At 38.4% G+C, this 108684-nt stretch overlaps 1 protein-coding gene across 1 annotated transcript; it reads left to right on the forward strand.

Moving 5' to 3' along the window:
* Positions 1–1361: 1361 nt before the first annotated feature.
* On the forward strand, positions 1362–94625 carry ABCB1 (ATP binding cassette subfamily B member 1). The gene is made up of 28 exons (XM_031454831.2): positions 1362–1523; positions 2103–2176; positions 6243–6294; positions 18152–18323; positions 27860–27911; positions 29867–30058; positions 30481–30652; positions 40608–40732; positions 54361–54532; positions 55593–55706; positions 55839–55949; positions 56135–56260; positions 56369–56572; positions 56899–57069; positions 59899–60060; positions 61021–61197; positions 61730–61876; positions 64194–64301; positions 66519–66596; positions 68746–68829; positions 74142–74345; positions 79757–79857; positions 81132–81272; positions 83549–83705; positions 84374–84571; positions 90648–90854; positions 92906–93052; positions 93869–94625. The coding sequence occupies exons 2-28, from the start codon at positions 2109–2111 to the stop codon at positions 94070–94072; spliced, it is 3846 nt and encodes a 1281-aa protein (XP_031310691.1). The 5' UTR covers positions 1362–1523; positions 2103–2108; the 3' UTR covers positions 94073–94625.
* Positions 94626–108684: the final 14059 nt, after the last annotated feature.

The following is a 108684-nucleotide window of genomic DNA, read 5'->3' on the forward strand; positions in this document are numbered from 1 at the left end:
GATATGTAAAATACATAACAAGACCACGTGAAGTAAAGCAAGGTAAAACAAAAGTAGAAACAAAAAGCAGAGGCACGTATCAGAATAAAAACGCATGTGACAGAGGAAAGTGTTATACATTTGCCCCAGGTGGATCACAGGGTTGGTGTTCAAGTCTTTAAACAGTTAAACCATGTTGTACAAAGGCATATCCAATTAGAACACAGAGAAAATGAGTTGCCTATTAGAAAGCCTAACTAACAGTATGTAAAGAAAGAAACTTGCTTGTATGGCTAAGAAAAAAAAAATCAAGGCAAGTAAAGTTTGGAATATAGTATGGAAAGAAAATTATGGCTTTGAAGTAAGTTATTTAGAGAAAGTAGGGAAAATATGTTATGCAGCAAAAAATAAAGGAGTTTTCTTCTTTTAAACTTTACCAATGAGCTGAGAGGTAACTCTTGTTAAGTTGGAGAATGCAGACAAAAGATTACAAAAATATCCATTTCCCCTAGGCTGATGAGTATGAAAAGCTCTGATGTGGGTTAACACTGCTTTATGAATTTGATTTATGAAGATTGCACTTACTTTTCAACTTGAGGAAAACAGAGGACCAGAAAGAATTGAAAATAGTAACATGAAATATGGAATTAAATTACAACTAAAGTAATATGCTACAATACAAGATACTTTACTAATCCGAACTAAAATGTAGGCGTTTTTAAATATCTTGGGGAAAAACATGGGCATTAACCTGATGGCTAAAATTTGAAAATACTACATTCTTTTAAATACATTTCTACCTTGAAATGTCCGTTTTGACTTACATGTTCAAATGAAAAACCTCCTATTTATTTCCTTCCATTTATCTTGAAATAAAAGATGAACAGCTACACCTCAGAAACTGTCAAACATACTGAAGAAAAGACTTGCAGAAAAATTACACCTGGCCTTTTTAAGGGTGCTGCTAGGGAGGGAGGTTTAATGCGTTTTAACTGTGGATGGGCAAGTTCGGAGGATGTTTTATTAAATATACTGGATGCGATAGCAAAGAAAATTTCCCTTATCTACTCGAAACGCAAGGAATGAAGTGTATATCCCCATTTATATCTATACATACATACTTGTGTGGATGTGGAGACTTCTGTGGTCTTGTCCAGGCATGACTTAACTATAAATATCCCTGATGATTCAGCTGAGAAAAGGTTCTTCTCTCATCCTATCGCTGAGGGAGAACAGCAAGGACATTCCTCCGGTGATTCCAACCTGTTTCGTAACCAATCGTGAGGTCAGCATTTAATCTAGCGGGCCGGGAGCAATCCCGAGTAGTCAGGCTGATTGGCTGGGCAGAGGAGCACGAGGGCGGGGGCTGCGTACTTGCTCCTCTCTCCCTTCGTCACGGGAAGCCCGGGCGCATTCGAGCTGCGGCTCATCCAGACTCTGAGGAGCCGAGGCGGCTGTTTGCATCTTCTGGGTCTTTCCACTAGAGTCTGAACCTCTTCTTCCAAAATCCACGTCTTTGGGGACGTTCCGAGGAAAAGCCCGAGGTAGGCGCTCGAGAAGCTGGGCACCTGATGGGGACGCGTCACAGGAAAGGTGGGCTCTCCAGTTTCCTCAGCTTGGTTCCTGTGAGAGGAGGGCGTCGGAGGGGAGTAGAGGGGATTCCAATCGGCAAGCCCCAGGGGACAAATGGGGTGAGACTTATTCTGAGTCGGGGAGCACCTGGGGCAGCCCAGTACCTAGTTTGCGGCGTTAGCCACGCGTCCTAAAGTAAGCTGCCCCGAGCTCCGAGAGCCAGCGCGCCGCGGGAAGCCGGGCTCTGAGCCCGCGGGCGGAGGGAGCCCGCAGGCAGAGCCGTGCTCGCTGCGCGCAAAGTCCGGGACGCGCCGGCGCGCTGCGGCTCAGCTCGCGTGAGGAGGCTGGATGCCGCGCGCGGAGGCAGTCGATGCCGCGCGCGGAGGCAGTCCGTGCCGCGCCAGTCCCTGCGGCGCCATCGCTGCTCGGAGCCGCTAGAGCATCAGGGCGAGCGCACCGCCCGACGGCTCCCCGCGCGGGAGGCAAGCTCCGTCTCACCTTCGTCTACTGCGGATCTTGCATTTGGCTAACCGGCTGTGGTTTCTCCTCAGGTCGCGATGGATCTTGAAGAAGAGCACAATGTAAGGGCAAGGAAGAAGAACTTTTTGAAAAGAGACAAAAAAAGGTAGCCAGTTGGTTTCTCTTTGAGACTTTACATGACCTGAGAGATTTGGGCGATTTGTGTCTAGCCTTCAGCTCTGCAATAAATGATGAGTTTGATGATGATGATTTTTTATATTAAATGCCAGCAGTTGCATAAGTTGGCTGGCTGAGTTGAGCACAGCGTTTTCTTGGTGAGCTGCTGTCTCGGTTTTTTGGCCTCGCACAGGCCAATGCTCACATCCTTTTCTGTTTTATTTCCTTCTCTTTTACAAGTGACGTTGATCGCTCACGAGCCTGAAGCATATGCAGCTTGTGCCCAGCTTTGTGGTCCAGTCTGTTGCTTCTGGAAAAACAGTCACATAAACTTTGCATGTTTGTGGCATGACAGATGGGACAGAAAGCCACAACTATATTTAGGCATTCATTTTTTTTTAAGGCAATGAGTATCTGATCCTTGGAGAAGAAATTGTGAGAAGATTGTACTACCAAAGAAGTTACTAGAGTGGTGTGAAATTATACTGATTGCATATAGAATTGGTACTGTCACCACATAGGGGAAATAATGATCTTAAGTAAATTTTGATCACAGTGCAGTGTCTGTACAGGAAATTTTAAACTTCGCTCAAGAAGGTCTTTGATAGCAATAAATTGTAATGTAAATTGTAAGATAAAACAGATTAGTAAAATATTACTATTATTAGAAACCAAGCTTTTCAATGTGAGAGAAAAATATAAATGTGGACATTAATTAAATAACTTTTTTAAAAACAAGGTTAAATTTGAATTAGAAACTTCAATGTGGTTTCATGATTTTTTCTTAATAGTTCAGTTTCTGTCCGCTGAAAGAGACAGTAGCAGTGAGCACACTTAATGTCAGATCTTGCTTTCTCAATTATCCAGAATTGTTACTAATGTGAAAAAGGACAGTGTGGTTTTCTAGTGGAGAGATTTCCAGTGGAGCAATCTTAACCAAATGATCAGTCCTGGCATTGCTCATGGTGGACTAGACTGTGTTAGTGACAGGACACCACTTAAGAAGTATGTTTGCAAAATCATTCAGTGAATCCAGTCAAGCTTCCAGACTAATGCTGTCCAATAGAAATATAATGTGAGCCACATTTGTAATTATTAGTTTTCTAATAGCAATATTTAAAAAGTTAAAAGAAACAGGTGAAATGAATTTTGAAAATTTATTTTAAGGATCCAAGTATATCCAAAATATTATCATTTCTACATGTAGTCAGAATTATCAATGAAATAGTTTACATTCTCTTTTCCATACTAAGTCCTCAAATCTGTGTATTTCATACTTACTGCACATCTCGGTTTGGACTCAGTCTGAAACAGATATTTCCAAGATGTAGGACATTCTATAAGACATCTGTTGTTCCTATAAAAATGTCAATGTTTGGTGGGGTGGAGAGGGCGGTGCAGAAGGACTTCTAGATTTAAAACAGAGACTTAAGAGACAACGCTACCAAATGTAATGTGTAAAGCTTAATTACATCACAGTTCCAAAAAGGAAAAACTTACAGAAAACATTCTTGGAAATTCTGAATGTGCCTTGAATATTAGATATCAAAATCGCTGTTGATTTTCTTACATGTGATGATTATAGGAAACCTGTGAAGTGCCATGATGTCTGCAGCTTACTTTCAAATAGTTCAGCAAAAAAAACCCTTCCACTGGGGAAAGTTGAAATTCCCACTTGGGTTCTTAAGTGAATCTATTGTTGGGTTCAATCCCCATATCTCCATTTTAAAAAATGGTGTTCAATAAATATTTGTGGGACTTTTACTTATAGTTATTCTTCAGAAAATAAGAGTCTGTATTTTGAAAAAATAAAAGAAAAGAATTTATTCAAGTTTGTGTATACCTTCATTTTCATTGTTGATTCTTATCATGGCCTACAGACTTCTTTTTCAAACTAGAAATTATTTTTTTTACTCAAGTAGCTCTTACTAAACTACTCACCATTACTGATTTTTATAAAAATTACTGTTTTCAATAAAACTATATATTTTTCCAGTTTTATTGAGATATAATTGACCTACAACACTGTGTAATTTTAAAATGTGTGGTATAATGGCTTGACTTCAAATATTGTGAAATATTACCCCAAGAAGTTTAGCTAACATCCGTTGTCTCATATAGATAAAAAGGCAAAAGAAAAAAATTTTCTTCTTGAGATAAGAACTCTTAGGATCTCCTCTCTTGACAACTTTCATCTATATCATATAGCAATATTAAGTGTAGTCATCTTGCTGTACATTATATCCCTAGCACTTTTTATCTTATAACCGGAAGTGTGTACCTTTGGACCAACTGCTCCCACACCGCTTCCTCCCCCATCACTAGTAACCACGAACACTAACCTTATTTCTTTTTCCTATGAGTTGTTTTTAAACTATATATTCTCATTTGAAATCATAAAGGAGCATGTGGCTTTGCTAATAGGTATAATGCTTGGAAGATAGTACAATTTGGCATATTTGTGTTTGTCAAGATTCCCTGTTAAAATAAGGTTTGTTAAGCTACCTGCCACTTGTCAGCACTCGGAGCTGATGGGGATAAATGTGTCACGTAGCAGGGGTGAGAGTCAGCATGGAAGTGCATTTCCAGGCAACGCAATGCCTCAGAAGTTTGAGGTTACACCAGATAGCCTGGTGTTTAAGAGTTAGACTTTTCAGTTTCAGTTTTGACTTTGTTCTAGCTGTGTGACCTTGGACAAATTAGTTGTCTTCTTACCTGCAGTTCTTTTGTCTTTAAAGATAAAGGACAAAAATGTGTCTGCCTCACAGAGATTAATATAAGGTTAAATGAAGTCCTGTATGGGAAATGTTTACTTAGCTAGCATCTGAAACGTTATAAATTCTCCACAGTAGCTACAGTTTTACAAAACGAAAAAATAAATAAAAAGCTTAGCGCTAAAACTCAATTATGCATGGCTATTTTTTTCCTCTCATCCTGATTCCAGGGATACTGAAACTATGCCTTTACTGGAAATAGGGTGGGACCAAATCTGAAGGGTTATGTTTGTGTATTTTGTGTGTTTTTATGTCCGTCTAACATCACTCCAAAGCCAAATATGGAGTAAACTCTGAATTTTTTTTCTTTAGAAGTCGCTTCAACTCTTTGACCTTGCTTAGCCTAAAGAACAAAGACAAAGGATGAATTTAGTTTTTGAACTTGAAAATCTGTAAAAATAATATGATTCTTCCCTGAAATAGTCTTTTTTTGTTGTTGTTGTTGTAAATGTGAAAATATAGATACAGAGGCTAGGTTTGGTTGGTTTGCTTTCATATGCTAGGTGGCAGTTACATAGAGTGGACAACTAGTTACAGAGTTAGATTCATTTGATTCTGGGTTCAAAATAATAGTTGACCTTTCTATGCCTGGGGACAGCTTTTTGCAGTTTACACACCATATTTTTTGAGGGTAGTTTTTCTAGGTTGCATTATTGCCATAATGGTCCATTTAGGGCTCCAAACATCTTTTCAGAATCAGATTTGCTCATAGAAAGTGATTTAATTACCTTTCTTTCTTAGAGTAATTTATGTCTTGCATCCGATTCCCACTACTCTCCATAAGTAATGGGAAAGATTAAGGATAATAGTTAGATGGATAAATAGATAGAATATCTATCTGCTGCTAGAATTACTCAGATGATAAGTAGGGGATCAGCTCTGGAGAGCATGAATGATTTTCTAATTAGAGTAGAAACAGGAAGCTCTCTTTTTTTAGTATTTTTTTCTAATTGCAAAAGTTGTGTGTATGTATTCAACATAGAAAATGAGCAAATACCAGAGGCACAGGGAAGAAAACATTTTGATAAAAATCTCAATACCCAGTGATATCCACATGTATAGATTTTTAAGATATATGTAAACATACTTAAACTTCCTAAATGGGATCATATTAATAATCTGTTTTTTAAATGAATAATATATTGTAGACATGTCTTTGTCCTGTTATTAAATTATAAATATAATTTATAAGTTATTAAATATAGGCTCTATGTTAATTGGGTGATTAAAGGGTTATATAGTTTTTAAAGTTTTGTTTAATTCTATTGCTATGTTTTTCAGTAAAAAAGATGAAAAGAAAGAAAAGAAACCAACTGTCAGTACTTTTGCAATGGTGAGTTTAATGTATTCACTATTCAAAGTTCTTTCAAAATTTGACTTCTGTTGTAGAAAAGAGGTATTTCATTTGGCATAATGTTTTCTTGGAGAGTATGTAAATGGAGAGGTAAAATGAATTTATTTATTTTAGCTTATTTTCAGAGGAATGCCCAACATTAACTTGCCATGTGCATCGAACCTCCAGAGGTCCCCTTCTTAGCCCAGAATTCAGTATTCTCCTAATTCTTGCCAGTGATCTGTTACCTACACAAGCCTTCCTCCCAATGATGGTCTCAGCCATCTAGATAGAAGAAATCAGCCATGCAGAGTGCAGCTCAAACAAAATACAGGGTTTCCTGTCACCAACAGCTCTAATTCTGGCAGGTTTGAGGTCAAAGTTCCAGGCACTTACATAATAGAAGTTAGCAATGGATTATTTATTACTCTGACTTAGTACCTGTCATTGTTCTTCTGTCCTGAATAACTGATAATCTAGAATTTGAGAACCTTTGATGCAGTTCATTTTTTATCTCATTTTCTGGTTTCTCGCTGGTCACTTAGAAGCTTTTCTTTAATCACGCTGGGAGTGAGACAGGCTGGTTGATGACCTGTCTCCATCTGGATCCTTCTTTATTTTCTAAGAATGCAGATTTAGATGAACTGTGGGATTCGAACCTGGAAGACTACTGAACCAATTAAGTCTTGTAGTGCACACTTTATAAATCAGTCATAACACACCAGACACTTTAAAAATATATGTGTGGTGAGGGGTAGCAATAGGCTGTCTTGTAAAATGGATATTAGTAAGCTGAACATAAAAATGGTTATATGCAGAGGAAAATAGTTACCTTTTACACTAAGGACTCTGGGTTATCTTACATGGTCTTCATCTTCCTTCATTACAGTTGTTCTTGCTACAGCTCCACCTTTTTGGCTGTCTCTACTCTTTGGAATGTTTGGGAGATGAGACTACACTTGGGTCCTTCTCAGAAAGACTACTTGAATAACCAAGTGACAATTTTTGTCTTTGATTTCATCCTTGTGTTCTTGTTTTCAAAGAAGCTTTTATGTTAAAATAATTTATTCCCAAGATTTAATTTCAATTCTGTTCTTTTGAGACCCAAACATTTCTGTCTTTTGTAATTTAGCTTTTATAATTTATAGCTTAAATTTTCAAAAAATGAGTCTTATATTTTAGATAAATTAACAGACAATATATAGAGGTAATACTATTAATTCAATTCAGACCATAGAAGAATATAAATATCTGGAGTTTGAAGGTGAGGTAATAATTATAATACAAGTTTAGCTCTTTCATGTCGTGTATTGCTCTAAGTCCTTTATAGATGAACTCATTTAATCTTTACAACTCCCTTGGAGATAGATACTATTATTATTTTAATTTTACAGGTGAAGAAGCTGAGGCCAGACGTACTAACTTGTCCAAAGATAACACGTTAGGCCAGGATTCCGACCTGGGGAGTTCATGTTCTAAATCACAGTGCTCAGGATGCCAAAAAAGGAATATATTTTAAGCATTTTGAGGAAGAGCTGTACTATTTGTGTGGCTTTTCCTCATGCCCTTTCCTGAAGAGTTGACGTAGGAAACAATGAACTTGTATTTAAAACCTATAAAGACAAGGACGTATTAACGTTTAACAGTAAAATGATGATGCTATTGGCAATGCTGATTAATAAAGATTTCCAGCTAAGACAAAACCTCATGTGTGCTGAGGGCTTCCCAGAACCCCAGGTTCGATAAGTCACTTGGAGGACTCACAGGACTCAGCCTCCTGCCATACTCATGGCTAAGATTTATTACAGCAAAAGGATGCAAAGCAGAATTGGCAATGGGTAAAGGAAAGAGGGAGAAGTCCAGGAGAAGCCCCCAGTGTCCTCTCCCTGGGGAGTCAACTTTATCCCCCCAGCAGTGCGTTGTGACAACACGTGTGACATGCCGTCTGAGAGGCTCATTGGAGACTCATTGCCCAGGGGTTTTTACTGGGGGCTGATCATGTAGGCCCAGTGAATACCAAAATTCCAGACTCACAGAAGGTAGGCAGACCTTCAGCATAAAACACATCATTTGTACAAATGGTTTGACCACTTTTATCAGTTAGGGTGATGGTAACTCTCCCCAAAATCCAAGTTCCAGATTCCAGCCAAGGGCTTAGCTGGACTGCAGGCCTTGTAAACCCAGCAGCCTCAGGCTTGCAGTGTTGTTTCCTGTGCACCATTCCTGTCAACTTACTCCTACTAGGAGACTTTTTAGCAGTCTGGAGAAAGTGATGAGAAAGAGGTAAGGAATCGATGCAGATTTTTCTACTGGCTTTTATTTTATTTCTGTGAGGCTTTGTTTCAACATTTACAGAAACACAGAAATAGGATAAAATCTAAAACAAGTGGGGAAATGAGACAACTGGAAATAAGGGCAGGAAAAATAAAAGTGGGGCCGCAGGTCCTCCCAGATGATGAAACAGATTCAGAGAGGTTAAGCGATGCATTCAGAGTCACACAGTCACATAGCTAGTAAGGGAAAAGGCCCCGAATTTGGCCCAAATCTGCTTACTCTAGAGCTGGAGCTCTTACCAACTTTAATCATTTATGACAGTTCTTTGTTTTGTTTTGTTTTGTTTTGTTTTTCTTGGTTGGGGGAGGTAATTAGGTTTATTTATTTTTAGAGGAGGTATTTGGGATTGAACCCAGAACCTCATGCATTCTAAGCATGTGGTCTGCCACTTGAGCTAAACCCTCCCCCAATACTTTTTGATTGGTTAAATTTTTATCTGCCTGGAATTGAAGGGTTGTCGTTGATGCTGTTATCTTCTAGCCACCTGGCATTCTTCAGTCATTGGAGAATTTACCACCTGGCTCAGTGCCTCCCTCTCTAGCCCTTTGGCTCCTGCTATCTCAGGGGACTTTTATGGTCTTATAAGGATAACTACACTTTGACCTTCAAAACAGCAATAATCTTTTCCTCCCCTTTACCCCAGCCACCCTTGTACACACTCACATCCTGGATTCTGTTGTTAATTGAAACTGTGCTACCTCCCAAGTGACTATTGGAAGTAGCTAGATTGAATTAGCCAGCCCTCCCCTCTGTTTTCAAGCTGCTCACTGTTCTCCTTCAGTCCACTGAGCCATCAATTTCTCATCAACTCCTTCCGGTTTCCATCCTCTGTCTTATCAGCTTAATGTAACGATCATCACTTTGGTTACACTCTTGCCCTGAACTCTAAACTTCCTTTTACCTGTCCCTTGTCATGCCCAGCCCAGGCGAAAATCAGCCATCTGCTTTCTTGGTGCCTGAACCCCTACATCTGATTGATGCTGGAGGAAATCTCACAGCAGGCTGTGTCCCATACAGAAATCCTCTCCTCTTCTTGCTGAGTATGTTAAACCTCTACTCTTTACAAATTTCCCACTTCTCCCTCACCACCCCTACTCTTGCTGGATGACCTATTTTTTTTAATTTCATACACAAAATGGAAGCCAGTCTGCAAACAGCATCTGTACCAGGATCATTGCGACCCCCTTCCCTCCTATGGTAACAGAAGAGGAAGCTGGTTCTTAAACTAATCACTCCTTGTACACTGTACTTTGGCTCCTATATCCTCTGCCTTCTCAGGGACCTTACGTTATTACCCTTTCTGCAAATCTCAAACTCCCAATTTATCCCTTCCCACCCTTTCCCCCCACCCTGGTAACCATAAGTTTGTTTTCTATGTCTGTGAGTCTGTTTCTGTTTTGTAAATGAGTTCATTTGAATCTTTTTTTAGATTCCATATATAAGTGATAGCAGACAGTATTTTTCTTTCTCTTTCTGGCTTACTTCACTTAGAATGACAACCTCCAGGTCCATCTGTGTTGCTGCAAATGGCATTATTTTATTTTTTGTGGCTGAGTAGTATTCCACTGTATACATATATACATAACTTCTTTATCCGATCATCTGTTGATGGACATTTAGGTTATTTCCATGTCTTGGCCATTGTAAATAGTACTGCTATGAACATTGGGATGTATCTTTTCAAATTAAAGCTCCCTCTGGATATATGCCCACGAATGGGATTGCTGTATCATATAGTAAGTCTGTTTTTAGTCTTTTGAGGAATTTCCACACTGTTTTCCATAAAGGCTGCACAAAACAACATTCCTACCAACAATGTAGGGGGTTCCCGTTTCTCCGAACCCTTTCCAGCATTTATTACTTGTGGACTTCCTAATAGTGACCATTCTGATCTGTGTGAGGTGATAACTCATTTTAGTTTTGATTTGCATTTTTCTGATAATTAGTGATACTGAGCGTTTTTTCATGTGCCCATTGGCCCTTTGTATGTCTTCAGTGGAGAATTGCCTATTTAGGTCTTCTGCCCATTTTTGGACTGGGTTGCAAATCTCCATTCTTATTTGAGTTTCATTCTGCACAGTTCTAACATCTTCTGTCCATTTTCAGTGGTATCCTCTGCTGATTGCTAGTTACTATTGCTCCTCCATTGAGGGCACTGGCATTTGATTGCTTCTAGTTCGTTCACCTGTGCTCATGATTTGTCTACTTTCGTAACCTTATGAATGCCTCCTAGACACAACATTCTTTGACCTCTTCAGTTCCAACAGCCTTTACCCTGACCTTCCTTTAATAAATTACACTTGTGGACAAGGACCTTGGGTTTATCATCTGGGTGGACTCTCACCTCTGAAGCTGTAAACTCAAATGAATGTCTTCACCCCCACTTCTGATTCCTTCTCGCTTGGACTTTCTTCCTTATTGTCCTTTTTTTTTTTTTTTTTTTTGACATTGTGTATTCATATTCTATTGCTGCTGGAACAAAATACCGCTAACTTAGTGGCTTAAAACAACACAAATGTATTACCTTAGAATTCTGGGGCCAAAAGTCTCACTGGGCTAAAATCAAGGTACCAGCATGGCTGGATTCCTCCTGGAGGCTCTAGGAAAGAATCTGTTTCCTTCCCTTTTCAGCTTCTGCCTTCTTGAACATGTGGCCCCCTTCCTGCATCACTCTAGCCTCTTACTTCAGTCATTATTTCTTCTGTTCCTGACTCTGACCTCCCTGGCTCCCTCTCATAAGGACCCTCATGATGACATTGGGCCCACTTGGAGAATCCAGGATGATCTCCCTATCTCAAGATCCAAATAGCTGCAAAGTCCCTTTTACCACGTAAGGAAACATATTCATAGGTTCCTGGGATTCAGATGTGGACGTTTAGGGAGTGGGGCATTGTTCTCCCTCCCAGACCTGCTCAAGACTTTGCTCCCTCACCCACTCTCTTTACTCCTAGTCTCCTGCCTCCATTTTTCCTCTTCTAAAAATTATTCTACTCCTAGTAGTCACATCAGATTGCCTCAGTTCCTTCCTTCAAACCCTCTAATGCCTTTCCTTTATACTTAGGTGGGAAGTTTAGAGTTTAATCAGTTGATAAAACCCAAAGTCTCCTTGGGCTATGAAAGACTCTACATAATCTGACCTCTGTCTCATTTCTGATTTCACAGCAGATGAATCTCCTTCACTCTCTTGCCATGGTGATTATTATGTTTGATCCTTGAATCACACCAAGCTTGTATTCACCCCAGGACCTTTGTATCTGCTTATTCTGCCTGGAAGACTCTTTCCCCAGATCATCACATGAATGTTCCCTTCCTAACACTTGAGGTCTCAGCTCAGATGTTGCCTTCTCAGAGAGACTTTCATTGCCCAGCCAGTCTGAGCCAGCTGACCCTGCTGTCACTGTGACTTCACCGTGTGCACCCTTTCTTTTGAATACTTAACCACAGTCTGATTTCTTGTTAATGTTTGTCTTCTGTCAGAATCTGAGGTCCCTGAGGGCAGGGGGTTTTATGTTTCCTTCATTGCTATGCTCCCAGTGCCTAGGACAGTGCCTGGAGTTTTAATAGGTAGTTAGATATTGAATGAATGTTGAATACATCTGTTTTCTCTTTTACTATTTGCATAATAGTAAAATGTAAAGTAAACTTTATGAGGACAGGTTGCTTGTCTGACTCACTGTTGTTGCCAGTACCTAGAACCAAGCTTGATTCTTACTAGGTGCTTAATAAATATCTTTTGAGTTTTGAGTGAATGAATGAATGGATTCACTGACTTCCACCTCCAGCCAGGCACCCTGGTAAGATCATGTTCACCATCTGGCCTGCTGAATGTTACCTAGACCACTCTCCTGCCAGCACCTTCTATTTCTTTGTCCTGGGAAATCCAACCCTTGACTTTCAGTGCTGATTGATCACCCTGTCTCCTGTGTGGTCCTGGTTCACCCCCCTCTCTCTTCCCTTTAAGTGTCTGACCAAACAGTTTCCATTTCCTTGTGTTTAAAGGGCTCCGAATTTAAAAAAAAAAAAAAAAGGACAAAATGAACTACTTATTATTTATAACTTAGATGATTGATTTATTAAATATATGTAAGCACATTTGACCTTTATTATTGGATTACTGCATTCTGTTGATTGTTATTTTGTGATTGGCTTTATTCTTTTGATAATTATGTAATTTTAAAAAGCTAAAGCTCTAAACTGTTCGAAACAATGAACAGTACATATTTTTAAATTTTAAAATGGTTTTATCTCTCAGTGAGTTGCTCTTCCTAGAATAAACTTTGTTTACCCCCCAAAAAATGAAAAAGAAGGAAAAAAAAGTAATCCATGATTTTTAAAGACTTTATATATATTTTTAGAGCAATTTTAGGTTCACATAGCAAGAAAAAAAAAATTAAAAAAAGGGTTCCAATTATAATTAGTTTAAACATCTGTCTTAAATTTAACCTGATGTGTTACAACTTTTTTTGTCTGCCTGCTCCCTCACAGTAAGCTCCTGAAAAGTCTTATTAACTTGTACATTTCTAAAACCAATCACCATGCCTGCTTATATTGCATATTATTATATCATATGCCTAAGAAAAGTTTATTTTATTAAGTCTCATTTTTAGCTTCATAGCAGCTATGTGACGTGTTCTATATATATAAATATTTTCTTCACTTTATAAATGTAGAAACTGAGGCTCAAGGTTAAGAGATTTTTTTCCCCCCTCAGAGTCTCCTTCCAAGTAAGTGACAGAGCTGGGACATTGCACTGGGTCTTTTGCCTTCTCAGCATTATGTTACCACTTCCCTCAAATTTTCTTACCACTTTACCTCCAGAAATCAATCTTGCCTTATGTCACAAATAAATATGAAGTTTTGAACTCTCTCAACTTTGTCTTTATTCTAGAAGGAATGAGCTTTTTATTAAAGGCCACTTTTAGAAACCATTTTGTAAATAGATCCTTATACAAAGAAGAAACACATATACAGAGCACCCACATTACTGGGAAGGTGGATCCTGGCCCTTCTTTTCCACACTGGGAAAACGAAAGAGGAGAGTCCAGCTTGTTCTTAACTGTTTCCACCTATGCGGTCAGTTTCTAAAGGAGCATTTCTATTGCTTTGCTGGTGTTTTTGGTGTTTTCCAATGTAGGAATCAGGCTCCTCAGTCCAGCTTTGACTTTATTTGCAACTTCTTGATCAGAACCCTGGAGAAGATTAGAAAGAATAGTGGCATCTCGACTTACACGAGCCAAGACTGCAGGTTCTTTGTACCAGTATGCTCTATCAGTGACTTTGCAAAACAGCCTTCTCTTCCATTTTCTTTCATCTTTTTATCTTGCTCTATTAACTACTTCAGAACTAGATGTCCTGCAGGAATCTCTGCAATGGGAAGCTCTCCATCCTTGCCGGACACTTACTGGTATCTGTGCTCACTCTTAGCTCATTCCTTCTAGCCTGAGAGATGGAGAGATACCTTTGCCTGTTGGAGAACCATCCTCCCTTTATTTTGAAATTTTTCAAATGTATAGAAAGGTAGCATAGAATAGTAGAATTCATACTTATACCCATTGTCTATAATAATTGTTAACATTTTCCGACACGTTTCTCTTGAAATTATAGATTTTATGGTGTTTTATAAGTAACTACCTCTGTTTACATCTCTCAAATTTTCCTACAAAACATTTTCATGCAAAACGTAATACAATGATCATATTTAACAAAATGAACAGTAGTGCCTTAATATTATCTAATGCTCAGTTCATATTCAAATGTTTCCCATTATCTCCCCAAAATGTTTATTACAATTGATTTGTTCAAAACAAGATCCAGTCAGTGATGACATTTGGACATTGTGTCTGCTGAGTCTAACTGGAATAGTTTTCTCCTCTTTTTAAATGACATTGACATGTTGAAAAGATGATACGAATTGTCCTATAGAACGCTTTACCTTCTGGTCGATTTTTATTGCTTCCTTATGGCGTCATTTAACTTGTTATTCTATGCTTTGCATTTCTTATATGCTGGAAATTAAATCTAAAGGTTTTAATACATTCATGTTAAATATTTTTGGTAAGAAAATTGCATAGGGGATGCTGTATACTTCTTGTCTTATCACAGCTGGAAACATCAAATGTCGGAGTATTCTACTTTTTCTGATACTAAGTTCGGTCACTTGGTGAAGAAGATAACTGATTGGAACCCTTCACTGGAGAAGGATCTCTCCCTTCTTGCAACTTATGAGGGGTCTTGGGGCATCGTGGGATGTCTTGTTTCTTTTTAAAAAAATTTTAATGGAGGTACTGGGGATTGAACCCGGGACCTCATGCATGCTAAACGTATGCTCCGCCACTGGGCTGTATCCCTCTCTTCAAACTCCTTTTTTTTTTTTAATTAAAAAATGTATTTTGTTTCTCCTAATAGTTATTGCACCCAGTGATGATCCCTTACCTTAGTTTCTTGAAACAATTGTTTCTCTAATTCTCTCAGCCTTAGATTGCTCCATCTTAGTTCCCTTACTCTATTTTCACCAATGATCTCTTTGATTTACCTATAAACGTGTAAGATTTCATTAAATACTTCTCCCTTGACATTTTGTCCCCCTCTCATACCCATTCTCTCTCTTCCTTTTGTCCCAGGATCATCAAAAGGACAGTCAACATGCTATCTACATTACTTCATCTCCAAATTATTCTTAATCCCACTCTTTATTTCTTGCTAGATGATCTTGTCCATTCCCATGACTTCTGCTACACACACCAGTGTCACAAATGCACTCCTCAAACTCTGAATTTTCTCCATATACTCCCTGGATACTGTTTTCCAGATGGGTGTTCAAACAGGACCAAATGAGATTTCTCTTCCCCTTCTTCCACCTTCCCCCTGTATCCTTGCCTATTCTGGGTTGCCCTGTCTCACTGAAGGGGGCTTCTTGGTCAGTTGGCTTCTTGCTGCTTCTACACCTCACCCGTCATGCTTGGGAGACTTCATCTTCTTTGGGTTCAGTGATCATTCTTGTCTCTGCTTACTGTTCTTTCTGGTTGGAATTCCTTCCTTCTTGCTTCTAAACTCTTGCTAACCTTTCAGAGCTGGAGGAAGCATTACCTGCCCTATGGAGCTTTTCCACAAAGGAGGAACTGACCATTTGCTCAGTTTTGTGTCCGCTGTACTCAGTATACCATGTGGTCAAGGTATATGTCACATATCCTTTTTCTGCTTTGCCTTCCTCCTTCTCTTTAAACACTCTGGAGGCAGAATTTGTATTTTTGGTATTTATTTCTGGCTTTTTTCAGTCATGGAGTAGGCATTTATTAAATGTTTATATTCATAGCCTGCTTGCTTTTATTACAGCCAGTGATTTGTTTTTGAGGTAAAATGTCGTGTGGGGGTTGTGACAAGGGAAATCCTTATATATCAACCATCTTCTCTTCCTCTGCTGAGGAATTTGATACTTTGTCCACTTCATAGTCTCTAATAGAAGACAAATGGTTTCTGCTCATCTCTCACTCCTTACTGTGTTTTTTTTTTTTTTAAGGGAGGTAGATGAATGCTTAGTTAAGACACAGTAAATAGTGGCAAAATTCAAAATGAAATATGAAAAAAAAGCCAAAACATATTCTCCCTTAAAAGTTTTAATTTGTAAATAGGATGTTTTTAGATTATGGAAAATATGTCTTTAACTTAAGCTTACTTGATCACATTTTTAAGAGGTAGAAAATTTTTACTGCAAGTACCTAAGTGTATTTATTAAATAATCTTCTTACTCCAAGTTTAGTTTTTGCTAATTTTATAATTCAGCTTCATTTTTCTTCTGTAAGGACTGCCATTCACTGGTGCCAAGAATTAGTCTGCTTTTTACTTCTCTTTTATGTCTTTTTTCTTGCCTAATCTCGATCTTTGTTTTGGTTTATATTCCCTGCCTAGACTTTTACCCAGACTTTTTACCCGGAACTTGCCAACTACACTGACATCTTGCATAGCCACCCCGCCTGGAGGTTTACCCCATCCCCCTCACAATTGGCTGTATCCTATTTGTTCTCTTTCCTTTGGTTTTCTTTTGATACTTAACTAGTTCCTTGAATTGTACAGGAGAAGTATTAATTGGGTTCCCAAGTGGGCCTGTCACAAATCCCATTCCTCCTACTGTGTCCTCTTCTCATCACATTTTGGATGCAGAGAGATCCTTCTTTCTTTCTTGTGAGTTGCCTGTGATGAAAGAGATTATGCAGATCTGCACTGGTCAGTCATTATGGCCAGAATTCTATCTTATGAGGAAAACTGTTCTCTGGGAAGCATGCATCTAACTCATTCCTTTCCTTTTCCTTCTCACTACAGAGGCCTAATTACATTAAAATCACTTTACTTTATGCTGATGCCATTATGCAGCAGATCTTTGACTCAAGCCACTTTCTTAAAGCAACCAAATATGTTTCCTTAATGGTGTCCTCTGAGGGGCCTTTGGTAATTAATATTTTTCATGGTTGAAAAATCTTGAGATGAAAAATGACCTCTATTCTTGGAAATCAGAGGCACAAATACTATTATTTCTGTTATTGTGCCATTAGAGATTTTTGTAATTTCCCAGAAAGTTCTGTGCCTCTCATCAAACCCTCATATATAAGAGAAAGCAGATGAAATTGGGCACGTCCAAGATGGTATGGCTGTAAATTGGTGCAGCCACTATGGAAAACAGTATGGAGGTGCCTCAAAAAACTAAAAATAGAAATACTATATGATTCAGCAATTCCACTCTTGGTATAGATTCGCAAAAAACAAAAACACAAATTCGAAAAGACATGCACTTCAGTGTTCATAGCAGCATTACTTACAATTGCTAAACTGTGGAAGCAACCTAAATGTCCGTCAATAGATGGAAGGATAAAGAAGATATGGCCTATGTGTATACAGTGGAATACTACTTAGACATAAAAATGAATGAAATTCTGCCATTCACAACAACATGGATGTACCTAGAGTGTATTAGCTTAGTGAAATAAGGCAGACAAAGACAAATATTGTATGTTATCACTTACATGTGGAATCTAAAAAATGAAACAAGTGAATGAATGTAACAAAAGAGAAACAGACTCATAGATATAGAGATCAAATTAGTGTCACCAGTAAGGGGAGGGAAGGGAAAAGGGGCAAGATAGGGGTAGGGATTAAGAGACACAAACTACTGTGCATAAAATATATAAGCTACAAGAATATATTGTACAACACAGGGAATGTAGTCAATATTTTATAACAACTTTAAATAGAGTATAATCCATAAAATTATTAAATCACTAGGGTACATCTGAAACTAACGTAATGTAAATCAACTGTACTTCAGTTAAAAAAAAAGGCAGAGTCCAATATAAAGAAGTAAGTCAAAACTCAAAAGAAGAATCAAATGCCCATTTCTAATTAAGTCATTAGACCAGGGTGGTCACAATAGTAGTCTGAGAACTGTTTAGATTTTGAGTGTATTTAGGAAGCAGATCTAACCATCCATGAAACTACTAATTCTTCCTATTCTCTGTATTTTCTCATTTTTTAGTTTCGCTATTCGAATTGGCTGGATAGATTGTACATGGTGCTGGGGACGACGGCCGCCATCATCCACGGAGCTGCACTCCCCCTCATGATGCTGGTTTTTGGAGACATGACGGATAGCTTTGCAAATGTAGGAAATTTTGGAAACATGACTGCTTCAAACGTAACTAATGAAAGTAAGTATTGTTCATGGTACTGATTTTACTGGCAGCCTGAAGAAAAATTTATTCACTAAGAATGACATTTGCAGAGCCCTTACTAAACATGCACTAGTATATTTAGTGCTGTGGGAGGGGGAGGGAGCGGAGCTATATAGTTTATATTTGTAATGAGTTTGCGAAGATAGTACTCACAAGCACTAGAATATACAGTGGAGAAGTATTGGTAGAGATATGTAGAAAAAGAGAGTGCTACAAAGCATTATGAGTGTACTCCAAACTGGAATGTTAGCTAAGACTTAAATCCGAAGTACTTCATCAAAATTTCCATGATGGATCTGTTTTCATTTGCTCAAGTCTTTCCCTTACTGCTAACCATCTCATTAGAAAAATTCTTAGAGGTAAATTTCTGAAAGATTGAGTACTAAATAATGGCAGAATATTTCTAAGTACCTTGTTGAAGGTGGCTGTTTATTTTTTGAGTTAAAACTTAAAACATGGCTAGTTTTTCTAGAAATAGTGTATTATGGTCAGATTTTTTTTTTTTTTGGTTACTATTAGGAAAATGCTTTTTCAAGCCAAAAAGTAGATTAGTTACAATGTAATCTCTACACTATATTAAAAAAAAGCAGCAAGAAAAGAAAAAATATATATATATTTGACAGGCAGTATCTGATCCATTCTAGGTACTTAAGAAATGGGATGAATAAATGAAATGACCAAATCACAGAATTTCACAGTTGAAAAAGAGCCAAGAAAATTACCCAGCCCAAACCCATAATTTTATAGATGTAGAAACCAGTGCTCAGGAAGTCGAGACAATGTGGTCACAATGGGATTGCTTGCTAGTTGACAGAGCTGAGTTCCTAGGCCCGGAATCCTGCCTGTTAGTCCAGTATTTTTCCCACTCTGCTGGTAGTTTCAAACTCTGCCTAGAATTGAAACAAACACCAGCACTTTTCACTTCATCTTTTCTCTCCCATCCTGTAGATCTACATATTGTATCTCAGGCAGGTCAGCCACGAGGCACAGCTCCTCAGGCCAGAGGTGTGAAGCAGCACACATTAGGGGACTGTGGCTCTGGAGTCACCTCTGTCACCTGCACTAAGCCCAGCCAGGCTGAGCAGCAGGCAGGTGCCAGAGGGATCGATCATCTAGGCAAAAGATTCAAATTCCTCTTGCTTTCGGTTGATGGGGCTTCCTACACAAGAAGGCTGGAAAAATTGGAATCATTGTATTCTTGAACCAGAATAGACCTTGCAGATCATTGAAATCAGTGGTTTACTATCTTCTTTAATCAGAGAATCTCCTGTGTAAATAATATCTATCATGGGAACTTGCCAGGTGAAACAGCTCAAAGAGAACCTTTCTTGGTTGAAAGCAGGGGAGGGGAGCCTAGAGCCAGGATCTCTGCTAATTGTCTCTCTCCTGTCACCTGGCAACAGTGCTGAGGTCACTTTACGTGTAGCCACCACATAACCCTGGCTGCAGCCTGTGCCCAGAGCCATCCTCATCTCCTCCTGACTCCTCTCTGTGCTTCTTCTCTTGCCCCCCGCACCGCCCCCCCCCCCCATCCAGTTCTCAACACACTCTGACTGAGCTTTTACAAACATACATCAGGTCCCATCTATCCTGATGGTTTTCCATAGCCTGGAGTCAATACAGATGCCTTCCATTGGCCTGTGTGGCCCACATAATCTGGCCCCTTCCTGCCTCATCAGTCTCATTGCTTATTATCCACTCAGTACACCCACAACAACCTTCTCTCTGTTCATGAATACTCCCATCTCCTTCCTGGCTTGGGGCCATGTAGAACTGCCCTATTGCTCTGTTAGAGTTTCTTACCATTAATGCCTCCCTCAGAAGGACCTTTGTCCTCAACCCAACCCAAAGTTATTCTAGCATCAATGCTTTATTTTTGAAGAATTACTACTCTAAAATTACCTTGTTAATTTATTGGTTTACTTGTTTATTACAGCTTCTCAAATGGGAAAAAAGACATAAGGGGGAAAAGGAAGTTCCTGGGAAAAACTATCTTAGTATTTGAGCAGTGGTACCCTGTCACATGAGGTTTGGGGCGTGAAAGTGAAAGAATTTCCTGCTGGCACCAAAATCCAATGAGATTAGAAAAAATGGTACTCTTGTTTTAGATTGTGTCCATGGTATCTAGAACAGTGCCTGGAGTGAAGGCTCTGTGGAAGATGGTTTGAAAACCACCTTTCTGATCTCATTTCAGCAGTTAGGAAATCTGAAGTGTATACATGTCACATACTTTTTATTTATACTGGTCGTGAATGTTCAGTCATTAAATCTAGTAAACTTACTGAGATATTTGAGTCAGATGAAAATGGAATATAATGTGATCCCTAAGTGGTATGAAGTCTTTAGTCATAGTGACGGGTGCTGTTTAGTTGTGGCTTTCTTGGAAGTCTTGCTTGGCTTTAGAAAAGGCTTTCCCTACCCCAGGTAATAAGGTAGGGGTCTGCTATATATCTTTTGGACTAAAAATATCTACAATTATGAGAGACTTATATACAAAATAGGAGAATAGCCGGTTAGAATATTTTGGTAAGTGGTCTGCATGTGTGGTGGCTCTGTGAAACCACTTGTCAGTCTTTCGGAGAGGCTCAGGTCAGTCTTTGGGAGAGGCAGACAGAGTAGGATGTGTACTGATGTACAGATAAAGAAGTCACGCAGATGTATACAAACCATCCTACGTCTATTGTGGTGTTAACTTAGTAAATGGAATCATGTGTCTTTTACTATGATGTTCTGTGAGTCACTTTGCTCTGGGTGAGCCCCTTGAGAGGAGGTCATATTGATCTGATTAATGGAGGAGGAGTCTTTTCCAAGAGAAAAATTGTGTAAAAGGTGTTCCAGGTAGAGAGAAAAAAACGAAGGCTTGGAGGAAGAAAGCTCACATCAGTTCTCTACTGCATCCCTTCTCAGTATGTGGAAAGTAATTTTTAGTCTAAAAGGGTAGAACGTAGGCTTATGAAATTTAAGCAAAATGTTTCCTCTCCAGTCTCCAAGGTCCAAGGCTTCAGGAACACAAAAACCAAGCAGAAATTTGGCCACTGTTTTGTTTCAAGCTGCGGCAGCCCTCCCTCCAGACAGTGAGTGTGTAGAGCCCTCGCTACCAGGTTGAGGGGAAGGGTGTAGGGGTAAAGAATACATCTGCAAAATCATTGGGTAACATTTCAAAAGTGTTATCCTGTCCTGTGTATATTGTGGTAAGATTGCAAAGGGACTGATATGACCTGTTACGGATCTTGGACTTTCTCCTTTATGCAGTAGACTGTCATTGAACGTTATTCACAAAAGCAGCATAATTATGTTTTTATTCCCAAAGATAAAATCTGGTGACAGACATAGAAAACTAGCTATGGTTACCAAAGGGGTAAGGAGAGAAGGGATAAATTAGGAGTTTGAGATGAACATATACACACTACTATATATAAAATAGATAAACAGCAAGGACTTACTAGATAGCACAGGGAACTATATTCAGTATCTTGTAATAACTTGTAATGGAAAAGAATCTGGAAAATAATACACACACACACACACACACACACACACAGGTATAACTGGATCACTGAGTACATCTGAAACTAGCAACATTGTAAGTCAAAGGGGGTGGGTATAGCTCAGTGGTAGAGCACATACTTAGCATGCACAAGGTCCTGGGTTTAATCCCCAGTATCTCTGTTAAAACAAACAAACAATAAATAAACTTAATTACCTCCCCCCAAAATAATTTTTTTTAATTGTAAATCAACTTTAATAAAAATTTTAAAAAATAGCTCAGAAAACAATGATAGAAATCAATAGTTTCAAAATGTAGAATAGATAAACAAGATTATACTGTATAGCACAGGGAAATATATACAAGATCTTATGGTAGCTCACAGCGGAAAAAAATGTGACAATGAATATGTATATGCTCATGTATAACTGAAAAATTGTGCTCTACACTGGAATTTGACACAACATTATAAAATAACTATAACTCAATAAAAAATGTTAAAAAAAAAGAAATCGATAGTGTTCAGATAATATCTAGCACAGTGAACTATATTCAATACCTTATAATAGCCTAAAATGAAAAAGAATCTGACAAGGAATATATATATAGTATAAATGAGTCACTATGTTGTACACCAGAAATTAACACAACATTGTAAATTGACTATACTTCAATTAAAAAAAAAGATAATATCTAGAGACTAAATTAAAGCATTTAGACATATGCCCAAGAGCAGGGGGAAAAAGGCTTTAAAGGGAACTATATTAGTACATTTTTAAGAATTCTACATCATAATTGTAGTATTATGAAATTGACCAGACTGACTTCGTATGTTTCCCTGGGAATTTCCACATATACTAATTCCACATATACTAATAAAGACAGTTTTCTTTCTTTCTTTTCAGTAAAAGAAAAAATCTGGTGGCAATATAAAGACCTGAATGGAATAGAAAGCGTAGTTAGGAGACTCTTGTTAGAGTAGAGGTAAGAAATGATGGGGGCCTGAACCAGAGCACTGGTGGTAAGGAAGGAGAGGATTTGGGTAGCTCTGGGACAGATACAGGAGTCGGCTGTGGGATGTTCTGGGAAACATCAACATGTAGGGAGGAGGGGGAACACAAGGAACCAGCGAATGAGACTAAGAGGGATCAGAGCAGTGGATGAACCCAGAGAAAGAGGTCTGGAAGTCAGAAGAGGCGGGAGTGGTCAAGAGTCTAAGCAAATATTTTATCAAAATAAAACCTACACTTAAATATTTGGCTTTCCTCTACTGATTATTTGGTTGATACTGTTACAGAGGGAGTGGTCAAGAGTCTAAGCAAATATTTTATCAAAATAAAACCTACACTTAAATATTTGGCTTTCCTCTACTGATTATTTGGTTGATACTGTTACAGAGCTCAGAGAGTTTCTGGATTTTCCCACTGAAAAATAATACTAATTTCTAGATAATTTTCCAATATTATTCTTTATAACTATTGTTCTGAGCAGTTGCCCTTTGATACAGGATCTTGTAAGGACAAGTACAAAGTTACTGGACTATATGTTCTCTAAGGTCATTTCAGCTTAAAAGTTTTGATTTTCTGAAAAAAAAAAATGCCTAAGGCTACAAGTTTTGGGAGAGGCCCATACAGGAGAGAAAAATCTCTGGGCCAGAGAGCTTCTAATAGAAGTTGATTGGAGGAAAAGAAAAGTTGATCGGAGGGAGTAGAAAGAATATAACATCTTTATCACATTCTTTGAGAGTAAAGATCATCTGTGTCAGTGGACTTGAATGCTCCATTTTTACTTATTGTTACATTTTGACACGACTGAAGCACGAATTAAATGTACTTGGTACTAGAGTTGGTTTCTGATGACTGAAACTATATCTATATCTGTATCTATATATTTCATATATATATTGGGGGGGGGATGAGAGAGAGGGAGAGAGAATAGATGTACACATAAACTTTAATAAAGGAGTCAGTTTTGACTTTAATGTAATTTTTTACTTTCCAATACCATTTCCAAAGAATATTTGTTCAAATTCTCTTGGTCCTTTGTGTCTAGAATTGAGAAAACTAGTGGTAGCTATGGGTAAAAACCAGATATTATTTAGATTTGAAAATGTGTCTGAATTTGGTCATGACACACACTAGTGACAATACCATTTAGAAACATTTCCTGTCTAGATAAATAAGATAGAAAATCCTTAATGAGAGCTCTTCTAACACTAATTTGGAGAAAAATCCTCACCCAACTATTTAATATCCTGTTTTATCTTTGAAAATATGGAGCAGAAGCAATCTCATAGCTGATTAAAAATTGATCCGGACACTTATCATTGCATTTGACTTAAGGTGGAAGCAGTCATGGTTGTTAGCTGCATGCTTTGCTACATCCCTGCCTCTCTATTACTTCCTGTTTTCTATATTACCCCTAAATGTAGTCCTCCCTGAGGTTCTCTGCTTGGTCATCATTTCCTCCTTACCTACCATCCTGTCCTCACAGGTGAGAAGAGAGGGCTTTTTTCTTTCCTGAATTTAGCTGTGACCTCTAGCACATGACTCCTACATCTTCAGCCCTAACTCTCTCCAGGGCCACAATTGGAATATTTATTGGGCATCTTCAGTTGAATGTCCCAGGTACCACAAAATAAGTCTTTAGAACTGAATTAATAATTCTCTCACATCTGACCAGATCTCCTCTTTTTGCAGACCTCTTATTTCCCACCATGATACCACCATTCTCTACTTGCATAAACGTGAGGTCTTGATCCTTTTTTAGTGTCCTTCTGTCTACTTCTGTTCCATCAGTTGCTAGAGCCTGTAACTTCTCCCTCTTAACTCTTAAGAATACTTTCCTCTCCTATTCCCATTTTGACCCTCTTTCCTTCCATATTTGCAGTAGCTCCATCTCTCAGTCTCCCCAACATTCCAGTTAATCTTATACATTGCTGGCAGCGGAGTCATCCTAGACCAAACCTCTTGTTTTGTCCTTTTCTGCTCAAAACTACTGAATGGCTACTAGTTTTTACATACCCTACCTGCAGAGCCCAAATTCTCTTTCCAGACATATATCCACCTCCTTCCATCAATTTAACACACCCTACACCCTTGCCACACTGCTTTACTCACTCTTCAAACATTCTGTGAACTTTTGTCTGTGTTCCCTTTTCCAGAAAAACTTTTCCTCCCCTTTCCCACTTCTGTCAAAATCACAGTCATCTGCCCCAGGTCCTCTCATACCATAACTTTTGAAATGACTACGAGATTTAAAGTATGCCTCCCATTGGTCCAGCGATCTTGACTATGATAATTTATCCTACAAAAATATTCATGATACATTCGTATATGATATATGTGTACAGCTATGTTTAATCCAGCATTGCTTCTAACAGTAAAGTCTTGGAAGCAACAGAAATGGACGCAACTTTGAGAAAATGGAGATACACATATAGACACACATGCTGACATGGAGAAGTGGCCACTGAATGTGGACTGTGATTCTGTCTTTTAAAAGAAGGGTGTATGTGTGTTTGTGTGTGTGTATACATGCATACAGAAAAGAAAATCAGAAAAAATTCACACCAAAATATTGAGCAGTAGCTATTGTGTGTGTGTGTTTAGGGGATATGTTGCAGTATTCATGTACCTTGCCCCCAAAATGTTAACATTTGCCAATTGTTCACAGTGAGTTCACTGGTGTTTATTACATTACTCTTTGTATTTTATATTTTTAAAATAAAAAAGAAAACCGGAGAAATGCAGTATTTGATTTTCAGTACTAAATGCTTTATTGTCAAGTCTGCACTAGTATTTATTTATCAGGACAAAGCTCCTGGGAAAGATTTTTCTCTATGTCATAGAGTGATATTTCATAAAGTATTTTTTGTTTTCTTTTGTTTAACACTTTTTATTGATTTATAACCATTTTACAATGTTGTGTCAAAGTCCAGTGTAGAGCACAATTTTTAAGTTAGACATGAACATATATATATTGATTGTCACATTTTTTTCTCTGTGAGCTACCATAAGATCTTGTATATATTTCCCTGTGTTATATAGTATAATCTTGTTTATCTGTTCTACATTTTGAAATCCCAGTCTATCCCTTTCCACCCCCTGCCCCCTTGGCAACCACAAGTTTGTATTCTATGTCTATGAGTTTGTTTCTGTTTTGTATTTTTTTTTTTTTTTTTAGATTCCACATATGAGCGATCTCATGTGGTATTTTTCTTTCTCTTTTGGCTTACTTCACTTAGAATGACATTCTCCAGGAACATCCATGTTGCTGCAAATGGTGTTATGTTGTTAGTTTTTATGGCTGAATAGTATTCCATTGTATAAATATACCACCTCTTCTTTATCCAGTCATCTGTCAATGGACATTTAGGCTGTTTCCATGTCTTGGCTATTGTAAATAGTGCTGCTATGAACATTGGGTTGCAGGTGTCATCTTGAAGTAGGGTTCCTTCTGGATGTATGCCCGGGAGTGGAATTCCTGGGTCATATAGTAAGTCTATTCCTAGTCTTTTGAGGAATCTCCACACTGTTTTCCACAGTGGCTGCACCGAACCACATTTCCACCAGCAGTGTAGGAGGGTTCTCTTTTCTCCACAGCCTCTCCAGCATTTGTCATTTGTGCAATTTTGAATAATGGCCATTCTGACTGGTGTGAGGTGATACCTCATTGTAGTTTTGATTTGCATTTCTCTGATAATTAATGATATTGAGCATTTTTTCATGTGCCTATTGATCATTTGTATGTCTTCCTTGGAGAATTGCTTGTGTAGGTCTTCTGCCCATTTTTGGATTGGGTTGTTTGTTTTTTTCTTATTAAGTCATATGAGCTGCTTATATATTCTGGAGATCAAGCCTTTGTTGGTTTCATTTGCAAAAATTTTCTCCCATTCCGTAGGTTGTCGTTTTGTTTTACTTCTGGTTTCCTTTGCTGTGCAGAAGCTTGTAAGTTTCATTAGGTCCCATTTGTTTATTCTTGCTTTTATTTCTATTGCTTGGGTAGACTTTTCTAGGAGAACATTTTTGAGATGTATGTCAGATAATGTTTTGCCTATATTTTCTTGTAGGAGGTTTATTGTATCTTGTCTTATGTTTAAGTCTTTGATCCATTTTGAGTTTATTTTTGTGTATGGTGTAAGGGAGTGTTCTAGCTTCATTGCTTTACATGCTGCTGTCCAGTTTTCCCAACACCGTTTGCTGAAGAGACTGTCTTTATCCCATTGTATATTCTTGCCTCCTTTGTCGACGATTAGTTGACCAAAACTTTGTGGGTTCATTTCTGGGCTCTCTATTCTGTTCCTTTGGTCTATATGTCTGTTTTTCTACCAATACCGTGCTGTCTCGATGACTGTAGCTCTATAGTATTGTCTGAAGTCTGGGGGAGTTATTCCTCCAGCCTCTTTCTTTTTCTTCAGTAATGCTTTGGCAATTCTAGGTCTTTTGTGGTTCCATATAATTTTTATTATGATTTGTTCTAGTTCTGTGAAATATGTCCTGGGTAATTGGATAGGATTTGCATTAAATCTGTGGATTGCCTTGGGTAGTGTGACCATTTTAACAATATTGATTATTCCAATCCAAGAGGATGGGTTATCTTTCCATTTTTTTTAAGTCTTCTTTGATTTCCTTCATCAATGGTTTATAGTTTTCTGTGTATAATTCTTTCACCTCCTTTGTTAGACTTAAACCTAGGTATTTTATTACTTTGGGTGCTATTTTAAAGGGGATTGTTTCTTCATAAAATATTTTAATTCAAGGACACTAGTATTTCTGCTGACAGCTCCTTAATCAATGTGAGTTTCTTTTTGCAAATAAGCTTTATTGAATTTAGTTTGTACACACAGCCAGCAGTGAAGGGTTTGAATGAATACCATCATGCTTATACGTAGTTAAAATGGAATCAGTTTGACCTGTTTTTGTGTAAATGGATAAGTGACACAAGTTTGATTCATTTTTATGTGCTTATTTTGAATAGAGAATAAAGAGACATACTGGTATATGTTTGTTTTGTGGTGATGTAGGTTATATGAACAGTACAAATTTTGGCAGCACTCTGGAGAAGGATATGACCACGTAAGTAGACAGTTTCCTTAATCTTGCTAAGCTTTTCTGTTTCTATCCAATTGTAGCAATGTTTACAATTCTGTATTATAATAAAGACTCAAAGTTTTGAGGAGAACAACATCATTGTTAGTTTTCTAGTATGATGCAATGTAGGATTTTTTTTTAAAGAAAGTAATTTGCTGCATTAAGATATACTGAAATTAAGTTTAAGCCTAGATTAGACCTACGTATGTGGTAAGTGCAGAATATCATCTACAGGGAAATTACAGGCACTCACGTGGCCTTTTAAAGTGCAGTTAAATTAAGTATCACATCATTTGCAGTGGCTTTGTAAGTATTAGTTTGCCCCCTTGCAGTCATTATATAATGAGATCAGTCAATAGGATTTTTGTTTGCTTGTTTTAAAATACAGCATCTAATTCCAAACAATGAAACAAAACATCCCAGGTTAAATATAGTCCTTGTAACCTGAACTAACCTTAGGAAATTTTCGTTAATGATTTACTTATCTTGACGTTTGCTCTCAGAACAGCTTGTAAAACATGTCCAAAGGTATGAGTTGGTAATTCAGAAAATAATGATTCCACATTATCCTATAAATGGACTGGTAGATTTGGATAAAATGGAGACATTTGATCACATTTTGAAAAATGAGAAGCAAGTACCTCCAAATATTCCTATGGAGAGGCATTTTAAAAAATATTGATGAAAAACAGAATGTCATGTAGTCATCTTCTAAATGCTTAAATATAAATACATATTTTGTTTGATGAAATATAGACTGGTGGTTTACAGCATGAGTTCTACTTGTTAAATGAGGTTTCTTTTTGACTATCTCTTGCTATAACATTAACACTTGGATAATAATTAAATAATCTATTAACTAAAAGTTAGCATTCTCATTACATCTTCCCTGATTTATCTTGGGGAAGCTATGTTAACCAAGATTCCTGCTGAGTTGAACAGAGAATTGTGAACACTAACATCAGCAACTATCTGGCTATTATATCACAATTTTTATAGCTTCTGCATCGTTCATACGAGCATTTTTATTTGAAGGTGGCAAGTAGTGAATTTTGAAAAATGGGAATATTGGAATTCTATATTTCATTTTAGAATGAGTGTCTGAACCTAAAAAGTAATTGCTTAGTGAAGCATAAGAGTTGTTTGCTTTTTTTTCAGTATGAAGACTCAAATGAGGAAACATGAATTCAGCATTTCTCATTGATCAAGGGTCTGGTCTTAGAAGATGTGCATGTTTTTTATTAGCATTTAAACTGGAAGAACTACTATTTGATTCATTAAGCATTTCAGAATAACTCACGATGGCCAGTTGGGTAGATGATACAAAAATACTTTTTTGTTTTCAGTTGTCTCTTGGCATCTAAACTTTGCCAGATTAATAGCCCATAAGGCCAGGGGACCATTTCCATCTCTGGGTTCCACTTTCTGGCAAGTTCTGTCACTTCTTTCCATTCTCCAATGTACAGAAACCACCCCAAGTGCTCATCAACTGATCCAGAGGTCATCTAAGTACACAGGACAACAATGATCTTATCTGATGCTGTGATGCTTTGAGACACCACACAAGTCTTTCACAAAAACTGGCATCTTCTGAGTGTTAACTATGTGCTGGGCATGGGTCCAAGTGTATTCACACAGTACTGAGTTACACTTCCTATCTCCATCTTACCATCTAGAAAACTGAGGCTTAGAAATGTTAATAAGCAGCTTGCCCACGGTTACACAGCAGTTAAGTGAAGAGCTGGGATTTCAGCCAAAACAGAAACGACACTCTTAACCATTACACTACAACAAGGCCGCTGTAATTGGATGCCGAGCATCACCTCTGCTTGCTAAGGAGGGCAGGATAGCCAGATAACCGAAAAAGTCAGGATGAGTCTCTGTTGGGGAGAGACACATCAGTGAGAAAGAGCATGTGCAGTGTTCCGGTTGTTTCGCAGGTACGCCTACTATTACAGCGGAATCGGTGCTGGGGTGCTCATTGCTGCTTACATCCAGGTTTCATTCTGGTGCCTGGCAGCTGGAAGACAAATACACAAAATTCGAAAACAGTTTTTTCATGCTATCATGCGACAGGAGATCGGCTGGTTTGATGTGCATGATGTTGGAGAGCTTAACACCCGACTCACAGAGTAAGTACCTGGGTTTATGTTGAACACAGATGTGGTTCTTATTCTTATTAAAATGAAACAGATGTCCTCAGATGTGTTAAGAGATGTTAGTGCATCACTCAGAAAGAATTATGAAACTAAATTCCTTCTTAGCTACGAATGTGTCTTATGCATCTGTTTGTTCCCAGAACTCCCCACCCCTCCTCCCAGGGCACCAGGGTACCTGCATGGCTAGCACTGAGTGAGGGATTGGACTTGCCAGGTTCAAGACATCCTCTGGGAGTGTGCATTAGAGCAGTATGATACTTTCTGGGAAAATTTCTGAGCAAGATCCTAGAAGTAAACTCATACCCTACACTAAAACAAACAGCAACTGGTTTCAGGAAAAAAAGTTTTGGGTTCACACTTGTGATGTTTATTTCTAACACTGTCTGTTCTTTCAGTGATGTCTCCAAAATTAATGAAGGCATTGGTGACAAAATTGGAATGTTCTTTCAGTCAATGGCAACGTTCTTCACTGGTTTTATAGTAGGATTTACCCGTGGTTGGAAGTTAACCCTTGTGATTTTGGCCATCAGTCCTGTTCTTGGTCTATCAGCAGCTGTCTGGGCAAAGGTAGGTGAAACCTGTGAATCCAGAGTTTAAACTGTCTCCACCCCCACACACATCACACACACCCCACACCCTTCCTCTCCACCCAAAGCAGAAGACTGTTTTTGTCATGATGACCTTGACTCTATACTTGATAGTTGGTTTTAAATCTTCTGTTCAAAATCAGTGGAAATAAGCAGATGCAGTCTCCCTGAGTCCTATACCCACGAGGAGTCTGTGGTGTCCTGGACCCTGCAGTTATTTGAGGAAGGGATGAGAAAGAAGGAAGTAGCTCTCACATCTCATTCTCTGCCTTCATATAAAGGCATCCTCAAGTCTTAAAGAGCTGTCTGTGTTCACTCATAGGCAATTCCATATTCCCAAGTAGAGATTCAAGTAGAGGTTCAAGTTCAGTGAACAAGACACATGTCCCATTCAGTTAACATTATTGATTTTAATGTTTTGTAGATTTTATTTAGTTTGTAAATTGATTTAACAGTTTTGTCAGTGTTTTAAATGGCTCTGTGTTTCAACATATCTAAAGAGAGATATTTTCTAGTCCCGCATGCCTGTAAATCCTAAGTCTACAGCTCTCCCTCCCAGTCACGAATGCAAAGCAGCACAAATGGCCCTCCCACCTCTGCACACAGGCTTTTCTCTTTCAAGACTGGGTGTGGGGTTCATTTTAAACTGATGTGTTGTAAGAGTGGGTGACAGTGGAGAGATTGGCCCAGTACGTAACTTCTTAGAGAAATTAGACAAAGAAAGAAATTATACAAATTTGTGTAGCAAAGGGATGTAAAACAAAAGCCAACCAAAGCTAAGCCTAACACAAAATAAACCAGACTGTTCAGTATTAAGAAGTTTTAGAAATTTAACTCTGTAAGATGGATATTACTTTGTTATTACAAACAATAGCTACCAATTTTTGAGCAACTACTGTGTCAGGCAAATACATATCTTTCTGAAGTATAAATATTTCATTTAACAGGAGAAGAGATTGAAGTTCTGAGGACTCTGTTCCTTTGTTGCTGGGAGTCATACAATGTTTAAATGGTGTTCTTAGTGGCTAAACTGGATTTCTATCAGTCTGCTGAAATATTTGGCAGAAGTACTTGTGTTAATTGACTTTTCTATTTACTAAAACATTAAGCAAGTCAGGTGGCAGACTCTTCATACCAGTATTTGTTGGAAAGCTGTTTTAAAATGTATTGATATTTGTTCTAGTTAAGTTAGGAGAAATAAAATAGGAAATCTTTTAATAATTAATTACGTATTGCTTTAGAAAGTATTTATATAATAAACGGAACCCTAGCCTATTGCTGGAGACCTCAGTTTTACTCCTCATTCTGCCATAAACTTTTCCTATGATTTGAAACAAATTTCTTAAATTAGCTGGTTGTCATCTATATTAAAAAAGAAATGTGGCCCTGTTAGGAAGCTGCTTTGTCCCTGTGAGCCTGAGACTCTCTTCCCTAACCCATAGACACCGGGGCCAGAAAGCAGAACAGGGAAGGGACTCAGACACAGCAAGCTTCCTACTCCGGGAACTGATCTTATGACCTCTGCACCGGCAACTCTCTTCCCACGCCCAGGGTTAGCTAGAAGACACGGGTAGGGGAAACCACCATATCCTGCCCCTGCAAGACGTGCTTGGGAGTCTGAACTTAAGAAACCACTTCCACTTTCTCAGGTAGCAAACACAGGGCCAGGGAGCCCCAGCAACTCTAGACAAACCACACTGATGAAAATAATACCACAGAGACTCAGTATAAAACTGTTACTGGATCCACAGGTGACAAAAGTAGGCCAAGAATTGCATGCTGAACTCAAATGGGGTAACTGCTTGTGAAAATAAAAAATTTAAATAGGACCCAGAGTCTCCTGACATAATAGACAAAATGTCCAGGGTATAATAAAAAAATCACTTGTCATATCAAGGGACAAGAAAATCACAATTTGATTGAGGAAAAAAAAAACAATGAACTGACCCATGCTGACATAATTCATATGTTAGAATTATGTGGCATGGAGTATGGAGCAGTCATCATAAAAATGCTTTGCTAATGAATCATAAATTCTCTGGAAACGAAAGAACAGAAGGTATCAGCAATGAGAAAGATGTTGTGAACTAAAGGACAGAATGAAATGAGAGAATTGAAAGATAGAACAGCAGAAGTAAAAGTCATGATGGAGGGGCACAGTCTTGTTGAATGAAGATGACAGGATAGAATCAGTACACTTGGAGACGGAACAGTAGAACTCACCCACCCTTAAAGAGAGAGGAAATGTAAAGAGCCTCAGGGACTTGTGGGATGGTAACGACAGATAGAACTTTTCTTACCATCAGAGTCCCGAAAGAAAGGGGAAGTGTGAAACTGAAGGGGTAGTGGAAGAAATAATGGCTGAAAACTTCCAAGGTTTGTGAAAGACAAACCTTCAGATCCAAGAAGCAGGGCTAACCCCAAACAGGATAAACTCAAAAGAAATCCATGATAAAGCACATCATAACTGAAGCACTGAAAACTAACAACAAAGGAAAAAAATCTTGAAATAAGCTAAAAAGCAGCAACACATTTCCTACAGGAAACACCACTTTGAGTGACAAAGTATTTCTCATCTGAAATTACAAAGGCTAGAAAGAAGTGGCAAAATATTTTTCACATGTGTAAAGAAAAGAGCTGTGAACTGTGTGGACTATGGTCAAACTATTTTTCAGGAATGTCGGAGAAGTAACATTCTTAGATCATGGAAAACTATAGATGAATCTTCCACTAGCATACCTATTATTAAAGACTGGCCAAATAAAGTTCTTCAAACAGAAGAGAAATGATAAAAGCGATATTGGAGCATCAAGAAGGAGAAAACAATAAAAAGAATAGAAATTTGGACCTTCCTTTTTCTTTTTCCCCATAAGATTTCTAAATCATATTTGATGATTGAACCAAAAATTGTAAGTGGTAAAATGTTGACACTAGTAGATTTTTATAAGTCACATATAAATATTATAATATCCAGAACAGTCATTATGAAACCTAGGCAAAAAGATATTCAAAGAACACTATAAATATGAAAATATACATGTGCCGCGGTATTCACAGCAGCACTATTTACAATAGCCAAGTCATGGAGGCAACCTAAATGTCCATTAATGGATAACTGGATAAAGAAGTTACTCAGCCATAAAAAAAGAATAAAATAATGCCATATGTAGCAACATAGATGGACCTGGAGATTGTCATACTGGGTAAGTAAGCCAGAAAGAGAAGAAAAATACCATATGATGTCACTTATATACGGAATCTAAGAAAATGACACAAGTGAACTTATTTACAGAACAGAAACAGACACACAGACATAGAAAACAAGCTTATGGTTACCATAAAGAGGGAAAGGGGGTAGAGGGATAAGCTAGGAGTTCAGGATTTGCAGATACTAACTACTATATACAAAATAGATAAACAACTAGGCCCTACTGTATTGTCCAGGGAGCTATATTTAATACCTTGTAATAGGCTATAATGAAAAAGAATATGAACAGGACTACACACGCACACACACACACATAATTGAACTACTATGCTGTACACCAGAAACTAACCCAACATTGTAAATTAACTGTACTTCAGTAAAATTTTTTTAACCCACTGTGAATAAATCAAAATGAAATCCTAAAACTTGATCAAATAACTCTTAGAAAGGAAAGAAAAGAGAAGCAAAGGAATGAAAAACAGAAGAAATAAATAGAAAGCAAATAATAAAATGGTAAACTTAACTGTTAACATATCAGTAATTGCATTAAATGTAAATAGTTCAATATACCAATCAATATACCAATCAAAAGAGAAATTTGCAGAATGAATTAAAAAAATAAGCCAACTATCTGCTGCTTACAAGAAACTTTCAAATTCAAAAACATAGGTAGAATGAAAATAACAATATGGAAAAAGATATACCAAGGAAACATTAATTTTTTAGGAAGTAGCTATATTAATATCTGATAATATGAACTTTAGGACAAAAAATTACTATAAAAAAGGTAAATATTGCATAATGATAAAAGGCATCAATCCATTAGGAAGACATAATGATCCTAAATATTGTATGCACCAAATAATAAAGCCTCAAAATAGATGAAGTAAAAACTGAGAGAGTTGAAGGGAGAAATAGAAAAATCACAGATATTTTATTATTATCCTCTCTCAGCACTGGTAGAATTACTAGACAAAATATCAGCTAGGCTATAGACGACCTGACCAACACAGTCAACCAGTAGGATCTAATTGGCATTTATAAAACATTGTACCAACAGAATACATGTTAAACATTCACCAGTATAGATCATATCCTGGGCCATAAAACAAACCACAACAAATTTAAAGGGATGGAACTATAAAGTGTATTTTCTCTGACTACAGTGGTATCTCACTAGAAATAAATAACAGCAACAATGAGAAAAATCTCTAAACATTTTGAAATTAAGCAATACATTTTAAAATAATCCATGGATGATAAAAGTTTCAAAGGAAAAAATATACATAACTAAGTGACAACAAAAACAAAAAATATCAAAATACTTGGTATGCAGCTAAAGAAGTGTTGAGAGAAACTTATGGCATTAAATGTCTACGTTAGAAATGAAGAAAGATCTCAAATCAACAATGTAAGTTTCTATCTCAAGAAACTAGGAAAAACAAGTGTAAAATAAAAGCAAAGCAAGCAGAATAAGGAAATAGTAAAGGTAAGAGCAGAAATCAGTGAACTTGAAATAGGAAAACAATAAAAATCAGTGAATAAAGCTGATTCTTCAAAAAAAATCAAGAAAATTAGCAAGACTGACAAAAAGAAGATACAAATCACAATATCAAGAATAAAATAAAGGATATTACTACAAATTCCACAGACAATAAAAAGATAGTAAAAAGAATATTACAAAAAACTTTATAACTCATAAATTTGAAAACTTAGAGATCATCTCCTTCGTAACTACGAACTACCAAATCTCAACTAAAATGAAATAGATAATCTGCATAACCCTATGATCATTGAAGAAATTTGTTTTGTAACTTCAGAGCTCCTGAGAAAGAATTCTCCAGGCACAGATGATTTACTGGAAAATGCTACCAAACATTTAAAGAAGAATTAACACCAATTTTATACAAGAAGAGGGGACACTCCCCAGCTCATTTTATGAGGCCAATGTTGCCCTGATACCAAAACCAGACAAAGGCAATATAAAAAAAGCAAACAGCAAACCAATATCTTTCATGGACTAAGAATAAAAATTCTTCGATAACATATTAGGAAACCAAATATGACAATGTATAAAAAGAATAATATACCATAACCAAGTGAGATTTGTTTCAGCTATGAAAGGTTTGGTCAACATTTGAAAGTCAATTCATGTAATCTATCATGTCAGTAAACTAAAAAAGAATAATTGTATGATCATATCAGTTGACACAGAAAAACATTTGACAGTATGTAACATACATTGATGATTAAAAAAGAAAACTCTCAGGAAGTCAAGGATAGAAAGATATTACCTAAACTTGATAAAGATCATTTGCAAAAACTCTTTAGTTAATATCATGCTTAACAGTGAAAGACTGAATATTTTCTCCATAACTTTGGGAATAAGGAAGGCAAGGAAGGCTGCTCTCATCACTTCAGCAAAGTACTAGAACTTCTAGCCACTGCAATAAGGCAGTGAAAAGAAATAAAAGGCATATAGATGAGAAAGGAAGAAATAAAACTGTATCTGTTTATAGTGTAATCTTCTAAGTAGAAAATCCCCAAAAATGTACAATCTCCTAGGACTAATAATTGAGTTTGGAAAGGGCCAAAGATACCAGATCAATAGCATTTCTACATACTAACGATGAACTTGCATAAACCAATATTTAAATATTAAATTAAAATTAATACCATTTAGAATCACTCCAAGTAAAATGAAATACTTACGTGTCCATTTCATGAAACATATATAGGATCTCTATGCTGAAAATGATTAAATGCTGATGAAAGACATAACATAAATGGAGAGACATAGTGTGTTCCTGGATTAGAAGATTCAACATAGTAAAATGTTGATTTTTTTTTTCCAAACTAATCTGTAAGTTTAAGGCATTTCCTGTAAAAAAAAAATTCCTGGAGGGTTTTTGGTAGACATAGACAAGCACGCTATTCTAAAATTTACATGGAAAGACACAGGCCCTAGAATAGCTAAAAACAGTCTTGACAAAGAAGAATAAAGTGAGAGGAATACATCTCCCTGACCCTAAAATTTGCTGTATAGCTGTAGTATATTGGTGGAGGGATAGACACAGAGAGCAGTGAAACAATAGAGAGCCCAGAAAAATGCTTACACAATTATGCCCAGCTGATGTTTGACAAAGGTACAAAAACGATTCAATGGAGGAAGAACTGTCTTTTCAACAAATAGTACTGGAACAATTGGACATTCACAAGTTAAAAAAGAAAAAAGACCAAAAGCATCAACCTAAACCTCACATTCTATGTAAAAATTAACGAAAACTTGATCGTGGACTTATATGTAAAATGTAAAGCTATGAATCTTTTAGGAAAAAAATGGACGAAAGTCTTTGAGATGTAGGCCTTAGACAAAGAGTTCTTAAACTTACTATTAAAAGATACTTTAAAAATTATAAATTAAGCTTCATAAAAATTAAAAACTTGCTTTGTGAAAGCCATGTGAAGGGGATGAAAAGACAAACTGCATACTGGGAAAAATAATATGCAAATCACATATCTGACAAAGGATTAGTATCTGTAATATTTAAAGAACTCTGAAAACTCAATATTTAAAAAAAAAATCAGGTAAACCAATTAGAGAATGGGCAAAAAAACATGAATAGACATTCATCAGAGAGGATATACAGATGGCTTGTCAGCATATGAAAGGCTGTCTGGCATCATTAGCCATCAGTGAAAAGCAAATTAAACTGCAGTGAGGTATCATTACACATCTACCAGAATGGCTAAAATAAAAATAGTGAAACATCAATTTCTGATGAGATGCAAAGAAACGGGATCACTCATAGATTGTTGATAGGAATGTAAAATGGTACAGCAACCTAGAAAACAGTTTTCAGTTTCTTATAAAACTTAACATGCAATTACCAGACATTCCAGCAGTTGTACTGTGCATTTGTCTAAGAGAAAAAAAAATTGTGTTCACATAAAAACCTGTATTCAAACGTTCATAGCAGCTTTATTTGTAATAGCCCCAAACTGAGACAATCTCAGATATCTTTCAACAGGTTAATGGTTAAACAACTGTGGTACATCCATATCATGGATACTGCCCAGTGACAAAAAGGAAAGAACTATTGATACACACAAGGCCAACCTGGGTGAGTCTCCAGGGGTTTGTACTTTGTGAAAAAGCCAGTCCCAAAAGGTCACGTACCGTATGATTCCATTTATATAATATCCTTGAAATGACAAAATTATAGGCAGAACTGATTAGTGGTTTTCAGGGATTAGAGATGGTGGGGAGGGGAGGAGAATTAAGGAGTAGGAAAAGAGGTCACCGTGGCCACAAAAAGTAGCACCAGTGGATCCTAATGATGGAATTTGTTCTGTATGATGACTATTGTCACATAAATCTATACAGGTGGTAACATTGTTTATAACTTAGAACAATGCTTAAACACACACACGAGTGCATGTAAAACTGGTAAATCTGAATAACATTGATGGATTAATGTTAAATTTCTGGTTGGGATATTCTGAAGTTTTGAAGAGGTTACACTTTGGGGAACACTAGATGAAGGATATATGAGATTTCACTGTATTGTTTCTTACAACTGCATGTGAGTCTACAATTATCCCAAAATAATAGATTTTAAAAATAAAGCATGTGTAAATTATCTCAAAATAAAACAAAAACCTACATTGAGAATTGGAAAAAAGGGACAAAGATGAAGGTCAAAACATCTGTAGTGGTCAAAAATACTGCTTCCAAGTATATTAGTTTGAATAATATAAAGCTGCCTATATTAGGTTTTAGCTTACAGGAATAACAATTTCATGTGTCTAGCACTGATACAGTTAGGGTTTGTTTGGAAATTAACAGCCTTTGGGAGAAGGGATGAGATAGTGATGTTTAGTTTATGTGGATAATTGTAATAATGGGAGTCTCACCATTTCATGATTTTATATTAGAGGAACAGTAAAGTTGGCTTTTCATATCCCTGAGAGTATTTTGGAGGGTTTTTTTTTTCCCCCTTCAACAAGCATATCTCTTAAAAACAAACAAAAAACCGAAACAGAGTACTTAATGAAGATTCTACCCTAGTCTTGCCTAAGCATATGCTTATAATTATGGCAAGTCCTAGAAGAGCCAGTTTTATTGAATCATTTGGTATGGTACTTGATTATTTTAACAATAAGTTAAAATAGCATGTTTTGAAACCCCTAATTCAAAATTATTTCTGGTAATCTTCCTGTTTTGGATGCCTCCGGTATGATTGATTTTGTGGGGCGAGGTTTCAAGAGGAACAGAGAAAAGTAGCTATGCACCTCTTACGTTATGCAGACTTGTTTGTTCAGGGATGGCAGTGACCTTCCTGAGTTAGACCCAGCGCTGTGGATGATTCTGGCAAGTGTAGCAGGGCAGCCCTGGGAAAGTCTCTTTGGGAAGTTAGGAAGGTCTAGTGTATCACTGGGTTATTGCTTTGGGTACCAGGTACATAGAACACACTTGCTTTGGGTACCAAAGAAGAAGGTACATAGAACACAATATGTATACATAGAACATAGTTAATAAATGTTCATTTGCCTTCACCCACCCATTCCTACATCTGTCATAGCTCCTTGAACTTTCCCACATGGCAAAGGAAGAAATTCACTATTAAAAATCAAAACAACTTTGAGCTTTTTATGACAAGAAGGAATAGACTAATTCAAAAGAGTCCACAAATGCTGTGAATTATTTATTGGAAGAATGTAATTCTGTTTAATCAGAATTTTATTTGAATTACTTGCATGTACTATTTAGTTGAATGGTTGACTAGTCAGGCATTCCAGGTAAAAAGAATAACCTTAGTTCTTTGCCCATGCCAGTTGATTTGATTTTCATGAGGCTGTTTTCTGGGATCCCAGAAGGCCCACATGACTGGCTGGTTTCAGAGAGAGATTCACTCCAGTGGATGTTAATTCAGGCTTTGAAGCCATGTGGACTCAGCCTTGAGTCTTGGATATTTCACTTATTAGGAAATTACTTGATTTCTTCATCCCTCCATTCCCTTATGTATAGAGTGGGGGAAATAATACCTACTTCACTGTGCAATCGAGAAGACTAAGCAAGGCTCTAAATATATAAAGGATTGTTCCTTCTAAATAATAAGTGCTCAGGGACCAGACACAAGGCTCAAAGAGCACCCATAAAACAAAGGCCTCCCTGGTGGCTGAATGCACTGCTAAGGAACAGCAGCAACGGGAACTCTGCTTCCCCAGCACATGAAAACTTTGAAGTCCTGTTACCACGCAGTGCTTAGTGCCCTGCATTTTTCTGGCCTCCCACCTTGACATTTCTAAACCAGGGTACCCTTAGCAGTTGCTTTGTTGAGTACCCACTATATTTCCTTGTTGATACACTGCTCTTTTCCCTATATTTATGATGATAGTATACACCTCCTTTTCTGAATTTAAAATCTCCCCAGAGTTCCAGATTTACTTATTTGTGTGAGGATCCATGGAGTATTTAGTGAGAAAATTAATATTTAATTTCATTTATTATGTTCATCTCAGTCCAAAAAGAATTTGAAGTGGCTTACAGAGTGAAGATGTATACTGAAAAGTAGGACATCATGACCAAAGACAAGTAAAAGATTTTGTTCTTTATATACAGTGACATAAAAACATTTGTGCATATATTTATTTTTTTCTTTCCAAAAGGCAAAATTAACTTGTTTAAAATTTTTTAATGATCTGCCATTGCATTTTTAAACAGATATTGTCTTCATTTACTGATAAAGAACTCTTGGCATACGCAAAAGCTGGAGCAGTAGCTGAAGAGGTCTTAGCGGCAGTTAGAACTGTGATTGCATTTGGAGGACAAAAGAAAGAACTTGAAAGGTTTGAGCCTCTTTTTTTAAGTTGGTAGAGATGTTCAATTCTGTGTCATCTTATGTGCTGTTCAGGTTGATGGTGATGATTATGAGGGTATTCTCTTATATATACATATGTTTCCTTAAATAGCTTCATGGCTGTATTACAGCATAGTTAATAGTCTGAGAAAGTTGTAATTCTAATTGTACTCTTCTCATATCTGCTAATTCAAAGCATTTTTCTAGAGTTTCCTAGGTGGGTAGTGACAGAAAATGGTTTCTTAAGGTTGAAACATATGTAATATCTCAGATGATAATTTTTCCCCATCTTCTCTAAGATTGAGTGAGTAATTTGTGTAAGACCTATGGGGTCATTCTGATCTGTGGCTTGTGTCCCCTTTGTTCATGTTTGAGTAGATGAGAATGAAGTTTCTGAACTTGGGATTCTTTTCCAGTTTTCCTTAGTGAAAAGGTGGACCAGAAAAAGATTCTGTCCACCAGCATAGAGAGACAGACAAAGCCTATTTGCTTCTGCTTAATTTTTGAGCTGAGGGAAGGCATCTTTGTATATAAATCAAAGTCTGGGGCTTCTCCCTCAGGTGCTGTTAGTGTTTGAATTTATAAAACTCTGAGAACTAGGGAGCTATTTCTCTCCAAAGCCGAAGATTTCACTTTAAAAATGGATTTGAGTCCAATGATACCACTAGGGTGTCTGGAGAAGAAATTTGAAAATTTCTGAAAATTAATGAACTAAGCAACCAAATTAAGGAGTTAGAAAAATAACAACAGAACAAAAGAAGTGTAAGAAGGAAATAATAAAGATAAGAGCAACAGTTTTGTAGAAAATAAAAGTTAAAAAAGTGGAAGTTGACAAATTCGTTAAGTAATTCTTTGAAAAGACAAATAAAGTAGTATTTTGCAAATTTAATCACGAACAAAAAAGAATAGGGAAAAATTGCTCCAGATTTTTAAAATCTATTTTAAAAAATACAATTTTCCACCAGTAAATTGTAAAACCCTGATGAAATAGACAGTATCCCAGAAAAATAGAGGCTAAAATTCTTATTTCTGAAGAAAATTTGAGTAGAACTATTATCATAAAAAGAATTGAATCCAAAGGTTAAAATCTCCATCCCTTGCCCCTACATTACACATAGACACATAAGCAAGCAAAAACCATCAAGTTCAGATAATTTTACAAACAAATTTTACCAAAACTTCAAGAAAGAACCCCATCTTACACAAATTGTTTGAGAGAATGAAAATTACATATAGAAAGTTGTGAGTTCATTTTATGAAGCTAGTATAACTTTGACAGCATAATCAGAAAGCAGGTATATGAGCAAGAAAAAATTATAAGACAGTTTCACCTAAAACATAGATGCAGAAAGTATAGATAAATTATTAGCTAAATGAATCAGTGTGCAAAATATAGATTAAAAAAATCCAGAACCTGTTGGCTTTAACCCATAAATGCAAAATGATTTAACCTTAGGAAATCTATTAATATAATTAACCACACTAGCATTTTAAAAGAAAGAAGCATTTTGTTTTGATGGATAGGGGAAAAGCATTAATTACATATGATTCATGGCAATAACTTTTAAAACTAGGTATAAGATATAGCTTTCTTTTTTTTTTTTTTACCATTTTTTATTGATTTATAATCATTTTACAATGTGTCAAATTCCAGTGTTCAGCACAATTTTTCAGTCATTCATCGACATACACACACTCATTGTCACATTTTTTTCTCTGTGAGTTATCATAACATTTTGTGTATATTTCCCTGTGCTATACAGTGTAATCTTGTTTATCTATTCTACAATTTTGAAATCCCAGTCTATCCCTTCCCACCCTCCACCCCCCTGGCAACCACAAGTCTGTATTCTCTGTCTGTGAGTCTATTTCTGTCCTGTATTTACACTTTGTTTTTGTTTGTTTGTTTTTGTTTTTGTTTTTTAGATTCCACATATGAGCGATCTCATATGGTATTTTTCTTTCTCTTTCTGGCTTACTTCACTTAGAATGACATTCACCAGGAGCATCCATGTTGCTGCAAATGGCATTATGTTGTCGGTTTTTATGGCTGAGTAGTATTCCATTGTATAAATATACCACCTCTTCTTTATCCAGTCACCTGTTGATGGACATTTAGGCTGTTTCCATGTTTTGGCTATTGTAAATAGTGCTGCTATGAACATTGAGGTGCAGGTGTCATCCTGAAGTAGATTTCCTTCTGGATACAAGCCCAGGAGTGGGATTCCTGGGTCATATGGTAAGTCTATTCCTAGTCTTTTGAGGAATCTCCACACTGTTTTCCATAGTGGCTGCACCAAACTGCATTCCCACCAGCAGTGTAGGAAGGTTCCCCTTTCTCCACAGCCTCTCCAGCATTTGTCATTTGTAGATTTTTGAATGACGGCCATTCTGACTGGTGTGAGGTGATACCTCATTGTAGTTTTGATTTGCATTTCTCTGATAATTAGTGATATGGAGCATTTTTTCATGTGCTTTTTGATCATTTGTATGTCTTCCTTGGAGAATTGCTTGTTTAGGTCTTCTGCCCATTTTTGGATTGGGTTGTTTATTTTTTTCTTATTGAGTCGTATGAGCTGCTTATATATTCTCGAGATCAAGCCTTTGTCGGTTTCATTTGCAAAAATTTTCTCCCATTCCGTAGGTTTTCTTCTTGTTTTACTTCTGGTTTCCTTTGCTGTGCAGAAGCTTGTAAGTTTCATTAGGTCCCATTTGTTTATTCTTGCTTTTATTTCTTCTAGGAGAAAATTTTTGAAATGTATGTCAGATAATGTTTTGCCTATGTTTTCCTCTAGGACGTTTATTGTATCTTGTCTTATGTTTAAGTCTTTAATCCATTTTGAGTTGATTTTTGTATATGGTGTAAGGGAGTGTTCTAGCTTCATTGTTTTACATGCTGCTGTCCAGTTTTCCCAACACCATTTGCTGAAGAGACTGTCTTTATTCCATTGTATATTCTTGCCTCCTTTGTCGAAGATGAGTTGACCAAAAGTTTGCGGGTTCATTTCTGGGCTCTCTATTCTGTTCCATTGGTCTATATGTCTGTTTTGGTACCAATACCATGCTGTCTTGATGACTGTAGCTCTATAGTATTGTCTGAAGTCTGGGAGAGTTATTCCTCCAGCCTCTTTCTTTCTCTTCAGTAATGCTTTGGCAATTCTAGGTCTTTGATGGTTCCATATAAATTTTATTATGATTTGTTCTAGTTCTGTGAAATATGTCCTGGGTAATTGGATAGGGATTGCATTAAATCTGTAGATTGCCTTGGGCAGTGTGACCATTTTAACAATATTGATTCTTCCAATCCAAGAGCATGGAATATCTTTCCATTTTTTAAAGTCTTCTTTAATTTCCTTCATCAATGGTTTATAGTTTTCTGTGTATAATTCTTTCACCTCCTTGGTTAGATTTATTCCCAGATATTTTATTACTTTGGGTGCTATTTTAAAGGGGATTGTTTCTTTACTTTCTTCTTCTGTTGATTTATCGTTAGTGTAAAGAAATGCAACTGATTTTTGAATGTTAATTTTGTAACCTGCTACCTTGCTGAATTCTTCAATCAGCTCTAGTAGCTTTTGTGTGGACCTTTTAGGGTTTTCTATATATAGTAACATGTCATCAGCATATAATGACACTTTTACCTCTTCTTTTCCAATTTGGATCCCTTTTATTTCTTTCTCTTGCCTGACTGCTGTGGCTAGGACTTCTAGGACTATGTTGAATAGGAGTGGTGATAGTGGGCATCCTTGTCTTGTCCCAGATTTTAGTGGGAAGCTTTTGAGTTTTTCACCGTTGAGTACTATGCTGGCTGTAGGTTTGTCATATATAGCTTTTATTATGTTGAGATATGTTCCCTCTATACCCACTTTGGCGAGAGTTTTTATCATAAATGGGTGTTGAATTTTATCAAATGCTTTTTCTGCATCGATTGAGATGATCATGTGGTTTTTGTCCTTTCTCTTGTTGATGTGAGGTATTACACTGATTGATTTGCGTATGTTGAACCAGCCTTGTGTCCCTGGGATGAACCCCACTTGGTCATGATGTATAATCTTTTTTATGTGTTGTTGGATTCTATTTGCTAAAATTTTGGTGAGGATTTTGGCGTCTATGTTCATCAGTGATATTGGCCTATAATTCTCTTTTTTTGTAGTGTCTTTGCCTGGTTTTGGTATCAGGGTGATGGTGGCTTCATAGAATGAGTTTGGGAGTATTCCCTCTTTTTCAATCGTCTGGAAGAGTTTGAGAAGGACTGGTATGAGTTCTTCTTTGTATGTTTGGTAGAATTCCCCGGTGAAGCCGTCCGGTCCTGGACTTTTATTTCTAGGGAGGTTTTTAATTGCTATTCCTATTTCCTTTCTAGTGATCGGATTGTTCAAGTGTTCAGATTCTTCTTGATTTAGCCTTGGTGGACAGTATGTTTCCAGAAACTTGTCCATCTCCTCTAGGTTATCCAGTTTGGTTCCATATAGTTTTTCATAATGTTCTCGTATGATATTCTATATTTCTATTTTGTTTGTTGTAATTTCTCCATTTTCCTTTCTTATTTTGCTAATTTGTGCTCTCTCCTTTTTCTTCTTTGTGAGTTTGGCCAGAGGTTTGTCGATTTTATTTACTTTTTCAAAAAATCAGCTTTTTGTTTGGTTGATTTTTTCTATGGTCTTGTTAATCTCTATTGTATTTAATTCCTCTCTGATCTTTATTATTTCCTTCCTTCTGCTGCTTTTTGGGGCTTTTTGTTCTTCTTTTTCTAATTCATTCAGGTGGTGGGTTAAATTGTTTATTTGAGATTGTTCTTCTTTTTTGAGGAAGGCCTGTATCGCTATAAACTTCCCTCTTACCACTGCCTTTGCTGTGTCCCATAGGTTTTGAGTGGTTGTGCTTTCATTCTCATTTGTCTCAAGGTATTTTTTAATTTCAGCTTTGATTTCCTCATTGATCCATTGTTTTTTCAATAACATATTGTTTAATCTCCATGCTTTCCTTTTTTTCTCCTTTGTTTCTCTGTTGTTGATTTCCAGTTTCATGGCATTGTGGTCAGTAAAGATGCTTGAAATAATTTCTATCTTCTTAAAATTGTTGAGGTTTCTTTTGTGCCCAAGTACATGATCGATCCTGGAAAATGTTCCATGTGCATTTGAAAAGAATGTATATCCTATTTTTTGGGGGTGTAATGCTCTGAAAATATCCACCAAATCTAGTTTTTCTATTGTAGTATTTAATTTCTCTGTTGCCTTGTTTATTTTCTGTCTGGAAGATCTGTCTAGTGATGTTAATGCAGTGTTAAAATCTCCAACTATGATTATATTCCCATCAATATCCCCCTTTATCTCTGTTAGTCATTCTTGTATGTACTTAGGTGCTCCTATATTGGGTGCATATATATTAACGAGTGTAATATCCTCATCTTGTATCACTCCTTTAATCATTATAAAATGTCCTTCTTTATCTTTCTTTATGGCCTTTGTTTTAAAGTCTATTTTGTCTGAGATCAGTACTGCAACACCTGCTTTTTTGGCTTTTCCATTTGCATGGAATATCCTTTTCCATCCTTTCACTCTCAATCTATATGTGTCCTTCTCCCTAAAGTGGGTCTCTCGTATGCAGCATATTGAAGGTTCTTGCTTTATTATCCAGTTTGCCACTCTGTGTCTTTTGACTGGAGCATTTAGTCCATTAACATTTACAGTAATTAATGATAGATGTGTGTTTATTGCCATTTTGAACTTATCTTTGCAGTTGAATTGGTATATCCTCTTTGTTCCTTTCTTCTTCCTTTTGTGGTTTGGTAATTTTCCTTTGTATTATCATGGATTTTATTTACTTTTTGTGACTCCTTTGTAAATTTTTGGCTTGTGGTTACCCTTTTTTGTAAATCTATTAACCCATTACTATAACTGTTTTTATTAAACTGATAGTAACATGATCTCAAACCCATCCTACTGTTAAAAAAATTTAAAAAAGAAAGAAAAAAAATTCTATATTTCCCTGCCTCCCTCTCCCACTCTCAGTGATTTGTATGTCTTCTTTTATAATTTCATGTTTACTTTATTTGTAATTCATGAGTTATCACCTTTCCAGTTGTGTGTTTCTCATTTCTGTAGCATCCTGCTGCTTTTCTATTTAGAATAGCCCTTTCAATATTTCTTTTAGCATGGGTTTGGTGTTGCTAAACTCCTGCAGCTTTTTTTTGTCTGTGAAACTCTTTATTTCTCCTTCTATCCTCAAGGATAGCCTTGCTGGATAAAGGATCCTAGGCTGCATCTTTTTTTCATTCAGGGCTTTGAATATATCTTGCCACTCCCTTCTGGCCTGTAGTGTTTGTGTAGAGAAATCAGCTGAGAGCCTTATGGGGGTTCCCTTGTAACTTACTCTTTGCTTTTCTCTTGCTGCCTTTAGAATCCTTTCTTTATCCTTGACTCTGGCCATCTTGATTATGATATGTCTTGGTGTGGGTCTATTTGGGTTCTTCCTGTTTGGGACCCTCTGAGCTTCCTGTACTTGGATATCTGATTCCTTCTTTAAGTTTGGGAAGTTTTCAGTCATGATTTCTTCAAAAACCTTTTCAATCCCCTTTGATCTTTCTTCTCCTTCTGGGACCCCTATTATGCGAAGATTGGGACGCTTTATATTATCCCATAGGTCCCTTATGCTATTTTCATTATTTTTTATTTGCTTCTCCTGTAGTTCTTCTGAATGGGTGCTTTCTATTGCCCTGTCTTCTAGATCACTAATTTGTTCCTCTGCATTATCTAGTCGGCTTTGCACAGCTATTAGATCATTCCTCATCTCTGTCAATGAGTTTACCCATTCTACTTGGCTCTTATAGCTTCAATTTCATTTTTGACATATTTTATATCTCTAAACACTATCTCTTTTAATTCCTTCAGCACTTTGATCACTCCTTTTTTGAAATCTTGATCTAGTAGGCTATCGATGTCTATTTCGTTGATCTTTCTTTCAGGGGATTTCTCTTGTTCTTTTAATTGGGAAAGGTTTCTCTGCTTCTTCATCTTGCTCATACCTCTTTGGCACTGTGGTTTATGGAGTATCAGTTGTTTATTTTGGTCCTTAAGGATTTTATCTATCTGATGCCTATTTAGGAATAGAACTTAGGAAAAAAAGAAAAAAAAAATAAGAGAGAGAGAGAAAGAATTTTAAAAGAAGGGAGAAAGAGGGTTTGAAAACAGTGTATAATGAATAATAGAAGGATGAGTTGAAGCAGAGTATTAATGGGGTTGAGACGTCCTTTTAAAACCTTTACAAAAAAAGGGGGGGGTGAATAGATGTATTTGAAACCTGTGTCTAATCAATAGCAGGACATCAAAACCCAAGAGAAATAGAAATGAATTAAGAAGTAAAGATTAAGAGAGTAATAGAAAAGAGAACAGGTAAAAACAGATTTAAAAAAAAAAGAGGGGGGTTTGTCGGTGTTCTCCTGGAGTCTGTGTGCTTTTAATGTGAAGTCTTTCTGTCTTCGTCCTGTTTTGGAAGCTCAGCTTGCTGTTTTCAGAGGCCCTCCGTTGGCGCCCTCTTCTGTGCTGCTCCCAGCACCTGTCGGCAAGCAGATGGCGCCTCCTCCTAACACTGGGTCAGGTGCAGCTCTCCTCTGCTGTGGGCGGGCGGGTCGCTGCCCCTCCGGATGCCGCAGTCAGATGTTGCAGACTGGCCGGGTAGGAGGGCGGGTCGTGCCCCCTCCCAGCACCTCGGTCAGGGGCTGTGTTCCTGCCCGAAAGGCGGGGGGGCCGCTCTCGCTCTACCTGCGCCGCCGGTAGTTCCGCTCTCTGTGCGGCTGCGCGCTCCGCCCTGGTCGGCGCTCCGCAGGTGGGCTCGGGGAAGACCGAGGGACAGCCCTGTCCCTGCTCCGAGCCAAAACCCAGCTCCTTGTTTGTCTTTGTGGAGCAAGTTCTCTGAGGGACCAGGATGGAAGGATCCTATCTGCCCCGGGCTGCAGGCCAGTCTCAGTCTGGCCTTTGAGGCTGCTAAGCCCTTCGGTGCGATGCAGGTTTCGCCCCCGTCCTCGCCTGGGTGCTCAGCGCCGGAGGATATGGCGGCTGTGCCTGAGCCCCGCCTCTCTTCCCCCGAAAACTTTCCGCGGGTTTTCAGAGATGGGGGTGTGCACCCTTCCCCCGAGAGCACATCAACCTTGCTGTTTTATGGAGGGCCCAGGTTGTTCTAACCTGTGCACCCACAGCCACAGCGCGCAGCCCCTTGTAGTACCCCAGGGATGTCTCCGTGCAGCCGCCCCCGTCCTCCGCCCGGCTTGGGCAGCCTGGCCCTGCACGCCGCTGCCGGCCGCGTCTCAGGCTGGGTGTCGAGGGGACGCTCTGTGCCCGTTTAATTTAGTTCTGTTAGTCAAGGGCTGCTCTGTACAGATTCGAGCGTCGGAGGCTCCCCCTCCGTCCCGCTCGCCTCTCAGTTGGAGGGGAGACCCAGCGAGCGAGCGCCAGTCCTCCTTTGCCGCTCACTCCCTGCGGGACCCGTCCCGCGCTGCTTTGCCTTTTGTTCTTTCTTTTTTCCTTTTCTCCTACCAGATTTTTGGCATCTTTATCTTTTGAAGAGGGCGATGTTCTGTCGGAGTTCTGCAGGTGCTCTGGTTGGCTGAGTGGGTCTGTAGATGTGGGTCTTGGTGTATTTGTGGGAGAGGGTGACCTGCGAGCGTCCTTCTACTCCGCCATCTTCTCTGTCTCCTAAGATACAGCTTTCTTAAATAAAGAGTATATACCAGATACTCACAGGAAACTTCATACTTAATGGAAAATGTTAAAAGCATTTCTTTAAAATAATGAACTATGTCTGCTAGCATCATTTCTACTTAGGGTTGTAATGGTATGAGAGTAAAATGAAGGGAAAAATAGGAGTAAAAATAATATATAAAAATAAAACAAGAAATAAAAGCTGTCAGAGTTGGAAAAAACAAAACGAAAAACAAAAAAGCAAAACTGTCATTATGCACAGATGACATGATTATCTACACAGGAATTCCAGTAACAGTACAGTAAGATCTGTAAACTAACAATATACAGTCAGGTCTCTGGGTACCTGGTCACGATTAAGAGGGGAAAAAAAACATTCCTGTGAACAGCAATGAACAACTAGAAAATATGTAGTATTTCTTCAATTCTAGGATGCACATTTTTCAGTCACAATTCATCATCTCTGAAATGAGATAAATCCTACAATCAGAGTCAACTTACAGTTGTTATGGGTCTGGCTTGAAGAGTCAAGCTTTTGCAGGAAAGATTTGTGTTTGCTATGCTGTTCACAGAGGGCAATGTTAACCTGAAAAAACTGCACATTAAATTCTTTGTCTAGGAGCTGTTGAACCACGCTGGTGAATTCATACTTCAGACCTGCAAGAGTACTGCCATATGGTTCTCATGTGCAGGGGAGGTGGTTTTTTCCTCCTTTCATCTGTTGCCAAGCTTGAGACAAGCAAATTCTCCTGCTGTCACTTTCCATGTGGCACTTGCTTATTATACTGAGTCTGTAGCCTTTTGGGTCCCAGCTGTATATGAAATGCTCTGCTAAGCACCTTTCTTAATGCTACATCAATTAACAGAATAATAATACTTTCAAAATTAATGACATCCAAAATTTGAAGAACATGATAACTTTAAAAGATATTATTATTATTAGCAATGAAAAACTATAATGATATTTGGGATATAACCTGGGTAAGGAGAAAAAAGACATTATAGCAGTCAAGTCCAATATTCAGAACTTAGAGAAATCTGATCCCTTTAGTTCACTGAAAGTTTAAAGGAATTGAGGATTTTTTTTAATGAAGTACTGTGATTAATTAGGTAGTTTTTTTCTAAGAGAAGATGGTGATCAATTTTTTATCTGAAGAATAAGCAAATGGGCTTATACAACTATATTCAAAGATTCATTTTATAGGTGGAATCATTTCTTTAGAATATATTAGTTATAGGAATGTATCTTTGAAAGGACATTCTCCCCTAAAGAATTGGAAATTAGTTTTGTCTGGAGATCAGGAGTAGGCTCAAGACTACAACCCGATGGCCTAAGGTTCTTTCCAGCTTGGCCATTGCTTGAAAGTTCAGTTCATTTAGCAGATTCATCCAACATCTACCACAGGCCGAGCACAGCGCTAGGCTCTGGGTTTTCAATCGTGAATCGGAAATAGAGGATGTCTGCCCTTGGGTGATCCTCAGCCCAAATAGTAAGGTGGGAAAAAAGGGAAAGAAGGGAATGAAGGTGAGAAAGAAATCATCAGACATAAATTTTTTAAAACATGCTATGAAACAAACAAAGAGTGTGCTGATAGGGTGAGGAGGGCAAATTTACTTGAACTATGGTGGTCAAGAAACACATGTTTGATGTTCGAGGAGGTTTCATGGAAGCTGGGACTTGAGGGATGAGAAAAAGCCTGTCATGGTAGATGTAGGAATAGAAGAGGCCTCCAAATTTCCTGAGATGGCAAAGACTTTGGGATGTGCTAGAAAATAACCTAACGCTTGTGTGACTGGAGCTCAGTTGAGTGGGAGAGCTTGAGGTGGGGAGAGGCTGTCGAAGAGGGGTGGGGACCAGAACATGGGGACTTAGAGAAGAGTTAGGATTTTATTCCAAGGGCACAGGGAAGTGGTTGAGGGTCTTAAACAAGGGACTGACTATCCATATGAGGTGTTTTTTTTTTTTTTTTCCAATATGAGGTTTTAAAATTCTTTTTCTGTCTGTAATTTGTCAGGTGAATGGATGACAAAAGTCAGAGTGTGAAAGCTGGGAAACTGGTTGGAAAACTGTTGTGGGGTCAAGGAGAGGAGTGACAAGTATCTAAATTTGGGATATAAGTTGAAAGTAGAATTGTTAAAAGTATTCTTAGACCAAGTAAAATCCTTCCATTTTTTTCTAATTCTTATTCTTCTCTGCTTCCCCGAAGGCAAGTAATTAAGGTCTTAATCTGACTTTCTTTTCAAATTAGCAGGTGCAGTAGGAAGCCAGTTCTCTTGGAATGGAAATTTAACCAGAAGTTAAAATAAATTTAATTCCATAGTGTAGAATAGTTTTATGCTCCTTAATTTAAAATAGTACTTTTCTCTCTTGTGTGTCTTACAGTTTCTCTTTGCTTAACTACAGTTGTTTCTTGCTGTCATAATAATCTTTTCTAAATGTCTGCATTTTTGTTATATAACTTTAGCCCCTTTTAGGAACTGTGACTTTAATTACCATTTTCATATTGAAGTGTTTGTTTTAGATTTTTTAATTGTTTTTTTTTTGTCTTTTATTTTACATTATTTTGGGGGGATTTGTCTTCTTCAGGAGGAATGTAACTAGGTTGGTTTGTTTGTTTATTTATTTATTTATTTATTTATTTATTTATTTATTTATTTATTTATAATAGAGGTACTGAGAATTGAACCCAGGGCTTCGTGCATGCTAAGCACACACTCTACCACTGAGCTATACCCTTCCCTTCATATTGAAGATTTAAACCAATTGATGGTTTTGTATGTAATATCTGATTTTGTTATGTGTGACATTTTTATTGAACAACTAATCCAAAAGCCTATGTAAAAGAAGTATTGCTTGGGTTCCTTTCTACTTACTCCCTTCTTTTCTTCATTTCTCTTTTCTGCCATCTAAATGATTTTTTCCCTTGTTGTTGCTTCTACCTGTGCAAAAGTTTCCTCTGGCTGCATGGGACAACATATCAGTGAAATGATTTCTGCACTAGTCTCGGTAAGCAAGACCTGAAATAAAGGAAATAACAGAGTGTGAGTCATAAGCATCAACATTCCTCATTTGTAATCGTGTATAATTTATACCCAGTGTACCTTTTACATCACATCAACTCATAAATGGTACATCAACCACTGAAGTATGTTTCTCAAAAATAATTTTTTTTTGTTAAAAGATTACAACTGGCAAGTTGGAGATTTACATTTTTGGAGGGAGAAACTCTTATAATATGCTACTATTTTATCGCTATAAATTTCTGTTTAGATTTGCTCTTTAGTGCATGCAGTAGTCATAAATTTCATTTGCCCATGCTTTGGTAACTGGTAAAGTAGTTGGTAAGGTAGTTTTAGAAATTCATGAAGGCAAGAAAGAAAGCATGCTCACGTCTGAGTTTGACCTCTGCTTGTACATTCTGACTAACGGAATGAATCCTCCAAAGAAAATTAATATAATACTGCATAATATTTATATAGTCATGTTTTTATGGATCAATGACCTCAAAATACGAATTCTATATGGAAGTAATTTCTTTCAGCACTTATGAGCTCCTCTTTCTGCAAGGCAATGTTCTATGTTTTGCAGGGAGTTGTGATTAAGAAGATATAAAGACAGATGTAAGACTCAAATACATACAATCTGTCCTATTTCTCTAATAATTTTACCTTAATTCTATATTTGCGAAGATCCTTCTTTTTCTTTAAATCTGGGCCCCATCAGCTTATCTCCACATTTCTCTTCTTAAGCAGAGCAGTCTGCCGTGTTCTTTTCAAATAAAGGTAAAGTGATAGAGGCCATCTCATTTACCTTGAACGTCAGAAATTAACCACTTTCCCGGGATTTAAAAAGTACTTGAGTTGTTATTTGGGAGTAAGCGTTTAGTGATTAGAACAAGAGAGAGAAGTATCTGTTGGTGGTATCCAGCATTGTTTTGTTTTTCCTTTGCTTCCTTGTTTTTACCCTCTTTTGTGTAGTTTCCTGTATTTGCTGTAAGAAGTATTCATGGGTGTTCCCCAAGTTTGGCTAATGTAGTGTAGATCTTTGTGCTGTGAACAGGTTACAGGATTATAGATGTACTGAGAGCTTGATTTGCTCCATCCTAGAGGCAACCAGAAGGCCTTGAGTGGCCCAAGCCACAAGGCAAGAACCCCTTCCTCTAGCAGTGAGCAGCAGTGACAGGGCCAGTGTCAGAAGCCCTGGCAGAGGGAACGAGAAGTAGGCGATGTGTGGGAGGCTGAGGAAATGGGGACACTGAGCCACAATGATGGGTTATTATATACTTTTGAGCCGAATAATTTTTTCAGGTCAGTGATTTTGAATATAAAGATCTGTGGAAATAAGATAAATGGGACAGTTTACTTACATGTGAAAAGTATTACATAGCAATTCAGACCTCAAAATGCTCTCACACGTTTTCTCATTTGGTCCTTCCCGCAGCCCCAGAGGGAGGCAGGGCGGGCAGCAAACTGCCTTCAAATCTTCCTTGATGTTCAGAGATTTAAAGGACTTACTTATTTGGAGCACTTTCTAGCATTATTATCTTCACTTGATTAATACATTCAAAACACATGCGCAGTTGAAAGGGAAAAAACAGGTGTTTTCATAGCTTCTGTCCTGTCTTGGGTATGAAACAATGCAAGTTTGGGAAGTTTGCTAAATACTACTTCATTTATTTCACTATTGCTAAGGGCAGAGAAGGTGCTTTTAGAACATCCCTCCACAAATTACTTAATCTACATAAGGCCTCAGTTTCCTCTCAAGAAGGGATTAAAATAGTCCTAACATCACAAAAGAGAAAATCCACGTAAAACATCTACCACAGGGCTGGGCACATCCTAGGTACTCAGTAACCATCATGCTGTATGGACCCATTTCGTAAGATTTGTAAGTGTGTGAAATTATGTTTACTTCTCCCAGGTACAACAAAAATTTAGAAGAAGCTAAAAGAATTGGAATAAAGAAAGCTATTACAGCCAACATTTCTATAGGTGTTGCCTTCCTGCTGATCTATGCATCCTATGCTCTGGCATTCTGGTATGGGACCTCCTTGGTCCTCGCAAATGAATATTCTATTGGACAAGTACTCACTGTAAGTGCTGTTATGTTATGAAATGAATTACTATTGAAATGCCTGTAAAATGGAGTGATGTTGGCTTGACTGTTGGCAAATATGTTTTTGAAGAATTACTGAATAATGCAGAGACTAGTGCACAAGAGCATGGGATTTGATATCAGGCCAGCTTGATTCAAATTCCAGCTGTGCCACTTATTAGCTGTATGGTTTGGGTCAGCCACCTTTGAAGCCTACGTTACCTCTTCTGCCAAATGGAAATGACAAGAATAAGGTGTCATAACTTTTTGTGTTGTTGGAAAGACTGATGGAGAAAGTGAATATAGAATTACTTAGCAAAATTCCTTCCTACGTACATTGCTGTGTAATATAATTTGGGAAGAAATGAATGATGATGTTAGTTCTCTTTAACCACTGAAGAGAAAGTCAAGTCTTCCAGTAAGAAACTGATTTGAGCAAAATGAAAAAACAAACAAAACAAACCCCAAAACCTCTTCATTCGACCTCAAAGAGAACATCATCTGGTGTAGAGAGAAAAGGCTTAATCTGATAAAGAATGTGTGCTTTATAATTTACAAAATATTTTCATATATACTGTTTCATTTGATATGACAACGTAAGGTTGCCTGGTAGGGAAAACAGGTAGACTGTTGCCTATTTTTGCAAATAAAGAAACTGAAGCCCAGAGACCCTAAGAAAATTGCCTGAAGACACACAGCCAGTTGGTGCTTAATCTAGAATTCAGACCTTGGGCTCCTGACTCTCATAATAGAGATTGTTTCTACTACATCTTAATGATGATCTAAACCAAAACTCTTAGCCATTGAAGAAATATAAAAATATTCTATTCTAGTCTAGTCTTTACAATAGAATTTATTGTTTCACTGAGCAAGTAAGACTAATTCAGCATTCTAAACAGAAAAGTACTTCAACTTTTAAAATACTTTCAACACCCAGTATTCATACATTGCCTTACCATTTAAAAATTAATTAGCTATATTAGAAGAAGAAAGAAGAAATAGGAAAAAAATTTTAGTAAACACTAGGTAACTTGATGGTTTTCCTTCCTCTTCCTCAGGTCTTCTTTTCTGTATTAATTGGGGCTTTTAGTGTTGGACAGGCATCTCCCAGCATTGAAGCATTTGCAAACGCAAGAGGCGCGGCTTACGAAATCTTCAAGATAATTGATAACGTAAGTCTGGGCTAGCCATTCATCTGGCTATCTGAAAAGTCAGTTTCTTTATCACTTTCTCCAAATCTCCACAGATGTCACTAAAAGAAGTTATTATAACCTAATAATCTCCTGAAATTTTATTCTGTTTAGAAACCAAGCATTGACAGCTATTCGAATAATGGGCACAAACCAGACAACATTAAGGGAAATTTAGAATTCAGAAATGTACACTTCAGTTACCCATCTCGACGTGAAGTTAAGGTACAATGATAAATAATTAATCAGTGATGCAGCAGTGTATTGGATGAAGAGTTTCTGATACTTTTCTTTAGAGATTGTAAAAAAAAAAAGTTGTGTATTTAAACCGAGTTTTGAATTGAACTGTCAGTTCATAGTCTCAATATCCGTGTATTGCCTTTAAGTTTATTTCTCATTCATCCTGCTAGATCTTGAAGGGCCTCAGCTTGCAGGTTCAGAGCGGGCAGACGGTGGCCCTGGTTGGGAACAGCGGCTGTGGAAAAAGCACCACGGTCCAGCTGATGCAGAGGCTCTATGACCCCACGGAGGGCGTGGTAAGATGACTCTTGCTGAATTAATGCCAAAGCACTGAGCAGTTACTGCTGCAGATTGTGAATCACACATCTGCAGTATATGAATATCACACTCACTTTTTGTTTCAGGTCAGTATTGATGGACAGGACATTAGGACCATCAATGTAAGGTATCTGCGGGAAATTATTGGTGTGGTGAGTCAGGAACCTGTATTGTTTGCCACGACGATAGCTGAGAACATTCGCTATGGCCGTGAAAATGTCACCATGGATGAGATTAAGAAAGCCGTCAAGGAAGCCAACGCCTATGACTTTATCATGAAACTGCCTAATGTAAGTACTTCTGGGTCTTTGTCCTGCTAGAGGATCAAAGAACCGAATGCTGGCCTGATGCCTAGGAAGTTAGGAAACTACTATAAATTGGAGGGACCTCCTCAGAAGGGAAATCAAGATGACTTTGGATTTCAAAGCTCTAGTAGCATGGACTAGTAGTAGACATTTCTTTTTTTTAAATTAGGGTTGGCTATTGCTAAATTTTAAGGAACCAGTCCATACTGCCTGTGAAGCTTGGGTTTTTTATGGGATTACTTCCCATCTTAAAATCTGAGCTGAGATAGCTTATTCTGTTGCTTAATCCTCTCCGGTTTTCTATGTTGTAGAAATTTGACACCCTGGTTGGAGAGAGAGGGGCCCAGCTGAGCGGTGGACAGAAACAGAGAATCGCCATCGCTCGGGCCCTGGTTCGCAACCCCAGGATCCTCCTGCTGGATGAGGCCACATCGGCACTGGACACTGAGAGTGAAGCGGTGGTTCAGGTGGCTCTGGATAAGGTGTGTGAGCCTCAGTTCAAACTGAACTGATTTATAAACATAATAAGAATATTCCATTGTTAATTCTTAATATTTTTTTTTTTGAAGAGAAATGTCTTAGAGGGGAAGGTTGTATCTCGGTGGTAGAGTGCATGGTTAGCATGCACAAAGTCCTGGGTTCAATCCCCAATACCTCCACCGAAAAAAACAAACGAACAAACAAACCTAATCCTTCCCCCACCCCCAAAAAAAGAAATTTCCAATTGCTTCAAAAGTGATTCTTGAAGCTGTTAAAAACATCAGGCCACTTTGGGTCTGTTTGTTTAACTTCTGTTTATTTCTCTGATTTTTTTTTTAGGTAGAGATGAGTAAACTTTCATTGAAAGACACTTGAAATTTTTTTAAAATTAAACAATGAGGAGTATAGGCTCAAATGGAAAGTGGTCTTCACTGTGATCTTGAAGACTTAGCCTCAGAGAAAACTCTGTTATTTAGGTTCTGTGAGGTTTTACCGTTGTCAAAAAGAGGAAAATTGAACATAACTATTGTCAACAAAAGGAAGGTGTACATTTTCTTTCCAAAATGTTAAATACCTCTTGAGGACTCTGTGGGAAATGAGAAACCGCTTATCCCCGGGAGAGTGGCCAAGAGCTGACGGTGTTGGAAACTTACTGAGCCGTCAAATGTCCTTCACCATCAACAGCGTTTGACCTTCCTGGAATTCTTGAGTCTCTGCAGCTCATTCACCAAATTGGATTTGAGTGCCCGTGCTGTACAGGGCACTGTGTGCTTGGTCTCTGGCGTATGATGGTAACCAGGCTGGCTCTGTGAGGACCAGCAGTGAGGAAGCCTTTTCACTCACAAATGCTCTGAGTTGAAGTGTCACAGCAGAATTCAAAGATGAACTCATATTTGCCCCAACTCTTCCCTCTCTAACAACAAAACAATACTGTTTCTTTACACATCCCTGTCAGTTTGCTTAATGGGTTGCTGAGAGAGGAAAAAGCAGGTTACTAAAAACTTTGTGAACCAAAATAGAAAGAGATAGGATTGTAGCTGCTTTTTCTCTTTCACTTTGTTCATCTATAATTTCACATCTGTGTTTTCTTATTATTCTACAATGGCACTGTGTATTAAATTCTTATTTAAAAAGAACTTAGAAAGGTTTCGTTTAAAAATACCTTTTCTTCAGTGGTAGAGTGCGTGCTTAACATGCATGAGGTCCTGGGTTCAATCCCCAGTACCTCCATTAAAAAAAAAATTAAATAAATAACCTAATTACTCCCCCCCCCCAAAAAAAATTTTTAATTAAAAAAATAATTTTTTTTAAAATATAGGAAGAGAAAAGGAGAAAAAGGGAGAGGAAAACTACATATTCAGGTGTATATCCAAATATGTTATGGCAGTAGGTTCCTTTTTTTCCCTTTAAGCCATTTCACTTTAACCCATCATGAAGCTCATGAGAAAAATAGTGTGGTGTTTTAAGAGAACACCCACAGGTAGATGCTGAGAATTGTTCTACTCAGGCTTATGGCAAAAATGCTTCACAAGTATTTCAAAGGGATATATATGAAGATCTTCATACACCTAAAATTCTGAATTAAAATCTTCCAAACAAAAAAAATTAAAAAGAATAATAGGACTTAAAAATTTTTTTTAATAAAAATACTTCTTCTTTAGAATGCACATTTTGAGGGGGAGTTCCACGTGCCCCGTTTTTCGAAAACATCAAAGGAGTTGATCCATTGTCTTCTGTGCTTTCTAGTTTCTACCACCTAATTTTTCTGACATTTTTTTTTCCTCAGGTTTTTACTTCTCTATTTCATACTGATTCTGATACCTTTTTTTTTTTTTTTTGCTTATTTGTTTTGAGCATTTTATTGCTAGTTCCTGGAGAGAAAAATAGTAACAAACATTATAATCACATTGGAAAAGTCACAGAGGTTAAAGAACTCTCAGACAATTTCTGGTTTTTTGCTCTGTTCTATATGAAACTAAAAATGAGATTGGGCTTTTAAACATATTTGCATAGGTTTTCATATTAAGCACTTACTGTGTGTACGTCACAGTGCTTCACATGCATTATTGTATTTAGTCATCACAACTGCTCTAAGAAATGCGCACTAATATTATCCCTGTTTTATACATGAATCAGTTGAGCCTCACACAGGGTAAAAGATTTGGGTAAAATCCTGGACTGCGTAAATGGCAGAGCTAAGATTTGAGTTCCAATCAATGTAATGCTGACGTCTGGATAGGACGCTGTAATTCCCAGGACAGATGCTAGCTGGTACGCACCAGCGTGGTACGGCACGCTGCCCTATGTCTGCTCAGGTTGGCCAATCCCTGGGATGTAGGGTTTTTTACTTTGTATAAGCCCCTAATTATTACTATAAACTTAGGCTGATAGAGTTTAAATAAAATACTTAGAGGCTTACATAATACTAATATGTGACTATCATTTGTTTTTATATTTATTATAATAAAAGATCATTTTAGATAAGCAACAAGTTCTGTGTAGCACAGGGAACTATATGCGATATCTTGTAGTAACTTAAAAAGAATATGAAAAGGAATATATGCATGTATGTGTATGACTAAATGTAATGCTGTACACCAGAAATTGGCATAATACTATAAACTGACTATGCTTCAATAAAAAAAAAAAAAAAACAAATAATACATCATTTTAAACCATTAACTGTATGTTCACTGAAGCCAGAGATTATAACTGAGACAATTTTACAATATCCAAGGCACTAGTATTCAGTAAATATAAACGGAATGAATGGGATGAATTTTTGCGTATGATTGTTCATGTATTCAAAAACCAAATTGTTTTCTCTTTAGGCCAGAGAAGGTCGGACCACCATTGTGATAGCACATCGTTTGTCCACAGTCCGGAATGCTGACGTCATCGCTGGTTTTGATGATGGAGTCATTGTGGAGCAAGGAAATCACTACCAGCTAATGAAGGAGAAGGGCATTTACTTCAAACTCGTCACAATGCAGGTAGAGTCTAACTCTAGCATTTCCCTGAAGTATCTCAGGTATAAGCTGATTTTGCTGTGTTCAGTGCTATAAATAAATGTTACTTGACTTGACTGTCTTGAGAAGTGGGAAGAAATACATGCGGGGATTCAGGATCAGACCAGTGTTGTAGATATTCTTTCTCTGGAAGGGAGGGAAAAAGAAAGAAGAATAATTAGAGAAAATTAGGGTGTAAAAGGTTTAAGAATGAGCTATTCGTGATAGGAGTCACTGATCACATGTGGCTATTGAGCACTTAGGGTGGTTAATCAGAACTGGAGTGTTTGTAAGTAGAAAATACATACCAGATTCCAAAGATGTAGTACAAAAAAAGTATGCAAAATATCTCAAAGCTTTTACACTAATTACATATTGAAATACTAACATCTTAGATACATTAGGTTAAATACAATATATAATTAAAACTGATTTTACCTCTCTTAGGGTTTTTTTAAAAAGAAATTTATTTATGTATTTATTTATTTATTTATTTTTTATTTATTTACGGATGGACTGGGGATTGAACCCAGGACCTTGTGCATGCTAAGCATGCTCTCTACCTCTGAGCTATAGCCCCTACCCCTTCCCTTACATTTTTTAATGTGGCTACTAAAAAATTTTAAGTGACAAACATGGCTTACAATGTATTTCTGTTGATAGCACTGGTCCAAAGCAAATATGATAGAGCCAAAACCCCCATGAAAAGGAGATGACCAAGTAAGATCTTGGAACAGATGCTGTGTTGTTTCTGCCATATTCAATGGGAATGCTTATTTAGTGGTTTTAATTTTCAAATATAAACACACCAAAAGAGGGCCATTTAACTTTATCCTTTCCTGTAGTTACTTAAATTGCCATTTTCCTTGCTATCTGATGTTCAGCGGCTAATTTTATTGGTTAACTGAGCCTAATCAGCATATGCTTATTTCTTGTTTGTTTTAGACAAGAGGAAATGAAATTGAATTAGAAAATTCAGCTGATGGATCCAAAAGTGAAATGGATGCCCTGGACACATCTCCAAAAGATTTAGGATCCTGTCTAATAAGAAGAAAATCAACTCGCAAGAGTATCCATGGACCACAAGGCCAAGACAGAAAGCTCAGTACAGAAGAGGCCTTGGTACAGAGAGGGTTGTAGAGTTGTCTTCACCAGTGGACTAGGGCTGGGGTCGAAGTGGGAACAAGACAGGGTTATCCAGAATCCTCCTGTCCTATCCCCTAGTGTGTTCCACAAACCCAAATCTCAACATTTTAGGCTAAAGTTAGAATTTGTGACTAAGAATATATAGGACAAGAATTTTAGAATTAGAATTTATAATGTCAGGAGACTTATTATAATGGATCTTCGAATAAAAGCATTTCTGTTCTTTCATCCCTATTTAGAAATATTCTTGTCACATTCCAAATGTCAAGTCAGAGTTAAATGTTTATAGAAACATCATTTACTTCTTAAAAAATAAAAGAGTAACATAACAATCTGTCAGCACTTTTTAAAAAAAACGCTAAATAACCATCAGTTGATAACCATCACTGGTGCACTAGAACCACATTCATTTAAAAATTTTTGTGCATACACAATAACTGTGCATCATTTAAATCTTAAAGTATCAATTCTTTTCCTAACTGGATTGTTGCAATGTTTTGTCTTCCAGGATGACAGTGTACCTCCAGTTTCCTTTTGGAGGATTCTGAAGCTAAATGTAACTGAATGGCCTTATTTTGTGGTTGGTATATTTTGTGCCATTATAAATGGAGGCCTGCAACCAGCATTTTCAGTAATATTTTCAAGGATTATAGGGGTGAGTGTTTATGTCCATTTTGGGAGTTTGCTTGTGAGTCCTGACTGAAGAATGAACTGTTTATATTTGTTACTCTATACAAAAGCCGCAAAACACAACATGCTCCTTCGTATGAAACTAAGCAGCTTGAAAGTATAGGACTAGAAGTCTGGTTTGTGATAGGAAAGCTTATTTTTTCAAAGCTGCCTTTGTTGGTTTCTATCCTAGGGCTCTGGGGACCAGATCCCTAAAAAATTGTCCATGAAACTGACTAGGTGACTGTCACCTGTCTGCCATCATTGGGCTCTGAGTCAGCCTCAGGAACTGTCCTATGACTAGTGTGCATAGAGTTCCTTGTATGTTGGTCAGACTGGCTCTAGAGCTATTCTCTGACACACGCCCTTGTCAGGACATGAGCAGGCTGAGCCTGCGACCTCTGAGAGATATCTGCCCCACGTGTTTAGATGAAAACCAACGGGACAACTTCGGAAAGCTCAAGGTTGACATATGCTGGGTGCACCCGCTTTTTGTGATGGCATTTCCAACAGTAAAGTTACAATCCATGCAGGAATGCTGTCTGCTTAGTGGCGGATGTTCAAACAGTGAGCTGAGGTCACCCTTGCCATGACTGCTGGAAACATCGTGGAGAAAGAGATGGATCACTCTGCAAAACATAGGCCAAACACTAACTTTTGATTATACCAAGAGATACATAAATATTCAGGTCCACTCATGCATGGCTAACTTATTCCAGGTTGACATTCACATGTTTAATGTAGGCATTCAAAAAAATCTCTCTTCGATGTCTGCTTTGTGCCGGGTACTGTTCTAGGTGCTGAAACAGTACCAAGAGGGAGATGAAGTGTCTGATTACCTGGAGCATATGTTCTAGGACAGGGGTTAGCAAACCTTGCCTATAAAGGGTAAGAGTATAACTGTTTCAGGCTCTGCAGGTCACGTGGTCTCTGTTGCAAATACTCTACTTTGCCCTTGTAGTGCAGAAGTAACCGTTCAGGAACAAATGAACATGGTTGTGTTCCATTGAAACTTTATGGAAACACTTGGCTAGTGGCCCATAGCCACCGTGGATTGGCTGTGGCCAGTCCCTGTTCTAACATTTGTCTTGCAGGCAGAGAGGTAGACAATGGCATCATCAGAATTAAAAAGGAAGTAGTTGGGTCAGTTAAGAATAGGTTTAGCTGCGTACAACAAAAATTTAACAGATTCTATGTTTTCCTCATTCCTAATAATAAGCAGTTGGTCAAGGGCTGGCACATTAGCTCCTAGATATTGGGTAGGCAGCCAGCTCTCTGCCTCGTTGAAGGTTTGTAACACAGAGTTTAGGGTTGTGGGCTCTGAGTTAGTTTGCTTGGGGTATATTCCTGGGTCATCACTTGCTGACTGTGTTATCTTGAGCAAGGTAATTTCTCTGTGCTTTAGTTTCCCTCCATGTAAAATGGTGATGATAATAAAACAAACCTCAGGAGGTAAAGATAAAAGAATAGAACACATGAATTTACTTATTAGAAAAATGTCTGGCACAGAGTAAGAGTTCACTGATTGTTAGCTGTTACTGTTGTTGGAATGACTGACTAATCAAGAAAAATTAATTGAACTTCTTCCAAAAGAATTTTTCCTTTACAAAGGATTAAGTTGCCTGGATTGGATTAGGAATGTGGCTCTTACAAGACTGATGTTGGTCGTCTGTGAAGGGAAATGTTAGTTTTCTTTTCCTGTGGAATGGCTTTCCCTGTGTTCCTCAAACACAAGACATCCTATTAGCTCTTCTAACCAAGATCTGTGGTGCTCGGTCACCTGGCTGTGGTTCCCCACTGGCTCTCTAACTAGCCATCCTACAAAGAAGGCTGGCTCAGGGAACCTCCTTTCTTCAGAAAGGCCTGGGATGAATGAACCACCCCCCTCTCACTGGTGCACTAGAACCATGTCAGCAGATGTGTCTCCAGACACCTTGGGACAACTTGAAATGTCCAAATTGTAATGCAACAAATTGCCAGACAGTGTTGTTTCCCATCAAAGAAAGAAGTAAATATTTGTTCCTGTTTCTCCTCTACTGAGTGTGTGCTCGTGACAGTCATTACTCCACGATGGAGTATGAGCAGAGAAAAGGCTCGATCGATTAATGGTGACAGACACATTCTTGGCCCCTAAAGAAGGCAGAATACATACTCCTTTCAGTCTGACCTTAGGGAAGCCAGCCTGACCTCCACATACTAAGTCTCTCTTGACCCTGAATGCTGTGCCAGATGGCAAATGGGTCAGACTTTGAGGGGTTTGTTTGGTGAATGAACTGAAAACACTTTAAATATCTTCCCAACAGGTTTTTGCCAGAGACGACGATCCTCAGACAAAACAACACAACAGTAACATGTTTTCGCTATTGTTTCTTATCCTTGGAATTATCTCTTTTATTACATTTTTCCTTCAGGTACATGTCTACATTTTCACTTTTTTATTGTTGTTGTGAGAAATGTATCATTATTCAACTGGGGAAATTTATTAGATATCTATGTAATTTGCTTTTTGTTAGAATTTCTCCTTTCTTCACTGGGCTATTAGCAGCCAAGTTTCTCTGACATTTTTAAAACAATGACATTTTGCTTTCTCTGGCTCTCTGGCTTATTGCTTCCTTCTCCCCATTCTCTCCTTCCCCAGCTGGAAATATTCATGAAGTCAGAGGGAACAGAGAGTGTTTGATCTAATATGATGTTTGGGAATTAAAGCTGGGGACAAAGAAATGGGATTTAGGGGATCCCTGGACGTAAGTTTGGATAAAAGTACTGCCAGTCAATCTAAATACTCACAGGAATGTCTTCCAGTGTTCTAAAAGCAACCACAAAATCCCAAACCCCATAAACCAGTCATGCGGACTTTACAAATGTTTGAAGCATTTATCGTTCAACTTTTGCTAAAGGAGAAGGAACTCTTTTAATCACGGAGGAATGTCAGTCCTCAAACAGAAAATCTAGGAAACATTTGTAGAGTCAGATTTTACAGCTTGCATATCATTTGGCTGAAATGAAATTGCATGGAATTAAGTGTGCTTAGAGCTTAGCATAGTGATGTAGTGTAGGCTTTGGTGTTAGACTTAGAATCAGGTATGATTTGCACCAGTTCCTGATTTTGTGGCCTTCTGCAAATAAGTAACTTAAACTGTCTACGCCTCAGTCTCCTCATTTGTAAACTAGGGATAATGGTGCCTGACTCTTCATGATCAAAAGAGAGAATATAACTAAGTTCCCAGGCCTATGTGAGGCAGTGGTAAACACAATCGCTTCTTAAATGAATGAATTATTTAGTTGTATGTAATTTTTAAGATAGATCTCTCTAACCTTTAAAAATTATATTACAGCAGACTATAGGGAATCTACACTTAGTAAAATGAAAAAAAAAAAGAGAACTCTCAGTAGGTCCTTTAACAGGTAGTAAGCATACATTCATATTTTGAATAAACAACACTTTTCTGGACATGATGGAAAGAAAACAGACTGGACTCTTTTGTTACTAAGTATTAAGTCTCTTTGGGGAATTTGATCATACTAGAATAAATATGACGCTAGTTGCATACAAGATTGTCATACCACCTATTACTGCCATAGGAGTTGGAAGAAGGTAAAGATTGCTGAGGGTGAAGTTGGTGAAGGAATTTGGAGGGAGGTAGGCTTTGAGATGGAGATATGAATTGGTGACGCAAAGGTGATTGAAAACGTATCTTTGTAACGTGATGACGTTCGGGGAGTCTGGAGCCTGGCTTGCCTGGCAAACCAAGGTGTGAACAAAGACTATAAATCACAGAATCTCAGAAGTGTAGTGATAGCACAATGCCTAACAGTGACGTTAGAATGCCAGCTCTTCACTTAGAAATGTCAGGAGGGAGCCCAGTGTGGGAGTAAATCCCAGGCTGTGGCCTCTCATTCTGGTTAAAATTCTCTTAGATACAGATTCAGATCCCAGCTCTGCCACCTTAGAACCGTGGCCTCTGGTGACTTACCAGGCTCTCTAAACTTCCATTGCTTCTGTAAAGTGGTGACTATAGGGTTGTCATGAGGACTTACAGAGAGAATGTTTGTGACGTACTTGACAATGGCTAGTTCTTAACAAAAATAATGACAGCAGTATTCCCTTAGTGGGCAAGATAGTTCAGATTTCATTCAGCCTAATAGCAGAAATGTTAATCTGGTCATTTCTAAGTAAATGTAATCATTTTGGTAACTTCAGGCTTCAACTCAGTTAACCCAAGGTTTCTCTTTCTCCCCCTTCCCCCTGGACTGGTGTCTGTGTTAGAAGAGGGGTTCTACGACATTATCTCCCTGGATGGAGGGCAGTGGTCTCTGCACATCCAGTGCCCCCCTGCTTCATGCTGACGACCACACTTCCTAATAAATCCCAGATCAGCTTGCCAGTGACTGGGAAGTGACAGTGTCTGTTTCAAAACTGGGCTCTTCTAGCTGTGCCAGCAGTGTGTCCACATTACGGTAACCATGACACACAGTCACTGAAACATAGCCAACTCTTGAAATCGGGCTTTCTGACTTTGTCTATTGTCCTGCTTTAGCAATGATCCCAAGTCCCCCTCCTTTTGTGCCATCAGTGCCTGGGTGTCTGACAAGTGTTTTCCCTTGTGGCTTGTTCTCATTTTTCATAGGGCTACACGTTTGGCAAAGCCGGAGAGATCCTTACCAAGCGGCTCCGATACATGGTTTTCAGGTCCATGTTGAGACAGGTATGTCTGTTGAGGGCTGTGCCTGGGATAGGCAGAGCTCCCCACTGTGCGCCGTGGTCTCAGGCAGTGGGAGTGCTGTCAGGTTACTTACAGCTCCCGTACTGATCTTCACTCAGAGAAGTGGCTGACCGCCCGCCAGGGCAGGCTCAGAGCCCTTCGCTGGGTAGTCTGCTCTGGGTGGGCGCAAATGGAGTCTCCTGGGCAGATTCACCTCCAGCCTCTGTCCCAGCAGCTGTAGGCAGAGTAGGGGGAAGCCATCTTCAGTACCTCTCATCCCTTTCCTCTCCTTCTTTCCTTCTTTCCCCTGGGAAACCCAGGACACTTGGGTTTCTTCCTACCACGAAATACCATCTGTACTCTTTCTTTCCAGGGATCAAAACATCCCCATGACCCATTTCCTCGCTGCTCAGTTTCTTCTCTGGGACTAGACCTAATATACTAATGTACTAATTCAGGCTGCAGTCTTACTAGCTGATGTTGACTTAATAGAATGTCTCTCACATTTTACACCTTCCAATCCCTAACAACAGACAGATGTGAATGTTTCCCTGAAGAAGGGCTGGAGAGGATTCTGGAAATGCAACCCAAAGCCTCCCAGTTCAAAGGGAAAACTTTCTTTAACAACCGTGCAGATTTTGTCTGTGACTTTCTTTGTTTCCATTTTAAAATCAGTAACCCAGTGATCCTCTGGAAGGATGCCTCAGACATGCCGGGGGTACATGAGTCCTGGCTGAGAAGCCTCAGTTGGCTATTTTGGGGTTTCTAGATGACAGTCATGTTTTCAGCTGTCATTCATTTTTCAATCCTTTCCCACTCCTACTACTGCCACTTGAAAAAAAAAGACATGTTTATGGGGATTGCTAACTTGTGACTGGCAGAGCCAGGGCTGTATCCAGTGAGTGAGAGAACACTGTTTGATGGAGGGTCCTGCCTTAGGATTTTCAGTCAAACCCTATTTATAACTGAGATTCTATTTAGACTCAAGACCTCAGTCCAGGGCCAGGTGCCCCATTACCCTACCAGCCCCCAGGCCAAGTCCTAGGTCCATTATACTTTGGAAGCTGAGCTAAAGGTTTGTGTAATGCCCCCTCCATAAATTATTAAGTCCAGCCATGTATATTAAGTGCCTTCTGCTTACAAGGCATAATACTAAGTATTGTAAAGCTTCAAACTTGAATGGTCCCTGTCTGCAAGGAAGTTACCTTCCAGTGGGGGTGGGGGGGGGGGTTTAAGCACTTAACAGTTTTGAAAAGCAAATCGATACATATTATAATAAATTATAATACTTTAAAAAAATATTTGGGGGAAAAGTGATAGATACTGCTTTAATTGCAAATCTCTAGTTCAGATAACTTCCTAGGACCATAGTTACTTTTGTAACAGATAAAAAGTCATACTTCAGACTCACAATCATTTTAGTACTTGTGTATTTTAAAATGTTTAAGTTATTCATGATATTAGTAACTTTGCAACATGATGCAGTAAATAAATTTTATTGGTGGATGCCAAAAAAAGATAAAATAAAATACAAATAAAAATGTAAGACAAAGACAATCCTATTTTATGTTGAATGTTAAATTTTAATCTAGATTTCTTTTGTTGGGTTTTTTAAACCCAATTCATTTATTCTGCCCTGAACTACAGTTATCTGTTTATGTGACTTCTTGATTTGGGTGTCAAATAAGCATTTCATGCCTGATATTTCCAGAATTGAACTTTTGACTCTCTCTTAACCGTCACAGGGCTTACTCCTTACCTAGTTTCCCCCGTGTCGGCAAAGGGTCCCTCCATTCTACCTGTTGTTGGGGCTAAAAACCTTGGAGTCATCCTCAACTTCTCTTCTTTGTTTAATATTACAACAGCCTCCCAGCTGGTCTCACTGCCTCCCTCCCTATCCCAGTCCAGTAGGTTCATCTCCCAAGAGCCAGAATCATTCTTCTAACGTAAAAGTCCCATCACATCCCTCTGCCCAAAACCTTATGAAAGCTATGCATATGTCTCAGGGTAAGATATGGAATCTTCACAGTTACCTAGAAGGTCACACACAGGAGAGATGAATGATAAGCAAACCTGATGCTGTCACTACAGTCCGAGCTGAGATCTCATGAGTAGGGCTTTAAAGATAATAAAATCATTTTCTGTGCCACAGGATGTGAGCTGGTTCGATGACCCTAAAAACACCACGGGAGCATTGACGACCAGGCTTGCGAATGACGCCGCTCAAGTTAAAGGGGTACTGACCACCTCCTTTCTGCTGCATTTGTCTTAATGGACCATTTTGAATTTCAGCATGAAACTAATTTTCTCCTTACAGTTAGTTCTCAGTATCATTAAGAAAATGTCAAACATTTAACCTACACAATTTATCACATGCCTTATGGTAAAAATGGTAACCATGTAAATATCATATACTGTATAGTGTATAGATAACTTACAAGCTTTGTTTTGTTATTTTCCCTTATTTGTACTATTAACAAAACACACGTGAAAGGATAATTAAGGAAAAGGAAGTATTTATCAGCATATCATGCCAGTCCAATCTGTTTGAATGCTTTGCTATTCCAAGGAAAATTGTAACTGCTACTGAAAAAAAGAATGTGTGTATTTGCTTTAAGAAAGTTTAGGGGCATTTAAGTTCAGAGGGTAGGAAAGGAAATCAATAAAAAAGATTGAAAGAAATGAAAAGAGCTTGAAAAAATGAAAACAAGAGTAGGGAAACAACTTTATCACACTATAAAACTTAAATTCTGCTACTACATGAATCTCTTTAGTTGATATAACTAGAAACTATTGAACCAGTGGGTTTTGATTTGTGATAAGGTAATCATTTCTTTAACTGAAGCTGTTTATGACAAAAATGTACAAGATGATACGGAATTTGGGGGAAAAAAGAGCATGTGATCTCTTTAACCTTATCAATCTTTCACTTTTAATCTTTCTGTAAGAGAGTGCTGTGATAACATTTCTTCTAACTAATGCATGGTGCTTCTGTAACAATTTATTAGGTTATGAATTTGGAAGCACCCAGAAGGTTGTAAAATCGCAATATAAATCTTAGGCATTGTCGTTTTAATACAGATCTCTTTGCTTAAAGGAAACAAATCAATAAAATTTGAGTTTGAGGTTCAAAGTTGTACTGAATTGAACAGAACAGAATGTACACTGCTTGAAATAACTTTGAACTTCCTAAAACAGAAAACAGCCATGATCTTAGTAAATCATCATGGGATGTCAGATTGTCGTAAGTCCTGTAGGAAAAAATGGCAGTGGGACATTCTGGTAGGGGCTTGCCGGTTGTCAGGGAAGGAAGGCCTCAATCTCAGTGATACGGTGACATATGCAATGGGCCTCGAGGAAGGAAAGATGCCAGGCCTGTAGATGTCTAGAGTGACATGTTCTAAACAGAAGGATCAGCAAGTGCAAAGGACCTGAGGCTGGAGCATTTATTACCACAACCGTCACCCAAAACAGCAAGGAGGATAGTATGGATGGAATAAAATGAGTGAAAGGAAAGGTCCTAAGAGTTGAGATTAGTGTCATATCTGAAAGTATATGAGAAACCATTATAGGGTTTTGAACAAAGGAGGGACATGATCTGCAATTTTAAGGCAACTATGTGAGTAGGCTGAAGGGGTAAGGGGAGAGGCAGGGAGTCTGTTGCAGTATTCTAGAGGGAGGGAGGGAGTATTTTAGACTAGGATGTCCTCATGAAAGTGATAACAAGTAATCAGATTCTGGATATAATTTGAAGGTACAGCCAACAGGATTTGTTGGTTGGCTGAACAAGGTATGAGATATGAGAGGAAGAGGATTTAAAGATGACTTAAATTTTGGACCTGCACAATGGAAATAATGAAGTTGCTTTTAATGACACTGGGAAGCCTGTTGAAAGAGTTGTGTTTGGGACGTGGTGAGTTTGCAGCGATGCACACAGTAGATGTACCAGGTGGAGATGTCCAGACGGCAGGTGGATTTGCAAGTCTGAAGTTTAGCAGAGAAGTCTGGTCTGGAAATACGCATTTGGAGAGTTATCGGTGCAGGGGTAGCTTTTAAAGCCCCAAGAGTGGAGGGGTGTGATGGGAACAAAAGCCTGATGGGAATGGGTTTAAGAGAGAGGAGGAAGGGGAACGAGTCATTAAAGGACTCTCTGATAAATGAGGTGGGGAAATGGAGTCGTAGGGTGGAGGAGGACGTAAAGTATCACTCCGTTTTATTTTTTTAATTTAAATTGGCATGAGAATCAGTCAATAAGCTTGGGGTAAGTCCGCTTTGCCAGCTCCCTGGAAGAGCCTTTCCTGATGATAGTGATCTCTGGGGACAAACCGTGTCCTGAAATTTCCTCAATCCTGTATTCCCCGGCTGAACTTTGCTGCCGTAACTTAAGTGAACTGTGCGCAGAGACCTTGTGTGTGCTGAGCAATTTTCAAAGACACATACATCCCACATCCCATTTAGTGTGCAGGGCACGTCCTGGGCGAAACACTTAACTCGGTTCCTTGCAGCCAAACCCTGAGCAGATGCAGTCTGACATCTGTGCCGACAGTCAGGCCTTCTTAAATTCCTCGGGGGTTATGCCTGCCTTAGGCCACAGTGCTGTCCTGTAGTTGTAAAACTGGTGCCCAGGCCTTCTGCTCTGCAGTGTTGTCTGTGAGGCCCTTGGCCACATCCAGGAACTCCACTCTCCCTAACTGCCTGTTGGTGTCCACCATCTGCTTCACATCTGTTTCCTCAGGCATCTCAAGTGCCCACTTTCGTGGCCTCAGTAGCACAGACACCTGCACACTCTGGGTGAGCCACTCTGGGTCATAACTGTTCTCTAGAACTTAGAACAGGGGCTCAAAAAGAGAGACCAGGGAAGAGGCAAGCAGAGGGTGAGCACCACCGGAACCAGGAAAGCCCAGTGTAGCTGTTATCAGAAAAGAGCTAAGAGAGAACGGTTGAATCCCCTTTATGCCACCAGCTTACCTGTTTACGGTAGTGGATACATGTGTGCATGTAACATATACATATACATATACACATACGCACCTCTGTATACATATATACACATACATATATTACACAGTAGGAAGTAGTGTGATTTTTTTATGTATATAAAATTATCTGAAGCAAGTGGTGCTGTCAAAAATCATCACCACCTAAAATGAGGCTAACTCAAGTTGTGTGTTAAATTTTTTTCATAGTTTCACAGTGAAATGTTTTCTCAGATGTATTTTGTGAGTAAGTAGTTTAATCCTGCTAATCATAAATCAGAAGAAAATAAAGCTCAATATTTTGCCTATGAAATGGGAGGCTTTTAATTTCATTTTATTTTGGTTTAAGGATTAGAATTCTGAGAAAAAAGCAAACGAGAGCCACATAGAGGTCAGAAGCAGCTATGTATTTTAAAATTTTTTTCTTTAATTTTTTTTTTCCCCTGGGAGAAGGTAGTTAAGGGAAAGATGAAGTTAAATGTTCCTAATTTCAAAAAGAGATTCAGGAAATATGCTTGTTTAAAAATTGGATTTCAACCGATATGCTTGTGCTTTGGGGAGGAAATAAATAGCAGGAGAGGGGAAGGTGGGGAGAAAGATGAGTGGGAGAGGAGGTGATACAGGTATGTGCTAACACAGTGGGCTGGAGAGACTGCGAGGAGAGTCTTGGTAGGTTTCCGGTGTTAAGCAAGTTTGTCGTACCTTGCTTCACCCTTGGGCTCTGGTGTTGGAGTGTTACCTATTCTCAGCCTTACTTTTTTTTTTAATGGAAGTACTGGAGATTGAACCCAGGACCTCCTGCATGCTTAACTTGCACCCTACCACTGAGCTCTACCCCCCACCCCCCAGCCTTACTGTTGAAATGAAAATTATCTGGCTACTACTAATCCATGCTCTCCCATGGAGCACTCTAGAGATTCCTTTTCCATCTGAGAAATGGATGTGAGATACTGTTAGTCTTTAGAATAAAGAATGGTGACCAGTGCAATGTCACCTGAAGTGCTAAATCACCTTAAGCCAAGGGACTTACTTTACCCCCTGCTTAAGATTCTAGATCTTTTAGAACATCTTACATGTACATTAAAGAATTAATTTGTCATCTTTGACCCATTTTACCTATTTCTGCAGTCTTAGCTACTATCCGAAGCTGAATATTTATATGCCTGAAAGCTTAAGTCCCGGGTAATTTCTCTGCTATGAACTTGGAGGATGTTCTGAGTACTCCTCTCTATCGGTTGCTGTGGGAAATGAGTTCTGAGTAGGACTTGTAAATGCTGAGAACAGGAATAATCTCCCTCATCCCTGTGCCACAGTCTCTCTTCAGGTTGTAATCTTTGACCTTCAAATTGAAAATGAGCAAATACAGAGAGCTGGCTTTGAAGGCCCCTCCACTCTTGAACTTGCACCAAGTTTAGCTAAGCATCCTGTTATTAGAAGCTCAGTGACTGCCTCAAACAAAAATAAATGCTCTGTTATTTAGGCTGTTTCTTTCAACCCTGGTGCAGTTCCCTGGTATGGAATTTAATGTACAGGGGCTACTGGTAATCTTGTAATACCTGTTTCCCCCAATTACTGGTGTGGTGTTTATAGCAACATAGGTGTTGAATGATTTCAGAGGGTTGATATTGAGTCAGGGGGCTTGTAAAGAATTCTGTCCAAAAATTCAGAGCTGACAGAAGCTTTAGTTATTCATCAGTGTACCTGCTTGTTTTGGGGTTGGGAAAAATTTGTCCAAAATCACAGAGGTGGCCGTTACCATTCTAGACTGTGCTCCATCATAATGTTTCCCTGAGACTGGCCCCACTCAGGCAGAGGAAGTTTGGGGAGTGAAAAAAACATGGGCCATTTTCAAAGAGAAGTAGATCCGGCAGCCAGAGCAGGAATTTGCAAAGGTTCAAGGGCCTGGGGTGTTTCCAGGGTAAAAGAGGGAAGTAGAGAGTAGTGGTCTGAATTGACTGTATATTTTGACTTTGGCTTTTGAGTTGGAAATAACTACATGCATCTGAAAGTCATGCTTCCAGCTCCCTCAGGCATACAGACAGAAGGTTCTGATGCCTGCTGAATATCCTAAATTAAATCCTGTAACTTTCAGCTCTGTGTATTTTTTCTAAGCATAATAAGCATCTCTAATAGGCTAAGGTATATTTGGACATCCTTAATGATAAATATTAGGCTTAAATTATGGGTAGTGATGCATCTACCATTGGAAATTTCCAACATTCCTGATTTAATATAATTGTCAGTCTGTTTTATCTTGCTGATTTGCAGAGCTTGCATTAGTGACCATGATATTGATTCATGAAGATTTTCTTGGTATTAAAAAATCAGATGAGGTAGAAATACGTAATTGAACTTTGAATCATTGATCTTCTTTCTGTGTTTATTCTAAAGTCATGGAAATTCTCATTTTAGAAACCGAATACGCTTACAAGTGAACTTTTACTTTTTATTTCGTAACCGAGAAGAGATTTTCATGAAGCTGAATTATCATAATCCTTAAGAAAATATAGAAACACAGATTTCAAAGATGATAAATGTCTGTGTGAACATGTTTTGTTTGTTTGTTTTACAGGCTATAGGTTCCAGACTTGCTGTAATTACCCAGAATGTCGCAAATCTTGGGACAGGCATTATTATATCCTTAATCTATGGCTGGCAGTTAACACTTTTACTCTTAGCAATTGTGCCCATCATTGCAATAGCAGGAGTTATTGAAATGAAAATGCTATCTGGACAAGCACTGAAAGATAAAAAAGAACTAGAAGGTGCCGGGAAGGTGAGTCAAAAGGAATATAATTGCTGAGCTAAATAGAGTAAAATATTATACTCAGTGTTGTTCTGTTACTCAACGACTACCACCTGTGCTCCAAGAATGTTTTTATAACTTTTCTTCAAAGCAGTCTTGTTTGACACTTGCTTCCTCAAAGCAGATTGGAAACTGATGAAAAGTAGCAAACCAAATTCTTAGACCCTCAGACTGACAACAAATTTTATCAGGCTTTTCTGGTTTCTAGCTTCCCACTCTTCTCCCTGCCTCTCTCCTTCCCCACCCCTCCTTTCCTCACTCCCACTTTCTCTGGAGCAAGCAGAAATCCATTGCTTTCTTGAGGAAAGTAGGCTCATTCAATTGTATAGGGGCGGGGAGATTAGAAAATGGGGAAGTCTTAAAGATATTTTTTCTATCTGGCTTAAATTATTTTTAAATTTCATTTTATATATGTATTTTTTATTGAAGTAGAGTCAGTTTACAATGTTGTATTAATTTCTGGTGTGCAGCATACTAATTCAATTATACATATGTATATATATGTATTCCTTTTCAGATCCTTTTTCATTATAGGCTATTACAAGATATTGAATATAGTTCCCTGTGTTGTACAGTAGGGTAGCTTAAATTATTATCATTCTTTCCTTTTTGTTATGCCTCCTCCCTTCATCTTATTTCTTACATCTGTTTACTCTTACCCTAATACTAGTTTGTTTGTTTGCTTGTTTGGCTGCATACTTGTCTATTTGTGATTTTTCTGGTTGTGTTTTCAACAAATGCCTATATGGCATTTGCAGTGTTTTCTTGAGCAAACACTTTACTCCTCAGAGGGACCCTAAGAGGTAGGTTCTATTATTAGCTGCTTTTTCAGGTGAGGCTGAGGCACAGGCAGGTCAGGCCCCTGGTGCCTTAGACCTGATAAGTCTCAGAGCCAGGATTCAAAGCCAGACGGTTGTGCTCCAAAGTTGTGCCTCTGTTAAGAATAAGAAATGAAGAGATCTACTGATGGCTGGATGTAATCTGACACCAGGTGTTCTGTATCATTGCAGAGATGAGCAGTCAGAGCAGGACTGACCCCCAGGAGTGGGCCAGCCATCTAGGATAGGGGTACATCTATCAGGGGATCCTCTATGGCTCCCAAGAGTCAGGGCAGGGACCCAGGCAGTCACAGTGGCTCAGGTGTCTGAGACACTTTGTCTCTGCGCCAGGCTCTTCACCAGTAAGGATGAGGAAGGGATCCTGCAGGTTGGTCACCACTAACACTTTGTCCTCCACCTCCCTGCTGTCTCCTCAGGCTTTCACCCTGTGTCCTTGGGATTCCTTCAGGAAATCCCTTTGGACCAGCTTTAGTGCTTCTCAGTGATTGTCTGTGGGGGAAAGATCTCATGTGATGTTTCCCGTCAGGCTATCAGAAGCCCTCTCCTGAGGGTCAGCAGCATGTGGCTGGCCCCCAGGCATCCAGCTGTGGCCCGGTCCAGGTAACACGGGCCCTTGTCAGGAAATCCATCCTGTGACAAGTCCCTTCATTTAATCCTGTACTTGTTGATTTTCCCCCTATGCTGTTGACTCTTCATCTGAGGAGAAGATGGAAAAATCTAGCATGAAATGCATATAAAAAGGAGACATATTACAATTTGACAGTGTCTTCACTTACTGACGTGTTCAGAATGTCCCAGAAAGGAGTCTTAGGTTGTTTGTAGGAAGATGATGATCGATCTTAAGGCAGCATGGATCTTAACCACAGGCTAATGTCTTGGTAGGGTGCCTCAGATTCAGACTCTGATTTCTGCCCCCACGGGCAAGGGAAGAGGTGCAGATGGAAAAGGGTATGTGTAAATATAGCAGCTCTTCTTGGTAATGGTCGGTGGTGGGATAAATGCTCTGATTCAGGGGTGATTCATGAGAAGGGCAGAAGCAGGTAGGGAGAGCAGTGGTGACTGCTCATGAAATAAAAATCAGCTCCCATCTGATCAGCATTCTCAGGTTACCATTTATTGAGTATTTATTATATATCAGGCATCTTGCTAAGACCTCTACATACATTACATCATTTGACACTCTCAATAACCCTTTTGAATGATCCCATTAGGTAATGAAACCCAAGATTCAGAGAAATCAGGTAACTTGCCCAAAGTCACACAGCAACAGTCTAACTGATCTCCCTGCATTCACTCCTGTTCTTGTCTACCTGCTTTCTGCATTTCTCTCGCAGAAGCCTCACTCATCTCTTACAGACAGAAATAAGATCGTGCTAACCCCAGAACCTCTAGGGGCTTCTGATCACACTTAGAATAAAATCAGCCCTTTACCCTGAATTGTAAAACTCTGCAAGACCCAGCCTCTGGAGGCTTCTCTGACCCTCTCTCGTGCACTGCTGTCTCCGTCGCCCACCCTGCTCTGGCCTTGTGGACCTTCTCCCAGTTCCTAGCACACTCCAAGCTGGTTCTCTCTGAGCTTCCCAAGGCTGCCTCCTTTACAGGATTCACATCTCAGAATGTCTCTTCAGAGAGGTCTTTCCTGATACTTGAATTAATTCCCAACCTTTCTCAGCACGTTATGTTTCTTTCCTATTTACTGGTTAATGGTCTGTCTTCCTTACTAAAGTGGGAACCAGGCGTATCTGTTGGTTCGCCCTTAAAGGGACAGAGCAAGCCCAGGATTCCAGAGCAGGATGTTGTGATGTCCGGCTGTATCCTGACTGTGCGATGTCATCACCTCTACCCTGTCCGCAATCTGTGCTCCGGCTTCTGTCACATTGCTATTGACTAAGAAACATTTTTATAGAATAGATGCTTTTGCCTCTCAAAAATAAAAGCTTTAATCAAACTTCAGTTTATTTGAGGGTGGGAGGAGCAATGTCAGGGTTTCTTTTGTTTCTTCTAGGAACATATACATATTTTTTTCTTTTCTTCAAAATTTCTTAGTACGTAATGGTTTCTGATAGATACTCAGTGCTATTTACTCTTCTCGAATTGGAAGTTCTCACTCCTTACAGTGGTTAATGAGTCTATTTAAAACTCTTGGGATAAATGAAGCTATGAGGATCCAGAGTACTAATTAAGCCTTTTCCTAATTGCTTCATTGTTTGGAAGATAAAGACAATTGTGCCATGATTGTATTGTTTTACTCACCATTCAGGGTCTGTGACTCATAAACTCTTACTTTTATAGGGCTGTTCATGCACTGTAAAAAGTGACAACATTTACAAACCAGTCCCAAACAAAACACACTCGCCTTAGAAAATATGCACAGAAAATATCTGTTAAAACTGTTACACTGAAGCTTACGGTAAAACCTCTTTACCAACAATGTTATAATTTGTTGAATTCTCTTACTAATGTGAAAAACCTCTTCTATTTGTTTGAAGCCTTATAATCAAAAATATTCCTAACATGGGGTCTGAACAAGGATTGTCTTTGGGGGTTTGATTGGAGGTGAATTTTTTCCTGTGACTTTTTGCTTTCTGTACTTTTAGCATTTTCTAGGATGAGTGTGTATTTTTATAATATATAAAGAATTTTATAAAATATTGTAACATAAATTGAATCGGGACATTTTCCTATATTTGTTGTTGTTTGGTGGGGAGGTAATTAGGTTTATTTATCTTTTTTTTTTTTTAATAAAGGTACTGGGAATTGAACCCAGGACCTCATGCATGCCAAGCACGCATCCTACCACTAAGCTGTACCCTCCCCCTTTTTCCTATATTTGTTAGTAGCTTATGGTGAACATAGGTCAGTCTTCTGGGGCTACTGGGTCAGAGTTTATTTTTAACTTTATTTTTTAAATACATTTTTGTTCTTAAAATCATGGGTTTTTTTTCTTCTAGTAGCTTTTTGCATTAGTCTTTAAAACTGACTTAATGTTACGTCAAATATTTGCTATTATCTTTGCAATTAGGTCTTTGTGTAGGATTCAGTAAAGAATAGTGAGATTTTGTGTTTGTGACTTTTAAGCTGTTAAGTCACTCCAGTGTAACTGAATGTGTCTGTTTTAGAATAGTTCTGACCAGTGTAGAGGCCAGAGAAAGGAAAAACATCTTAAACAATCAAATTTTCCTTACTGATTTATAATTTAGACTTACAATTTGAGAAATTATTCCTGCTAGAATTAAAGAGTTAAAAAGGGACTTCAGAGACCCTCTTGTCCAACCTCCTCATTTTACAGGTGAGGAGAACAAGACAGAGAAGTGTTTCAAGGTCCCACACTGATGCAGGCTGAAATCTCATTTTGTACATTGTTTTTTGTATTTTCCATAGCCCTTTACCCAGAGGTTGTAAAGGATGTACTTGTCCTAGTCAAATAGCCTTGTTAAAAGCTATATTCAAGTAAAATATAATTAAATGATAGGAACTTTCTGGAAAAGAAATTGATAATATGTGCCATGCTCCTTAGAAATTAGTTTATTCCCTTTGACCTAGTGATTTCACTTTTGAGAACTTCTAAGAAAATAATTCACTATGGACGAACATTTATGTACAAGGATGTTTATCACATCATTTAAAAAAAGTTTGGTTTTTATTTTGAGGAGGAGGTATTAGGTTTATTTATTTATTTTAATGGAGGTACTGGAGATTAAACCCAGGCCCTCTTGCATGCTAAGCATGTGCTGTACCTCTGAGCTATATACTCCCCTCCAGCATTATTTTTTAATAAGAATTGAAAACCTTGTTCAACAATAAAGGACTGCTTAGCTGACTGGGATATTAAGTGGCCCTTTAAACAGCCCATCAGTAATGTATGTTTGATGACCTTGAAAAATACTCTTGATGTCTGTTAAGGTAAAAAATGAGGCTGTAAAGCCAAATAGAGAATTGGATCCCAATTTTGTTAAGTATATGTTTAGAAAAAGAAAAAAATGTGAGTGGATTATATAAAATACACCAACATGTAACTTTCCATCACCTTCTTTTTCTTTTCAGTATTTTCTAAATATTCTTTAGTTGTCTCATATGACAATTATTCAGAGAAAAAGATTAACATTACATGTTATTTTATATATATACATATACATATATAATAACTATAAACTTAAAACGTGACCATCATAGAAGAAAGAGCACTGCAATAGAGGTAAAATACTGAGTGCTCAGGTTAATTTTGAGCTGTAAAAGATGGCTTTAGGTCAGTGCCATCATCTGTTTAAGCTCTAGCTTCTTTTTCTGTAAAGAGAAGTTTGAATTAGCCTATCTTCCTTATGGACTGAAAACTTGATTTGGTAAGTTACTTAGTATCCTTTTCCATAGCAAAGAAGCTCATGGGTCATAATAAATATAATTTAATACTACATATTAAATACTATCTAATGCCATACTAAATAATTGATTTAAAATTAATTTTATTAATCTCTTTTATGGAATTCAAACTTACTGCCACCGTTGGCCTTTGTGCCCTTAGTGACTGGGTGCTCTCTGTTACAGATTGCAACGGAAGCAATAGAAAACTTCCGAACAGTTGTTTCCTTGACTCGAGAGGAGAAGTTTGAATATATGTATGCCCAGAATCTGCAGGTACCATACAGGTAACCACAGAAGAGTGGGAGGGGAGTGTGGGGAGTTTTCCAGTCATCAGATTTGTTTTCAGGAAGGTTACTTTGGTTGGAAGGTAGGGAATGGGTGGAGAAACTTCTAGAAAGGAGCCAAGTAGGAAGCTCTTAGAATTAGCCAATAGAGGACTCACGAGACCCTGACCTAAGGCAGGGACGTCTCAGAGGTAGAAGCTGTGAGAGCTGTAACTAATGGGAAGGGGAGGGAGAGAGGATATTGAGAAGGACTCTCTGACACAAGTTTGGATGAAGACCCTATTACATGTTCCTGCTGGGAATTAGTTCTTTAAGGAACATGAGACTTGAGGTATCTTTGGGCCCCAAGGGGGTGGTGCTTCTGGAGTACGCCTTTCCTTCATCTCTTTACCCTTCTCCAATGGAGACTTCCTGTTCTTCCTTTATGAACTCAGTGAGGGCTCTAAAAAGTGATGTAAACATAAGCAAACCCAACCTCTGTGAGACTCACTTCTTCTATGGTGAAAGGAGAGAGCTGGACCTTATCAATGGGTTTTCAAACTTTTTAAACAATAGTAGAGCTTTTTTTTTCTGGAAAAAAAATCATTTGAAATCCCAGTGTATGAAACAGATAAAAGCAGAGTTGATCTGGTTGAAGCAGGAGTAGGAAGCCCAGCCCACTCACCAGTCTGCTCTTACCCCCACATTGCCCAGTGCCATGTGACTCCAAAAATCCATGCATGTTAACTCCTTTGTGGAGCCTTTTCTCACTCCCCCAGAGAGTTAGTGCTTCCTCCAGTCTTCCTGTAACATGTTGTTCATAAGGTACTTTCGTTGCATAAATCTTAATCCAAGTTGACTTCTCGGTCCCCAAGGACAAGAACATGCCTGGTTCCTCTGTGTGGCCCAGCGTGGTCCCTGCACCTTGTGTGTTTTGGGTCAATGTGTATTGAATGAATGTTCACTGTATAGTACATACATGTTATCTATCCATGAATGAGGGAAAAGAGGTAGAAATTCCATGTATTAATTCCTAACCATCTCATCATGTTTTTGCTGGCTTATTTTAACTTTACCTCAACACTTTGAGGTGTGGTTAATTCTTCATTAAAGATGAAGACACTGAGGCTCAGAGATTAGCCAGTTTCCTCAATTCTTTCAAGTGGTGATGTGAGGAACTTAGATTTTTGGAAACGAAACCCGTTTTTATCTGCCGCAACTCCATACCCAACTGCTAACCATTTTCAGGGTTGAGAAATGAAAGTCAAGGAAGTTTCAAAATGTCTTCTTTTCAGAAACTCTCTGAGGAAGGCGCACATCTTTGGAATCACGTTCTCCCTCACCCAGGCAATGATGTATTTCTCTTACGCTGGCTGTTTCCGGTTTGGCGCCTACTTGGTGGCGCATGGCCTCATGGACTTTCAGGATGTTCTGTTGTAAGTATGGAGCTCTAGTTACAGTTAAACCCTAGAAATCAAGCCGAGGTAACATACTTCATGCCTGGATAGAAAACCTTACTGCGAAGCTTCATGAAGAGACTTTGGTGGTTCAGAAGATGGCATTTTGCCTCTGAAGTTTCCGTATGCTATTCTGGAAGCACCTCATTTCATTTGGGGAGCCCCTGAGTTTCCTTCTGCCTGGTGCTTACTCACACATTCAGCCTTCCTGCATTCATGGCTCAGTGGGATGGTCATTCAGTGAGGGGTTTCCAGAAGGCCTGGGTGCTTGGGCAGAAGCTTAACCCAGAGCAGGTACCTGGCTCCTTGTAAAGGACTAACAGGGCGCCTGAAGAATGAGTGTGGAGCACTGAGTTCTGAGAGCCCTGGAAGGTTCCAGGATAAATTTGCTTTCCTTGACATGAAAAAAAAAGCAGTTAGAAGGTGAAAGCTGGAGAAATTGAGAAGTGACAAAGGAAAGCTAACCTAGGATGTCTGCTCTGTCAGTGTGAATGCAGCAAATTGTTCAGGTAGAAGACAATGCTCAAATACGCAGTTTGGTCGTGAAATGTGTGTGTAATTTTCCTGACTGTCTAGATTTGGTGATGGCTGAGCTGCCCTTTGAATAGCATACGATAATTAGTGGTAATACAGTTTTACATTTAAATCAGAGCCATCTAAGCCTGGAAATATAATGTATTAGTATAATATTTCCATCCTATTTAGACACTGACTTGTGCATGCATTATAGTTTTCTCCAGATGACCCCATCAGCAAATTTTAAATTTCCACTTAATATCTATATGACAAATGACATTTGGGTGCTATTTATAGCTATGACCAAAAGATCAAAACCAGGCATCATTAGCATTAGTGCTTTGATTAAATATTATTTGATGTATTGCTTTACTCCAAGGTTAAGGTATGCAGTTGATGAAAGTTGCTGACTCTTGGCCATTGAGATTTGGAAAATCAATCTTCCAAGTAAAGGATAGGGTAGACCTATCTGAAGAGCAGTCCATTTTAAAAAGATCCTACAGGTCTAAATAGTAACAAGCCCAAGGTTAACTATCTGTGTGATTTATTTAGCGCTATTAAAAAAAAAAAAAAGACACTGTGTGCGCCATTAACACAGGCAGAGAGTCCCAAGGAACGGACCTAGTGAACTTAGTATTATTCTGGGAAGATTCCCAATATTATGTCTGTTCCAGGCCCACTGTTTAGAAAAGCATTTTGATAAATCTGTCTAGAGGAGGCAGGTGGAGTGTTGAGGGTGAAAGGGGATACCAAAGAAGCAAAGGGCCTTTTTCACAATAGTCCAGTGCTTGGAGGGTGTTATTATGCAAAGGGATGTACATTTTTCTTCAGCTTGAAAAGAAATTTTTTTAACAATAGACTTCCTCAGCCAAACTTCCGACTTCCTAAAACAAAGGATGGAAGCCAACTTAGGGGAAGTGCCCTGGCACAAACACTGAGAACTGGACTTGATACCCTGTGAGGTCCTTCCCTGCATTAAGCTACGATGAGTCCCATGTCAAAGATTAAGAATGTCGTCACTTCATGAGAGCAGCACGATATCTGGCTCTTGAAGGAACTCGCTCTTTGCTGTGCAGCTCACAGGTTTTCTAAGAATCTGATGTAATTCCAGCAGAACTGTCTCTCTCCATTATTGATTGCCAAAATAATGCTGCATAACAATCAACCACTAACTCCCAGTGACGTACAGTAATAAACATTTATTTTTGCCCTTAAGTCTGTGCGTCAGCAGGGCAGTTCTGTTGATCTGGGTTGGGCATAGTGGATCTCAGCTAGGCTGACTCTTGAGTGCAGTGAGCTACAAGCTAGTTGGCTGGGGCTCACACAGCACTCTTCTATCTGTATCTTGTCCTCCAGAGAGAGAGAAGCACGCAAAGTCCCCTGAGTCATAGGCTTTGAACTGGCAACAGTCACTTCCACCACATCCTGTTGGCCAAAACAAGTCAAAGGCACCCCAGATTCAAAGGGTAGGAAAACACATTCCACTTCTTAAAAGGAGGAGCTGCAAAGTCACATTACAAGAAGGTGAGGACACAGAGAGAGATGAAACCTGGGGCCATTTTACAATCACTCTATTACTGTGTCATGAACTTATAAGGAAATGTGTTTTATTTGTTTTGTTTTATTGTTGGAGTAGTGTTTTTGTAATTGAGGCAGTGCTCTCTGGTTTTAGAAGTGTCACCTTTCTAGCACTGCAGTCGTAACTCTTTGTGCACATGTTCTGTCTTTGTTGTTTGCAGAGTGTTCTCAGCTATCGTCTTTGGAGCCATGGCTGTAGGGCAGGTCAGTTCATTTGCTCCTGACTATGCCAAGGCCAAAATTTCAGCATCCCACATCATCATGATCATTGAAAAAGTCCCTCTGATCGACAGCTATAGCACGGAAGGCCTGAAGCCGGTCAGTTTGAAGTTTTGATTATATGATCTGCTCCTAACTGATGGATGAGAGTATTCTAAGAGGAAGCTTAATAAAATCTGTGCTTGGTGGGGGAGGGTATAGCTCAGTGGTAAAGTGTGTGCTTAGCATGTAAGAAGTCCTGGGTTCAGTCCCCAGTACCTTCATTAAAAAAAAAAAAAGAATAAATAAATAAAGAAACAAATAAACCTAATTAACCCCCCCAAAAAAAACTTTTAAAAATTGTTAAAAATCTGTACTTTTTTATTTGCTTGGTAATAAAGTAGAACTTTCTATATCAGGAGTTCATTTTAATAAATGCTGATCATACAGGTTAACATCTACTACTTTTGTTCAACAAAGCCACAAGGATATGGAAATACTGCCCACTGTATACACAAATCCTGTTAATCAGGTTTTATTATATGTAGGTTACTCTATTCTCTAGAAACTAAAGATTTGAGCTATCACATATGTTGTGTGTAATGCAACGTGCTATAAAAACACTGACCCTTTGAGATCTCACTTACTACATTCTAGCAGTTACAAGCAAAGCCTGATTGATGCTAATGCAGGTCACCACCTTCTGACACCTGGCAGTAAAGGGTTGGCTATAAAATGAGTTTTCAAGATTGCAGCAATTAAATGTACTGTTATTTTTCTGATTTTAGATTACAATGGAAGGAAATGTGACATTTAATGAAGTCAAGTTCAACTATCCCACGCGACCAGACATCCCTGTGCTTCAGGGACTGAGCCTCGAGGTGAAGAAAGGCCAGACCCTGGCCTTGGTGGGCAGCAGCGGCTGTGGGAAGAGCACGGTGGTCCAGCTCCTGGAGCGGTTCTACGACCCCTTGGCTGGGAAAGTGGTGAGCACACTTTCTTATTCATCTCGTGTCCAGTTTTTTGTCATCTAAATGTCTGGATGTATTTAATTCTCGCCTAGAAGCCATGGTTTTTCAAACCTTTAAATAACGATCCTACTTAAGGTCTGACATCCTAGATACAGTCTCCAAGCTGTGTCCACTGCCCCAGCCAACTTCTCTAGCCTTTCTCTCAACACTGCTCCTCTCCCCTCCTTTGGAAGCAGCCTAAAAAGTCTAAAAACCACGCATCATCCTCCCCTTGGTTAGGTCTCAGTTTATCCGAGAAGATCCAGGAAAACTGAAAGTAGCCGGAAAGCTGGAGGAGGGATGCTGAGAGAGACTAGGGAGATGGGAGCCAGGGATGGAAAGAGTTTCAACAAGGAGAAAGGTAGTCAGCAGTGACAAATGTCAGGGAGAGGTGGGTTAGGTGCAGACTGAAAGGATATGGGAGGATTTGGCAATTAATAGGCTGCTTCTGAGATTTTAAAGTATTTTCAGTGATGTAGGTGTAGTATAAAACAGTTTAGCGTGGCTGACGTATGGTTAGGAGGGTAATTGGAAACTGAGTGTAGACTCTCAAGAAGATCAAAGGTGAAGGAAAGGAAAATAAGAATGGGGAGGCAGAGTCCAGGGAGAGTGTTTAGGATGGGGAATTTATGGCTGAGGACAAGATAAAACCATTCATAGAGAGAGGGCACTGAAACACCTTCTAAAGGGGCAAAAAGCGACATCAACAAATTTGGGAATCAAATAAGGGACATAGAGGGATTCTCTTTGGTTTCTGAAACTAAAAGAATAAGTGAAGGGTCGGATTTACTCATTCAACATTCAACAAACCTCCAGTGAGTGCCTCTCAGGGACTGTCTTCCGTACCAGTAGTGAGCTAGGAGTCTTGAAGGGAGCAGTGAAATTTTAAATGACTATAATGGAGACTAGAACAAGAATCAAATTAGGAAGGATTAGAATTTAGAGCAGAAAGTTTTCATTATGTAGGCATTGAGTTATTGGTTGTACTCAGAGTTGATACTGTAAAATATTTAACAACTAGGATGGTATGGGCACTGACCAACCAACATGGACAGCTGCTTTCTGCAGTCAGACTGATGTCCACCAGCTCCAAGTGGGTCTTACTTGCATTAACTGATGTAGATTAAGATAGAATTTTCCACCTGTAGTCCAGGGCTTTTTGTACCTCCCCATGGAAATCACAGTTATCGTAAATATTTCTTATTGTATTCGAAGTTATTTCCTTTACTCAGTCCATTCTTTGACAGTTACATAAGCTTTGCTCTTCTTTAAGCTTTGTTCCTTATTTGTATTACCTTGTTTTATAGTTTCTGTAAATTCTGATGTTATGCTTCGGTCTTTTGGCTAAGGTTTGAACGAAGAACTCTCCATGAAGAGCTCACTGACAAATGAAGCAATTAGAGGAGGAAATGTTTGCTCTCAGACACTGATCATGGTCTTTAATAGACACTTATTAAGCAGTGTGTTAAGTGTTGAGCTGTAACGAATTGTAGGGGATGATGTCTGTCCTCAAAGATTTTAACTGAAAAATTGGGGTGTATACTTTGGTAAGTTAAGGAAGACAAGCCTAGAGCTGGTTGTCTAAGGGTATAAGGGTGAGCAGTCAGGGTGTCTTTCAGTGAAAGAGATACTGTTAGCGGTGGCTGGTAAGTGATTATTCCCAATGCAACTTATAGGCCAGTTTGGCTGAAATAGCAGATTTAATTAGAGTAGTGGTTCTCAAACTTTTTTGATTATAACCCACTTAGGAAAGACAAAAAAAATTTTATTCCCTGTTCCCCCTCCAGTGCACTCATAGTCACTTTAGTGGAAAAAAAGAAATACTTGACAATAATAAAGTGTTGGAGTGGAAAACAGCAATAATGGTAAACAGTATAATAATTAGACAAGAAGAAAGTAAAGAAATGAATGATTTTTCCTCCATGTACATAAACTCAAGGGGAGCAAAATTAAAAACATTGACCATATTAGTGGACGGTTCAGTGTAGGAAACAGAAACTGCTCTAGATATTTCAAGCAGATACGTATTTAATAAGGGGATTGAGATGCTTACAAAATCATTGGAAGGGCTGGAAGAGTGGAAGTTTGAAAAGTAACAGTCAGTGCTCCCAGATGTTCACACCACAGCACTGCAGCTGGGATCCTGTGGCCAGGAAGTTGCAGAAAGTTATGCCAATGTCCCAGTTGCTCCAAACCTGCAGACCCAGGACCAGAGTCCAGCCATTGAAAAAACTCCCGCCTGCCAGAATATGAGAGTTAGGTCACCATAGCTTCTAAAGAGAATTGGCCTCTGACTCCCAAGATTTTGCACAGTGCATCTCACTGGTAGAACCTCAGTGACTACCAGAACTAGAAGGGAGCCTGGAAAATAGTTTTTAGTCTTCCGTTCCCTTAATACATGGAAGGGCAGACACAGGAGAATATGGAAATGAATGCTGAGAGTGTCAGACAGCCATCTCAAGACAACACTGCACCCTGAAAACAAAATGTCCTGACCTGTTGCACAAGTACAATGACCTGCACTTATGCATTTGCACGAGAGCTTTGAAATACTGCCAACTGCTGCATGGCAGCCAGACTTCTTAATGGAAGTGTCCTCAGTGAACACTAGTAAATGTGCCAAGTTTTGTTTGTGAACATCAGTGACCCTTAGTTAACCCTCAGTTAGTAGGCTACTAATAGTTAGTTCTTCTTGCCATAAAAAATGAGTCTGTGGATTTGAGCATTATTTGATCGTAAGAGCTGAAGCAAGGACTTGACTCTGAGGTTAGGAAAGCTCATGACCTCAGCGGGCCTTGAATCATACTCTGAGGAACATTGACCTGAGCAGTGGTTCTCAAACTGATGTGGATCAGAATGGGCTAGTGAGAGAACAAAGAACACAGCCACCCCAGCTCCCTCAAGTAGGTTAAGGCCTGGCCTTCTCGTTGTTATAATTTTCCCAGGTGATTCTAATACCAACCATAGTTTGGGAAACACTGAGCTGATAAGTTTGACAGGTTTAGGTCAAATTGTGGAGAGTCTTAAAAAATGAAGCTATAGAATTGTTCAGGGTGGAGGTTCCAAGTTTTGTGGGGCCTGAAGGTTGTACAATTTCACGGACTGTGCTGAAAAGAATACAAAGTTATGAATAAAAAATGAGGTGCAAAGTGAGTATTTTCTTCGAGTGAAAAAAATTCACAACAAAATATTGAAACCTTAAAGATTCTGGTCCCTCATAAATGCTTACCAGTAAGAGCTTCCTGACTACAGGCTGACCTCCCTCCCACCCAGAACACTGTTCAGCTCCTAGTGTTGACCTGCACATGAGGGTCTTTAAAGCTTAAATTCATGAGCTTCACTAAGACTCACTCTGGGATGAGTCTTCCCTGACCTTTCCTTTCTCCCCTTGCCAGCCCATCCCCCACAACACCATCAGCATCCTCTCTCCCTCCTAGGTGTATTGTTGCTGTCAGTGACACTGTTGTCATTGTCTGGGTATTACCCAGTGGCTCCCTGAGCTAAGATGGGGGCATTCCTCTTTCGAGGTGGGACAGAAAATGTCTTTCAGTTATGAGATACCTGTGTTGGCAAAACACAACCTGTAGTGTGTGGATCCTATCCAAGCTCCCCCAGTTACTGAGCGTGACCTTGCACAAGTGACTTAATTCCACTCATGTCCACATCTGTAAATTAGGGATTAAAATCACATCTGCCTCACAAGTGTTATGAAGATTAAACAAGAGGGTGCATGAGACATAGTTAGCACAGGGCCTATAATATAGTCAGTGCTCAATATTTTATCTGTGGTTATTATTTCAAAGTAAATCTTAAAGCAGAATAACACATATATAACATTTGGTGGTTTGAGCTATGGAAAGCAGGCATAGGCTTAAGTCTAGAATAGAGGTGGCTTATCATCTTAGTTTGGCCTTTCATTGTTACTGCCAATGTGTTTCTTTCCCTTAAGTTTTTATTTAGGCCAGTACCTTGTGAGAGTTCCCTGAGTCCCCAGAGTTTTTGGCCTTCCCTCAGACAGCCCCATATGCCTCAGCCAGAGAAGCTTTGTATTGATCAGCAGTGTGATTTGGGCTCCTACACATGTTGTCCCTAAGGAAAGGATTCTCTAGCTAACACAGGTTTTAAATAGTTTCCAGTTGCTCTGTTTCAGGTAGGGATGAGGAGGCCCAAGAGTCTTACTGTATTCCGTGTGACAGAGAATCTCATTAAAACTTGCTGGAATCAGTCATACTCGTCTGAATATGTTGGTTGGATAGTGTCTGTTTTTCTTCTAGGGGTATAAGCCTGAGAAAAAATATTTGTTAAACTACTCTTTCTTTCTTCAAATTTCCATTTCTCAAGTACAGTGTCCCATCTAATAAGACCTGCTCTTTCGCCCCATCCTTGTATAGTTGTTCCTGCCTCTCCACTTTATACTGCCCACCTGCACTTAACAGTGGGAGGAAGCCTGGAGCATAGATGCTTGAAACAGTCTCCATGGCAACTGAGCTTGGTACTAATAGGGTCATGGCTGTATTGTCCATCCAACCTTGTACCTACCAGCTTCACAAATAGAAGCTGTCTTTCTGCAGCAAAGATTGTACCCTGCCCCTGGCCAGCTGTCTCCCAGAGACACCAAGCCAGGCACTTCGGATTCAGAGTATTTAGAGAGCTCCGAATAGACTCATCACCACTATTGGAAAAGCTTGAAGCTGAGTCACTGATCTCTTCTTTAGCGGAGATGAAGAATTCTCTCACTTGAATGCCAGAGTTCTCTTGCAAAGTAGATCTTTGGGGCAGACACCTCTGCATCAGAGAGGGAGGACTTTTATCAGCAAGGCTGCAAGGGGCACTCCCCAATCCAAGGAGCCAGGTCACCAAAGAAAGGGCATGCTCTCCCTTTGACTCCTTTGGGTCAATGCTGTAAATGTCCTTCCATCCTTTCATCCACTCAGACATCTGTAGTTCCAAGTACATCACACACATGCAGTTCCAAACCACTGACAGCCCATATGCATGTATTCTGTGCCCCACACTGTGCTCAGTGGGATCTGTAAATAATTTTTAATTCTCAGTTCTGTGAGTTTAGGAATTGTCATCATTTCCATTTTACCTACAAAGAAACTAAGAGAAATTAGTTCACGTTCCCAAGAGCAACACCTGTTTAGAGATACAGCAGCCACCCTCCCACACTGACTTCTATTTCATATAATTACTGCATCCCATTTCCCAAAAACCTGATCCTAACTAAGAGGTCGGATCAGAAGTCTGACCTACAGACCTATTATGTGGTCATATCGGTTATTTCCAATCTGATCGTGGCTACTTTTCCTGTGAAAAATCAATCCATAAGTATAAGGATGCCAGGATATGTCCCAGAAATATAATGCATCATATTCGTTTCCCATGGCTGTTATAACAAATTACAGCAAATTGAATGATGTAAACAACACAAATTTATTATCTTATAAATTCTGGGGTCAGATGTCCAACATGGATCCTAGTGGGCTAAAATTAAGGTGTCAGCAGGGCTGTGTTCCCTCTGGAGGCACCAGGCGAGAATCTGCTTTCTTATCTTTTCTAACTCATGACCTCTCCCTCCATCTTCAAATCCAGCAGTGATTAATTGAGTCTTTCTCGTGTTGAACCACTGTGATCCCTACTCTCCTGCCTCCTTCTTCTGCAGTTGAGGACTCTTATGATTATGTTGAGTCCACCTGGATAATCCAACCTAATATCCTCATTTTGAGGTCAACTGATGAGCAACCCTTATACCTTAATGCCCCTTTGCCGTGTGAGTAACATTTACAGGCTTTATGGATTAGAACATGGATATCTTGTTGGGGTGGGGGAGATTATTCTGCCTACTACATGCGTGTATCAGAAGCCAGGGTCAACACAGACGAAGCATGACCGTTCCTCAGAGCATGCAGTTATGACCTTATGCAGTTCACCTTGACAATCCAAACTAAAAACAACAAAAATTCTCATAATAACTTGGTGATTTTAATGTATGAAATGATGAATTCAAAATTACTGGTCCCGAAGTTGATCTGTAAACTCTCATTTTCAGCTAATTGACGGCCAGGAAATAAAGCATCTGAATGTCCAGTGGCTCCGGGCACACATGGGCATCGTGTCCCAGGAGCCCATCCTGTTCGACTGCAGCATCGGCGAGAACATTGCCTACGGAGACAACAGCCGGGTCGTGTCGCAGGAGGAGATCGTGCGGGCAGCCAAGGAGGCCAACATACACCCCTTCATCGAGGGGCTGCCTAATGTAAGTCTCTCTCCCAGTGAGGCACCTCGGAGCGTGTGGCAGCCTCCCTGGCGTGTGATTGATTTCTAAAGGGCTGGTTTCCCAAAGGTGAAGAGAAATGAGTGACCAAAACACACTCCCCCTCGTGCACAAGCATCTGGCTGCACTTCCCATCGCTATTCAATGCCATGTGTAATTGATCACCTGACTGCCTCTCCCTGTGAGCCGCCAGACCGAAAAGTGCATACGTCTGGGAGCCTTTCCCTCCAAGTCTGAGTGCAGGGCCCACAGAAGCACTTCTCTCCCCTCCGCATTTCTCTCCCAGCCTTCCTTCCTTCTGCCTCCTTGCAGCTCTCCCTGCTGCAGCTCTAAGGTGGAGCCTGTACCGACCATCTTCTGGAACCTCACCTGGGCTCCTCCTACTCCATCTGCAGGTGGAGACCTCTATGTTACGTGCCATGGAACTAGTGTTGCCAGAAAGAGCAAGTGAAAATAGGCAACCCCATATAGAACTTGAATTTTAAAGTCAAGCTCTGGATGTTAGAATCAGAGCCCGCTGTTTTGTTGTGGGCGAGAAGTTCTTGTCTTGTCGCAGAAAGAATTCAGAAACAAGACATGGAGGTCAAGAAAGCAAAGCAAGAATTTATTAAGGGATAGAGAGTACACTCTCAAGGAAACAGTGGGCCGACCCAGGTGGGTAGCTGCCCTGAGCTTCTTTGGCAAGCTCGTTATATGAGTGTAAAAATGAATGGGCAAAATATTCATTGGTGGAGAGGGATTTGGGATCGTCTTTTCTTGATCTTCATCCCAGCTCCACTTTCCCAGGTGGGGAAGAAAGATTTTTTTTTAATCCTTGTTTAGTCTTGATTGGGAGGTTGCATGAGGTCATAATGAACAAAATGTTACGTTCAGATGGGGGTATCATAAACAAAAGGTTACATTTGGATGGAGGTCATAATGAACGAAAGGTTACATTTGGATGGTGGAGATTCCTGTCCTGTCCTACCCTACTGCCTCCAGGACGCTTATCAACCCTGAAGGTACAGGTTTTTTATCAGTCCAGAGGATCCTGTTTTTCTTGGTCTGTCCTAGGATCCCTGTTGTTCACAAGATGTATGATTTTCTGCCATTTGGCCTGTGTCCCCCTTTGTCTGCTCATATCTAGCTACCTGCCTGCTCTAACAGTTTGACTAAAGTTTCAGCCTGGCAAGGACCTGAAAATAAGAAGATAATATTGTTTTCTAGGTTACACATTCTGTTTCTGCTGTCCCCTACCTTTTAAACTCCTGTCCTTCACGTCGTACTGAATACTTAGTGACCATTGTGTTCTGTGGGAAACAATATGCAAAAAATTTCAGCAGAACTCAAAACAAAAATAAATCAGGGGGTTTCAGGTTTTCAAGGCAGATATCCAAATAGAATTCCTTAACATCCATTAAAATTGTTGAAGCACTGGAGATAGTTTTATAAAAAAACCAGACACCAAAAGGCTGGCATCCCAAGAATTTTTTCCCTTCCTCACTTTAAAATAATGCAGAGAGTGTCACCTGCTGGTTATAAATAAAATGAGTTTTGATGCCTTTGTTATGCGTAGTCTGTTAAAATCTAATTTCCTTTCTCCTACCAATCTTTGTCCCAAATATAATGAAACCAGAAGTGGGAAGAGACTAGCATGGCAAGTGTTCTTCCTTGTAAAAATGTTGGCTGGTTTACACTAAAACGTAACTTTTAAGACCCAAATGTCTATTTTTTGTTTATTTTATTTTATTTTTTAAATTTTATTTTTAATAGACCTTATTCTTTTAGAGCAATTTCAGGTTCACAACAGAACTGAGTAGAAAATACAGAGTTTGCACATGTCTGTTTCCCAAATGTCTGTTTTTAAGGAGAGAGATCAAACCTGCCGTTTAGAGCTATGTTTTTACTGTTTAACTCTCTATGAATCTATTCTTAGCTTCTGAACCTAGATTTTTTGTGTGTGTATGGAAGTGGTTATCCTATTTTCTATAGTCAAACTCTCTTTCAGAACGTTATCACTTCTGCTTTTCATAATAACAAAACCCTATTTACAGAAATATAACACCAGAGTAGGAGACAAAGGAACTCAGCTCTCTGGTGGCCAGAAACAGCGCATTGCAATAGCTCGTGCCCTTGTTAGACAGCCTAATGTTTTGCTTTTGGATGAAGCTACATCAGCTCTGGATACAGAAAGTGAAAAGGTAAGAATTTAAATTGGACTCATTCATACTTGATCAGTTGTCCCTCAGAGGTTTAGATTGGTGTTTCTGTCATCCACGGTAGAGAACAAAATCCAGCTAGGTACGTTGAGGGTTACTTATGTCAGCCTTCAGTGGAATTTAAACACTCTCTGTAGCTGTCCTTCAAGAGAACTAAGATGAAACAAAGTGGATTAGTATTATAGCACTTATGCTACAAAAGATAGCCCTGGATCACTTTGTACTGACCAAAGAAGCCGCATTCAGGAGACACAGTCTGATTTCTTCCGGCAGCATCTTCTTAGCGGCTCTGTAAAAAAGTGGACGCATGGTACAATGTTAAATGCTGACTGTGCCTTAAGATAAAAATTAGTCATTATATTCAGTTAGAGAAAAAGTTGAGTCTTCAGATACCTGAAAGACAGACTCATTCTGAGATAGGTTTTTATCTTAAAAGCACCAGAATTCAAGGAGGCTGTGTTTTGCCTGTGCTCAGGCATCCTGAATTTACTCTAGCACCAGACTGCTTTGAAGGATGCTGGGTGGCTAGGCACGCTACTAAGTGTTTTTAAGTGCTTAGATGGGCTGGATTCACTGTTACAACTTTGAGAAGAGATAAATCCTGCCTCAGGAACTAATCCCAACTAGGATTCGGTATTCTGATATGACTGGTCCCTTGCTTTGTCAAATCTGTTACATTGCACTGACACCACTGGTAAGGAAGCACTTGGAGAAGTCAACTGTGAGGCTTGTTACAGAGGAGGAGTTAAAGGGAGAGGGCTGTTTCTATCAGAGTTAATTGATGTGATTATTGAACAGGTTGTCCAAGAAGCCCTGGACAAAGCCAGGGAAGGCCGCACCTGCATCGTGATTGCTCACCGCCTGTCCACCATCCAGAACGCAGATGTGATCGTGGTGATTCAGAACGGCAGAGTCATGGAGCATGGCACGCATCAGCAGCTGCTGGCGCAGAAAGGCATCTATCATTCCATGGTCAGTGTCCAGGCCGGAGCAAAGCGCTAGTGAACTGTGACCATATGAGCTGTTAAATATTGTCTAATATATATATTAAACTATGGCATTTAATCAAATATAAAAAGCAAGCACTTACTGGAAAAATTGTGTAGAGTTACCTGATTAACATTTCCTGCCACAACTGAAGATCATTCCACCGAGTTCAGAGTCTTGAAAGACTTTATACTAAAAGGAACAGAAAGAAACACCATCAAATGGAATAAAATAATGGTGTTAATTGCCTTTTAAAATTTATAGGGTAATTTGGAGCAGATTTTGTTAATAAAGTGTATAATTTTTGTTTATATTTTCTTCTTTGGACTGTAACTGACTATCTTGCTGAAAGATTATAGAAGTAGCAGAAAATACTGAGTGTTTGCATCAAGTGCCTATAATAAAACTAAGTTTTTATATGGCTGCAGTCATCTTGTCTAAAATGCCTGTAATATATCATCTCCTAGTTGGACTATCGAAGATCATTTCCGCACTTTAAGAAAAAAAGACTTCTTTAAAAACTCCCATCAATTTTTGTGGGAATGATTAAAGAGTGTAATAATTCCTATTGTACTTGTCCTTTCACATTGGGTCCTCCAAAGCCATCTGGCTTTATTCTTCTTGGACTTAATCCTGCTGATTCTTGCATCTCCATGTTATGCTGGCTCTCAAACCAACCACCTGGATCAATACAAGATTTGTGGGGCAGACAGTGCAAAAGCCTATACTGTGATGTAATTGAATATTTTGCACTTCTTTTATAAAGGGCTCTGACAAGATTTTTAATATTTTTGCACTTAAAAAAATACTGTTATTCTTTTTTTCTGTTTTGATAATGAATCACTTTTCCCCGTAATTTGTCTCTTCCAAAAAAGTTAATCTTTCTGGTGGAAGATGTTTAAAATTTGCCATAAGTTTAAAAACATCATCAGGCAAACATGATGAAAAAAGAAAGTATCACAAAACTGGTACTCTGACTGCAAAAACAAAAACAAAAACAAAAAGCACTATAAACATGGTTGAAAGACACAAGCTGAGAGCAATATTTGCCATGTTTATTATAAACAATTGATATCCTTAATATATAAAGAATTTTAAAAGGAAAGAATGTCATGCCTCCAAGGGAAAATGGGCAGAGTACATGGTCTGGTAATTCCCAGAGAAGAAATACATGAGAAAAAAAAGTGCCCACTCTCAAAGAAATGCAGATTGAAACAACAAACCCTTGAGAAGTAACATCAGCCTCAAGGCAGAATATGAGGTTCTTTGTTTTGTCCTCAACGACAGTAATTTGGCATCCAATCATAGACAGCAGTGCCTTTTTGGGAATTGTGGGGTCCAGCACCGTATGCCAAGGGACCCAAGAAGAGTCTTGCTTCTCCGTTTGTCAACTACTAGGGATACGGACCTTGGTTCTGGCTGTGTACCGTACAATGGCCTGTGAACTGGCTGCAGCCCCTCCTGGCCTTGGTCCAGGAGCCCCTGGAAAACACTAAGACAATGACTAACAGATGAGAGAGCCTTTGTAAAAGTCCTGGTTTCCAGGAGAGAAGTTGCAGCACACCTATGGAACAAAAACTAAATGAGTTTGAATGCATTGAGAGGATAAAAGGAACAGCTTGACCTGACTTGTACCACCCCTCCCCCAAGGTGACACATCTCTCCCCTCATCCAGAGTACTGAACTGTAAGCTGCATGACTTGCAGGCAGGAAGAGACTGGAGAATGGCAGATAGGACTCTGAGAGGGCATCAGAGGGACACAGATCCTACTGATGGCATGGTGGACTCTACCAAGAAGACTGCCCTCAAATTTCTGAGAATTCCTCACTCACAGATTGCTCCAACAGGCCCACAGGAATCCCCAGTGCTCTTTGTGGCTCGCCCACAAATACACACCCTGACCCTATGGCCAGCACCCTGTGTGTTTTCCCAATAGCCATGGCAAGAACAAGATCTTGCACATGGCTAGTGAGCACACATAGAAGGCTGGCCTGAGTCTGCGGGCCAGGGAGAGACCACAAACCTGAGCTTTAGCCTTCCTAAAGGGCTGATGGAAGGTATTTCTCTCCTGAAGCCAGTTAAGACAAGAGAAGACGACTGTTACTTCAAATGTTAAGACAGCAACACAAAACTTCAAGGACCAAAAAGAATCAAGGAAGCATGACACCACCCAAAGGGTCACAATAATCTTTCAGTAACCAACCCAAGATATGGAGGTCTGTGATTTACCTGATAAAGAATTCAAAAATGCTGCTTTAAGGAAACTCAGTGAGTTACCAGAAAACACAGAAAGACAATTCAACAAAATCAGAAAAACAATACACAGACAAAATAAGATATTTAACAGAGATAGAAAATATTATAAAAAACCAAAAGAATTCTGAAGCTGAAGAATATGGTGAATGAAAAGAAAAATATAATAAAGAGCATGAATAGGAGAGCAACAGAACACAGAAGACAGGAACTTTGAAATTATCTAGTCAGAGAACAAGGAAAGAATGGAAAAGAGTGAAGAAAGCCTACATGATCTATGGAATACTGTCCAAAGAAACAGTTTGTGAATTATTGGTGTTCTGGAAGGAGAAGAGGACAGAAAGCTTATTTAAAGAAATAATGGCTGAGAATTTTCCAAACCTGGGGAGAGATTGAGATCTCCCAAGTTCATGAAACTCATAGGTCACCCAACAAAATCAAGTTAGAGATCCTCTCCAAGGCACATTATAATAAGGCTGTCAGAAATTAAAACAAAGAATCTTAAAAGCATCAAGAGAGAAAAAAAGCTTACAACTTTGAAGAGAACCCCTGTAAGGCTATTACTGGATTTCTCAGCAAAAACTACACAGGCCAGGAGAGAGTGGGATGATATATTCTGAATGCTGAAAGGAAAAAAAAATCATGCCAATCAAGAATACTCTGTCCAAGGGAACTATGTTCAATATCTTGTAATAACCTTTAATGAAAATGAATATATGTATGTATATACATGACTGAAACATTGCATTGTATGCCAGAAATTGACACATTATAACTGACTATACTTCAATTTTTTAAAAAATAGACTTTCAAACATCCAAACAATACAGAAACAAATTGTAGCTTATTGCTCTGTACCCATCCCTATGAATAAACACCGTGTCATGTTTGGAAAAAAAAAATAGAATATTCTATCCAGCAAACTTGTCCTTCAGAATTGAAGGGTAAAGACATTCCCAAACAAAAGCTGACAGAATTCATCACTAGACCTACCTTACGAGAAATGCTGAAAGGAGTTCTTCAAATTAAAATGAAAGGATGCTAATTAGTAACATGTGACTATATGAAAATATACAGCACACTGTTAAAGCTAAGTATACAGTCAAATATATAGTCAAATTCATACTGCTCTGATACTATAACATGGTGCTGTGCTAAATGTTATAGGACAGTATGAAGATTAAAGGATAAAAGTATTAGTAACTATAGCTATAATTTGTTAATGAATACACAATATAGAAGGTATATTGTGACATCAAAAACAAAAGGGGGGAATAAAAGGTTAGAGTTTTTGTATGCAATCACAGTTGTTATCAGCAGAAAATAAACTCTGAAGTCTGTGAGATGTTTTTTGTAAGTCTCATGGTAACTGCAAAGCAAAAACCTACAGTCAATTCACAAAAGTTAGAGAAGTGAATCAAAGCATACCACTATGGAAAATTATCCATTCACAAAGGAAGGCAGCAAGAGAGGAAGAAAGGAATGAGGAAACTACAAAACAGCCAGAAAACAATAAGATAGTGTTAGTAAGTCCTTACCTATCAATAATTACTGTAAGCATAAGTTGATTAAATTCCCCAGTTAAAAGGCATAGAGTGGCTGGCTGGTTAACAAAACAAGACCCAACTATATGTTGCCTACAAGAGACTCACTTCAACTTAAGGACAGACATAGGCTCAAAGTGAAGAGATGGAAAAAGATATTCATGCAAGTGGAAACCAGAAGAGAGCAGAGCTAGCTATATTTATATCAGACAAAACGGACTTTCAGCCAAAATGATAACAAGAGACAAAGAAGGCCATTGTATCATGATAAAGGGGTCAGTTCATCAAGAAGGTATCACAGTTGTGAATATATATGTACCCAACATTGGAGCACCTAAATATATTAAGCAAATACTAAGAGATCTGAAGTGATAAATAGACAATACTATAATAGTAGGGGAGTTCCATATCCTACTTTCAACAATAAATAGATCATCCATACAGAAAGTCAACAAAAAAATGTTGGATTTGAACTACAGTTTAGACCAAAGGGATTAACAGACACATAGAGAACATTTCATCCAACAGCACCAGAATACACTCTTCTCAAGTACACATGTAAAATTCTCCAGGATAGATCATATAAGTCACAAAGTGAGGCTTAGTAAATTTAGAAGAAGATTAAAATCATACCAAGAATCTTTTCCAATCACAGTGATAGAAAGCTGTGATCAATAACAGGAGGAAAGCTGGAAAATTCACAATTAACACACTCCTGAACAGCCAATGGGTTAAGAAAGAAATCAAAGGGGAAATTTTAAAAATATCTTGAAACAAATAAAAATTGAACCACAACATACCAAAACATACGAGATGCAGCAAAAGATGTTCTAAGAGAAAAGCTTATGGAGATAAATGCCTACATTAAGAAACAAGAAAGATCTCAAATAAGCAAGCTAATTGTAAACCTCAAGAAACTAGAAAAAGAAAAACAAAGACCAAAGTTAGCAGCAAAAAGGAATAACAAAGATTGGAACAGAAATAGAGACCAGAAAAACAATAGAAAAAAGTAATGAAAATAAGAGTTGGGGTTTTTGAAAAGATAAACAAAATTGGCAAAACTTCAGCTAGACAGAAAAACAGAAGACTCAAATTCAGAAGTGAAAAAGGAGAAATTACAACTGATGCCATAGAAATGGAAAGGTTCATAAGAGACTACTATAAACAGTTAATACATCGACAGATTAGATAACCTAGAAAAAAATTATAAATCCTGAGAAACATACACCATACCAAGACTAAATCATGAAGAAATAAAAAAATCTGAATAGACCAATAATGAGCAAGGACATTAAATTATTAAACAAAACCTTCCAACAAAGAAAAGCCCAGGACTAGATGATTTCACTGGTGAATTCTACCAAACATTTAAATAAGAATTAACACCATTCCTTCACAAACTCTTCCAAAAAATTTGAAGACAGGTGGGCTTTATCCCTAGGATAGAAGGATGGTTCAACATATGCAAATCAATACATTTATGAATAAATTAATTTTATTAAATAAAATTAATATGAAAATTAAATCATCTCAATAGATGCAGAAAAGCATTTGACAAAATGCAACATCCTTTCGTGATAAAGGCTCTCAACAAATTGGTTACAGAGGGAACATTACCTTAACACAATAAAGGCCATATATTACAAGCCTATAGCTAACATCATGTTTATTGGTGAAAAGTTGAAAGCTTCTCCTCTAAAATCAGGAATGAGATGTGAGTTCCCACTCCTGATTCCTAGTCAACATAGTATTGGACATTGTAGCCACAGCAATCAGGCAGGAAAATAAAAGGCATTCGAATCAGAAAGGAAGAAGTAAAACTATCTTTGCAGATGATAGGATCATACACATACATAGAAAATCCTAAAAATTCTACCAAAAAATACGGCTTTCTCTGCCTGGCTTATTTCACTTAGCATAATGCTCTCCAGGTTCAGTCATGTTGCCACAAATGGCAGGATTTCATTTTATGACTGAATAATACTCCATTATGTATATATACCACACTTTCTTTGTCCAGTCATCTTTTAATGGACAGTTTGGTTATTTCCATTTCTTGGCTATTGTGAATATTGCTGCAATGATCATGTAGTGCTGATTTCGTTTGCTTCAGTTATATACTTGGAAATGGAATTGCTGGATCATGTGGTAGTTCTATGTTTAATTTTTGAGTAACTTCCATGCTGTTCTCCATAATGTTAAGCCATGAAATTTGTGATAATTTGTTATAGTAGCCTTGGGAAAGTGATAACAAGCCTCAAATCAGGAAGCTAAATAAGATGCTTCTATTAAAAAATGAAGGAGGGTAGTGAGCTCTGAGTTGGGCTCCAGAGAACAAAGAAGAATGGGTGGCCATGAGAAATATCCATAATCTAGCTATGAAAGGTGGAGGAAGGATAAAAATTGGCTAGGAAAGTCCTGTGACATTGATGGAGATGAGGAACTCTTTAGGAGGAAAATGCTTTGTTCATATGGCTGGAAGGTGACATCATAGTAGAAAGTATATGGAAGTGTGGCCATTGGGTACTAACTAAACACAGATAGGTCCCACTGTGTGCTGTTGCTTGAGTTCAACTCTTTTATTTTCCTAGTTCTGTCCTAGGATTATCCAATTCTTTCCAACTCTAAATAATGATGGTGATTTTGTTCATCAGAATCAGCTTCTGAATTTAGGGCAAAATGTGATTCAATCTGTTTCCTGACACACAAAGCCACCATTTGTTCCCAGGTTTCAACAATAATAAGTCTTTTTGATTCATTTTTCTTACTCACGTCTCCGTTTCAGATGTGCCTGTTCCTAGCTCATGAACATTTTGAGAAAAGGACTGTGTCTTTGTATCACTTTGTTCTTTTGCCTGGCAAAGTCCTTAGCATATACTAGAGGTTCAATGAGTGTCTGCTTTTTTGCCAAAGTTATTATTTTTTTTTTTACTCTAGTATGTACCTTCCTCTGGGTCAGTTTTGTTTTATCAAAAATTTAACATCTGAGATGTCATTTTTAATGCAAGATATACTAAGAGGATTCTTATCTAAGACCATATAGTTTTGTATAAAAAATAGGGAGGGGAATGCATCATTACCGTAAGAACTATGATCCAGCCTTACCCACTCTGCCAAATTAAAAGGGACAGGCTTATGAGTATTGTGTCCATAATTTTGTAAAAGAAAAAAAATTTTTTAAGACATTAGAGTTGTCTGGTAATCGTATTGTACTAATGTCAATGTCCTGGATTTGATTTTGTACTGCAGCTACTGCACACCATCTTTCAGGGAAGCTGGATGAAGGGTACACAGGACTCTACAAATTTTGCAACTTCCTGTGAGTCTATAATTATTTAACAACAAAAAATTAGAGAAGAAAGAGGAGAATCTGATGGTTAAACTTGATGTAAAGATTTGCTGTTCTTGAAATGATAATAATTTGGGCTAACATCTGAAAAATGAAAAGGAGTTAACCCAGGAAGGGATGGGGGTGGGGAAGACAGGCCAGAGAGGTGAAGGGACAGCATTTCTGGTAGAGGAAACAACCTGTTTTAAAGCATTTGCAGTACAGAAGGAAGGATGTTGTGGTTGGGGCTGGCTGAGCAAGGCAGAGAGTGGCATGAGACACCCTGGTGGGGTCAGCAGAGATGCCTGCTTTCCCCTGGGAGCCCTGCCCAACAGGATGGAGTTTGGGCATGTTGTAAGCTGTGGAGCAGATCCTGAACTATGATTACCTCTCCCTCTCACAACCCAGCCACCATGCCCTAAGAAGCAGCCCAAGATACATGGGGAGGCCACATGACTTGACTCACCTGAGCTGCCAGCCCACAGCCAGTATTAAGTTCCAGCCACGTGTGTGGGTATCCCAGACATCCAACCCAGTGAAGCCTTCAGATGACTACAGCCCCAGCCAGCATCTGACTGCACCCTCATGAGATGAGAACCACCCAGCTGAACCCAGTCAATCCGTAGAACTGTAAGAGATTATAAAAACTGTTATTTTAAGCCAACTAATGACTAGAACAAGTAAGAACCCTTCTGGTTCCAGAGCTTGTCAAAGACTTTCACTAACCTTAACTCTTGATCTTCAGAAGTATTCTTGTAGGCTGTGGGCACCTGGTTTACCATTGTATCCCAGCATCTCTTTCAATACCTGGCACATTGAAAGTCCTCAGTAAAAAATATTTGTTAAATTAAAAATAAAAGATTTGTGGGTCTCAGAAAAAGATTAAACAAGATTTTCAGGAGCACTTTCTGTAACTACAGTCCTTTGTCCCCCTTGGAGCTTCTAGCACCAAGGTGAAAGACCTCTGCCCTTGGTGTTCGGAGCAATCAGAATAGCAGAGAGAAAAGCTGGAATGGTTGCAGATCTGTGCAAGGGGCAAAGATACACAATGAAATGTTTTAACCTGGACTTTTTCAAAAGAGCCAGTTTTGGTCATAGAAACCGAACCTTTTTGCTGTCTCCACTTGGCAGCTAAATTTAAGCGTTTTCCCTCTTATTGATTGCCACTTGTTATGTGGAGAAGCACCCTGGTTCTCCAGTCAGACAACCTGGGTTTCTCTTTTGGCCGCCTGTTTGTTACCTGTATGATCCTTTGGGCAAGTTACTTATTTTCTCTATGCCTTTATTTCTTCATTAGCACTTAAGGGATTTCAATATCTACTTTATTGGATTCCTTCTTGATCAGTAAATATTATAATAAGGTATTTAGGACAATGCTCAACATATAGAATATAGCACACACAAAAAAAGTTGGTTACCTTCAGTTCATATTTTCCTTGCTCTTCCAGGCTATCAGTTCTCTTGGATGAAAAAGAAGTTCTGTTTTGTTATCTATGCACTTAGCACTTATGTGCCTACTGGACTAGATACTAAGAGTACAATGATTAGACAAGGACAGTTTAGGGAGACAGGAACAAGTTTAGTAACGTGTATAGGTACCATGAGGCAAGACTTCTTGGGGAACCAAGAAGAGAGCCATCACTTCTTCTGGGAGTGGTTTGAGGGTTAAACAAGCTTCCTGGAGAACCGAGTATCTGCTTGTCAGATGGACAGTAGGGAAAATATATGCATATGGAGAGCAGTGAAGAACAGCCTGGAAGGCTGGGATCCAAAGTGACTTGGGGAGGTCAGTTTCAAGTGGTGGGTGTTGAAGAAGTGGGTAGTGGCCTCCACAGGGATAAGTCTGGGCAATCAGGTAGGACCCAAGCCTGAAGGGACTGGTGTGCCAGAATAGATATGTTTTTATTCTTGCTGTGGTTTATTTGAAGTCATGAGTTTTCAGATATGCCTTACTATAGGGTGTCCACATTCCTACAAATGGACCTATACAGTGAGATCTTATAAATCACATTTAACTAGTCATTCATTGAATATATATATGTTCATGTATAACTGAAAAATTGTGCTTTACGCTGAAATTTGACACAACATTGTAAAATGACTATAACTCAATAAAAAAAGTTAGAAAAAAAAGGATAACTACAAAATAAATAATTAAATAAATAAATCACATTTAACTTTGTTGATTTCCATTACGAGGATGAACATATTACCCTTTTACAAACTCCTTAAGTAAAGGAAGAAAACACACTTTAGAAACCTACCTTGCAACCCTTGCACACATGTAGGTAATGTGCATGCGAGCTTCTGTGGCTGGATTATTTCTACCACAAACAGCAAGGGGCACAACATCCCAGCATCTCAGGCCAGAAATCACACTATTCTATTTGAGGAGGAGAGGAAACAGCAACATGAGGGGAAGAAGTTTTTTTTTTTTTTCTTTTTAGTGAAGACGTAGAGAAAACTAAACAATATTATCAAGGTCATAATTCTAATATTTATTTCTATAATTAAAAAGCTTGCATTGGAGGCTCTTCTGTTCTATCAGAATTTGGGTATGACAGTTTTTTTCATTTCCCAAAGAGTTCATTGTCCCCCTTCAATTCCTTCTTGTGAGAAACATGTCTGTCAGTGTGGGCAATAACCCCACTACTCCCACTCTTAGAGTTTAAATAGATGACTAAGGCAATGAGTCGTTTTTCCATGGATTAGCTATGTTGCCTGGGGAAAATGGCCATTCTAGCCTAGCTATGGCAGAGACTATGTGAATTATTTGGAAAACACTATGGCCACAATAATCTACCTCCTTAGACTAAAATATGGCATAAAATTCTTTGGGGTCAGGGAGCCCAGGTCTGGAACATGTATATATAGACAAAAACTGGAAAGAAATATGCCAAAGCAAAATGGTTGTTTTTTTGTTTTGTTTTGTTTTGTGTTTCTTTAATTGAAGTATAGTCAGTTTACAATGTTGTGTCAATTTCTGGTGTACAGCATAATATTTCAGTCATAAATACACATACATATATTCATTTTCATATTCTTTTTCACCATAAGTTATTACAAGATACTGAATATAGTTCCCTGTGCTATACAGTATAAACTTGTTTATCTATTTTATATATATTAGTTAGTATCTGCAAATCTCAAACTCCTGATTTATCCCTTCCCACCCCCTTCCCCTCCTGGTAACCATAAGTTTGTTTTCTATGTCTGAGAGTCTTCACTGTTTTCAATACAGTATTTTGACAGAGTAGGTGCCCTCTTCAAAAGCATTATGTGAAGCATGAATAGACATGCTGGGCAGAAAATGGTAGTGTTCAGATATCTTTGCTGGTTTCCAGATTCTTCCACCTTGAGACATGTGCCAAATATCTTCCTTTTGTCCTTCCATATTTGCTCTCCTCCCTTCTCTACGCTCTGCACTCTGCCCTGGGAGATTGCCTTCTGTGGCTTCAGCTAACGGGGAGCCTGGAAGATGTTCCATGTTCATGAATAGAAAGACTCACTACTTCCAAAATGTCAGTGCTTCCCAACTTGATCTATAGATTCAAAGCAATCCCAACCAAGTTATTTTGTGGATATTGATAAACTGATTCTAAAGTTTATGTGGAAGGACAGAAGACCCAGAATAACCAAAACAATATTGAAGAAGAAGAACAAAGTGGATGATTGACACTACTCAACTTCAAGACTTACTATAAAGCTACAGTAATCAAGACAGTGTGATATTGACAAAAGAACAGACAAATAGATAAATGGAACACAATAAAGAGCCCAGAAATAGACCTTCATAAGTATAGTCAATTAATCTTTGACAAAGGCGCAAAGACAATACAGTGTAGCAAAGATAGTCTTTTCAACAATTGGTGTAGGAACAACTGGACATCTATGTGTAAAGAAATTGAATCCAGACATAGACCTTATACCCTTCATAAAATAACTCAAAATGGATCATAGATTTGAATATAAAATGCAAAAATATAATATTCCTAGAAGATTGCGTGGAAGAAAACCAGTGGGTATGACAATGGCTTTTGAGATACAACACCAAAGGCGTGATCTATGAGAGCAATAATTGATGAGCTGGATTTCATTAAAATGAAAAACTTTTGCTCTGGGGAAAACATCAAGAGAATGAGAAGACAAGTCACAGACTGAAAGAAAATATTTACAAAAAACACATCTGATAAAGGACTGTTGTGTAAAATATACAAAAAAAACCTCTTACAATTCAACAATAAGAAGGAGTGGGGAATAGTTCAGTGGTAAAGTGCATGCTTAGCATTCACAAGGTACTGGTTCAATCCCCAGTACCTCAATTTTTTAAAAAGTTATAAAAACAATAAGAAAATAAACAACCCAATTTAAAAATGGGCTAAAGATCTTAACACACACCACACCGAAGAATATATACAGATGTCAAATAAGCATATGAAAAGACACCCTGCATCATATGTCATCAGAAAAATGCTAATTAAACCAACAACGAGATAGCACTAGATGTCTATTAAAATGGCCAAATCTGGAACACTCACAACAAGAAGTGCTGGTTAGGATGTGAAGCAATAGAAACTCTCCATTACCAGTGGAAATGCAAAATGGTACAGCCACTTCTGGAGACAGTTTAGTGGTTTCTTACAAAACTAAACATACTCTTACCACACAATCCAGTGATTATACCCTTAGTACTTAGCCAGAGGAGCTGAAAACTTACTTCCACACAAAACCCTGCACAAGATGTTAATAGCAGCTTTATTCACAATTGCCTAAATTTGAAATCAACCAAGATGGCCTTCAATAAGAATCAATAAATAAACTGTGGTATATCGAGACAATGGAATACTATGCAGCATTTAAAACAATGAGCTATCAAGAAATGAAAAGATACAGAAGAACTTTAAATGCACATTACTAAGTGAGAGAAGCCAATCTGAAAAGGCTACATACTATCTAATTCCAACTATATGACATTCTGAAACTCCAAAACTTTGGAGAGAGTAAAAAGATCAGTAGTTGCTAGGCATTGGGGTGGGGTTGGCAGAGATGAATAGTTGGAACACAGAGGATTTTTAGGACAGTGAAAATACTCTGATACCATAATGACAGATACATGTCATTATACATTTGTCCAAACCCATAGAATATGCAACATCAAGAATGACCTCTAATGTACACTGTGGATTTGGGGTTATTATGATGAGTTAATGTAGGTTCAGCAATTGTAACAATTGTACCACTTTGGTTGGGAATGTTGATAAAGGAGAGGCTATGTGTATGTGGAGACAGGAGGTATATGGGAAATCTGTGTCTCTTCTGCTTGATTTTGCTATAAGCCTTAAACTGCTCTGAACAAATAAAGACAAAAAAAACCCTAAATATAAAGAAAAAATGTTGAAAACAACAATGGAAAAATGATACATTTTTACAGGGAAAACAGACAATGGATCGCTCATCAGAAACCATGGGGGCCAGAAGGAAGTTGCACACCTTTTTTTCAAGTGCTCAAAGAAAACTGTCAATCCAGAATCCTATATCCAGTGAAACCATCCTTTAGGGATGAAGGCAAAATAAAGACATTTTCAAGTGAAGGAAAACTAAGGGAATTTGTCACCAGCCAACCTACCCTAAAAGAACAGCTAAAGAAAGTTCTCTAAACAGAAAAGATATGATTAAAAGACAGAACATTGGAATATCAGGAAGGAAGAACATGGTAAGCAAAAATATTGGTAAATACAATAGACACTTCTTCTCCTATTGTGTTTACTAAATGGTTTTGATGGTTGAAGCAAAAATTTATTTTAAAAGTTAACCACATTGTCTGGTGCGGTTCTAAATATATGTAGAAGGAATATATAACACAATTGTATTATAAATAGAAGAGGGTAAATGGAGGTAAGGAAGATGAGATTTCTACACTTTAATTGAACAGATAAAATGATAAATTATGTATGATAAATTATGTATATATAATGCAATACTTAGAACTAAAAAAGCTATGAAAAAAACTAGACAGCAAAGGAGGGAAATAAGAGAATCATAGATTCTACCTGATATTAGTAGTGTTTCAAAAATAATGCAACAGATGATTGGAAACCCAAGTTAATTTTGCTTTGGTAGATTTCTGAACATTTCACAACACGCTTTAAAGTGGTTGAAGAACCTTAGAATGCCACAATTTTAGGGCTAGGAAATAGTTCTATAAGGAACTGAAAACTAGCATCAAATGCAAACCTGGTGTTACTATTCTTTTTTGTTATATTGTTTATAGATATTTTGGTATGATATGAGCAAGTATTTTAAACTGTAGCGAAGTACAATATTTTGAAAAGGTATAATTTCAGAATAACCTTAAGAGTAAGTCAACATAAGTGACCTAAAGCACAGTGACCCTGGCTCCTGCTTATTCATTTAATCTCTGACCTTGGCATCCTGCAGCCCTTCCTGTCCACCTAGCAGTTACCATAACCCTCACAGAACACAAGACTTCCATTAGGCAACGTGACCTTGGAACTCTCAACGTGCCATTACTCTATCCTGGTGGCAATGACACTTGGTGATTGATAGCATAGTCTTCCCAACTGCTTTAAATTTGCTCCTGGTACCCTTGCAAGTCCACCCTGGTTTAAGAGGGTGTGAGAAAGATTCGATTGGAAAAGTTCATTGAAATAACAATGAAAGCCAGTTTCATTGGAAATCAACACTGCCTTCATCTTCAGTATCTTACGAATGCCTTCCAATGTGCTGGGGCCTAATGTGATGAATTTTATAATGAGCAAAAGAAAAGTGAGACCAAAAGTAAATGATTTTTTTAGGAAATAAGAGGTCAGAGGTGGAGAGGGATTTTTGTTTTATTTTTCAAGCAGGTGAAAAGATTTAAAAAAAGAATTTTGGGAGAAAAGTGTAAGGTGTAACATGTTTTGAAGAAAGTGAAGACAGGAGAAATCAAGATCTGCAAACTTGGAAAGGAAGATGGAAGATTTAAGCAGATGTACTGGTGGCAGAATATTTGGGAAACAGGGTATAGTAAAATGTGGTCACATGCAAATACAATAGTCAAAGATAGCATCTAACCATCTATCTTCAGAGATGAAACGTTAGAGAACTGTTAGCCACAAATAAAGAGCAGAAAGACCACAGAGCATATTGTTATCAAGCCAAAAGTCAACTGGACAGAGAACTGAGTCCATCATTCTCTCTTCAGGGAAAACTGCTGCAAATTTATTTATATTTGAATATAATATAAAATGTTATATAATAGAGTATACTCAATTATAATATTATATAATACATATTTTTAAACACTTTCGTAGATGGAGTTTGTTTTTCCCTTTGACCCTTACTTATAGGATGCTATTTTTTTACATATAAACCTTTTATGTTATAGCTTAAAAATATTGTTCTATTCCAGACACATTTGATAAGCCTCTAGTGTTGAGGGGGCTAGATACATAAATAGGCTTGGCCTCTGCCTGACAGTAGTCTTCTCCATGGAGTCCTA

Source organism: Camelus dromedarius, chromosome 7, assembly GCF_036321535.1.
Source record: "Camelus dromedarius isolate mCamDro1 chromosome 7, mCamDro1.pat, whole genome shotgun sequence".
Taxonomy (NCBI): Eukaryota; Metazoa; Chordata; class Mammalia; order Artiodactyla; family Camelidae; genus Camelus; species Camelus dromedarius.

What these genes read in the sequence shown, in the direction of transcription:
- ABCB1 (XM_031454831.2), top strand. Translation starts at nt 2,109, where the DNA reads ATGGATCTTGAAGAAGAGCACAATGTAAGGGCAAGGAAGAAGAACTTT. An exon ending in CTATTGGACAAGTACTCACT is followed by an intron (nt 54,533 to 55,592) that starts GTAAGTGCTGTT and finishes CCTCTTCCTCAG; the next exon opens with GTCTTCTTTTCTGTATTAAT. An exon ending in TTATCATGAAACTGCCTAAT is followed by an intron (nt 56,573 to 56,898) that starts GTAAGTACTTCT and finishes TCTATGTTGTAG; the next exon opens with AAATTTGACACCCTGGTTGG.